At 46.4% G+C, this 144,179-nt stretch overlaps 1 protein-coding gene and 1 pseudogene across 1 annotated transcript; one reads left to right on the top strand and one right to left on the bottom strand.

Moving 5' to 3' along the window:
* The first annotated feature begins 5,493 nt into the window (after positions 1-5,493).
* LOC149372782 (salivary peroxidase/catechol oxidase-like) lies at positions 5,494-119,651 on the top strand. The gene is made up of 16 exons (XM_089587368.1): positions 5,494-5,838; positions 78,886-79,074; positions 80,998-81,086; positions 88,434-88,536; positions 89,651-89,868; positions 92,717-92,887; positions 94,612-94,779; positions 95,510-95,611; positions 97,379-97,501; positions 98,352-98,593; positions 100,913-101,045; positions 101,757-101,884; positions 104,024-104,226; positions 114,623-114,792; positions 116,094-116,202; positions 117,366-119,651. The coding sequence occupies exons 1-16, from the start codon at positions 5,780-5,782 to the stop codon at positions 117,457-117,459; spliced, it is 2,301 nt and encodes a 766-aa protein (XP_089443494.1). The 5' UTR covers positions 5,494-5,779; the 3' UTR covers positions 117,460-119,651.
* On the bottom strand, positions 83,140-84,123 carry LOC149372783 (uncharacterized; annotated as a pseudogene).
* Positions 119,652-144,179: the final 24,528 nt, after the last annotated feature.

A 144,179-nucleotide genomic window follows, 5' to 3' on the forward strand; every position in this document is an offset into this window, starting at 1 on the left:
CTTCACTTTGCTTTCTTACAACGCCTTATCTTGCTCAGCACCGGCACGCATTCCAATACGCCGTTATTTCGCACCAACCGCCCTTTTGTTTTCTCGCGCTGAGCGCTAAACAACCGGTCAAGAAAAACTATCACGGACCGCCATTAAAACGCTCGACGATCAATCACGCCGGTCACTCCTGACACGGGCCGTCAGGTCCCGTTTCGCTTCGTTTCAATCTTTCTGCTTTTTTTTTTTGTCTCTTTCCGTCTCTTTCATGCCTCGCACGCTCGCGTGCCCAGCCACCTTGCCCCGCCCTGGTGTGGCGGCCAGCGAGCCCGCACGGCGCCAAGGTTCGCCCACGTGCATGGGCACACGGTTCTTGCCTCCTCGCCACCACGAATGCACTTCCCGCCTTCCACCCTCCTCCTCCTCCATTCACCTTCCTCTCTCTCTCCTTCTTCGACGCCTGTGAGTCTGCGAGCAAACCATTCGCGTGAGCACACACACAAACACGCACGCGTCGTCGCCTAGCTCGAATCTACGAGTGGACACGCGATGGACGCCAATCATATCGAGACACGAATGAGCTTCGGTGTAGGTGCAAGGCGAGGCAGCGTCAGTCGAGCCTAGAAAGCGTGCGAAAGGAGCGTTCCGGAACGGAGTTCGGTGGCGGGGGCAAACAGACTGTCAACGCCTGCGTTGGCGCAGTCTATGTGGAGAGCTGGGATTACTCTGGCCGCGCCGCCTTATCCCTTCCTCTTGAGTTCCTGCGAAAGAGAAGAAAGAAGGAATGCGGATCTTCGGAAAGAGTGCTTGTGGGCTCATGTAGGTGTAGGTTATATGCATCGAGCAATAGATCATGCAGCGGAAACGAATGCAGCTAGAGCCCCGTCGCGGTGGCTCAGTGGTTATGGCGCTCGTCTGCTGGCCCCGAATGACGCGGGTTGGATCCCGGCCGCGGCGGCCGAATTTCGATGAAGGCGAAATTCTAGAGGCCCGTGTACTGTGCGATGTCAGTGCACGTTAAAGAACCCCAGGTGGTCGAAGTTTCCGGAGCCCTTCACTACGGCGTCCCTCATAGCCTGAGTCGCTTTGTGACGTTAAACCCCCTTAAACTAAACCATAAACTAACTTAAAGCAGCTAGCAAGGATAATGGGCAGAAAGACACGTAACTCTGAAAGGGTTGCGCTGAATGTGACATAGTGCGCGATCAGAGGTTTCTAGCGTTTGGACGCACTTCATGTATACTGATTAAACTGTGTAGTTTTAACGCTGCGTTAAAACACGAAACAACTCGATGTCGAGCTTAGAAGGAGCGAAGAACTTGAAGCCACTCATAGAAAGTCTGATTTTTCATTGATTTCATTGCTTGATCACAGGCTTTTCCATTTCTCGAAACCCACTTGCACTATTCAAGGCGCGATAACGTTTGGCGTTGGCTGGAGAATATGCGTGAGGCCTGCTGTGTTTCAGGTAAAATATTCAGGTGGTAGCGTAAATGTTATGGCATCAGCATTTCGTGCGTTGAATTTTAAATGCGAAAGTTCTGACGCCAGTGCACCGAGCTGCGCTTTTGCCATGCCAAAAAATTGAAGAAGAGTATTTTGAAATAAAAAAAAAATGCCGAAAAAGTGCCGGGTTGGGCGAGAAAGAACAAAACCTTACGCCGTTCAGAAGGCCGACGTCTACCGAGCGCTGAAAAGAATCGTCTTTGATGCGCGTAAGTTAGCAGCCAACGGCGATACGCATCTAAATGAGCGTTTCAGGACCTCTTGCTGCATCAGCGATGATAAATTATCGGCTACATCCCAGGCCTTCGTGGTTATACGTTTCAAGTTTGCGGTCACAGTCCACACCCAGTCATCAAAGGTGCTGCCAAATATACATGAAAACAAGAATTATAAAAATTTCGAGAAAATAAGCACAATGATAGCAAAAGGACTTATTTGCACAATTGTTCGTACATTACGAACACAACAAAATCAAAAATGTCAACCACTCTTCGTTGTACTTAATAAATATGTACAAATAAGGGCGCGTAATAGATGTGGAAACTTCCGAATTCATTTTGCAAAATTCTGGCTTCGGTTCCGTTTCTATAACTTCTCCATGAAGGGCGTAGAGGTACGCCGTTACAATAATGTCACGGAGTGTTACCACACCACATCATTTCTCTCGAATGACGATATCGGAGCACCATGACCTTCAGTGTCGCTGGCCTCCTCGTCTGGTAAACTGGAGATAACGAGTTTGGAGATGTGCTCGAAATAAACAATTCGCATTTTAAAAAAGAAGCACAAGTACCGCTCATTAGAATGTATTAAATACTTATTACTCCCTTTTATGGCCGCGGACAGAATTTTCAAGCGTGGACACCACTATCTGTGCCACAGCCAGCCGTCTTCGCCGCGGTGTTCTTGGCAATCCCGCGCCGGCTACCATTGCTTTGTCCTTCTTACAGCAGGATGCCATCACGTGCGCATAGTCTTTCCTCAATAACTCGTGCCTGCACGCCTCTATGGCCTTCGACGGGAGTGGTTATAGCTCCCTTACGTGACGAGGGTCCTCTATGAGCGCATTCACTGCTCACGGGATCAAGTTCCGCCTTTTATGAAACTTTGCTATTCCGCGGAGATATTATAACAGGAAAATATATTTGCAAACGAGGAATGCATATGTGCACTGAGGGAAATAACCGATGAGCCCAGCAACTTTGTGCAATCGGCGCCCAGAACGAACACACCATTACGCCCTTCTCGTCGTCCACATCTACGGCCATGACAACATGTTAACCTGCCGAGCCTTCAATAGTTAACGGAGTAGATGTTTACAGAGAGTGCGGCAGATTGCCTCATCACTAGAAACATTTTTGTCCTCGAGTTCACCGATCAATGCTCTGTCCTGTACTTCTGCGCTTCTTCAGCCTTAAAAATTTAATAAGAGTTCCATTTGAGTCATCCAGCTGCTTCTGCTCAGGAGCAAATGTCTCTTCTTTCTTTGACGGAATATGCGTTGGTATCATAAATATTAAAGTAGCATTCGCAGCAGAAGCCACTCATGAAATGAAGAATGAAAGAAACGAAAGCAAAAATAAACATCCTGCCCATGCATTGCAGTTTAAAATCACGCAGTGAAATTTCTTTTCTGAATCTTTTTTCCCTCCTGATGTTTGGTCGTTGGGCTCCCTAATTCCAGCTCAAAAGTTTTAGAGCTCCATTTCAGTCATGAAGCTGATTTTACACGGGAGCAGAGAAAAGAAGCACGGTACAGAGGAAAACAAAATTAAACATCGCACTCACAGATAACACTTCAAGGTCAAGTGACGAAAGATAGATGACGCAGTTAGTTGCTCGATGGGACGACGCTCACGTGTCAGCTCCGTACTTTCGGGAAAATTGCAGGCGCTATCTAATAAGTCGGCATGGAAAATTACAAACTTCCATGCTTTTGCAACCACGTAGACAGCAGTCCACGCCGTAACAATATGTAGGAGTTGTCATATTAACTCGGGCCCTCTGGTCCTAAAGCTCACAGAAATATCTACGCACGGCTGATTTTGCATTTAACTTCCACCAAAACAGAACTGCCGCGGCCGTATATGGAAACGTGTGCATTCGTGGGACGCACTAGAAGGCTACAGCCATTGAGTCATCGCGGCTTGCTTATGCCTTTGGTAGTCATTCACATCCACGTACGCGGTGTGAAATATAACAATACAGTGGCGTGCATTGCTTTCAGTTGATACATTTAAGGCTAAAACTGGAAATTTTGTGTAATCAGACCTGCATATATGAAACTAAACTGATCTCAAAAATTCGAAATGCAAATGCACGATCGGCTCCATGTGTTCAAGAAAGAAGAAATAAGAAAATGTCTTCCTTCAGCAAGACCACTCAAGAAAAATGAGGAGGAGTCATTGCGGCATCCTCTATACCGGTAATGAGCATTTAGTGAACGGGTATGCGTGGTCTATCAGCGTCGTTGTTACCGCATGCACGGTCTGCGGTGCGCCCTGTCCCGACAAGCCTGAATGCAGCTTGCGCGTAGACAATGTAACGAGCGGAGTGGTCTCCGAAATTGCTGATGTTATCGCATCGGCGGTCACTAAGCTAAGCCTACTGAAGGGTCAAGCCCCGTCACTCTGATAGCAGGCATGCATTTTTCACGTTACCGTTCATAAAGCGTTCAAACACAAAATACGCAAAAAACAAACGCAAGAAGACAATGACGTCGAGCAGAGGTTGAAAGGTGAAATACTGGCTCGTCCACCACCTTCTCCTAGAGGTACGACAGTGCATGGTCGCAGAACACGGCAGAAACCTAGAGCCTCATAGTTTTGCTATGAAAGCCGCCACGCCTTAAAAAGGTTTCTGTTCTTCTTAGTTATGCAGCTGTGAAGCATGATAGTGAGTCCGGAGGCACCGCCTTACAAGCAGCTCCTTGTCCCTCATAGAGAGGCGTTGCTTACAGGTACAGTTCTTCTTCTTCTTCTCCACAGTAAATAGTTCTTCGACAAGTTTTTTTTTTCTTCATTCTTTTTGAAAGCGAGCTGGCACAAGCACTGAACAAGTGATCCCCATCGAACAAAAACATCGCAGCCTAAGTGATGGTTTGGTAAAAACGCTGTCAGAAAGTAAGAAAAACGCTACTGACGTGTTAATAGTAAAGCGGCTTTGATGGCTGCTAAACATACATGTTGCGTCCGGTGACTGGCGTGTTAGTTGGCAGCTGCTCGCATCACGTTAGGGCAGTATATTGTGATGCCTCGAGCGTTTTGACGGCGCTTCAAGAATAGTAAATGGTGTACAGGCCCGTTGTGCATCCGCTATCTTCAGATCGCCAGTGGTCTGACACGAGTCATCCCAAAAATGAGAAAGAAACAGGTAGAGCCAAGTTTAGTTTCCTCCGTACAGACCTGCACTTTGTTTGCCGTCGCACCGAACCTGAGCTCGATAAGTGCGAGCTTCGGTTCAGCCCCAAAGGCTTCAAGGCTCCGACCACCGCGGTTTCTTCGCTCAGGCGCGCGAGCGACGTCATGCCGCCGCTCTTGTTTCCCGGCGCAGCCCGCAAGCGCAACCACCCAGGGCTCGGCCGAGACAGCCGTCAAACACGCCTCTGCGCTTTCTTTTTCTCTTCTTCGTTCTTATTTTACTTTTCGGTCTTCAAAACGAAGAGGAAGAAGAAGAAGAAGAAAAAGGAAAGACTCTCGCCCCGAGTGAAGGAGGAAAGGGGGGTCGCAACGAGGAGAGTGCCGCTGCGGCGGTCGGTGCAGCGCGGGGGGATCGAGTCTGGCGGCGCGTCTCCTCTCCTTTGTTTTGGGTCACGTGGCGGGTTCCGTTATAAAACGGTCAGTGACGACCAATCCTGTCGCTCGGAGTGCGTAAGGTTCGGTGACGTGCCCGTTTCGTGGCCCAAAAGGCGTCCGCGGTTTCGGTTTCATTCTTTCTCGCGACTCACGGCCGCCCGAGGCGAACCGAAAAGTCAAGACGGGGTTGGAGTTCAGTCGGACGGTCGCTGTCCATATCCCCCGTTCCCTGCTGCTGTGCTGCTGCCGGTGCGATTGGAGACTTCGGTGTGAAGACTGGACTACCCCCCTTGTATATAACCCACTGTGTGCCGCCGACGTGGACCCCGTGTCAGTATGAGGTGGTGCGAGTTTGACTGACCGCGGTTCCTTGCTAAAAAAAAAAACATAAAAAAAGAGAGAGTGGCTTACGACGCAGTGCTGCCTGCGTCCCGAGACTGAATCGGATTTGTGGTGCTCCTTCGGCGTCTAGGCGCCCAGGTCTTGCAGCCATGGAGTGTTTTGTGACAATGACCCGACGGATTTTCCTACTGGCGTGCCTTCTAGCTGGGTAAGTTGCCATATCGTTGCCATATGGTTCCGGCCACACATTCGTTCTTTCTTGCAGCTTCATCCAGTGATTTCTTTTTTGTTCCATCAAGATTTTCATCGTTATGGTCACCTGCCCTAACATTTATAAAAGTAAGATCGTATACGCGTAGCGAAATATTAAAAGTGGCGCCTACTGTGTCTAAAAAGTGTGTGGGCCCCTGAAGCAGTTACACGTATCCTTAGCAGTCCTCATTCTGCGAGTATATTATCAACCATCTATGTCCCGGTTCGAGTATTACAATTCATGGCATGTGTGCGCTGTTTTCCCAAATGAAAGTGTCCGCGGTGGTCTAGCTGCTTTTGTGCTAACTGCTGCGTTTCTAAGTGACATGGGTGCAAAGTACAAACGTCTGTTTTGTTTGTTTCGTTTCTGTCAACCCTTTAATCTAAGCATTATTTTCATTTGCTAGTGCTTTCTCCTTTTTCCACATCATACGCCAGACTTGAGAAGGAATTATAATTTGAATTACCTCATGCAAAGGTAATCCATCACTATCAATACCTATATAGCAGAATCATTGCTGTGTATATTTTGTTGTCTGTTTTCAGCGCTGAATTCTTGTTAGCAGCCTTAAAGTATCCACAAAAAAAGAAAACAGCCGGCGCATCATGACGACTCTTAGTTCTATTTCAGTTATTGAAATCGACCAGTCATCGTGCCTCCACACATGTTCGCTCTGATATTATATGAGACAGCACGTATTTGCGTCCCCCAGTCCCTTCCCAGTTGCTTTTCCTTTCTACACCAATGATGCATTCAAAGTGGGTGTAAATGGTGACATATTTAGAGCAACTCGTTAGACAACTGCTTTCACCCAAGGCCGTAGGGAAAGTTTTTTCTGCCTCACAGCACGTAGGTTGTACGGCATGGGAGGAAGTTTGCTTTTAAGGATACGAGGTGAGTATCAGTCTGATTACGTTTTATGGGGCTTGTGAGATTCGAGGTTGATGTATTTTGTTCTGCTGATTGTTACGCGAATTAAGTTGAGATAACCTTACACTCCTGGACACGGAGACTGCGAGAAATGCCTAACCAAGGATTAATAAAGTCTATCATTTGTATTTGTCTTTGACTGAACTTTAGCGGGCTTCACATCCTTGATGATTAAGCCTCATCTAATAGAAACGAAAGAAAAAGAGAAAATTAGGGAAGCGAAAAAAATGATGAGAGCCAGATACTCTTTCTTCTGAACGAAAACATACTCCAAAAAACCCCATAGATACCATTTTTCGTTCATGTTGCTCGAATTGCTCCTAAAGAAAAAAACTGATATTAAGGTACTGTCTCAATGTGTTCGCAGACTTCACACTTCACTGCATGCGCTTATGCTATGTTACAATCGATATGTGTTCGGGATGAGTTCAAAATATTTCCGTGATTTTTGTACTCTTACTTTTCTGTTAAGACGTCAAGTGACGTTAATAATGTCTTGGGACGAAAGCAATTGTACTAGCCGCAAAGATGCTTTCAGTCCGGATGATGCTCGATCTTCGGAAGCATGCATCCTGTAATTACACTGACGCCCCACGAAGTCATTACGGCGACTGCGAGTGCAACTTTGTGCTTTTTCTTGTTGTCGCATGCGCAACAATGGAAAAAAAAAGGACCTGAAAATATTTCCTACATCTGTTGAAAAAACGCCAAGATTCACAAAAGATGCACCGTGATTTGCTGTTTAAAAGAAAGAGTTGCTAACGTGTTAAGAGTTTTTTTTTCACAATCTTCACTCTAGGAGAGAATGACGGAGGTGATTTTCTGATCAATGACTTTTTTTGTTGCTGTTTGTCTGTCTCCCTTTAATGAAAACAGACCGAGGTATGAAAAAGTAAACAAAAAATATTGGGTCCACAAACAAATCACAGGTGTGAGGTTACGGCTGAGTGCCACCGCAAACAACGTGAAAACGAGGCTGCTAGCGTTAGAATCATCGGAGCGCAACCATAACGTTCTCGAACGGTTAAGACCGCAACCAGTTCGCCGACTTTCGAGACGGCGGTCACGGTAGCGCGCGCGGCGCCTCACCCTTTTTTTCGCGCCTAAACTGTTCCGCATTTCATCCGGCTGGAGACAGCCAACAAGTCGCGTGCTGTTCATTAGTGGCCCGTCATTAGTATTCTCCGCCAAGAGCGATGCGTTCCTTTTTGTTGAATGAGTTGGGTGCGTGACACTCGGGTTAGCGGGCAACAAGTCGGAGCAGACCGTGCGAGTGAAGTGGCTTGCAGCCGAGGTAACAAGCTTCCAAGCAATGCATCCTGCCGGCTCTTTTTCTAGAGACAAAACGGCGTTCCTTCTTTTAGAAGGCCGTTCCCTTAGAACAAAAAACTTTTGAGAGAAGGAATACGGCGGAGTTTCTTTTCCGCTGTAACCAAGCGCTCTTCCGGGTGCATCGAACCACAAAAACGTAGAGAATAAAGAAGGGGCCCCCAAGCTTTCGTCGGCGGCCGCGGGCGGCGCGTGTCGTGCCTGCATCCTCGTTAGAACGTCAATCACGCGAGCTAACCGGAAGGAAGCCTCGACCCGTTCGACGAGAGAAGCGACTGGCGTGGTTAAGCCTACAGCGCCGAGACGCTCTTCGCTTTGAGTGTCGCTCGCCCGCTGGTTCTGTTACCGCGAGGGCCAGACTAAATGAAAAGCTTTACCGCAGGTAGCATCGCAGCGTTAGGCGAACATTACCGTCAGCACCTCGAGCTCAGATCAAAGTTGAGCACGTTAGAGCGTCTCCCCGAAAGAGATTGGAAGTATAGGGCTCTGCCTGTGTTTATAGACGGCGCCGCTATTCATAAAAGTAACCGCACTGGCTGTATGCTTGACAATCGGTAAAGAAAACTCAGTGTGATCATGAACTTGTTTTGGTGTGTGTAATATTCTCCAGCCTTTTAAGTAGACATGATCTGCTGTATGTCATGATATTACGACTTGTGTAACATATGTATGGTACCTACTCGCGCGCAGACATCTTTTATATGGAAGGACTGGATGGGGCCCGCTCTATTCCCTCGGGAGTTGTGATGACATTTTCCTTTGTAGGCAATTTTTTGTCTAAGTGTTCGTTATATTACGATGGAAAGAGTAGCTGGCTCCGTTAAAGGCTGGATATAAAAGGCTAAAGGCTGGCGCAAGTGATTACTGACCGCCATACACTGTCAATAAAAGTTCAATGTTCTGATTCGGTTCAACTGCGACAAAGCAATTGTGTTTTGTAGGCGTCCTGTCGCATAAAGGAATCCAGACTTACAAGCGTGATTCCTTAACGACGGTTGAAACAAAGTGCTGGAAGGAACCAAACCGATCCTTGAAGGTTAGCTATTACCGAACGGGGAAAAAGTAGTGAAACGAGCGGCAACGTAATTAAGTGTTGCCCTTGAGTCTAAAGATAGGAAAAAAAAAAAGCGCCAAGAACGGTCGCGGGCTTCCTACGGAAAAGGAAGACAGAAGGAGAGTCGACAGCGCTTAAAATACAGGGTGGTCATTCCAAAGTTAGCAGTGCTCTATAACGGCCGTTATGCATGGCAGCGTTTCAAGTGTGTCGCGTATTTTCCTTTAGCATTATAGAGCGGTAACAATCCTTTTCCACGTTATGTAATAGGGGAAGCACAAATACCTTGGTTATACGTTAAAATTCAGGAAGTTTTATTGTTTTTTATAGCCCTGGTTATCGTGCGCAAGAAGAAACACAAGGTTTGCGGGAGGCGTTGTACGATGCGCGAATAAGGAGACAAGGAGAGCCCATGTTCGTGAACACTGGTCACTCTCTCCACATAGTCGCCTTAACTCGCAGAGACGGTAGGCGCTGGAGCGTGGAACAAAGCGCATATGCAAGCGGACATGAGAGCGCTTTTTGTTCACATGCGTATCAGCCGAGGCGCGTGGAGAATGGACGAAAGAGTAGAACCGGTGTAGGTATACGCTAAGCGTATCAGTCGACTGTGTCGCAATTTATCTTGGGCTCCTGTCCGAAGTACCACATTGTATTTGTCTAGCGTGCAAGGCAAGGATACATATGGAAAAGATCTCGCACGGTGCGCGCGACTTACCGATTCGGTATGGCGCATATTTGTTACGGGCCCTGTGCGAGCAATTCTCCTTGCTGGCTCCTGCAAGCGCGTAGATAGGAATACACGCTTCAAGGAGCACTGGGAAAAGAGGGCGGCCTGGCCTTCTAGATTTCGGTACGAGACGCTGTCATGCTTCTGGAGGTCGCCTGAGTCATTACAACACTAGGAGAGAAATCTAGCAAAATGCAATGCAATCCAATTGCAATGATCCCTATTTCTGTACGATTACTCGCAAGAGTTACGGAAAGAAAGCTTAAATTTTCATATAATTCTGACTTCTAGATCATATTACTCAGGTCCTTAGTTTATTGCGAACATAAGAATACACTGCCGGGTCTTCTTCAAACACTTTTTACGAAGTCCTTAACAGAGAGAGGATGGGACGTGCAAGGGACGTGGCTGGTGGATTTAGCTTTTCTCCTCAAGCGTGAATCTAGTACACCGGCTAATGCGGTATACTGGAACGAAGGCGCTGAAAAGCGGTGCAAAGCAAGGCCGAAATATTTCTCTCTTTTGTCGTGGCCTCAAGGAACGAAAAGGCACTCACTGAAATCCCGTAGTGTGTACCGTCTTCATAGACTTTTGCATGCGTTGGGTCTACTGCTTTTTGTAACACATCGCACGTAGCATCCCGAACAGGTCGGTTCTCACCACGTTTACGCTAGTAAAAGTCAACCACCTTTCAAGAAATTACCATTTCAGAAGGAGTGGGAACGAGTCCCAGGCTTACGAGCCGAGCTTTTTTTTTCTTTCAGATCGGTGAAGGCGGAGGGTTGGCCTATATTCGTCTCGACAAACTGCTCGTGTAAATACGGTAACAGCCGACACGGTTTTCCGCGGTAGAGCACTGTGTTTAACGCGTTGAGTGACGGCTGCGTTCCTTAGCTTCATCTTTTTGTTCAGAACATCATGCGCATATCCTTCTCGAACCTACTAAAGCGCCGTGATTATACTGTGTTCAGCCAACTAACAAGACAGCGATCTGGTGACGTCTCTGTGTATCCTGTAAGAAGCGCTGCTAGGGGAGCAGGGTGAACTTATACCCTTCTTGCCACCTATGAAATACAAGGCTGTGCTCGTCAGGACGGGATGCATTGCTGTCTCGTGAAATCCGTGAAAATGTGCAACAGGTGACATTATGCATCACGCTTCTTAGCTTTGTCTTCTATCGTTGTATATACTTGTTCTTTGTGATAAGTAATAGCATACTGCAAGATGAGCTCAAGAAAAAGGGTAGTGGATCCTCAATTCTCACAGTCCTGTTGCCATAGCAACGTCAGCACGGGAAGATAATTCCGTTTACATTTGCCTATTTTCACGAAAGTTATGGACAACTCTGAGGATTGAAACGCTAAAGGCAATGACTGAAAGAATCGATTGTGTAGCCTCTTGTGCAAACTGTATCCGCATGTGTCATCGGTGTTTGTAATGAACGAGAACACTAAGGTCGTCCATCGCCTATTATAGAAATAAAAGCAGAAATCACCAGACAGCTATAAAAGATGCTGCGAGTTCTATAGCGCAAACTACCTCTTGCACAATAATGACTGGTCGCGGGACGGCACGCTCACGGGCAATTGACGAGCCACGGCAGGAGAGGCGAGGGTGTTGTCGTGGCTCTGGATCGAGGTATCTCGAGAGCTGTGTGGTGGCACACCCCCTCTACCCCGGCTCGGCACCTGTGCTTACTTCGTGCACAGGTGCAGCTGAGCGCACCTGCGCCGAGGCTGAACATCGTGAAACCGGCCGTCATTCATGCAGCTAGAGCTACAAAAAAAAAAAAAAGAAAGGAAGTCACGACGCATCTACAAATGCAGTACGGAGTTGTCAAGATAAATTTATTTCTTACCGGAAACGCTCTACGCCAAGCGCACGCAGAGGCGAGCTATCTGGCGCTTTATCGGCGCTGCCTACGGGTGTCACGTGCGGTAGGCGTATACGCCACTGGCCCATCCAGTGCGCACGCAGGTCGCGTACGACGGGACCGGGACGCGTCAGGTGAAGGACGTGTAAGCCGGAAGAGTATCGGACGACGCCCACCCGACGACCAACGCGCAGAGCTGACGCCGCGCCAGCCTACGAAAGATGACGGGCACTGAGCTCGCTCAGCAGCAAACATCTATACTGGAGCCCCGAAGAAAGCCGTGGCCTGTGCGACAGGAGTTTGAGAAAATGTAAAGGCATACTTTCATGAGCCTAAAAGAGGTCATTCCCCTCATTGCGACCGCATTCACGCTTTTCTAAACTGTTTACTCCTCCGTTGTTTTCACGAACAGGTGTTACAAAAACATCGGTGGGCCGAAATGCCCTGATATTTGCTGGTGTGACGCTTGCGCTCTTTTTTTTTTTTGTCGTTTGCCGAGGTGTTGTGACCTTTTCGCAATAGCACGACGGCCAGCGGCATGCTTGACCCTGGATTGTGGGAGGCACGGGGTCGCAGGGCCGTAATGCGGGGACCGCTGAGGCACGGTACTCTGCATGTGGTTGCTGCAGTCTAAAAGCCATGTGTTCGCAGAGTCGTGAAAATGATGGTGAGAGTAATGATGCGGCGACGATTATGACGAATTTTTATGGCGCAAGGGCATCTGTGGCCAAAGAGCGCCGTGGCACAAAACGTTATCGACTGCTGAAGGTTTCCCAAGCATTTCACCCCAATGAAGCCTAGCACCAGACCTTGGAAAAGCTTGTACCCATTTAACACTGATGGGTACCTGGCTCCACTCGAATCCAAACCCCGCTCCTCCCGCATACGTGGCGGGTGCTCAAGCCACTAGACCACCGCTGTGGCGCAAAGTCGTCAAAAAGTCTTTAGGTAGCGTTCTGTGGTTCTGCTCTGGAAGATACGAGAAGAGCGCACTTGTAGAGGCTACCGATTCAACTGCCTAGCCAAGTACAAAGTCTCAGAGAGTGTTTTACGTACGTAAGCTAAATGGGGAAATAATATGGGTTGGAAGAGGTGCGTGATTCGTCCGGCAGAATATCAGAATTAATTTCACTACCATCTATTTCACTGCTGTCCTCTGCAGTGCCGAGCAGATGAACCCAGCGATACAAGGGCATGGCGGCAGCTAACCCAGGAGTGAAGGATGAAAAGAAATAAAATTGAAGCAGAACCGTTGCCTTATCCTGGCCCTCCTCAGATAATAATGGTTCTATGAAGCCCCCTATCATAAGTGCTCACCGTGCGTCAGCCAGTCCCTTAAAACCTCGCAGGAACTATAAGCAAAATTACTCTCCAAGATCCCGGATACGTGGGCAACAAGGCCGGCCGACGTCGACAGCAGCTGCTTCCGCTACAAACGAATTAAAACCCCCCACAGTTTACTCTAGCGCTGCGTTTTCATAGGCGTCAACGCAAAAAGCCGTTCTGCGGCGATGTGGCGTAACCTCGTCATTCCCGGCGTTGCCGCGCTCGCTGGCCCGCGTTCAAAGCGGCCGAAACGAAAACGCAACTGAAAGCGACCAACTACATAAAAAAAGAGAGAACAAGCAATCTCAAGGAACTCGAGAGGCGGGAAGAATTTTAAGGCGCGTTTTTTCAGCCCATTTGTTGACACGCAAGGAAATAAAGAACAGGGGGGGTGGGGGGGTGGCTTCCTTCTAGAAGCGAGGTAGATGATAAAAAAAAGGAGCAAGAGAGAAAGATGTCAGCCTCGCCCTCGTGCGCGAGCGGCACGCGCGCGTGTTTTCCGAGCTGTCATCGTGGCGAGGCACGCGAGACACGCGAGCCATGTGTGTACCGCGGCAGCAGCAGCAGCAGCACACGCCGCGTCGTCGTCCCACAAAGGCAGTCGCGGGGACGGGTGTCAGCGGGCCTATTTCCGTGCCGGGTTCGCCCGCGATGCCGTCCCGGTGCGAGTGCGGGTCGTGGAAATTTATTGGCGAGGAAAGGCAGCGGAGAGAGCACGTGGAATGAGAGCATGCAGCCGCTGGAAGTCAGGGGTACGAAAGCTACGCACACCCAGCGGCCCGAGATGCGAGCGGAGCCACTGAGTGTCTCTGCTGTTGTATCAAAACGCTCGGAAAGGATGCGCACGTGCACGCATGCATAGCCAAACAGACCAAAAAGCGCGCGCAGAGAGAAACGGGCTCGCACCGTGCACAAATGCCAACACACTGGTGCGTGTGAGTTCCGCCTCGAACACACACCCCCGCAAATCAAACACGCGTCGCGCACGCGGGCACGAAATCAAATCGATGGGCTGAAGGCATTCTCCAAGAAGAATTGCTCTCCTTATTTTATCGGCTGTGGTTCGCACCGCTGCTTTGCCTTCGCGAGTGAAGAGAATTAGACGTGTTCCGGGAAATCTGGGAAAAAAGAGAAGATGGCGCTAGATTGGTGTTTGTACAGCCAGGAAGACGGGCGAGAGGCAGCGCTAGCAAGAGATTTGGAGATATCTGCTCAACGCGTGCTGATTTGTCTCGGTGCAAAGGGAATGGTTGCAATTTTGAGAAAGTGCTTCAATCGGCCCCGTGTAGACAGAGGTGAAGTAGGCTGGAAGAAGACAAGCACGGTGAAGGAAAGTGAAGGGAAGGAGCGGTTCAAAAAGTCTGCTGTCAAAAGCTCTGGAAAGTGAGATACGCACCAGAGTAAAACTGCGCATTGTGAACAAGACAATCAGTTATAAATGTGCTTTCCAATGAGTAGTGAAAGCTAATGTCATCCAGGAATTGAAATGTGAACGTGTGAAGATGAAGACGAAATGCACATGGGAGCTCTGAACAAAGAGCGCACGATTTCATACGCAGTACACACGCAAGCCTTTCGCTTGGCTGTAAATATCTCACCAGACTGCATAGCTAAGATTGGCGTCGCATCCAGACAAACACATATCCTCAGCCCACAATATACGCACACGTTTACCCCAATCGTTACGCGAAGGTATGTACTACACACTGAGTAACAGAGCAAACTTGCAACAGATGCTATGGGCGTGCCCTCAGCTATCCACGAACAAGCTCGGCATACATGGCACGGAGCAGCGGGAGCAGCTGATACGCAGCCCCAACCTGGCATTATAACGGACAGCCTGCACCTGGGCCACAATGCGACGCTTAGTACGTACACAAAGGTGTACGGACTAACCATCGCATTAAGAAATGGTGCAGATCCCCATCCCCCACATACCTTTTATACCCCTTCCTCGGCTTTGAAAATGACCAATAATGCTGTTACCAACTAACCAACTCACCTGATATAATGCTTGTTTGGGGTATGTCCTCGATCACAACGCAGGTTTATCGTGACGCTTTAAAATTCTTTTCAAAGACAAGCTTTGAAATGACGTTGCATACTTTCCATGCTCTTCTTAAATGTTCTCGCCAGCGTCGCCTTCATAACTGTATTGTGGAATAAGAAAATATTTTAGAACGCATTGTTCTCTTCCCCGGTCCTCACACGGGGCAGCTCCGACACGGAAATATTGGAGTGTTTTGAAAATAGATCGTCTTTGAAGTGGGGCTTCATACACGCGCGTTGTGTACAGGTATGTACTCGGCTTTGTTAACGAAGGGAAGACCTCACAGGCGCACTGCGGAATAAGAAAACCACTTTGAAAACTTTTATCTGCATGTATTTTTATTGGGGGCTAACCATGCCGTTACCCTGCCGTACCCAGACGGCGACGGCAGCGCCACCGCATCTTGCTTGCGCCGCAGATCGGTGTCGTCCTCAACACATCTCTACTCTGTACGGCACTTTAATTGCATCGTAGGCTGTATCTTTGGCCATTATTTTTCGCTTGAAATGGCTTCATTCCGATCGGGTCACAGTTATTCTAGCGGTAAAGGTCCCTTATGAACGTTGACAACTTTTTTTTTTTTTGTTAATATGCACCGTGGTCTGGAGGCGGCAATTCCGCTAGAGCCCGTACACAGAATCTATTAGCACGGTGCTCTTGAACGCAGTGCCCCCAAGACATGCCAGCGTAAACGGTAATCTGATATGACGGCAAAAAAAATAGCTTATTTAAATATCCTCACACTGATATCGTTTTAGCGCTGGCTAGCGCTGGCCTACGACTAAGCTGGTATTGAGCCACAGATACGAACACCTAGTCCCTTAATGCAAATGAAGAAAATTTAAGCGTAGTGCCGTGGTTTTGAGGTTCCGAGTGAATCAGATATAATAAAGTTCATCTTTTGCATCATAGCCTTTTTTTTATTTTGTCCGCAACTATTTTGACAAACTTTTCAGTTACAGCTAATTAAGCTGCGCTGCCTTCGCGGGTTAGCTTCACAGATTGGCCTCGGCTTTACGGCATTTCAACGCTTTGATTCTTTTCGCATATCTGTGCTTAATGTCATCCGGATCGCATGGCACCGCATAAACAGTCTTTCGAATATGAGAGACGTTGTGCTCCACTCCGTGCGAAAAGATCCGATATACCGGTAGACATGCGGTCCCCGTTTACTCTTGTTCAAATGGCTTTGTGAACTGCGATTAGTCGCTTTTGAAGATTTGTAGAATTTTTGTTCCTGTTTGAGAATCTCAGAGTCAGCACGCGACCTAAATTCTACTCCCTCCGCTTCAGAAAATCCGTTGCGTAATGTGAACTAGGAAGGTCACCAAACCATTTCGTCAATATACTTAAGGGCTACAGGCTTCAATAAGGGCCTTTGTACAGCTACGGTGGTTATACGCTTTTTTATAACACTTTCATTGACCGTCCGTGACAACGATACGCTCATCTTTTTCTGATGTTTTCTAGTCCACTGCCATTACGGTCATCCCCAGGAGCAGAGTTGTTGTTGTTCTTATCCTTATACAAAGTCTGGAGGCATGGCTGGTTAACCACCCTGCTTTCTCTTTCTTCTTACTTCTCTTCCTGCTATATGCTCAGAAAACTTTTCGTTGCGAGATAATGAGGTGAATAGCAAAGTATTCTGGTTAACTATTCGAAGTGAACAATGCATTTCTCTGCATGAAATAACACCTGTCTAAATACTTCCTTTTGAGAGGCCTACGCGACTTTCACCGATTGGTAAACTACTTGTTTAGTCTCCATGTATTAAAGAACTCCCTCGAAGCTAAAAAAAATAATGCTTTTTCTGCCGATTAAATTTTGCCTCTTTTTATGTATTCAATAAATATTCAAGGATGGGGGCACACATTCCAGCTAATGAGACAATGCATGCATAGCGATGTTCCCGGATAGTTCACGAAGGACACAGAAAATTTTGCTGTAAGTGGTTGTAACCACCTGCTTCAGAGCGAGAACTCATCAATCGTCAATTATCGGTTTTTGGGGCTGATGCCTTATCAGCTTTGTCATCGAGGCTTTTTGAAAATGTGTTTCTATGCGTGAAGCTACAGATTTGTGCTGAATCTAGATTCACACTACTTTACAATAAACTTGCTGTTGTGTCCAAGACCAGTACCTCTTCACATTACGCAATTTAAGATAACAATGATTGGTGAACGGTAGAAGCAGGATAGCAACGCCATCAGTGATCTCCTTCGTATATCCCGCAAGAAGGTAAGTGTACAGCGCATGTATACTATACTTATAGCTGTGACATGCGGAAACGTCAGTGTTCTAAGACCCCACGCAACAACTGTGAAGCACAGCAACGTCCCGTGAAACCTGGCACAGTTTCGCTCTAACCTTCCGGGCGGTTTTTTGTGGCTTACGGTGCGGCACTTTCGCAAACACGGGTTTGATCGAAAGCAGCGATGCGTCTGGCAGTGCGGCGCAGACCCACAGCGCTCCCTCGTCGCCCCGTCTCTTTTAGTTTTCGTCCACGTGTTTGTTCGTCCAGCCGTTGTTGGCGTAACAACGGCGCCACAGCGCTGGCATTGACGCATCACCGACTCCTGTTATCTAGCACCTAGGTAAACTACCTCCGCCAACTTAAACCACTTCCGCCTACCTGGCGGGCCCGTTCGGTTAATAGTTTGGAAGACGAGTCAGGCTCGTCTCGCAACGCGCAGACGCCGTGCCAGATGCCGACCTGGCATAGGGGGCCGCTCGGATGAAAGGTGGTTGGCGCAGCCGCGCTTTCGACATCATTGTCAGGGAGGATCTCCAGTCATCAGAGGGAACCCGCTTCGAACGCGAGTCACTGCGGCGGCAGCAGGCGCCCGCATTCTCGTTCGGCAACGTCTCGCACACCGCCGAATGCAACCGACAAACGAACCCGGAGATGTATAGCGGGCAGGTAGCAGTTCCTATCATGCGCGTCATTTCATCCGCTCTCTCCTTTTTCTCGCTTCCTTTCTGGAACCGTGCGAGAAGAGGGGAGAAAACGGAAATGCCCTCTAAAAAAAGACCGAGATTGACGGTCTCGGCCGAATCTGCAATTTCGAAATCGGCCGACCAAAACGAACGCCGAACTATAGATCACGATTGCGTTCGCACAGACAGACTGATGCAGGCGAGCCCGCTCCACGATGTGATGGAAAAGAAAAAAAAAGGAATTCTGGGTCGGTTGCAGGAGCAGCCGTAGCATGCAGCGGCTATACCAAGCTACCTGGCTGCGGCTATATACCTCTGGCCTCTGCGATTTGTTCTTGTGCTTTTTCCCGCATTTCAACTTAGCACTGATTCTAGCGGCATGGACGTGTGTAGGACGAAGCCTGTCCAGGAAACGCGAGCGGCGTGAGTTTGTGTGACTTCGAGGTTTGCTTGCTGGGCGCTCGTGTCAGTACGGAGAAAACCACGTTGCTTAGTGAACGCCGGTTGATCGCGCCACCCGCGCCGCGGCGGCAGCAACGTGGGCTACGACGGTGCTTCGTCTATAGTTAACAACCCGTCATTTATTCGTCCGCGAAATCAGTCTGGGAGCAACGGGCGCGTCTACCCAGAGCTGACTGACAGGACAATGCCTGCACCGCAAACGGCGCTCATGAGAAATTCGCAGAGTGGCTCCCTACACGCTTGACAGATTTCCGTATGTTTTCGACGCGAGCGCGCCGGAGCTTATTCGCACTTGTTTGGCGCCGGAACGCGGACATTCTTGAGACTTATGGAGAAAGTGGGAGTGAAAGCGCGCATAACGGGGCTGCTATGCAATGCGTGGGATAACCTGTTGCGTGGCTCCGCAGCCTTGAGCTCCTGTTAAATATATGGAGGAAAAAAAAAACAATCTGCTAAGCTCTCGTAACGATAAGTCACGTTCGTTCTGCTGGAATCTAGCAGTGGCTGGCGCCGAAAATTATTAAAGTCTTCATTTAAAAAAATATTTTTCCTCCTCGTAATAAGACTGTAGTTACTTATAAGAACGTAGGCGAAACAATGAAGGGAGTGGAGCCATGTTGGGAACTCACTGAGGTAACGGATAGATGCGTCGTACTGGAAGCAGGAAAAGAAAGGAACAGGCAAAGGAAGTATCAGTGTCATATCGCAGCTATGCGCAAGTTACGGTTAGTCGTCTTTCGAACTGCACTTGAACCAAGATACGAAGAAAAGCTGCTTCTGAGAAGAGGAGAAAGGGGGGGGGGGGGGGGGGGGGGGGGTTGAGGAAAAATAATGGAAGGGTGGTGAGCATGAACAGCCCTACTTTGCTTCCGTATGCACTATAAAAAAAACATTACAAAACAAAAGTAAAGACTCAAAGAATGATAAGCAGTTCTACTTATACTATCGCAGCATGAAACGGCATTCGCGTACCGAAACTTCTGGAAAGAAGAGGAAGTAGCTGACACTGAACAACATATTATATTGCGAGTAAAGATTGAGTACAGTGATATTTCGAGAACTGCAAACTTCGGAACATGAAAGCTATATTATGCGATATGTTCTAGAATTTCTTTCGTGTGAGTCGTGTGAGTAATCTCCGCCTCCTGTGTGCGAACAGCCGCACCCCCCCCCCCCCCCCCCCCCCCGCCCCCCATAAAAAAAAAGAACATGTAACGCCCATGAAAGAATTAAATGCCTATTCGACATTTTTGTATTCCAGTTCCTGCAGCCTGGAACGAGCTGGCGAGGTGAAGCGACGACTCACTGTCTACGTATTACCACGCTTCTCGTACAAACACAAAATGTGGAACGGAAACAAAGGAAATAATTTGTTTCATGGGGATAAGGAGATTACTTCTAGCAGGTTTAAGCTGCAGGCTTTCAGTGCCGCATAATCGAATAACTTTGAATGTTGTCCTGAGAGCGGCATGGTATTTCTACCCTCCACCCACATCGAGTGAAGTCACGGTGCACGTTTCCAAATCAGTGAGATGTCATCGAGCCCTGTGCTTGCTTTCAGGAACAGTCAGTGCTTGCTGGTGACGCCGACGTCATACGTATTGTAGGTAGTCCAGGTTGGCCGGTCGGCCATGACGGGATGTCAAAGTGCAATTCAGCGCTCGCGCTGGCCGAGACAGGAAGCTACCGGCCCAAAATCGTTTGTAATTTATTATTCATGCTCCACACTGGTGTTTTGAGCACATTTTCAAAATTGCTATGCCCGTAGGCCTCGTTCAAGGCAAAAAAGAAAAACGGACGCCAAATACTTTGTGTCTCTTCCCCTTTAAGCACGCCAGGCTTCTGATGAGCTCATTTTTGATAATTTCACCTGACAAAATAATTGCACCTGTGGACCTGCGTACTTACTTTGATTCATGCAGCTAGTTATCGGACACTTGTTTTAAATGAAAGAAAACGCTTTAATCGGCGCTAGTTCAATGTACACACCCCATGCTTCTCTAATAGCAGCTGGCTGGAGATGACGACGATTAGGCAGTATGGATAATGAAACACCCAAGTATAAACTTTGCCAATGGTGCGGGCGGTCACAGGCGACGCCGGCTTCTTTGATCTGCAATGCCTGCGCTCCCCCCCCCCCCCCCCCCCTCCTTTTTTTTTTCGTAAAAAAGTTAAAAGCAAAAACGAGACAAAAGTGACGATGGCTGCTTGCTAAATACTGTTATCATGGATTTTTTTATGGTTTTATGGGGTTGCACGTCCCAAAATGGCTCAGATTATGGTGGACGCCGTAGTGGAGGGCTCCGGATAATTCCGAGTACGTGGAGCTCTTTAACCTGCACTGACATCGTACAGTACATTGACCACTACTATAGCATTCCGCCTTTATCGAAATGCCACCGCCGCGGCCGGCATTGAGCCCGCGTCTTTCAGGTCAGCAGCCGAGCAGCTCAATCACTGAGCCATTGCAAAGGCTTATAGTGGACTGTGGTATTGCATGAGGCAGTATGATGATCATATTGATGGCTACATCAGTGTGGTCATCACACTGCCGATATTTTTTTACTGATGGAGACATAATTTCCTGGTGGAGACATAACTCCAAGGCAGATCGCGAAATCAGGACACGCGTCGTGTATTGTTTTTATGATTGACAAGTCTGCAATAGTCACTTCCTGCTTCTTTTGCTGATGTCCTTGGAAAAAGTAGCACGCTATCGAATGGCATGGTTTTTATGCTGGGTTTCAATTCTTGCTCAGATAATTAGTTTGAATGTTGCTACTGTGCTGCTTTAATGAAAGCTGAATAAAATAAATTTCGAAACAAAGCGTGCACAAGCGTGTGCGTACTGCAGGCACTTTCAACAGCAACGACATGTTTTAAATGACAAAGGAACCATTGCTACGCCCTTTTTACCGGTCCATGAACATCACCATCGGCGAAGAAGAAAACAAAGCTGATAAGCAGTTGAAAACAGGTTCGTAGGTGCTCCACACCCCCTTCCCAACACACACGCAGGCGCGCGCGCGCACGCACGCCCGCACACACACACACACACACACACACGCGCGCGCGCGCGCGCACACACACACACGCACACGCACACACACACACACACACACACACACGCGCGCGCGCGCGCGCACACACACGCACACGCACACACACACACACGCACGCACACGCACGCACACGCACGCACGCGCACACGCGCGCACACGCACGCACACGCACGCATGCACGTAAGACACTTGTAGCTTCGCATCCAAACTTGATAAGTCATTCTGTGAGTGTAGAAACTGGCTGCACCATTTTCAGCGTGATATCTTTTCTTAGCCTTCCAGTCACCCCCACCCCTTGGGCTTTGTTAAGAAAACGATGCACAGAAGAGGCTGTCAAAGCGAGATTGCCACTCAACAGTCCGCCGGCTCTGAGTGCATTCAGCAGAGCCCGGTGTCACTCAGGTCAAGCTATGCATATCCCGTTAGTTCGAAAGCGCGACCCGGTGCTTTTTATTCTCTTTCGCACTTCGTCGTCAGCGTTGGAGGTGCCTCCAAAACATAGAATTGCTAACGCTTCGCCGTGCGTGACCTCTATCCGTTAATTCTTGCCCATGCGCGCTATGTTTCCCATTTACTGCCACACGACTTCCCTTCAAGAAAAGAGGTCAGCGGTCTAAACAATACAGCTCTTGGCTTCTTAGTCCAGCGCTGAAAAAGCCACGAGTTGCAAAAGCAAAAGCGCCGAAGAGGAAAATTGACGTGGAATGCAAAAGCAGTGGGCCGCGGTGATCCGCTGACGCCTGTCATAGGCCGACGGAGGCCCAGCGAAAGTGTTCTTCGGGCGAACACCGCGCGCTCGAGAAGCCGACTCTTCAATTTCGATTTACAAGCTGTCGCGAGGTTGCATGTGTACAACGACTCATGAAGCTCAACACGGAATGAACAAAGGTGAACCTGTTGAGCTTTACGGGAGGAAGACTGGATTGCAAGGTATGCCGGCCGGAAGTATATGCTTCATTATTTTTTAAAAAAGTGTATTGGTACTAGACGTACACAGAGCAGCAATGTTAAGAACAGTAAGAGGCGTGAGAAGGTAAAACGCCGATGTGTTATTATCTATCGCTACGCAGAAAAAAAAAATCGCAAGAGGCTCGGAAACATCATGCACAAGAATAAAAATGCGGATTTGTTTTCCATGGGTTAAAATGGTATTTTAGCTTTTTCATCCTTCATGCGCAATAACACACACGTGATGTACTTATGTAATATTGTCAAGGACGGATCCTCTATATTTTGCCGCTTACATGATTTTGAATTGGCCAGAATAACGTCAAGTTGTGGACTCAGTTCATTGAGCGGTGCCTAGATGCTAAATCGCATGAAAATGAAACACCTGAGGGGCTGATCAGTTAGACGCCATAGACGAACAATGACCTGTAGGCACAAGCACCTGCTTGGTTCAGTCATTTGCCTGGCTCGTGCTAATGGAAGAGCTTGCCAAGAACCCATCTGTGAGAGACAACAGCTACGAGTATACGGTTCCTCACTGGGATTGTGTTCCTAATTCGCTTTTTACACCTTCCGGTTTCCGTCTCTTCATTTCACGACCACTTCTTCACGTCTAGTTAATGTGAAATTCGCCGCGCAGCATAGCAAACGATACCAAAGGGCCCAAGGCAAGTGACACAAATTATCGCAATTTTATTTCACTATTGCATGAGATTGAAATTTGCTCCTTTGAACGGTACGATGCTCCATATTCCTTAATGCTTTTAAGCCGTTGAAAAAACTTATAACAAGAACGATGTTAGTTAACATATTTGCGCTACAGCAGTATATGATGTTCGGCAGGGACGTATCCAAGGTGAACGCCGTAAACCCCCCCACCACCACAAAACAGGTCTTTCCCCGCCCGTATAAGAAGTTTTCTTGGGACTCTCGCGAAAAAAAAAAAAAAAATGGAAATCCTGGTGTGCAATTGATGTGAGGGATTTAGTAGTGATCCCTGATATATTTTTCTTTTCAACTTAGAACGTAAGCGAACCTTGCAAGCTGCAAACTTTCTTTTTATTTGCAGCATGAAATATGTGGTGCAGTGTCTCCAAACTGTATGGCACTTGAAAGCTTCAGCTTCTTTACAGTCTGCCTAGAAATAGGTTCAATAGAGCTGATTCTTGGGCTGGCTCTTTGCGCATACTGAAAGATATGCCATGGCGTGAATCACAAAAACGCGGAAAAAGGAACGCTACATTTTCTCCTTTCCCTAATGTGTTTGTCGATTCGTGCTGTATATAGTACCCTGCCCTGAAAAGAACTTCTTGAAAAGAACTTCTAGCCCACCAAAACGTGTTAACGCTGAAAAGAACCTTCTATAATAGTTGTTCGTGACCTTGGCGCGAACAGGCATCGGGGCGGCGAGACTTGTATTAAATTATTTAGTTCCTTTTTTCACTGCGGCCAAGAAATTCCGTTAAGTACATGCACACACACATATACGCGCATGAACTGCGAAATTCTCTCAATCTCTAAGCGAAGTCCAACAAAATAGAAGCGCAGGAAGAGTCGTAACGATCGCGATTGTCCCGACTAACAAGAAATGACGCGCGCCGGGCGAGCTCAAGAATAAAACAAGGAAAAGGAATAAAAAAAATGACCAGAAAGGAAAAGAAAAAGAGTCGAAGCTCGTTTCAAAAGTCCACTACAACGGCCTATGCAAACAAGTCCGTCTATCGCACGCGAAACGCTCGGCCACCGAGCAGCGAACTCCGCCGGCGACGCCCGTTCCTCCTCCCTTTCTCTCGGGCTCGGTTACCCTCGCCCACCGGACTCCGTCTCACGCCGGCCACGGACGCACGGCGCGAAGTGAGGGCAAATTATGCGCGAGCCCCCAACGGCAGTTGACGCGACACACCCCGCCTCACGACAACTCTCGTGGCATGGCGGCGAGACTAACACACTTCTGACGCGACCGAGCGAGGGAGAGGGAGAGGGCTAAGCAACCAGCGGTACTCTATGCCGTTTCGATTGCGGACCGCAAAGAGGAGTGCTGCAGACGCTGCATAAGCATCAGCAAGAAAGCGAGTATGCGTCGGCCGTTGCGAAGTGGCGGAAGACGAAGAAGGGGCCTTGCTGATCACGCGGAGCGCTCGAATGCGGCCTGGATTGCCGTCTCGCCGCCGTAGACGCCGCCGCCTCTGCTGACCGTGTCGATCGCGAAGTCGACGTGTCGGGCGCCGCAGGCGTCGAGTTCTCAGCCGCCAACGCTTTTGCCGCCTCTTTGCGCGCGCACGCGTACGTACAGCCGTCCGCACACTTAACACGAATGACGGACAGCGTGGCTTAGACTGAAGCCAGCGCCACGAAGCGTTAGCCGTTGGGTGAGAGATCATGCTCTGAGTATGTTGGCGGCGGCTGACTACAGCTGGTGCGCAGTTCGACTTCACTGCTTTTTTGCCTGTGCCCCCCGATCGGAGCGTAAGACAGGGCGCTCGAAAAAGCGTTTTTCCGCGAATCGCTCACGGTTGCGGCCTCACGCGCCCAGTCAACGCGCGGTAGTTTTCATAACGCGGGAGACCGACGTCGCACGCGAAGTTACCACAGGTCATCCGCTTTGCTATGCTGGCCCCAAGGCTGCGATCGGGCACAGGTGAAAAAGCAGTCAAATTGAACAGCGCATCAGATACCGTTAGCCGCCGCCAACATACTGAGAGCATGGTCTCGCATCTAGCGGCTAACGCTTCGTGGCGCCACGCTTCCCGTCTTTCGTGTTAAGTGTGTGGGCGGCTGTACAGCTGCCTGGACTATCGGTGTCGAGAGACAGGCGTGCGCAACAGGCGTCCTGGTATATAACGGGCTGATACCAGGCGAAGATTTGACGACGGAGATTCTTTCTTTCTTCCTTCCTTCCTTCCTTCCTTCCTTCCTTCCTTCCTTCCTTCCTTCCTTCCTTCCTTCCTTCCTTCCTTCCTTCCTTCCTTCCTTTCTTTCTTTCTTTCTTTCTTTCTTTCTTTCTTTCTTTCTTTCTTTCTTTCTTTCTTTCTTTCTTTCTTTCTTTCTTTCGTTCTTTCTTTCTTTCCTTCTTTCTTCCTTTCTTCCTTCCTTTCTTTCTTTCTTTCCTTCCTTCTTTCTTTCTTTCTTTCTTTCTTTCTTTCCTTCCTTCTTTCTTCCTTTCTTTCTTCCTTTCTTTCTTTCATCCTGTCTTTTTCAAAACAGGTAACAAAAACCTTAATGTGATCGCAGCGGGCAGTTAGGTCCCGCAACTCTACGAGTATAGGATAATCTACAGGATCCCGTCGTGCTACAAAGGAAAGCAAGTGAAATGATACTGCGTGTGGCTCTGGTGATCGTGGTTAGGAATACAACATGAAAATCGGTATCTCTGAGGCTAATCGGCTTGTTCATAGAAAGTGGCCAAATCCTGTTCTGGTGATGGTGGTGGTGTTCCTGAAATGGGAACAGTTGGGAATACGAGTTAATAGAGAATACTTAAGCAATCTGCGATTCGCTGATGACATTCCCTTGCTAAGTCACTCAGGACAGGAACTGCAAAGCATGATCAATGAGTTAGGCAGGCAGAGCAGAACGGTGGGGCTAAAAATTAACATGCAGAAAACCAACATAATCTTCAACAGTCTAGCAAGGGAATAGCAGTTTGCAATTGGTAGCGAGGTGCTGTAAGTAGCAAGAGAATATGGGCAGGTAGTGACCGCTGATCCGGATCATGGGAGGGAAATAACTAGAAGAATAAGAAAGGGGTGCAGCGCATATGGCCGGGTCTCTCACATCATGAATGGTAGTTTACCAATATCCCCCAAGAGAAAAGTATAGAACAGCAGTATCATACTGCTACTCACCTATGGGGCAGTAACGTGGAATCTAACAAAGAGGGTTTTAAGTTAAAGAAAATATAGCGAGCTCGGGAAAGAAAAATGACAGGTGTAACGTTAAGAGATCGGAAGCGGTCAGAGTGGGTTAGGGAACAAACGCGGATTAATGACATCCTAGTCGAAAGCAAGAGGAAGAAATGGGTTTGGACAGGGCATGTAATGCGAAGGCAAGATAACCGCGCTCCTTAAGGGTAACGGAGTGGACTCCAAGAGAAGGCAAGCGTAGCAAGGGGCAGCAGAAAATTAGGTGGGCGGATGAGATTAAGAAATTTGCGGGAAAATGGTGGCCGCGACTGGCAAAGTACAGGCTTAATTGGAGAGACATGGGAGAGGCCTTTGCCCTGCAGTGGGCGTAGTCAGGCTGATGATGATGATGATCTCTAAGGCATTCGTACGTGTGCGCACATAGACGCAGTTGTCATTTAAGGCACCAATACGGGTTTTCTAATAGTAAACGTTTTCGTGTCAGACTTGGAACATAATCATTCATACCGTACCTGCTACGCGTCTTAGTTCAGCACCTGCCGTCGCTATGCTAGCAGCTCAGGCGCCAGTCAGTGTCCTTCAGTGGAGTAACGGGTACGGATTAAAACAAACAGTCAATCCAAGGGATGAAAATTGCAATGCACACTGGCTTCGTCGCCCACGGGAGCAGAAGGTGTCAGAACCGGTGCTCCTGTTCTTTGGGCCTATTTGCAGAACCATTTGACTCTGGGCCATGCTGTCTTGCTCTGTGCGCAAATAAAGTTGCGTTTTTATCTCTGTAGAACCATGTTATCGCTATTTTCCCCTCGTCTGGAAGAGATAGAGGGGAAGGAAAGACGGATAGGTCAACCAGGAGTGGCTACCGTTTACTACGCTGCACTGCGGGAAAGTGATGGGAGGACGTTAAGAGGAAAGGGAAAGACAGCTGAGTTAGAACCAAGTCTGTGAAGTAAGAGCAAGGTATTTGCGTACGGTAAAGCCACAGTTTATTGCACCCTCACGATGCGCCCAGGAGCCGGAACAACACCTGGAAGCGATCGCTGTGACCAAGGACCGAAAATTTTCATCTTGGTCAGCGGACGAGGATGAACGGGTGCTTTCTTGCCATAGCGATTGCCTAGCGGTACTAAATGAAGAACAAGCACAGAGAAGCTTTGCCGCAAAACGGGTGCCCTGTAGTCACAGAGATTGTCTCCCGCCACTAACTGTAGGACATGAAAACAGAAGCTCTGCAGCAAAACAGTTGTGTTGCCGTAGCAGTTTTCTCTCAGCGCTAAATGCAGGGCATGCACCGAGAATTTATGATGTAAATCGGGTGCTCTTTTGTAGCACTGCTTCGTCTTGCTAGAACAGAAGCTTGATGAGACTTTGAAGAAGGAAGACACACGCCAACGAGCGCTGGCTCTCGACAGCCTCAGTTCGCGCTGTTCCTATTCAACTCGTATTGCTGCCTTTTCACGCCTTTACTCTCTTTCATAAAGACCACTTCTGCTGTCATTTCATGCACGCGCTGCACGCCCTAGTTCCGGATGTCTCTAAGAGGCAAATATATACGGCAGAGCTGGTGCGCTTGCTATCATTTTAGTTTTTATCCACACAGAGTATCGGAATACGAAGGTTTTGAGCACCAACTTGCAGAAGTGCTACGTGACGTCCTGCTGAGAGTCAAATTTCATTGCAGCGTACACGACAAATGCTGGCTGGGCGCCTACCTGACCATACCGTCCTGATAGGTAGTACAAAACACAAGGCCAGTGTACTGTTCATAGCCACGTGACATGATGGTGTTTTTTTCTGCCTTTGTGTCCGCGCTCCGCTCGCAAGCTTCAGAGCAGGTTTTTGAGCTCACGGCTCTTGTCATTGGCACTACGCTTTCCGTCGAGAACCAGCCTCAGTATATCCTGGGCCGTTTTTTTTTTTCTCTCTCTTTTTTTTTAACCGACTTCCACGAACTAATGCCACATGGAATAAATGCAAAACCGTGCGCAGCATTTTGTTGCGACCGGTATGGACAGAGAAATACCTTGCGTCGCAAAACGTTAACAACAGTGTTTGCGCGTCGACACCTCGATGCGAGTGCGCGCATTGCACTGCGCAACACGCCACGCTGTAGTGCCGTTTTGGTTCGCCTATATGCACTCCTTGCAAGTCGCAGGCGTGTCAGAGAGGAAGATTGTTGCTCGAGCTCCCCTCGCAGCAGCGACGGCGATAGACTGTGACATGCCCTCCTGCTTCGAGTCAGCGCCATTGCCCGCAGTTCTTCTATACAGTGCTCGCGCGCCTGCTGTCAACGGTGCTAACACGCGCCGCTCCACGCCGCGCGCATAGGAAATGCTGCGCGTATGCAGACAGTACATACCGACGTCGCCGCCGTCGGTCCTGTTCTGCCAGCGCCCGTGTATATATTTAGCTTGTACGAGGCGCGTACACCTTCGCGGTGGACGCCGATGACGAAGAGACGACGACTGGTGCTCGTCAGAAATTTCGGTCGTGAACGAAGAAGCTTAAGAGAGAAAGGCTACACACTGCCAGAGCATGTCGCGTTCGGCGCAGTCGGTGCCGACAGCGTTGCACAGAACGAGCGCAGGAATCAAAGGAAAAGCGACCCAGAGCGGAGCTTAATTGTAGGCTTCGCGATCACCGCGCCAGTCACCCCCGTCACGAGTCAGCTGTTCAACGTAGGCTTTTCCTACGAGGGAGACGTTTCTGTAGGCCCCCTATACCTCGCTGGATACGCCGGGGGGACTGGGAATGACGAGCCGCTCTCCGGTCAGTCCTCCATCGACACAAGTCGCACAGGAGGCTGGCGTCGGAGCGCGTTCCGCGAGGCCTTCCTGCTCCTGTATATATAAGCGGAGTGGTAGACCGGGCGTCGTCGGAGCGTGCACGTTGAAACAGCCGGCGTGTATGGCGCGCTGCGGGATGTAATTGGGGAAATGCATAAAACTGACGCGCGCGCGCCGCAAATGAGCTGGCTGCCAATGCATTGCGTGATCTCCAATGCGTGATGCGAGGAGAACGAGAGAAAAGTGGCCTCGCGACCACGCGAGCGTCGCGTTGACAGGCAGGTGATTTCGCACACGATGTGTGCGGAGCTGAATAGCCGACACTTCGGGGCAGCGAAACGCACGCAATATATTCAAAAGCACGTTCGCAGTTGAAGTGGATGAAGGCGATGAAAGAGATCACAGGAATAAAACAGCTGTGTCGATTTTCTTTTCAAGTCCTTTATGCGTGTGAAATCGCTTTTTCGAGGACCACAGGAGCTTGCGTGTCTGCCACTTGAAGCCTTGTCGTCTATGTAGAGTACGAACTACAAAGGGCGGATGCTGACATTCGGCGTCAGTAGGCTTGTGTATGCGGTTGTCGCCTTCATGGAAGAGCGGTCTTTGTGAAAGAAGCGATGCCGGCAGAATAAGCAGTGCGTGCTCAGTCTCGCCGTGGTTTTGTAGTGCTGCCCGAGTTTCCACCTCTTTTGGTACAAAGCAGTTTTTATGACAGATTATCAGTTTCTGTCCTTATGCAGGATGGGCATTTGTTTTCAAGACCCTGAGAAAATATCCCTACTATGTGATCAAAACAAAATAAGAAAGAACGGAAAGCTCCGCTTGTTAATGTCCAGAAGAAGCCATTCAGCGTTAAATTTCATATACCTTGTTGTTAAGCCACATGCAAGTGATGACTTATACGAAAACTTCACTTTATTTCATATGATGTCGTTAATCCTCTAACAAAAAGTGTTTTTTGTTTCTTCTCTTTATCTTTACCGGTCAATGTCCATGCTATCTAAGTCTTGTGAGGTACGCAGCGGTGTTCTTAGAGCAGGAGCTGGAGCATCACCAATTAACATGGTCGCTCGTATCCTCGCATCTGCATCACAAGCAACGTTGTTGCGATGAGCCACTGAGGAGGGCATTTCGCGTAACCTGAAGCACCACAAAATGAGGAAATGTCCCTGCCTTGCAGAGAGCGACTCGCATTTTCTGTCTTCCCCCAATTCCTCCGTCGAGAGGAAGGTACTAGAGAAGCCCAGTACGCCCTACGCCTGTGCATTCATTTTCTTTCTCAAAGTTGTTCTTTCAAATATCATTTATTGGAACAAATGCGAAGACAAGTCTATTTTTATATGCTAGAAATGGAGGAACCAGAAAATGAGTCTGTAGTTGTGGGAGATAAATTGTCAATTTTTCCTCCTCCTATGAAGATAACCTAAGCGGAAGAAAAGATGAGAATATAAATAATGGGCCCTTTAATTTTCCTGTGAAGGTGTCGGGAGCAGCTGCGAATTGTTTTTTGGTGCGCCTGGTTTATAAGGTCGAAACCACTGCAAGACATGCTGTGCGAAAATTTGTATGCAAAAAGACATCATCCACGTATTTTTGTCTATGGGAACGTCTGCATATGGTTACCTCGTAAAATGCACCCTTGAACGGGCTCGTAGAGGACATCATTAAAAAGGAAACAACGCGCAAACACTGACACTCGGTGACGCATACTTTTATGGTCATCGTTTACATTAAATTTGCCTCTGTCATGCTAGAATGTCCGAGTTTTGTTTTTGTAAGCATGCATCCCCTGCAAAATATGTAGAACTCAAAGCAGACATCGTGAAGCAAACGTTCATGCTTAGGGATGTTTATTGAAGAGAGTAACGCAAGCCTGCGTTTTTTTTTGGTCAGGGTTCCTGCATACATTACTTGCTGACGAAAAAAATAAAGAAAATAAAAAATGCGGAAGAAGTTTCCTCAGTTCTAGGTGTAAAACCAGTCGTATGTACGTGCGTGTGTGCGTGCGTGTGCGTGCGTGTGCGTGCGTGTGCGTGTGCGTGCGTGCGTGCGTGTGTGTGTGTGTGTGTGTGTGTGTGTGTGTGTGTGTGTGTGTGTGTGTGTGTGTGTGTGTGTGTGTGTGTGTGCGTGCGTGCGTGCGTGCGTGCGCGCACGCGCGCGCGCGTGTGCTGAAGAGGGGGTAGGTTACTTTGGACAGATCTAGGTACGCGACGAAACACCATCCGAAGTGCGAAGCACAAGTTCTTAGAATTACGCAGGATATTTGATGCCTTCGTCGTGGCATCTCATTACATATGTTAAAACAAGAAAACCAAGCACTAGGTTGAAAAGCGAAAGGAAATAAGGTAAGATGGGATCCAACTTGGTACTATTACTTTATGAACACTATCAGCTGCCTAACTCCTTCAAACTCCGGCCCTGGAGCTTCTACAGCAAGTTTGCAACAATGGGCCCTATCCTGTTGAGATAATCTCGTCGTAGTATAGAGTTGTGGCCTTGAGACTATTCCCGAGAGAGAGAGAAAGAGAGAAAATAAAACGCATGTCCACAAACGGTGAAAGAAGAGATGCCGGGAGTTAGTTACCTTGCTCCGCATGCTTGGGACCCTCTTCCTTCCACGCCCTTCCACTTCAAAAGGCGTCGCTTTTCGCGCCCCGAGCACACGAACCGTGTTGCGAAAAAGCGAGAGTTTGCTTCGATACGCCCCCGTGCACAATGCGTTTTTCGTGACGCCGTTTATCATTTTCTTCGGCCGCTTTAACGATGCGGCCGGTGGCCATGACACATAACGACGAGCGTCTGCTTATTGTTCTTGAGTGAAGAGGGGCAGACGTCTGGCGCAGTAGAAAAAAAAAAAAAAACGAGGAAAGGAAGATAAGAGCAGCGGAGCTCCAAAGGCAAAAAAAAAAAAAAGACGAAAGTCGATCATGCCATCGCTGAGGTCTTGCCCTCAACCGTTCCTCAACGCAGCGCGGTCTTGAATGGACGGACGGACGTGCAGACTGAGGCAGTGCAGGCAACCGGCCTTGTACGTAGCTCGTCAAGCTCGTCCAGACCGCGCGAGCAGTGCGTTAACCGTAGTGCGTTAAAACGTTAAGTAACCGCAGTTGCCGAGTGTCACAGACGGTGCGTATGCGCGTGTTTGTCGGCAGGCAGACATAACAAGTTGCGCAGTCACAAGTGTCCGGAACCTCGAACTCAGCAGCGGCGGTAAACTGTGGGGCTCTTTCCACGACCACAACACCGTTCGCAAAACGTTAACAAGGCTGGCACGTTCTGTGTCCAAGTCAGCGAGCAGCCCTATACACTAGACACCTTCTACGCTGACTTCGGCTGTTTAAGTCTTGTATGTACTCGACATGATTGATTGATTTTACCAGTAAGAGGGAACTAAGGGTATTTGAGCTGGTTTTGGAATATAGTAGAAGGACTTGAACAAAGTGGGCTATGCAACCGACAAAAGAAAAAGAAAGCGGAAAGGGGGGGGGGGGGGAGGGTTTCATTTTATTATAGGTTCTGTCCTGGGCTGGAAATATATATAAGCATCTCATCACATCCCATCACATCACATCACATCACATCACATCACATCACATCACATCACACATCACATCACATCACATCACATCACATCACATCACATCACATCACATCACATCACATCACATCACATCACACCACATCACATCACATCACACCACCAAGGTCGTTTCTCCCATTTAGGAAGGCTCATAAAACACATGTATGAATGAGACTTTGCATATGTGCCTTTTTTTTTTTAGAAATAACTTTACTCTATACCCTCCATGTCATTTACTACCAACATACAGCGCAGAAGTCAGACACTATATTGTATTGAATTGAGTATAATTGAAAGTAATTTCTGAACATTTATACACAGAAGGTTTGAAACAATATCTGGATCCCTAGCTAGAAGCTGGTTGGGATCCATTCAAATCATATCTAGTGAAACTAAATGCAGGCATAAGAACCAACTATTTGCATTACACATAATGAAGACTCTTGTATTCAAATAGAAAGTTGAAATCGACTTAACCGATGCAAGAACTGATAGATTTATTGTGCCTGTGAAATTAATATGGAGCCATTTTGAGTTCCCGCTTTCTGACCTCCGAGTAAAGCTGTGTTACTTCAGTGGTAGTGGTGAATATTGAAGCTGTTTTCTAGGAAACATCGTCTTGTGGCATTCGTAGTTCTAAACAAGTTGTTACTTCTTATGCGCAGTATATTTTAAAAGAATAATGAGAAAAATTGATATGCATATATAGAACAACTGCTGCAAGAAGATAGTTAAGAAAAACAAACATATAGCCTTTAGAAACCGCACTGGTGTTCCTTTTTTTTTTTTTTTTGACGCAGAACTGCTTTTGGATGGTAAGGGCCGACCAGTTATCAATCGCTATACTTGTTGCGCCACGTCAACAAGGCAACGAAGGATAGCGATAAGCAAAAAAAAAAGTTTTTCAGCCAGTTCGTTGTGGTTAAATAAAGTAACAAGAATTCATGTTCAGCTGGTTTGTTCGTTCATCGCATCAAGGTAGAACAGCACTAAGACGGGTCCTGTCTCTCTCTTGTTGTCCCGTGATTGAGCTATTACCCCTTGGGGAGAAACTTTTTGAGATTCTCCGCACCACTGATGCTTCAAGACAACGTTAAATAATCTGCCGCTGTTTCACAGCGCAATGCCTGCTAGGCTTGGGCATGCTCCCAGTTTGAAGTCAATTGGATGTGCGTCACACCGGCTGTGCAGAGCTATTAAAGCTAACATCGCTTTGCATTTGACTTGTAACACTGCATTACCATTTGCTGAGAATGCACGCAACCGCACTGCTACCGGTGCAGTCCTCACACCACACTCGTACAAAGTGCACGATGCACTCGTATGAACCTACACAGTATGGCCTGGATCACGACAGGTTGGATTGCGCGCCTATATTTTGTCCTGATTTGTTGGCGCCGATATGGGAGTGCAGATGGCATCAAGAAACCAGGGAAGAGGGTGAGGGAGAAATGACAAACTTCCCCGCATGTTTGAAGGGCACGAGATTGCCTGGCTGCTCTGATACAGAACGCTACGCGAACGTAATTGTTGAAGTCGCACGGTGCCAGCTAGACACGAACCGTTCTTACGCCCTAGGTGGTCAGATCCCTGAGTACCCAATTTGTTGTCGCTATCTGTACCTTCTTAATCAAAGCCAACATATTGCTAGATCATAACATTGCGTTCCCCACCCTCAGTTTCGATCTCAGCCACCTCTTGTTAAGGCAAGATCAGCGTAGCCAGCTCTACAGTAGGGGCGATCTCATGGTATACGCTTCTTTTGAGCGAAAGCCTTTCCGTTCACGAGAACAACAAAATTTTGTTCTTGACGCAGCGCTATCGATACCGCGAAAGCCCTTTCGAAGGGGCAGCGGAACTGCTTCTTGTTCTACCACTGAATGAAAGTGCCGTTCGCCCATTGCTGTTTACACTCTGGAAGGCACTCCCTCGCGCAAGAACGCTTTTGGGGGCGCCATTTACTGCTCCTGCCCACCCACTGGAATGTGCCATTAGTTCGCGATTGAGAAGGAAATCTATTTTAGCGCTTTAGCATTGGGCCTTCCACTCAGCCTTTCTCTGTGAGGTCCCTCTGTGTGCCTACCGGGTTGTGGGCTACCTGTCCTAGATGGCCTCCCAAGGTGGCAGATAGCCCATCTAGGTCACGTGACCTTGTTACGTCATCACAACCTGCTCACCGGATTGTGAACAAAGGTGGCAGTTCAATAAACGATTACTCGCGAGAGGTTGCTATAGAGGAACAATCTCAGCCCCACAAACTCCACCGGTGGCAGCACCAGCCATCGCAGAAATAACTGATGGGCGCGTTGGTCAGACATGATTTCTTGTGCAACAGCGCAAGGGCGCACGGCCAGAGGACGAGCAGCGCTGTGTATCGTCCCTTCTCGCCCTCTGGCCGTGTGCCGTTGCGCGGTTGCACAAGAAGCTGCCATCGCTGGTCAGTGGCGTATCGCTTGACCACTGCACCAGTGCGCCAGAAGTGGTATGAGGACTCCCAGGAATCAGTGATTGTAAACTAAAGAACAACCAATTCCGCGTATATGGGCCTTAACCCATTATTCCTAGAGCGTCATACTCGTAAGGCGGAGCTTAAGTTCCCCTCCAGTGAAACCGAACCACCGAAACCGAACTGAAAATCGAAGTGCCAGCGCCCGTAGTTCGCATTTCGCCTGACCATGTTAAATCGTCCGTCGCATTTTTTAAATGCCACTTCGGGTTTTAAAAAGAAAAAAAAACGCACTAATGCCATCATGTTCCACTACATAAACCTCAAAACAACAACAAAAAAAGTATGCTTAGTAATGCTTAATTGCGGTATACTTGACTGCGGGCTATATTGAAGTTTTCGTTTCATATTGATTCTACTTTAGTAAAGGGTTCGACGGCATACCGTCTGGTCAGGAATCATGGCTTGATGAGATTCACTGGTCACTGACCATGGTCAAACAAAAACAAAAACAAAAATGACGTTTGTGAACAAGGGAGCCGTAGCGCTCCCGAAACGTCCTTTTTGTTTTTGTTTGACCATGGTCAGTGACCAGTGAATCTCATCAAGCCATGATTCTACTTTATTCGCCCGACCCTTATTCGACTGCTACGCGGATTGAAATAAATTCGGCCATGACCCGAGTTGACCGTACAGTAATGGTTCTTGATGGCCAACGTGCAAGTAATACTGGGCAGTCCATTCCTGGACTAAAGACGTCATCACGTAAAAAAACGTCCTGGCTTCGGCAAGATTCTTCTTGACTGCTAAAAGTCTCATTCGACTTCGAGTGCGTAAACACGTTCTGCACTTTACGTAGCTGCAGATGCGGTTGGACAACCAGCGTGCAAAAAGGACTCACACTTGACACACTGCCCACTTAACCAGTCGCTGCCAACGTGTGGCGGTATAAACTTGGATCGAGGTAGGACGCGGAACTCTGCCGTCTATGTAGTTGCATTAAGTTTTCCTCTAGGGGAAGGGCAAATACTACACGTGTGTTCGTAGTCAAAGGCTGCGCAGTCTACACCTACCCGTGTATTTTGCGAGCTCCTTGCCGGGTCCGTTCGGCCGACAAGCACGAGCGCCGTGGTGTTCCGTGCATACTGGACGCCTATGGGAAGCCCGCTTGACGTATACTGCCCCGCGTGCTCCCTGCAGGCGCAACTCGCGGCGTTGGTGCCGGCATTTGATGGACAGGCCAGGTCAGCTGGCGGGCGGAGGCAGACATTGATCTCGCTGGCTGTCCAGGCGCCAAGGCCTCGCACAAGGAAGGAGCTGCAGCAGCCCGGAGTTCGATTAGACGCCTGTGGGGCAATCGTGGCTGCCTGGCTGCGAGAAGGGAATAAAAATGTCAAGATAGCAGCGGTAGGGAAGAAGTGTGTGGGTTACAGCGCGGAAAAGGAATTCTCGCGCGAACGACCAACCCTCCCCTCTTCCGACAGCACGGTGTGCTATAGGGTGTAGCTGAGGGTGAGGAGGAAGGAAAAAGGCGCCCGATGTGCACTCACTATGAGCAACTGTCCTCCTCTCCACCTGTGGGCGATCACCCTGCGAGAAAAAATTTCAGTCCTGGCTCTTTTTACTTTCCCTAACCCTTCGCATTTGATGCTCTTATTGTTCTTATTACTGATCTAATGTTCCGTGTCCCAGCGGCTCGCTGAAGCCCACAAGGACTCCGGATGTGCTACGGCAAGGCATAGCTGAACAGACGCACCGAACAAACTTCGCGGGGGTTGACGAAGCGGCCTTGGATGAAGGTGGGGGATTGTTTCAGTCTCCCGGCTGACGAGTGCAGGGGAGGAAGCAGTGAAAGCCATCGCCCGAGTGAGTTTGTGCCAGGATAAATAAAATAATTAATAAATAAAGGGCATCTTATCCTTGCACGACCGACGGCCTGTCCCCTTTTAGAGATGTGGCGCGAAAATCACCGTGTCTGATGGAGAGCGCCCTTTTCTGCGCTCACCTCTGCTGCTCTCTCACATTAAGAATAGCAAACAGGTCACTTTTTCTTTTTCGACCTCCACAACCGAACGATTTGCCGCGGTCTTCAGTACAACGTCCTAGTTGACAAGCGGGGCTGTGTCGCGATGTAGAAGCTAAGCAAAGGGCGAAGAGGTCAAGCTCAAAATATTATTTCTATAAATTGGTTCTCGGTTTTAGAAATGAAAACGGAACCGGAAGGTGCAGATCTCTTTCGCTTTAGTGTGCTGGAACTTATAGTTGGCATTCCCCGCATTTAGCCGTTGTATGTTCATTTGTATGCTTGTTTGTCTGTCTGTTTGTCTGAAGCCGGTTTTGTAACAGCTGCTCATATGCCCGCCGGGTGCCCACCATACGGTGATATATATATATATATATATTAAGCAGACAAGGGAAGGGGAATGAGGGGGGCTCGTTATACATTTTTAAGAGGAGATTTTATTTATATTTATTTCGTGGTTTGATCAATGCAGAATATTACTGAATATGTTATCGCTTATATGTTATATATATATATATATATATATATATATATATATATATATATATATATATATATATATATATATATATATATATATGTATTGTAACCTGCCCACAGTGTCAGGTGCAGCTCAATCGAGAGACGCTACTCGGGAGGAGCAACCTGGATCGCAACTCAACCCAAGCAACCCAGGTCCCCCGATGGTTTCATCTGCCATAGAAGCGCGGTGAGGCATCGCTTAACTGTTGCAGCACTGCGTCAAGAGTGGTATGAGCACTCCTAAGGATCTGTGATTATAAAGAAAAACAAAAATGAACATGAACTCATTATCACTCTCTGAACAACTGCCATCCTTGAAAACTAGATCCGAAAACCAAAACCATAGTGAAAACCGAATTGCTAGGGCACCTAATTCGCATTTGACCTAAAACGCAAGTCGACAATCCTTTTTTTTATTGTACCAACCCAAATGCTCGCCAGCGCCTCTTTATGGAGGCTCTCTGGTATACTGAATGCATGTTGGTGTCATGAGATCGAAGGCTGCGTTACGCAAGAAAGTAGAGCTCCAAATGAAAGTTCTGTGATTTCGAGCTCAATCTTACCATGGAATTATATACCTTGCAGGCGCACGATTCAGCTGTGAGCTACATCATTTGTTCCGCCGCCAAGTAACCTTTTGATGCAAGGCCCCTTTTTCCGAGGATTTCACCCAAAAAAAGACAAGCACCAGTGCGGGGGAAATCGTGTACTCATGAGGAAACTGGCGTGATCCCGGCGGCACTGTGGATCGAACCATGTAACTCCCGAATGCGAGGAGAATGCTCTACAATAAGGCCACTGCTTCTGCAGCAACAACAAAAAATTTTTCCTATTCGCTGACTCAAGGGTTAAAAATGCCAGGGATACAATATGAGAGCAAAAAAAAAAAAAACTGCTTATACATATTGTGCGTTTGCATACTGTCGCGTGGGGCATCTTCGGCCACCTCCCTTGTACATTTTTCTGTATTTGGGCTGTCGTTTATTTCCCTACCATCGCTCGTGCTACAGCCCTGCTTATATTTTTCATTTTTTGGGAGGGGGAGTAATGCCACCTGGTGTTCTCAGGTAGCGCTTGAAAAAGAAGACGTTGAAGTGTCTCGTGCTGGCTGGCTGCCGTATTCTGCTGGTTAGCGACCTGTCGCCCTATCTTCCGTTACATATTTATCCGTTATCTTCCGTTACATCGGCCGGTCATAAATGGATCATAGTCGCGACCGACTATTTAACAAGGTATGCGGTAACTAAGGCGGTGCAGCGCGACCCGGCATCTGAGATCGCCCAGTTTTTTATGCAATAAATCGTGCTGCGTCACGGCGCATCGTCCCACGTATTCACTGATCGATGTACGGCGTTTACGGCATAGCTCATGCGCGACGTGTTCGAGCTCAGTCACATGAGCCATCGCAAAACCACTGCCTATCACCCACAGACGAATGGGCTCACAAAGAGACTCAACAGAACGATCGCCGACATGATCGCAATGTACATAGACTCGCAGCACAAAACCTGGGACGAGATTCTTCCGTACGTCACATACGCCTACAACACGGCCACCCAGGAGACGGCCCGCTTTACACCATTTCGTCTGGTCTACGGGCGTTACGTTTAGACGATGCTGGATGCAATGCTTCCATGCTACACTGATGACCACACACTCACGCCAGACGCCGAGCAGTTCGCTCAGCGCGCCGAGGAAGCACGTCAACTTGCCCGTATTCACATTCAGCGGCAGCAGAGCACCGATGCGCGCCGCTACAACCTCCGTCATCGGCACGTCGAATACCATCCCGATGACTAAGTTTGGGTGTGGACCCCGGTACGCCGCCCAGGCTTGTCGGAAAAACTGATGTGCCGTTACTTTGGACCTTACAGAGTTTTGCGCCGCGTCACAGAAGTGACCTACGAAGTTCTTCCTGACGGAACTGTGCAGCCTCAGCGTCGCCCACCCCGCTCTGAGGTTGTGCACGTAGTCCGCATGAATATTAACCTTGAAAGTGTGTTCTCTAATTTCTATTAGTGACGCGGGAGCTATCGGCCGGGGACGCCGCTGTATGCCTTCGTGTCAGTAGAGGCTCTAAAAGCCTAGAATCTAGAGTCGATTTTCACCAAGGGCTTTAGGTTGTCAAGGATTAACACTATTCTTATTTCCCCCTCTCCCCTCTTTATAGCCTAGGCACACACTGTCATTCCACCCCAGTGTTCGTTAGGTTTTACTGAAGTGACTTAATCAATGTACGCCAGTAAAGGATGAAAGATGTAGCTAAGCCTATACCACTGTCTTTTTCTTCTACAGACTGCAGGCACGATAAGGAAAGTACAATGCCCGATCTTATCTCCATTCTACGCAGAGCTTAGGGAACACCCTGCTCAATTTCCTTCTTTCCGCGCCATCCTCCACAGGGCCAAGCAAAGACTGATTCATCTAGCCGGTAAAGACCCTGCAAATTACTTCATGTAAATAAAAAAAATTAATGAGGGTCGTGAACTCTTTCAACTGGGCTTTCTCATGTCCGTACGCACGAAAAACAAAGGAACCGCACTCTTAGAGGCTACAATGTGAATGAGTGCAATTTGCTTGGACTAAAATTTATTGCGATCTGCGAGATGACAGCACAACAGACAGCTCATCCGATGCTGCTGTAGATAAAGGCGGCAACGCCGAAATGAATTGCTCACGTTTTTTATCTGCCGGCGTCCCAAAGCCGCTTTCATCAAAGGGGGAGCAGTCAGTGTGGTATTGCAACCGCACAATGGTCTTTGTGTTACGAAAAATCGCCCTTAAAGTTACATATTATCATTCATTGTCCCTAAAACAGATAGTAACCACCTGGTGCTCCGTCTTGTTCGATGTGTTCAGGTGCAGCGGCATCTCAGTCGTTCGGCGGCTCCGTTACAAAATATGGCCCTTCACAATAGACCGGCCATCAGTCCCACAGTTGCGACATAAACAGGTTTCACGCGGTCTTTATCTTGTCACCTTTATCTTGCCCAAGAGCCTGGTAATCTGGTGCATGAAGATTAAGGAAAGAGATTATGCCTTGCGTTTAATAACATATACAAGTGAAACGCGCTCGAAATAGTGGGAATCAAGACCATTAATAACAACGTATCAAATGCCAATAAAGTAATAAATGGTGCAGTTAGTTTTCACGTTTGCAGAGCTGCTTGTCTGAAAGTGTTAGTGCAATGCAACAACACAATTCCGTTTGTCCTAAATTCCCTTATTTAGGAGTTTTGGTTGGTGTCCTCCTGTTAGCGCTTCATCAGTGGGCCATACTTGCTCACACCTTCATAGGTTGTCCTTTATGCAGTTTCCCACCGCATACTCCACAAAAGCTGATCCAGAATTTCTCCTATTGCGCCAAAAGTTACCTCTGTTGCCCTAAAACGTCATTATGCCAAGGTCTTTTAACCTTTTTCTTATCGCCTCTTACTTCGCTGCTATAGAGGTCAGAGGCCATGGAGAGAGGCACGGAGTTCGTGTCAAAGTTCAGCGTGTGCGTTTTTAATGATGTCTTTGCTTTCATTTACTCGTTTCTCGACGGCAAGCGAATGCCTTCTAACCGCTTTCCCTTTATTTTTATTTTTTTTAGCTTTCACAGAGAAACCACTCTGTAGCGAGCAAACCGCGCAAGCGATGACGACGAGTACAGGAAGAAACGGCACGGCGTTGTCCTGTCTGGTGCCTACGCATTACCGTGCTCGGGGTTCGCATAAAACGCCTTCGAAAGAATACAAATATGCGCCTAAAGGGAAAAACTAAAGCTTGAAAGGAAAGAAGCATAATAAAAAATATATAAAATACCAACGTTGGGGTAAGGGCGAGCGGCGATGGCGTTTGGAATGTAATTGTTCAGCGGGGTTATTAGAGTGAAGGGAGACCTTGTCCCAGAAAGGCGCCTCGAGTGGAAGAGCGGCGAGGAAAGAACGGCAACGCCAGTAACGCCTTTGGTAAGGAGGAAAGAGCCGGAGAGCATACAGCGTTGGCTTCAGAGCAGCAGAGGGTGGGCAGCTGCAGGTGTACGTGCGCTGGTCGCGCTTGGTGCAGCTCCTTTTCGGCTCCAACCTGTAGCAGAGCTGCACCACTGGTCGCATAGTCCGCCTCCCGCTTTCCTCTCTTCCCTTTCCCTTGCTCTCTCTCTCTCTTCTTTCGAAGGCACACATAGCTCACATCCTCCAGCGTACGAGTCTGTCCGCCAGCTGTGACACTCCAGTGGTTCAGCTTCCGTTCTGGTTTCTGCGCCGCGACCTCCCCCCCCCCCCCCCCCCCCCCCGACACACACACACATGCACCCTCTCCTTCCCCAGACATGTCTCCAAGCGTCAAAGGTGTCCGCCTTCCCCCCACCTTCCGCCAACGTCGTTTTCCAGGTGCTTGCTACACCGCCATTACGCTGTTCCTTCTTTTGTCTTTGTGGTCCGGTACATGCTCTCGTCCGCGTATTCCCGTGGCGGTACTTTCCGGGCTAAAACAGACACGCGCATAAAAAGAACCGTTTTGCTTCTGTTTTAATTTCGTCGCGAATTTCCCGGGCGCTTGTTGGCCCGCCCGCCGACCCGTCGCTCGCTGGAGCCAAGGATTTGAGGCCGCCAAAAGGCCATAGGAGAGCGTTGTTGCGCGATTTGCTGTGGGCGAGCCGCCGGAGCGTTTCCAACGCGTTTCATCTTAAACAGCGTGGCGGGAAGTGCGCGGACAAAAACGGCTGCCTTGAGCGCCTTCCGAGTGTCTGTCCAATCCGGAAACAACAACAGGCAACGATAAAAGATTGTCGTGGAGTTTCAGCCAAAAACAAAAAGTGCTGTTACCTGTAGCATCGCAAAGCAGTTAGAATCTTAACACCGCCTGAAGTGTAAGTCATTCTTCTTTTTGGCTACATCTTGAAAGAGATCCTCTTGGCAATTGTTAACAGCAACGCTTGTTTTGAGAGAGGCTTGATCTTGTGCAACGGCCTTTGATTTAATTTAGACGTTAAAAAGTGCACTTATCTGATCATATCTGCAATTTGTTCGCAAAATGTTTCCAGACGCCTGGGACTTTGCTCACTCAAAATGAACGGATAAAGCCAACTCCGATGGAAAGCATGTAGCGGCATAAATACGTTGCACTACCTTAACCTGCTTGCGCTGCTGCAGGTAAGGAATGGTTAATGGTTACGAAAAACTGTTCGCAGAGCTCGCTGGTGCTCAAGCGTCTGTGGGTCAGTGCAATGTAAAGGAAATTCCGTTGCTGCCTGCGCCGTAAATCCTAAGTGAAAGCTGGCGACATTTGAGCTGTTGGTCAGCGAGAGAAAGAAAGAAGTGGGGAGAATGATGATAGAAGGTGGGTCATGATCCGTGTGACCGATTTTCGCTTTCGCGGGTCGGTTCGCAAAGTCCTATTCTTCGTGCCTATAAAAGAGATACGGTATTCGCGAGAACCGCGTATTGTCCAAGGATGTGGGTGTGTTCTGTGTACATTTCCCACGCAAGCTGCAGCCCATATAAAAAGTTCCTTGTCGGCCACATCTGCGCTTCATGTCATTGAGTAATTACTCCCTTATTACAAATGGTGATCCCGATTCCTGCCATTGTTTCATTAGGACCTCATTACTTTATGGTATTCAATTTTTTTTTGTCACTGTCTGCTGCTGTGGCATGAAACAAAACAGCGGGAAGCATTGTGCTGTCAAATGTAATGAGCAAATATACGTAATCTGCGTGTGAAGTTCTAATACATGCTTTCTTCCTATCCTTCCTTTCATTTTCTAACTCCAGAAGCAGTGCTACTGTAACTCTGCGAAAACGTCGGCCTTGGTGGGTGAAACTTCTGTGGTGGCAACACCCCCCCCCCCCCCCCCCCCCAATACCTCTATTTAGGATGCTGCCCACCCACTCACTGCCATCCTCAATCCATTGGCCCATCCCAACTCCAGCCACCTTCACCTTCCAGAAGTGCCATTCACCACCCAATCCTGCACAGAAGTTCCACTCACCAAGAACCTACCCTACCCTCCAATACGCCCTCCCCATTGTCTGCATCCACTAGTAGCCTAGGCAGCAGCGGAACCAAACACAGCGACATCTAATTCATTATGTGTTAGCAATGCGATAACATACGGAGCTGTTTCTGCCTTTGCCGGAAGTGTCGGGTTGGGCTTGCAAGACCTGGGTTGCTCTTTCTGAGCTCTTCCCTACACCACCTGCCACCTGGAGGCTTCACACAGATGGGTCTGGTCATGTGACAGTACTACCAGTCTGGTACCGGTCTCGTGACGAAACTACCCTCCAGCCAACTGGCATTCTCCTGTCTGGTGACGGTATTCCGCTTCAGCTAAATTGTATTTCTCCGCTCTGGTGATGAAATCACTGCCAGCCAACCAATCAGGATTGTCCTGGACAATGACGGATGGTCGCCGCCGGCTTTTTGCTCCGGTGAGGCTTCTGTACTATCGCATAAAAAGTGACGGTGAAATAGAATTCAGAGATGCCGTGGGAAACCCAGCTGCCCTCCAGAAGAATCACCCACCACCCACCTCCGCACCCCACCCTCTAAGTAGGAGCTCTTGACGCAGCTTTTCATCCCGCCTAGTTTCCAGAAGCTACTACTACTGCTGCTGCTGGTACTAATACTACTACTGCTACTAATGCAGCTAAGCTGCAGTTATGGGTGTCAAATATTACTGACACGACAGGAAGCTTAGTCGAGCAGCACAAGGAACAAAGAAAGACAGAGGTAGTAAGAAACGCTAACACGCCGGCGTTTACCGGCCGAACCAGAGAAAGTGTGGTGCCAGCGTAGATAACCGGTCTTCCCCCTCCCTCGATTCCTTACCAGCGGGCAGCGAGTCGTGCACGATTCGTTCCGCTGGTTTGAGACAAAAACACCGGCTCGTGCCGGACCGCTGCGAGAGCGAGCGCGCGACGTGAACTTGTACGCGGAGAGTTTCGCGACTGAGTGGCCGCGCGTGATCCCCATTTGTGTAATCCGAGCGCGGCCCGCCGGGTAAAGAGGGCCGCGTTTTTTCCCTCCTCCTTTACGCCGCTTGTTCCGAGCGTCGTCGTCGGCCGTTGGCTGGACGGAACTGCGGCGCGCACTTGTCACTCCGCGCAGAGGCTTTTTGGTTTTGCGCACCAGTGCACGTGCGCCTCATTACGAAAGAGTGGCGGCCCGTTCGAGCTGGCTGGAGCACCCTCTCGCGGCTTGGTGGGGCCGTCTGTCCTTTTCTTTTCTTGAAAAGGCGTCGCGATGGTGCGCCGGACATTGGCCGCGTTCCTTTCTGCGCCAGTTTGACTTTTAGGGACTAATGTTTGCCCCTATACTGTTCTTCGCTATGTGCAAGTACGTACAGGGTTGGTCAAAAGTTCCCAGGCCATAGGGTTTGCTTTTAAGCAGTATAGTCCGGAAGTTACGACACCCTCGAAGCTGAAAATCTCTGTAGATGATATGAGAAGCATCATGCTCACCTCTGAGAACCCTGTGGCCTGGAAACTTTTGGCCGACCCTGCACTTTCGCTTGTGTCAGTGTGAGGCGGCTAAAATTCACTTTAGTGCCGTTGAGAAAGTGCACGAACATACCGAATTCCTCTCGGAATTTAAGGGCAATCACGAAGTAAGCAAGGGCGAGACGTGTAATGTCTTGAATGCTTACTGCATTGTTTTCATTATTTACAGTTTTGTTCATAACTAAGAACAGGAAAGCTGATGGTAGCTATCCATAGCTGATGCTTGTGAATCCGGCTTCTGGTCATGAGTTTTGATAACACAAGTAACTATTTTTCTGCAGGAATTTTCTTGGAGAATATCTTTCACGCGCCACGAAGCCTTGAAAAAGATGGAAGAGATACAAAATATTTTGAAGGTTATCGAAATACTAAGCGCTCAGCCAGTCACGCATTATTAAAATAGCATGCAGGCAGTCGACTCACAAGAAATTTTCGCCTTCGCCGCAGCGAAATTCCCTGAGGGGTACCCTACACGGGGGCAAGGGGGTGAGAGGATAAAAAAATGAAAGAGAAAGGAGAGTAACAGAAAATTGATGTCACTATGAAAAGTCAGCTTTTGTAAAAGTCACAGCCTAACATGCAGGCCAGAAGTTCGCAAGAAGCGGTGCAGTGCCTTGGAGGCCTTCAACGCCGACGATCGCCGCGGCCAGTGGCCGAGAATCTTCATTTCCGTCAGTGGGCGTGGACCTAGAAGCTCCAGCCCACGGCTGAGAGAATGCCTTGCGACGCTGTAGGCAGGGCAGTCACAAAGAATGTGGGATATAGCCTCGTCATACCCGCAGATGGCACATGCAGGCCTGCACCAAGCCACAGGCGATAGAGTAAAGTTTCTTCACGTCATGCTAGGCCGGATGGAAGCCGGTGCTTCAGGTCTTGGTCCAAGGATTTTAAAAGTGAATTGGAAAATTGGCCGGAATTATTCTTCCGGTTAACCTCCCTGCCTTTCCTCTCATTCGTGCTCCTCCTCCTGATTGGTAAATTCCTTGTTGACGTCATCAGGATCCCGTGACCCCGATTAACCAATTATAGAGCACAGCAAAATTTGAAATTACTTAAAAAATTTTTGATGGGTCGGCAGAGGTCACGTGACCTTGTGACGTCCTCATAATCTATCTACTGTGGAAGGTGGCAACCTGACCACCGTTGCCGAATTCTATGCAGATGCCACCAGCCCAACGTTGCTGTGCGCATGAGCCATACGGGGGTTCGAGATGAGTAACCTGGATCTCACCAGACGCACCGGTGGCTGCGTTTGAAACAGCCGGGAAGTGGCGCACCACTTAACCGCAGCACCACTGCGCCAGAACGACGTAGGACAAGCGCTCACCTGCTCTTCTTCTGAACTCCTCCTCCGATAGCACCACAAAGCCGCCATCCTTGTCAGCTTGTAGATTGTTCTGTCTAAAATATGACTCTACTTTTGCAATGGGATCCTTGCCTGGCTTGGTGACGGTGCTACTTGTAGTCCTCATCAGCGCATCCACTCCATCCAGTAGGCACCTTTCCTTGTTGTCTTCTGAGGCCTTTCCTTGGTTGACGGTTGTGGGTGAAGCTGAGCTTTCCAACGAGATAGGACGTGTTTTGAGCAAGGGTCCGAAGTTTAGTCATGAGCCACGGGTTGCGGCACATGAGTTCCTGGCTCTGAATAGGCGTATCGCAGGAAAGGCCTCAGAAGACAACAAGGAAAGGTGCCTACTGGATGGAGTGGATGCGCTGATGAGGACTACAAGTAGCACCGTCACCAAGCCAGACAAGGATCCCATTGCAAAAGTAGTGTCATATTTTAGACAGAACAATCTCCGGCTTCTACAAGCTGACAAGGATGGCGGCTTTGTGGTGCTATCGGAGGAGGAGTTCAGAAGAACCACTGCGCCAGTTGGGGTAGGAGGACTCCCTGCGATCTAGGAACCCGATTCAGAGGGTGTTGATGTCGTCAACACCTCGTCTCCATCAGTGGACCAATCATTGGGCACCGCCGAAGTTGAATATGTTAGGACCCCTAAAATTCGTAAGTTTGCCCATCCCTCAAAATTCTAAAGGGGCCCCAAGATTTTGGAAGCAGGCCTAGCCCAGAAAACGGATTAAGATGGATTAGTGTGTGAGATTAGTACAATCGCATATGAAAATCCATTTGAAAGTACTCGCACATTCTAGAAGCTGATGACTCAAGCATACCATATAAAGGCAATGGAACCGGTTCCAACTGAAGTTTTGGCCGGAAAATTGCAAGAACATTAGACACTAAGCACATGACGTCTGACATGACACATGACACTAGACCTTAGACATTAGAAACGTTATAGATGTGATAGAGACCTTTGTCTTGCAGTGGGTGTAGTCAGGCTGATAGTGATGCAGACAGCACAGCTGGCAACCTACACACTATTGATTTCTTGTGTAAGAATGCGGTTAAGGAGGCTTCCATTTTTTTTTTCAAATTTTTTCCAGCAAGACAGATATGAAAAGCAAAATGAGTGACGTTCGACGTTAGTGTGAGTAGCTCATAATTTTAAGAAAATCCCGTCTGCATAGATACTTGTAGCGTTGAAGTAAAAGGAACTAGTTACATTTCAAGGAAAACATTGTTTGATCTCAGCTCTCAGGCAAAATTTGCACGGGGTAAAAAATGTTTACAGCCCAAGGATTCCTCCGCGGAAAATGCAAAACTTTTTGTTTAATTTCGTCCGAATGCTAATAAAGTGTCGCCTTGAAATAAAGTTCATGGTAGGGGGTTACACACTGAGAGAGAAAAAAAATTCAAGCTTTCTGGTTCCGTAAAAGGGTTTACAGTGAGCGCTTCGTGTGCAGCAGAGAGAAAGGACGATTTCCCCCTCTGTTTGTGTTTATGTTTCTACTATTAGCGGGGCCGTCTAATAGAGGCAAAATCATTATATAAGATGCCTGATTAGTGCGAAATACAAAGCACAACATCGGTCATCTTTCCGCTCTGTATTTGCTTCGCAGCACCAGCTATAGGTAAGCGCGAGCAACGCGTGGAAGCTCGCGACCATAAATCATTTCTTGTCAGGAGGCTAAGAGGCGGTAAATGGGCGTGGAGAAATTGCGGCTTGCAGCGGCTCACAGAGCGCTTTATCAGTCGGCTGTGATGGATGATTCCTCGACCGCACACTCTGGAAGATAATAGCAGGAGAATTACGCCTATTAGGGCGAAGCAATATTATCGTGAAAGCAAAAAGCATCAAAATGACACGAAATGGGGCTATAGACTGCGCAGGTTATACGCAGATGGTTCATGCTTTGATTGTCGTGGTTTGGGGTCTAACTCCTTAATAATGTGGCCTAAATAAACAGGAAAACTACTTGCGTGCCGACAAGGGTATGGAAATGAGCGGCTCGTTTGACAAATATAAGAAAGCCAAGACACACTGAAAGTAAGGAAAGCATACTGGATTTCTTTCTTATTTGTGGTTCTGACCAACGTGAGCTTAGATGTGCAATAATTTTTTTACTTGGAAGATAAATGACTACAAACTAGATGAAAAGACAACCACAGTCCGCCAGGGGATATGATTGGGCCCCAGCGTAAGCATATGATTGTCTTTTATGGTTTCTAATCTGTTATCTTTTTGGTAAAAAAAATTATTGCACTACTTATTTCACATTGGTCAACACCACAAATAAAAAATAATTCGGTATGTTTTTCTTGGCTGCAATGACGGTCAGTTCGCTTTATACTTACGTGCAGATGAGATTTGCAAATAGACATCTCCTACTGACCCCACTGCGCTATATAATCGCCGTTTTTCGCTGCAAAAGGCAAGGTATTGAACAAACTCTAAAAAATCAAAATATTAAACACACTTTCATATGGATGTCAAAGGCTCTATACTTCCTTTTGCATTAATAAATCAAACTGTCCGAAGAACATGAGTGGTAAACGCAATAAGCAATGCGGGTAGTTCCAGCAGCTTAGAATCTGCGTAGCAAAGCTTCGGATTCGTGCTACAAATTGCACTAAAGAACAAAGCACCTCCTACCAGCTCGAAGCTTACCGGCTAAACCTACCAACTGCGGAGTCTAACGCACCGTGGTCAGATCAAACATGATTGCGCAACTTTAAACACAACGTCAACATCGTAAACGCCAATAGAACGATCTGGCGTGAAGCGCGTCGAAGCCTAGCCTTGCCGTAAATAAACAATGCCACAAAAACTTAACGATTCATTCCCAGCTCGCAGAACTCAGCGGCGACAAACAGAATGAAACGGTCGAGCTCACGGAAGTAGTATGGTGCTCGGTTATAATCAGCTTATGTCGCCGCATTCTCCACAGTCCCACATCGACTCAACAGCCGCGTGAGAGAAAACGGTAGCCGCGTCAGCCCCGCAACGAACGGTAGTTCCGTCACACCTGTGTTTGCTGCCCGTGGTAGGCGCAATAATTTTTAAAGGCGAGGCACACCGGTAAAAAAGGCGTACGCTATGATTACGGACGTCGCGAGCTACGAACTGCGTGGTGCTCTGAACGGCGACGGCGCATTGTTCTCGACGACAAGCTTTCCGTCAACGTTTGTCGCTCTTGCACTTTCACTTCGGCTTTGTCATTTTTTTTTCTCTTTGCATTTAGGCAGAACTTCTCGCCTCGCTCCATGTTCAAAGAGCTGAGTGGTGTTAACGGTGAGCGATCATTCCAGCTTGTAGGCTCTTCTCAGTTGGCTGCCGCTCGGGCTTTGCCTCTTACGACAACATATGGCAACTTCTGATCGGATAATGTCCTTGGCACCTCGGTGTGTTCAATTTGCAATCGCTTCTAACGCGGCCTATTTAAGCAGGCGTTGTTTGCAGTGCGTCGAAAAGCGGTCGGTGCTTGTGCAGCACGAGCTGTACAAGCGTCTACAGCCGATCGTGCTGTACAAGTGCCGAGCACTTCAATAGTAGGACCGCGGGTGTTTCGTAAAAGACGATTCCCGGCTGCCTGGTTCAAGAACGACAAGAATGGCAGATTGATGGAGTGACTCTTTGCCTTGCCCACCTCGTCATTCATCATTAGCGGGCCGACGAGTCATACATTTCCGTCGGTGATAAATCCATTTCGTTGATGCCTTGTCTTTGACGAACTCGTGCACGGAAGTGGTGGGTGCCGACAGAAACGTTCCGGATAATTGATCATGTTGTTCCTTTTACGTTACAGTTTCTTTTTCTTTCGCTAGATAGCATGTAAAGGCAAAAAGGGCAAAGGAAAGCATTGTCAGTGAATAATCATCATGTGGCCAGCAGCCAGCAAGGGGAGCGCTTTTGCTTGCCGGTGACGCATTTGCGGTCAGATTAAATACTTCATTAAAACTTAACTCGCCCAGCATCATACCTTGCTTAAATACTTAAGTGGTATTAATATTAGAGAAGCAAGTGTTTCAGGAATCCTTTTTGAACTGATTTCAATCACAGCGTTCTGCAAGAATTCTTTTCCAGAATCTTTATTTTGCCTGTTTGCTCTGGCGGCTGGTCATATGACCCAATGAATGGTGTTGCTTCTGGCTTTGAATTCTCCGTCACAGCCGGCAGCTGCCAAATATACACTGGTGAAAGAATAAATAGGGCAAATATTATTTACAATGTGCAGCCAAAGGACAGTTATTTAAAGCTACATGCGTCACGGGTGCTGATTTAAAATATTCTGTTTATGCTCCTGATGCCTTACCACCGGACCCGTTCGCCTAGAGGTCAACCAAATCAGAGAATACGGCGCTCGCCTGACAACGCAAACGCACGGCTGAACGGAGTGAGCAGGTTGGGGACATCCCTGACTTGTGTCTCGGTATCGTTGCATTGTTCGCTACTCAGACAAGACTCCGAAGATCATGATGCGCCGGCCCTTTGCCACAGGACGTGTCCCAGGGACACTGTCGCGCTTCCATATGATGCAGCCCCACGTAACAAGGGATGACCGTGACAGCTCCGGCCCGCTCTGTACAGGAGCAACCCAAGGATACTGACCCCTACGCATCCAGCGGTCGAATACGCCGCTGGCCGTTAAGGCTATGTAAGGCAACGGAGCAACGTCTTCAGGGCCACACTGCGCCGCTGCCGGCCTACTCACGTCACCGCGGAACGTCGCGTCCCGCGCACGTGCGCTGTTCAAGCCAATAATTTCACGCTATGCGACAGACGTGACCGAGCTGCCTCGCTGCCATCGACAGCTCAGGCGACTCCACGGGTGCCCGATGTCACCGGAGGCCACGACGAAGCTGGGCGCATGCCGCCAGCACCGCCGGGCGACGTCAGTGACGCGGCCGCTGCCCTCTCCCTCACGGCTGCACTGCCGAGGCCTCCCGTGAAGACGCACGTGCGCAACGCCGCGTTTCGCTTCCAGATATCGAAGCGGCGGAGGCAACCCAGACGGGGCCGCTGCGCGCGCTGCGTGGTACATACTCTACGGACGCGCGCAACGCTAAGGCCTTGCGGGACGATGCACGGCGGCGGCGCGGGGACCGCCTTCTCCAGCCTGACAATGGATCTGCATACGATTCTCGGTCAGCGATCGCTGTTCTCGTTCCGCGGCGCCCGACGCACGCGGCAACAGGGCCAGCAGCGCGCATATGCGGTCCATTCCGGAGGGGAGAAGAACTGAGCGCCGCCGCAGCTGCTGTGCGGACGGCGTCGGGGCGTTTCTCGCGGAGGTTGACATGAGGAGGACAATTTGGCGACTCCGCGGAACAAGCGAGCACGAAGAAAAGCACACCGGAGAAAAAGTAGCAGCGCGAATGAAACATAGAGTGTAACACAACGCGAAGAGAGAGAGGGAACGAACGTGGAGGAAGAAACAAAGTCGCCTGAGACATTGAGAGAACACAGAACGGTCCTGGTAGCAGACATCCTTGTTCGCTGTTGGGGCACGCGTCATTGGCCACGGCGCCCTTCCTTCCAGCCTCGTCAATTTCGTGAACCGTTTCGAGAACTCCCTTTTGTCTGCAGGCTGCTGGTGCAGCCGCCGCTGGTGTTTCGAAAAGAAATACACAAATCTTAAAGGAGTAATAGGCGGTCTTCGCCCCGCTTGGTGCGGCGGCTCGCCACAGTTGACGCCGGCTTGTGCGCGCTCGCTCTCACCGCAGCGTGCCTCGTCGTCGCCGAGGCGTCGAGACTGCGGCTGCCCCCACCCCGTCCGTCACTTGCGAGAGCGGCAGCGTCACTCTCCGTTTCCAGTTCTCGGTTGTGAAAGGAGCGTGAAGCCGGAGCCAGTTCCTTGTACGCGCTCGCGCTCTGCCTGCCCGCATCGGGCGCCGAGTAACGAGGCAACAGCCGCAGGAAAAGGAATCTCGGATGTCTCGACTAAATGCATGTAGCGAAAGGTGGATGCGCATCGCTGGGAACCGCACCACCACAGGGGCATTGCTTTTGTTGTTCTCCTGCTTCTCAATAAGCATAAACAGTTAGCGATTTGTCAGGTAGTGACCGAAGTGCAGGCTTACGAAAGTTAATACTGATTAACAGAGCGAGATGATCTGCTGGTGCTTAAAAATTGCTTTGCACATTTTCTTATGTACACAGGGTCTAACGAGGAACTAACTAAAGAGAATGTAATGACGCGCCCTTCGAAATCGTCTCATTAAATTACGTGCGGCGAAGGGTGAGTTTCCCATCGTCCATACAAGGGGGCTATCTCGAGCTCCGCCTCGACAAACGCCTTTACCCCCCCCCCCCCCCCCCCCTCATCCATCGCTCATGGTGCCGGAGGCTCGCCTTCTTCGGCACATCCAGATGAATGCAGTCATCACCCCGTCTCGCATCTTTATCGCTATCGATCGGACCCTTCCTGTCCCGACTGCCCCTGTATCTATGTGTACCTGGCCCATTGCCTCTTCTATTGCCCGGCTGCTCAGCAGTCTGGTTCCTACCCCCCCCCCCCCCCCCCCCCCGCCTTTCTCTATCCTTCACCACCTGGCTCGACTGGCTTGGCGCTGAAGGGGACGAAGAACAGCGACTTCTGGTCGCCCAGGCGGTCGACATGCTCGGCCTGTAAATTATGGTCGAATAAAGGTCTTGTACTACTGCTACTACTTAAATTACGTTATATTCCATTACATTCCATTACATAGAACATCGAGGTGTTTTTTCTAAAAGCCCATTAAACAGTATAGAGGGAGATATAAAGCGAAGAACAAAAAGATTTTTCAGCAAGTAGATCTGAGTTCACTTGGCTCTGTGGAACACTTAAAAAGCGTCAATAGATATTAACGATATAGAGGAGACGAGAGACTACGCAAAGGCCACAAGCTTCCTGCGCAAGCGCACACTGCCATTTAAGCCAGCTGGCTTCAACAATCGCAGTGGCAGTTTTGTGCCTTTCGGGCAACTAAACAATGGGCCTTAGTTTCAAGGGCCTTTCCTTATCCGAGAACTGTCTGACATTTCACCGACGCTTGTTGGGTAGAGAGGAGGAGGCGCCCTTCAAGCTTCTTACGTCGGCACGAATCTGACTTAGCAAGGTCACTCGCTCTCATGAATACAAATTACGTATTCCTAGCTATGGAATTAAGACAGTATTGCAGATTGTAAAATATAGACGTAAGCGGCACTTTTCGTTGGCTTGGTAAAATGAGAAGCGACAGAAACCTCTTTTGTTGCATTCCTTCGCAAACTGCGCTTTTTGTTTCCGTACCTGACGCTACATAATTGTGAAAAGCGCTTAAATGACCCCATCACCACGCCCTCATGCTCTACTAAAACGCCCGAGCAACCTCAGACGTGATTGATCACAGCTCTCGTGATATACATGACTGGGTCACATTTCCTTGGCGTGCGTGCTTTGTATGCTTGGTTAGCGCTGACTATCAACTTAATCGCCCACGTCGAGCATTATGTTAAGACAACCATCGCCACGCGCCCGTAGTTAACCAGCGGTGTCGTAAGCGCACGCCACGCGCCTCCGCGAGGGGCAATCAAGAGCGAAGTTGCGTGCAGGCTGTTTCGTCGTGGGCGGGAAACCGCGTGCGTGCAATGGGCGAAAAAGGTGGGCGATTGAACGACGTTAGAGGGCCACGACCCAAGGACAATGTAGGGACCAACCCTTTCCCTTTCCCTCGGAACACGCACCGTCCTCCTCTATTATACCGGAAACAATTGCCCGTTCCACTGAGCTCGCGGCGTGTTTGCTATTGAATGGCGGGGTCTGTCGACAAAGCAAGGCACACCACAGAAGTAAGAAACGGTCGGCTCGACCGTGTAGTAATGCCTCATTGTTCAATGTAGACTTCGCCACATGACAAACTAGATCTGAAGAGCTCATATGTACGTTGGCTCTTCGTTCTCAGGTAAAACCCAATTTTACCTGATTCTTGTACACCGAACACATTTCTTAAACATCGAGTTGAACCCGATGTCTCCCCGAAAGTCGTTTTTCTAGACGATGTTGATTTTTCATTCAACGAAGCTGAAGACACTGTAAAAAAAGATGTGGGGATATCTAGTGCTTATTCCAGAGAGGTGTCTTCGGTGAAATGGGAAACTTAAGCCTTTTTTAACACTCGTTTCCATGAGGCGGACGACTTGGAGGACAATTTAGTAAAGAGCGATTTAGAAGCGAGAGAACAAAACATTGCTACCGACTAGGCGCCTCATTGGAGTCTCTGCATTAATTGCTGCCCACGTGAATGATACCTTGATCCAAGGACCCCATGAGTCTAATTTGGTTGCTTTGGTGTTCAGTGTTTGCGCACTCTACAAATAAGGGCAGACCTGTCTTGCTCAGACGCAGGATTGCTCCGTAGGCGGTTGGCAACGTATGTGAAGAAATATCTGTTTTAGGCTACAGAAATTAAAATCTTAATTGGTAAATAATATTTAGTCGAAGCCTCCATTTCCATGTCGTTTGTGAAGGAATGAACAATAAATACGGCATTTTATTTCTCGAAGCTAAACCAACTTCTATAGTAAACTGTATTGCGCTGCAAAAAAATGACCCGGAAAAACCGAACTAAGGAATTTTTCTTATAGAATAAAGTAATTTGTGCCTTAATTTTAGTTTGAAAAATATTGTCCGCTTTTATCACCCATATTCCGAAAAAAAAAAAAAAAACGAAAATGATGTTCCCAGTAAATGCGTTCGCTTGCTCTCTGAATAGCTCGCAATCTTGATTAACGCCAAATTGAGTCCTAAAGCACCTTGTGCATAATCAGTATACTGCTTAAAAAATACGTTATTTTTAATGCGTCGCTATGATCTTCATATTAGGCCTGAAAAATTGATGTATGAATAAATGTCCGCGTTATTTGCATCATTATTATCGTAAATATACTGAAATGTTAAACTAGGACCGAAAGTGAAACAAGAACAAAGTATGCAATTTTGTTCCGAAAGTGAAACTGACTTCCCCGGTGCGTCGTGATAAAAATTCTTTCCAAGACGAATATGGTTTGGTTTGGTTTGGTTTGGTTTATGGGGTTTAACGTCCCAAAGCGACTTAGGCTATCAGAGACGCCGGAGTGAAGGGCTCCGGAAATTTCTACCACCTGCTCATAATGTTTCATGAAAAACATAAGCAAGCTTTTCGTCCTATGAGGGTAGTTTTTGATAAGTCTGGTTAAAGTGAAAGCTATTTTTCCGCGAAAAAAAATATATTCCTCATGGTCTTCTGCACCCAGAGCTACACATTTGTCTACAGATATTCGAATGCTTTCATAGCGCCGGAAAAGAGGGCTGCATCAAATCCAGTGAAACACGCTTTTACGAGGGCGATGCCATCATCAACAAGAATAGAATGGATAAAATGAATAAAATATGGAAAAAGGAAGGTGGCGGGAATGAGCCAATTCAAAGCCTCCCAGTGTATATTTTGCCACTTCGACAGCTTATGTGCGCAGTGAGGAGGTGTTGAGATAAAACAGCTCTCTCCTATGCGCTCGTCCGGATCGTTTTTTGAGGTTTTCTTTCAAAAGTTCCAATTGCAATCTACATCACGTCCCTGCTTTCCCACTGCACTTCTGCAAGAAAAACAGAAGAATATATCAACTTCATTACTTGATATGCCTGTAAAATCAGCAGCGGCCATGCGTAGTGGTGGCATGCTTTTTTGCCGTGTTTTTTACTTTACACACCACCGCCGTAATGATGACTTCAAGAGGGGATACAGAGGATGGTCCATATTGAGAGCATATCCCCGGATGCTCAAATCTGTTCAATATAAAAATAAACCGTCTTAACCACTGGCGCACACTCCTCGTAAGCTTAATAGAACTCAGCTCTTATCCGCATCACCGTCCAATTCAGCAAATAAGAAAAAAATTATCATTTCAGATAATTTTCTCTTTCCACTTTCATGAGCAATTCGGGCATGCTCACTCACTCGTATGCGGAACATTAATGACGCCCCGCTTCTCGTTTTGTTTTATCTGTGGCTTGAAATAGAGAGCTGAGAAATACTTGCCAGCCGTTATGTCACGCCGCGCATTATGACGTCATTTCACTAAGACGTATCTCGCGTATAGTGCACTTTGAGAATAACCTTCACATTTTAGCTAGAAGCGCCGAATGGCGCCCTCATTTCAATTTCGATGATCGGACAGGGCCTCAGCAAGTTTGCGATAAAAGTAGTGTCACACACTCCGGACGCTAAAATATAGTTTTTGTTATTATATTTCCTGCATATTTTGGCTTTCAAAGTAATCGTTAAGGCTGTATGTACCGTATGTCTCACTTTATCGATGGTAACGAAGCTGTTGCGACTTTGTTCGGTGTTAAACGAAGCTTCGGTGAGGAAACGTATTTCTCTACAGAAAAAGAAAAGCCTAAAAGAAGAACAGAAAGAAAGGAAAGAAGAAAGAATGAAGGAAAGAAACCAGCCAATAAAATTTCAGTACAAAATACTTGAAGCAATACGACTTTACAACGCGTAAACAACCTGCTCGTGCGTTCTTTTTATCTGATTGGCATTACATTTGCGTACCCTCAATGTCATTGGCGAGACGTAAGGCTGTGAGCGATAAAAAGTCGCCAACACGGGGCTCATTTCGCACAGGCGAAGTAAATTGTATTACCTTGTCATTGCCAATTCATTAAACTCACCTACGAGTAAATATTATGCCTCCGTAGGAAACTGCAGGCCAGTTCCTGCTCGTCTTCGAAATAGCCTTAGTGCGATCGGAAGATTGGCTCTACACTGTAATCGGGGGTCTCCTTTCTCTAATAAATTACCTAACGGCTACTGCGTTATGTACGCACGCGCATCCATGGAATATTGAGATAATAGCACCTAATGCAGTTAACCCTTTTTTACGTAACGAGACACTGCCCTGTCACTTTTTCAAGAGAAGCGAGGTTAGCTAATACGGGCACCGTAATCACCCTAACATAACTCACATGGGGTTTAACAACACCACAGAACGGGCTGCTTTGCCCCTAATCAGGCGCGTAGCCCAGGCGCCTTCGAGTGCTCGTAAATTGATCCACGTCTTGCTCAACAGTCCGGAACGACAGAGCTTAGGACACCAGCAGCTGCGCGCCGCCGCGGCAATGGAAAGAACGCATACAATGTTTCTTTCCGTAACTGCGCTCAGAGCGAGAGTCGTTTTGTCGCGTGAGGCAAAGCCCGTGCCAGGCGCGTAGCAAACTCCGCTATGCGACCGTAATGGGCATGGATGCCTGTTCACGTGTGCTCAGAGCCGGCAAAGTACGGCGAGGTCTGGCCGCCGCGCTGAGCTTATATTTTTTAACGTCACACTGTAACACTGACAGTCACACTGTCACACATGTCACACTGTCACACTTATGGGCGGCGGTAGTTAATTTAAATCATCATTTAAAAGAGTACTGAGAATTTTTCATGTCATTGAAGGAATTTCTTAATACTAAGTATGTAAATAGTTTAGAAGTAAGGAAGCACTTTATTTCATAGCTGAAATGGAGGGCTCAAAATGTGCTTCGCTTTCCACACCAAGTCGAGCTGATCCTCTTCACGAGAAGAAGGCAGCCATTTATGCCAGAAAAGGATTGGGATGAGGGAGGGAGAACAAAGGGGACTGAAGAGCGACAGGACAGTAAAAGAGACAGTGTGTAAGATTGGAATTGCTTCAGGGCAGTTGCGGTAGGAGCGGACAGAGCGGAAGCGTTATAAAGATATGTCTCGCTGGCGAAGTGAGAGTGCTTGTCTGAATTTAAGGGTGTGAGCTTGGGAAATAAATACAGCGGGTGTGGGGCATGGAGGCATAGGTAAGGGCTATGCGGCCTGTTATTTCAGTGCACTCAAGAGCACTGAGCGTTATAAAAAGCAGCAGCTGGCCCGGCCATCTGGTGGGAGCAAAATCGAACAACTAAGCGTCTGTGTAAAGAAACGGTCAGTAATCGGGCCACGAAAATTGTCTTCAAAGCCGAAAATACTGGCACACATACACCGTCTTGTTTCTTGAGGTGAGGATCGTCAAAAGCACAAATGTTTTTAGAAAAGAACCCCGTGTTATTTCTCATATAACTCGTCGACAAAGATGTGAAGGGATGCAAACAAAAAACTAACAGCACTACTTTGTTTAATATGAATAAGACGAACTGTTTGGAAAATATAACTTGATTACTCTCAAGCAAGCAGCCTTTGCTTTCATTGGCGCCGCCTTGCTTTTTACGGAAGGCATCTCTCGCGTGCACTTGTTCCTGATCCTGTGCTTTCCGATTTTAGTAGGCTCGTAATGAATAGCATGTGCGATGCTCGCTGTCACTTTATGCCTCAATAAAAATATCCAAAGTGTGTTTACAAGCAATCAGGAGCACGTTTTAATTTCTGAAAGAGGTTTTGAATTTCACCATGCGCTGGAATGCGATTTGCAGTCCGCAGAAATCACAACTTGCAAAGCCGGTACTTTGCATTAGTATAACATCATATGAGAGTGTGCGCTGGAAACCACCGTGAAACTTTTTACTCTTGCAATAGCGGCTGCCGTGTTTAAATTAAGAAGCTGCGCAGTTTAAGCAACGCAGCTTGAGAACAAATTTTATTCCTAAATGACTATTGTGTTTACATGTGAAATTTGGCACAGTTTTTCATTCGAAGCTCTACTGGCCCTTCTCGAGACATCCTTGGTTGAGAACTTAAACAGAACATAATAAAATTATTTGTTTGAGCAGAAAGTAAAAAAAAAAAGTGCCCACTATGTATTTCAACCTCTCTGAAACAATACGCGTAGTACAATTCAATTTTATGCTTTTAAGGTTCCACAAAACCAACAATGCGGCCGCGAAAGCTCTCGCTGAAATAGCATTTCTTCATTACCATTAACTGCAAGTGTTACAGCAAACAGCCTCTTCCGGCACTCTGGAAGAAGCAGGTGTGACAATAAGGTCGTGGAGAAGTCATTATCAAAGCACAAACATGCTACACTCATATTCACTTACATCAGACCTATGTGCGTGTGTGCCATGCAGTATTAGTTAACAGTTGTTAGTAACCGCAGATTTATAAAGAAACGTCGGAACCATTAGAGAAATCTGTGGATGGCACAAACCGAGAGGTTAAACTGAGTATTGCTCTATATGAGTCCTTAATGCACAACCAGGTAAGTAAAATTGTGCGATGCAGTTCTTGAAATTGATGCGGGATATGAACTTCTACGCGTGCGGAAAATTTGTCTTTGTTTCGCATTACTGTATTGTTGTAATGCTTCAAGTCAGTTGTTTTTGCGTTACAGCATTGTTTAATGCTTTTAGTCAATGTTTCATAAATGTTGCTGAAACGTTCGACCTATATATCACTACTGACTAGCCTTTTATTGACCGTTCCATGGAAATTGCTTATTTCTCATGAAGGTGTATGGAAATTATTGCCATAGACCTTGCCATAGACCAATTAATTGACATTCAATTGACTTGTATTGGCAGTTGCCGTGTTGTTGGCTTCGTTGAACTGTAGGCAATTTTCTTCCTGTTCACTCATGTAATTAGATAACGTTCTGATATCCTAAAAAGCAAGCTTAATAAATTTTGTGTTTCTTTTCAATGTTATACACTCTGCAAAGATTCAATAAACGGCCAATTAAAATTCAATGTGCATTTTTGTAAGGGTAAGGTGCACTAAGCGCTTAGAGGACGCCTATATAGTGTGCTAAAGTACGGCATGGTGAAGATCAAAAAGAGCAGTACGCCGAAGGTCGGTCCTGAGCATTCAAGCATTTGCTTTCACGCGCACATGCTACAAAGGGTCTGCTGAAAAGCAATAATCATTCAAGCCCAGAAAATATGGGCATACGCTTCTAGTTTGCGCGGCTGCCACTGCATGTTGCGTGGCGCTGAACATAAAACATTAACGCATGAATTTTGAATGTTTCGTACGCCTCAGTTACTTCGCGTAGTCGCCAGAACTCACTCTGAACGCAGGAAGCATTTTATACGCCAGACTCTGCAGCTCGTGAGAAGAGCAGTAAATCATATTCAACATCTTCACACATCATCTCACCGCTCCCTTTAGACTTCTGCATTGTACGAATGAAAATATAGCCATTGAGTTACGCGGTATTTGCTACTGCCGGTTGACAGACGGCACTAACTCATGATGTTCAGGAAAGCTGGGCAAGGTAGCTTCTGACGGCTCGATAAAAATTGAAAATCCTCGTTACGCTCAACAAGGTAAAACATGGTCCTCAGTCAATTCAAGTACGCATTTACTCGACTGTAGATGCGAGTAAATAACCCTCAAGCGTCCACAGCATCTTTCGATGCGTGAAGGGGCCGCGAAAACCCAGCTTCCACTCACGCACCAAGACCATTTACCATTTCTTATTACCCCCGGAACAAATTGTAGCGCTGGCAGGGCAAACTGAAAGCAGGCACGATCAGTTTATCTTGTGCCAAAGAAGCAAAATGTCAGTAGGCGTAGGCCAAGCGGCTGTCACTGCTGGGATAGCCGGAACTCGGTATTTCTTCATTGCGCTCCTTGTCCCGCATAATCGTCACTTTCGCGCCTGCATGTTGAGTCCTTACCGCAGAGGGCGATCTTATTCAAGTGCTCCGCGCAAGCTGTCAAAGGGCGTGCCCGTTCTATTAGCACGTACGGAGCGATCTGGCTCAGGACCAAGTTTTCTGGCGCGGAGTCGGATACGACCGACAGGAAGGGTTGCTCCGCGCTGCTGACCCTGATATTGACAAGGTCCGCGCAAAAGTGACAGTAATTCATGCCTTCTCCGAATGGCCACATCGCAAATGTGCATGGCAGGAATTTGCTCGCCCACCCGAGCTATCTGCAGCGCCCACCACACCCTAATTTTTCCATTCCCTAGTATAAGAACCCCACGCATAGAGAGCCCTCAATTCATTGCTTTCATTGCTTTTTAGCAAAAAGCAATCCATTGCTTTAGCAAAAAGAGTGAGGTGCAACCAAAATGGTCGGTCCGGCGTGTGAAGCCTTGGTTTGTGAAGCTGCACCGGAACCCCAAATTATCCACATACATACCTGCCAGAAGGCTTCCACCCACCATTCACCCACCTCCTCCTTCCCATTACCCATTGGGAAGGCGACCAATGTAAAAGTGAAGTGTACAAAAAAAAAAACTGCTAACGCAGATTTCTCGCACCAGATCATATGATAGCCAACCAGATTTTTTTTTTTTAATGCTTATAGAAGGAACAAAATGGTTTCCTCAGTCTTGTTTCCCTTAGTGCCGCAAAACTACGGCCGCTTGAGTGTTCCTAACACTGATCCCCCGCCGCGGTGGCTCAGTGGTTACGGCGCTCGGCTGCTGGCCCGAAAGACGCGGCTTCGATCCCGGCCGCGGCGGCCGAATTTCGATGGAGGCGAAATTCTAGAGGCCCGTGAACTGCGCGATGTCATTGCACGTTAAAGAACCACAGTTGATCGAAATTTCCGGAGACCTTCACTACGGCGTCCCTCATAGCCTGAGTCGCTTCGGGACGTTAAACCCCAATAAGCCAATAAGCCAACACTGATCACTAAGCCTTTCGTTCATGGGCGCTGCCATGTTTTCAACTGAGGCAGCTGTCTCAAAGCATTGCTGCCAGTGTTGTTTCCACTTTAACGCAGCATGCAACTTTCTTGTCTGCAGTGAAGCTAAGCTTCTGACGTCATCGCGCTTATTTTAGCTTGTTCCGTCGACTGCGACGCAGTTGCTTGCTTTACCTGCTAATATGACACCGGGAAGGTTCTGTAAGTGCGTCAGCAGGATGATGAAAGCGCCAATATTGCCGGCTGACAGGATGCGTGCGTGAAGTGTTCATGGCCCGAAGAAAGCTTCTCATTTTACTATTTCGAAGAGAAATGGCATGGAGCTCGTATATTTTCGATATGTGCCAATGTACTCGACTCCTACGTAAAATCAAATGGTGCAAACAAGTACCTTGCTTCAACGGAAATAAGAAACTTCCACTGTATGTTCCGTTCTGCTGTCTAAGCTAGCAGTCATGCACAGGAAGCGACATTATGAAAAAAAAAAATTGCTTCTCCAGAATCACGACCTTTACTGCAGCACTAAAGGTCACCCAATTGCAAAGTATGGGGAGCATAGGCGGGAAGCGTGTATGAAACGAAAAAAAAAAAATCATCGCTCACTCTCCGTGTTAGGTGAAGGCGGATGGGCTAGACTGATAACTTTGCCTGCTTTGGCTACACACAACTTAAGAAAGCAACGTTCCGTATCGACACCGATTGTAGAGCATATTCAATTCCTGCACATTTCAGACGGGCATGTTAAACTTAAAGGGTAACAGGACCGAACAAAGCCACCTTCTGAGCGACTTGCTCCATTTTAGGGAAACTTAGTTAAGCTGCTCCCTTCACGCCATGTTTCAAATATTATAACTAAAAGTTTATTCGGTTCGAAGTAACACTTTCAAGGATTAAGTACCTGTAATTATTATCGCTACAACGCAAAAGAGATCGATTACAGAGACACCGCGGTGTGCCTGCGTACTCGTCTAGTCCTCGTCTTTTGCGCTGTAGCGATAATGACAAATCAACTTGCCCAAGCTTCCACTTTCGACTGTAATTACTTAAAAAAATATCATTTTGCAGTAAATGGTAAATCACTACTTCTTTTGTGCTCTATGTTTTTTTTTTTTTTGCGAAAACCATATCAGCACTAGCGATGCCTTCTTTACTTTTACTGGTCATTCAAAATTTAGCTTTTTTTTTAACTCTGAAGAATGATAAATAGCAGAAAATGGGGCGTATAGCCCAATTCCTCATAAAATTTTGCGTTAGGAAAAGTTCATTGAAGACAAACTTGTGGCCTGATATGAAAAGGATACTTGCCCTAAGACGACAACTTCCTATTCGGATACAACTCAGGAGCGCAGCGGCAAATGCCCTTGAGCTTCGACCGATCGTCATTGTGCCAGCACTTACAGTGGTTACACCCCGCATTTAGACGTTGTGTGTTCGTTTGGCTGTTGTTGTTGTGTTGTTGTTGTTGTGACTGAGAGAAGGAGCCTGTTTTGTGGCATATATGTACCCGGCAACCAGCCCACCATGGCAGGTGGCAGTTCAATTAATGATTGGCTGCGAAAGGGTGTTCGGGAAGAGCAGCCTGGGTCTCACAAGCCTCTCCTGTGGCAGCACCTGCCATCGCAGGGCAACCGCTGCACCACTGCACCACTGCACCACTGTGCCAAGAGTAGTACAAGAACTCCCAGGGGCCTATGGATCTAGAGACTGACCAATTCTTCATATATGGGCATTGACCCATTATCGCTATCCGAGCAACTTCCATCCGTGAACAACAGAGCCGAACACCGGAACCGCGAAGTGAAAATCGAAGTACTAGCGCGCCTAATTCGCCTTTGGCCTGACTACTCAAATCGACCGTCATTTTTTTTTTTCGTTTGTCGAGCGCTCCTTTTTCGTTGATAGCATTACCAAGATGAAAGGTACCCACTTGAAGCGGCAAGGCTCTCGGAAGCATATTCAAGACGCAATTGAACACACGTGACGGCTGGAAAAAAAAAAAAAAAAAGGTTTATTGGTCATGTGCGGGTGTTTGCACCAAACGCAGCTGGAGTTTAACGGCCCCAGCCAATGAGACTGCACTATTTCTAAAATTCTACTTTTGCCTTCTTTGTCGCTGCACGTGTTTATTTGCGCCCTTCTCAAGAGCATGCCCAACATTCGTGGACAAAAATTTTGAATATTGGAAAACTGTAAGGTAATGATATGGAAATATTGAAGGTAAGGGTCCATTCTTCGGATATGTGATAAACTCTCTTTTATACTGTTTCCAACGCTCGCATCGAACAGTTAAGACTTCAATAGAAAACCAATCGGGAACGCTTTTGACGATAGCAAAAACGCTAATAGCAATAAAATGCGAGCCTGTCGATGGGAGATCTGCGCACATATTAGTTGATAAAGGGAAATCTTGCAATATATGAAAAAAACTGAGCTCATTAACTCTTTCCTGTTCAAAAATGCTTTTGTTTCTAATAGTAGAATGGAATGGAAGGTTGGGCGAGTTGGTATACGTTCATTTTGGGTGGAAAAAACAGCGCGAAAGGGACGGAAGACAAAGATGAAGAAAACCACAATGTTTCTAATTGTTTGGTATCAAAGCATGCATATGAAAAATTATTAAGGACGACCTTTCCAACCAGCACGCTACTCTAAGCCTGTTCTATGTCCCATGAGAGCGTTTTGAAAATTTTGTTCGCTTCGTGACTCGCTTTCCCGAACCTGAAGCTGCGGGCCTCCGGCACCGACGCTCGACTCCAACATGTATTGCTGGCTCTGTGGACAGCAGATCAAAACAATTTTTTTTTTCAGAGATGTTCTGTGCGAGCCCTGAAACCGAAAAGACTGCAAAACCAACATTTTTTTTTTTTGGCATGATCTCATTTTTCGCCTTGCGTTCGCTCTTAATTTGGTCTTTTTTTTTAACAAAAAAAAAAAAAAGAGGATGCGCTGCTTTTGTCTCCAGGGTAAATAGATCTTGCAACCTCTGCGTGAAGCCCTATAGCTCACCTTTCCTTTAACTTTACCGCACAAAGCCGCTCGAACAAGAAGCAAAAAGAAGCCAGCATAACTGGCCCTGTAACACAACTTGCTATTCTTTAACCATTTCTTACTTTCGCCACAACACGCATCGCACATAGCCTCACAGTGCCTGTGGCTTACGCGACGATACTACGCCGCTCCCAGTTTTTTTCTTGTTCTGAAGAACTGGAAAACAAAGGGGGGCGTTTCGAGCGCGCACTGGAGCGCGTTTTCCTGTGAACTATCCCAGACAACGGTTGCCTTCCAGGAGCTGCAGTTTCGCACGCCAGCCGTGCGTTCCACCAACCGTGACAAATTCCCCGTGACGTTTTCTCAACTGATTCTGCGTCAAGCACCTTTAGTGGCATGAGAAAGAAAATTGGAGGAAACATTTTTCTCTTGGCTTGTGTTTATGACTACCGCAGGCTTTTCTAAATATATCGCATGGCTTATTTACTTACACCTAACAAGTGTATCTGTGCCAAAAACGGCGGATAAACACCGAAGAAGGTAGATATCTGCTGTTCTGCGATGAAACCTGCAGTCACTGTCTCATATTGGCTGCGAGACTTGCCTACGTATAGATAGCTCTATTTCGTTGGGACAGTGATGGTGATTGGAAAAGCACCGCATGATTAGAACCGCAGCCATATAATCGAATGATATTATTGTTCTTGCGTATCATTCCCTTCTTATTAGTGTTTCATAATATCAGCAGTCCAGCAAACGGCGGAAACTTAGCGGCGCTGCGGTTAACAGGGAGAAGAAAAAAGTACAAGTTAAATACGGCAGTTGTCTTATCCCTCATTCCAAGACGTCTTTTCCGTTGTGGTTCTGGTAAAGTTGGATAGCACACGAGGTGAATTTCTCTGTATAAAGCAGAAACTGCTGCAGCTGTTTGAAATTGTTCCCAAGCAGAAACTGGCCTTCAGATGTACACCGCCTGCACATTATTTTTAGTGAATAATTAAAGTTTTCCCCTGCTTTATCGCAGAGCTTCTTCGCGTGTATTTTACTTCTTTTAACACTCATGCGAGAACCCACAGGTTAAACCTGTGATTAAGTGATTTAGAGCTTTCGTTGTCTTTTACTCGCATAAGGCGAGCACTAGAATAATGTCTTAGAAAAATTCTGAGGAAGCAGGGCGCTTGGTAAAACAGTCAGAGGTCGGTTACAATTGAGTGACGTGAATTTTTGTTAGCGTTAGCTGGCGTGAAAGAAACGAAGAATTTCTTTTTCTTCTTGGCTGTAGTGGCGTCAGGCATGACGTTACTTTGCTGTCGTGGCGTAAATCGCGATATCACATTGTGTTGACCAAATCAGCATGGCTTCTTGCGGTGCGGATGCCAAAATCAAAAACGACGCCGCTATACCGGGGTAGAAGAACAGCTAGCGCTCTATAAGTGGCACTTCCTGACGAAGTGTCTGTACGTTGTCTCCGAGCCTATAAACGCTGGAAGTTTGTGTAGTGACTCCTTCAAAGAGCACAAAAACGAGTATCATTTATTGGTGTCGCAACTAGCCGCATATATTTTTACTCCAACGGCTCAAAGTGATGTTACAAGCTAGCTTAAGAGCGTCAGCTCTTATGGCGATGCGCCAGTAGTGATGATACGTCTTTCAACATTGAGAAAGCGTGAGTGTCATCGTCAACATGTCTGTACTGGGATGTTTTTAAGTTAAAGGGAATTCGAAACACATTTAGTGTAACTTGAAAAATCTATTTGGCAAATCCCAGCGCCGGCTTTTCGTCGGTGACTGACGCCGCGCACTGGCAGAGTTATGGGTCCTCGGCCAGAGGGAGACGCGAGAATTAATGCTAGCTTAAAGGCGCACCACTGGTAGAAACACCTAGAACGATAATTTCTCGAAAACATCTCGTATCAGTGCTATTATCAGTGATAAAATATTCCCACAAGTGTCTCCGATGCCTTCATTTCTCCTCTCGCCATTCCTACTGCGCTGGAACGTCGGCAATAGGAGATATGCGATAAGCTGGAAAGTTTGGACGTCCCTTACGCGTATAAACGTTGATAAGGGGGAGGTGCTCACAATTATTCTCCCTGTGAATCTACTGTCGGCTTTGCCGTGCGAATCACCGCGTTTGTACACCTTGCGTTAGCTGCCATTCTGCTACCGTTGGCCGTTGGAGCCCGACTTCTAGGCGCTCTCTGCTCGCCATTACGTGATAAAGGCACAGAAGAACGGAGAAGATGGGAGGGTGTCGCAAACAAGCGCAGGGCGTAGGAAGCAAACTTCGGATAATGGTTGTAAGAACTCTGCTGTGCGTGCAGGATTTGTATTAAGCTGTTATGGCGATGGAGTAGGTTTGTTTACCGCATTCAAGGAGTTTTTCTAGAAATGTTTAAAATGTTTCTACTGAAAGTTGAGCTTGTGCCACACTTGACCACACGTATTAAATGAATCTGCGTCCATAAATGACATAGGCAAATTTAGATGCCTCGCATTATATTGCAGAGCACTGATGGGGTCAAACACGTCTTCGTCACCTGGACTTCGTTCGAGACACATAGTCAAGCACTGAAGAGATGGGATGGCTGGATATGCGAGTTTGGTGCCATAGAGCATTCTGAAAGGTTGCAAACGGCGATTGTTGTGAGGAACCCACACAGGCATACGAGCCTGCATCCGCTTGGAACGAGAGAAGTCAAAATAAAATTTCGTCAAGCAGAGAATAGGTCCAAATACTGGACACAATGTCGAGGCAATGCTCCCAGCACTTGAATAATTATGTTCCCTTCATTTGTATGCGTGTTAAAAGCCGCCTATCTGGGAGTAAGTGCAAAAGCACTTTTTTACGAGCGATAATCGATTCCAGAAGTGTTATCGCGGGCGTCTTGAGGAGACGATAACGCAGCGTTTTCTGAGGACGAGGAGTGGAGACAGATCTGTGACAGGTAATGGATGTAGCTCTGTGAGAATGGAAACGGAAACGAAAGTGGGTGCCACGTCTAGAGTCGCTGAAGGGCAGTGGAGTGGAGGAAACGAAAGAGGAGGTGGTGAATTGCGCGCTCTGCATCTTCACCAAAATTTTTAGCTCAGCAGTCTTGGAGGCTGCATGTTTTTGAGAAAGGTACACCAGACGTTGAGGACAAGAAAACATACGATATATAAAAACGCAAAACAAGCCAGGCATCCGCCATTAAACTTAATAGAATGCTGCAATCCAGCTTGATTTCTTTTTTAATCTATTACTTTAATTCCCTACTTCAGTCTCTTTTTCTTCAACCAAAACTGCATCGCGAAAAAAGAAAGCTGCCGTAATGGCCACCGACACACCGTTCAGGCACTGGAGAGTATAATCTGATTACTTCCAGATGTGAAGCATGAACCAAGCTTGCTGATGAGCAGTTGTCTTCAGTCATCTATGTTCAGTGTGAGTGCATTGCGGTTTTACTAATAGCTTTATGCAACCTCGAGTGCGATGGAGGAGGGCACAGCTTCTACGACGCGAAGACAGCAAATTACAAGAGTGGGTCAGTTCCTTATAACGAGCGATGATATGCTTGAGATAATAGGGACACGTGCGGGATAGGCCTTTCTTTACGTTACAAGCTGAAAATTCTAACAAGACCGTACAAAAAAGTAAATATGCGCAGGAGTTCATTCGAGTGGCACATGACGTCACGAGATCTCAGCAGTCTCGCGGGCTGCGAGCCGTACACAACGTAAAAATAAAGACTTACACAGCACTATGTTTGCCGTCGACCGTCATCTCCACCATACTGCTAATGTGTGCGCATTGTATTCAGTGAATTTATGTGGCCTGTGGCAGGGACTTACTTAAAATAACGAGAAGATGCGATAGAAATAGGAATTAATGCAATAGAAGTATCGATCTATGTCAAGACTAAATCATACTCTCTTCTCTAAGCCCATTCCTCCATCCTATCCTGGTGCCTAAAGAGAGTAACGACATATTTTGAACAAGCTCTTTACCGCACCCCATAAACTATACCTCACTGCCCCACGGATGCCTCACTGTGGTCCTGTAACATCGCATTGAAGAATTCCTCCAGATAGATTCCTGTTCCCTACAGCCAGTGACCAAAGCAAAAATGCAGAGCTGGGGTCGCTGAGGACGCAGGAGAGGTTGCTGTGGTAGCTGCTTCGACGGGGCCAAATAATGCGTGACTGTCAGCAGATGGCAGCCGTTCTGCATGAAGCACACGATCTGAGCTCACGAGCTGCCCGTGTCAGACATTTCAGCGGACGGATACGGCGTACACAGCCGCGTTTAAGGCGATAACGGCATTTCCGCCCGTTCTCCTTCACCGAAGACAAGCAACTCGCGAGATTGGCAGCATTGTTTCGGAACAGGTTTTTTGGCAGGAATGCGATCGAAGGGAGTGGTGTCGGCGGGCTCGATAATGCCCTAGCGTTTTTTGGTGCCTGCGGTTCTGTATTTTTGTCTTTTCTTCTGGGGAGTTTTTCACGCACTTCGATCAGCCAAGTGAGACTGAAGCTGCCCGGCTAGCGAGCGCTTGTACAGGCAGGCTTGTGTATACGGCAGGATAGCCGGCTTCGCCCGTAGCCTTGGTAGCCGCTGACTGGGCATCTTAAGAAAGAAGAAAAAATAACGAAAGTACCGAAGAAACTCTTGCTCGCCGGGGGTCCTAGCGACGGAAACGGGTGGCAAAGAAGGCGAAAACGACCCACGAATCAAGTATTCGTCAGTAGCTGGGGAGGTGCGTGGTAGGATGGAAAGAGAACTGAAAGCGGCCGAAAAAAAATTAAAAAAAAAAAGCCGAAGACAGGATGAGGCAGTGCCACAGAACCGACGATTTTCTGTAATGCTCACATATGGATTTGACTCGAAATGCCCATGGCGAGCAGTGAGTAATACGCACTCGCTAGGAACGCTGGACCTTGAGAGCAATTCGCCGTGTTTCCGAGAATTATATACCGGCGCCCACAAGCGGCATTCAGCTCCCATGCGATGGAGCGCCATACCTTGTTCCTACGCATATTCCTTGTACTGGAGAAGCGTGTTCACACCATATCTTTCTCGGCGCACATCAGCGCTTCAGGCTTGTCTTTTCAAGCACATGCTTGCTTTCACTAGTTGGGCGTCCCTGCACACACAAGGAGGCGCGTGAACGTGTGTGCAGAGAAGTATGTAGCTCATGTTGCCAGATTTCAAGGTTATTTCTAGTTTGGTTTATTGGTTTATTGGAGTTTAACGTCCCGAAGCAACTTAGGCTATGAGGGACGCCGTAGTGGAGGGCGCCGGAAATTTCGACCACCTGGGGTTCTTTAACGTGCACTGACATCGCACAGCACACGGGCCTCTGAATTTCGCCTTCATCGAAATTCGGCCGCCGCGGCCGGGATCGAACCCGCGTCTTTCGGGTCAGCAGCCGAGCGCCGTAACCACTGAGCCACCGCGACGGGTTTATTTCTAGTGTTTGAGCGTGCAATTATGAGGCACGTTGACTGAAATAGCAGTATGAAGTTGCGCAAGTAGGACTGAGCTAGAAGGAACACCTAGAAGAATGTACAAAACATTTTCCCGCGTTCTAATCCGAGCATCTGCTTATCCTGAACACCAAGTTCATAAAATACCACATAAACAGAGGAATCTCGAAGCGCACAGCGAACTTTTTAACCTGTACTTCCTCGGGAAAGGTCGTCCAGCACATTGCTCTAAATGTAATTAAAATTCGGCCAGAAACCTCATTTGCACTGCCTAGATTGCAAATTAACGTCTTCAGTTCCAATGTAGAGACGATCACATATCGGCGCAAACTGTCTAATAAAAAGCAAGCCCTTCCACACGAACCAACTTAAAATTCTGCCACGTCTAACATTTAACTAAGTTCTACAGTTTTACAGTTTATTCGTATATAACAGTTCTGTATCCATCTTGCAATTTTAGAGGCGTCACGCCTCAATCGAGCAAGCCAGGAACGTTATAAGGATAGGTATTAAGGTGATACGTGTAGAACATCTTGACAGAGGTGGTCGTTGAGAGCGTGGCATAAAGGGAACGATGATAATCTTCCGCTATTGTGCAATAATGAAGACACAAAGTAATTGGATGGATGCATCAAGAGCCCGCTGAAATTAACGAGACAGGGGCCAGCAGGCTGACAGGTGAGACAATCCACAGCAAGAACTAAAAGTCGCAGCAAAGCTGGCATTCTCGATTACCTTGGAGTCTGCAAACTAGAACACAAACGAAAACAAGCATATATGACGCCCACCGCCTCTTTTTTGCTTCGCTGCGAGGTGTCATGTTTTATCGAATAGGTCAGGCAAAACCAGTCGTTCTGAAATTTTCTCGGATGCCGTCTTTTTGCTCGTTTTGCGTTGAACAACGAAACCAGGCCGTACACCGACATGGGCAGGAGGAAACGCTTGACATAAATTACCACACCATGGTTTTCATTCCTGTTTAGTTTTTTTTTTTTTCGCTCTTAGTACAGGAAATTGAGCGTGTAATGTTTGGAGCGCTCTCGCGTAGTTTTTTTTTTTTTTTGCCTTTTAAGGTACTGCAGCGCTGGAAAGAAAATATGAGAGCACACTCTCAACAAAAAGGAGCATTTAGCATAGAAGACCGTATGTATTTTTTTTTCTGATCTTCAAGGCGAAAAACTGGTAAGGCTGACCAGCTATCTGAAAACTGGAAATAGTAGTATAAAAAGACATTCGTTCTTTACACAGCAGTGCAATTTAAAAGTTACGTTGTTTTTCAAGGTTTTCTACCGGAAGAGGAGAACAATTTCTTTTTTTCTCTCTCTCTTCGCCATACTTGACCATCGGGAGGCCGTCGGCCATGTCACCATCAAGTCTCCTAATAATAAAAAATCGTCCCCGCCCGTCGAATTTCTCTTCAGTGTTCAGCGGCTCATTTTACTCTCGGCATCTCTAAACAAATGGCACTGACATTCAAGTTCGTCACAAATTTTAAAAACCACTGAAATAGGCATCGTCTCACATGCGTCGCGCTCAGCGCTCGTCGTTCGGTCGTTCTGAGCGCCTCGGAAAGCGCAGTCTGTAAACCGTAACCTTTGAAATTTAGATGCCGGGGACCAGATTCAAGGTCATAGTTTTATTTCTCTCGATCAATTCCTGCTACCATGCAAGGAACCTTTTCGTGGCGATGTGTCTGTGGGTTATGGGAGATTTGGTTCCATATGTACTCACAGCCATTTACATATCGTTTAAGAAAATTCCTTTTGAGGAGAAAATTTGAGCACTCAGCAGACCTAACACGCTGTCTTGAATTTGTGCTGGGACCAGGAAGGACTTGTGTTGGGTAGATGTTGAGGCAGTGTATATTTCTCACGAAAAAGTGGACACCATGCTGAAGCGGAGCTTTTTCAGCGCCAGTTATTAATTATTTTTGTGTTGAATTCATGTTGAAAACTTGAGCCTGACTCATCACATCATGTTGAATCTGCGCTGTGCACATGAATACTTCCAACAGAAAAGTGGCCACCGTGGCTACGCTTAGCGCTCTCAGCATCGCTGATTAGTTGTTGCCATCTCAATTAAATACTGAAATGCAGTCTCTGAACAGTGTCGATTCTCCTCTGACTGAAACTGACGCTGTACGAAATAAAATGTTACAAAGGTAAAAAATTCATATGAATGTATTCCTATTACTCCTGAATGACCGACTGCCGATGCAGTTTTAGGGGCGTTCATACTTTCTTAACGCGAAAGGATTAGATGGCTCGTCGACACAAAAAAATGGCTGAAAGCAGAAAACCAGATCTGCATCAAATAAGATCTTCCATTTTTTGGCGAAACCCACTGACGATGAACAGTCAAATGCGATGTAATGGTGTAATGGTGCACTGAGTGCCCATAAATATTGGAACCTATGCCATTTTCTCGCAACTTTTTGTTAATATTGGGTCTTAATCCTGGTATTTCAAAATGTGCATCGAAGTAAAGCGTTTACTCTTTCAAATACTCTCTTTTCAGCTAATGCACGTATGAGCTTAAATTTACTATTTGTATGCTCTGTAAAATCGCATCAGAAAATGAACAAAAATTCCCTAACATAAGCTATGCTGGGTGAAGCCGAAACCTAATTTTTTTTTAGCAGCTGTTGAGCAGACTCACCTTACGTTGGGTTTATGTTGCCTTCCTGTTGATGTAGCACAAACTCGACAAGAGGACAACCGAAGCTCAAAACTCATTTTTGTAAGGGCTCTTATGCTTGGTAGCGGAATAGTCGCTGTGGGAAGTGCGTCTCGCTGCGATTATGTGGTCAGATGTAGCCCACTTCCCGGCCATATGTCTTACTGATATCTGTGAGTCACTGGCGTACGGACATACGTCGTTATAACTGAGAGGGTCATGTTGGTTTGGCGGCTCCATCTCTCGCAGCCTGCTCTGTTTAAGCCAACGGAGTAACAGGAAGACCCTAACGACGGGCGTGGTGTAAGCCTAAAGACGTTTTCTCTCTCCTAATGTCAGTTCTTGCACCAGCCGTTGATCATATCCCAGCACAATCTCTAAACTCATCAATTCACATGTCTGAGACGCCCTCGATTAGGTTTTCATTTCCTTGGCATCCATCTTCTCACTCTGAAGGCCATCGGTCACCTGTCCTGCGCATTACATTTTCCGCTCAATTCCACTTCCTCGATTTCAGCTGGTGTACTATGAACTCGCGCATTCTTTCTAATCCACACTAATCTGTGTCAGCTTCATAACGTTTCACAGATTGTTTTCGTCTCAGTCACCCGCTGCCCAGTTCTTAATCCCATTTCAATCTTTACAGCTGTCCTCCATGACCCATGACTAGCCTACGGCTACGGGTCCAGACAGTGTTGGACACATCTTTGTGTACTTTTGAATGTAATAAAGAATTTGAATTTGAATTTGAATTTGAAATATGAACACTTGCAGGGTACATCATATATAGACGTTCGTTTTGTGGCATGTCGGTTAGTTGCTCTTCATATCTTGCTTTCATGCTATTCGCGTAGACTAGTGAAGATGTCAGTGCCATGAGCAACAAATATTGTAAGCATGCCTTATCTTGTTACTAGCTTGTACAAACACGCGGTATGACAAAGGTCGATTCGAGTAAGTGAAGGTCGAATTCGTTCATCCGACCTTTTCCAATAAACTGCCAAAAACAAATTCTTCCCTGTCTTTCATTTTATTTTGCCGCTTTCTTTCTCTACCAGCAAATGAACTACCACAGAGAATCTTTTTTTATCATCATGAATAATATTTTGTCAATCTGCGCGCCAAAGCTGAGGGTGCATCTTCCTAGATGAGCGAAAGGTTGCGCCACTTTTGTGACCGCCGATTTTTATTATGGCTCAGTCTTGTCGGAGAAACTATGTGAGTGATCACTGGCCTCCTGTGAAAAAACAACACTGGTCATGTTAGCGGAACTCAGGTAAACGGAAACCCCCGAAGATGTGATTCAAGAGACCGCCACTTCGCAACAAGACCGCGGGAATATGACGGGCAAAGGTAGAAGGCTGCAGGAATATGACATCAATAGGGACTGCAAGCGTTCTATACGCTATAAACCTCATCTACCTCCAACGACCCGCCACAGTACAGCAAACCGGCATCCAAATATCCCTGCATCGAAAGACAAACAAGAAACTCAACGCAAGGAATACCATTGCCCGAGGCATGTCAACGCCGCAAAAGACAAACGTTAAGTTTTTACTGACTTCGCTATTACGGACGGGAAGCGCGCCACAAGCGTCTGCATCAAATATATGCTTGAAACAGCATACGTTTCCACCCGCAGAGAACGGATCGATAGCACCACAGTGCAGTACGCGCCATAGCGCAGGCTATATGGCGCGCACATCACTCCAGAAATGGCTGGTGGTTAATCAACTGTTAGCTCGAAATATTTTGAGAAAGCACGGTTTTTTGCAGACAGTCGACACCACCGCCACGTACCTCAAAGCGGGGTTGAGGCGCCGACTGAACCGGGGAGACACTTAAGCCCCTTTGCTTTCCTCAAAAATCAACGGAGTATAAATTTTCCACTGGTTTCGAGAAAAGGAAAGGCGCGTAACAGCCCGAATTTGTACGTGGATGACATCACCTACTCACAGCGTGATTGAGGTGTCCATTTACCCAGTGAGTCAGTTACACTTGCCAGTCATAGGCTTCACACAGATACACACCGCCGAAACTCGTAGAGTGCGACTAGAAGTACTTTCGTGCTAAAAGTCACCTGGATACCACCCGACAGTGAGAAGAAGAGTGTCGCGTTCTCCACCGACTCAGTTAAGGCGCCTCAACATCTTACCAATCCACAAACGTCCCAAGCACTCGCAACAGCTGCCCTGAATGTCATCAAAACCGTCTTCGTTGACTGACGCCCTGCCTATAAAAAAGTCCTGCTGAGCGAGCGTGCACACAACCTCGCCGTCGGAGCTCATCCGCCAACCCGAATTAGCCTGGCAGACTCGTTCCGCAGGAAATCTCGCTCTCAGTATATGACCCGAAGAGTCTGCAGAAGCAGCACAAAGCAGATCGCGAAACGGCCATGCGGTAACGGATACCCAAATTCAAAGTCGCTGCTCCTCCCAAACTGAGAAGAGCAGCGGAGGTTTGCTTGAAAAAGGCCAGAGCACGAACTGCGATCACACAAGCGGTTATCCTCTGTTAGAAGTGGCACGACATGGTGCGTATCAAATACTCCACAGACCAAAAACCTCCCAACCCTCCACTGGTTAGCTGCTCACGCAGCGGACAGGCCATGCCGAATACCGTACACATGATGTGACACTTCCCACATTACGATCCACAACGAAACCATCACAAGCCACCACACTTGCGATATTATTAGCATAACGTGTTCCATATCCAGGACCAGAATGACACCCTCGCCAGCTGGCGCTTCGCCTGGAGCTCCACCTGGGTACCTGACCGACCCAAGGTCCTCACCTTACAAAACCTGATACCCTTCCCCTCTCCACCCAGTGACCTCGGGCCTCTCTTTGTGAATAAATGTTCTATGACTCAAAGGCTCCCTGCATTTTTGAGACAGTCACCTTAAATGGCGCTGCGCGATCGACTGCCGTGCACCGTTTGCTGCGCCCGTCATCGCTTGCCGTCATTTCTTGTGCTGAGCTGAGAAGTCGAATACGACATACCTGTACTGGAGATGCGTTGATACAAGCCTGGCGTAAACAAAATTAATAAACTAGAGCCACTTCTAAAACAAAGTTATTCAGGTGGTTTACTGTGGCAGTACACTCAATACTTTCGGTCGGCCTATAGTGCCTGCATTCCTCCTTTATTTATTTGTTTCCTCTTTTGCTGCTCAAAAAAAGGTCCTCATTAACCTGAATTGAAACTTCCTTATTAGCTGATGTTTCGAAACCACTTTCGAAGAAACACTCTGCCACGTCACCATTTCGTGAAGGCGAATAATACTTAATCTACAGACTTCTAATTTTAACGCATTAATAAATGCACGAAATGGAAAGCTTAAAACTTAGCCCGAAGCAAATACCTCTGGCACGCTGTATCTTTTGGTTTATTCGGTAGTGAGGTTTGCTCACATCAAACGCGAAGAAGGAAAGTCTAAACGGTATTCTTTATGTACTTAGGGTGTAGATTACCTTCGCTGCCAGAATTGTTTCCACAAGCTTTGCCTGCAATTCTGCTTAAAACTTTGCCTGAGAATCTGCGAAGTTTTTGCTTACACCTGTTCTTTCTAGCCAAGCCGTTGGTTATGTTAGTCGGGTGTCCAGGATAGGAGCTATATGAGTGACTGCAATCCGGGAATATGCCCCTCCTTTTGCGGTGTTCTTATAAATGGCACTCCCTATGCTCTTTTTAAGGTACGATGACAGAGTGACGCTCTCTACGAGGCGCAAAATTACCGCAAGTCATCCCAGCACATTTTTGTTCCTGATGTGAGATGTAACTACGCCTCAAAGGCGCTTACCACTAGTCAAATGCGATCTTCGATGCGTTTTCCAGTGTCGACACATTTTACAATTGCCTTTAAAATTTGAAGATTTCAGTAATACTGGTCACGAACAGAATTTTTAAAATTACAAAGGCAATTAAAGAGAACTGATGAAAATAAGTTGATTAAACTTCCTACACTGCACCTGTATACTGACTGCCCCAAGTGGTAAAAATATCGTTGCTGTGCACCCCGATACAGAGCAGGTAGTCGTTCCCAAAATAGCCAAATTTTGCTACATTTAAAATGCCGCCGTCCAAATAGAACGCAACGAACGCACATTCTGAGGCCATTTGATACTAGACAAATATCTGTTATATTTGTAGGCTGAACAAAATTGTCCTTAGTAGTTTCTTCAGAAAAGTTACCTGAAGTAGGTCATTCCAACGAGACTACCGAATTCGTCATCTGCAATACCAACTCTTGTGGAATTGATAATGCAGGTACAATACAGCGATGTGCATCAGGTGATAGAATGTACATTAAGCTTTCGAATGATGCCTACATTGGGCTGTTTGAAGGAGAACAACGCGCAGAATGCTGGCGCGAACATAGATTAAAATGGACCATTTACTCTATCGGAGTGGGATCCTCGCCTACTTAAGCTCCGCCTTATGGGCACGATGCGAGGGTGTTAATGGGTCCCTTCAGTGGCGTGGTGCTGCCTTTGCGTATCACTTCGTAGACACGAAAACTGTTCTTTCTTTAATGATCACATAACGTTTAATCTACCTTTAAGAGTGATCATTAAGCGTGATCATTAGAGATCCCTCCTGCGCAAGTACTTCTTCTCTCTACCTCTCTGATGTACATTTTCTATTTTCTATTTTACATTCATAAAACGCGGGGAGACCTTATACCACTCATGGCACTGCTGTGCAGCGATCCGCCACTGCCGCGCCACGTACCGGTTTCAAATACAGCCACCGGTCGGGCTTGTGAGACCAAGGCTCATTTTCCCGAGCAACCTCTCGCGTTTAAGCATTAAATTTAACTCCCACCGTGGGCAGGTTGTGATGACGCCCCAAAGTCAACTGACCTAGGTGGCAGCGGGACCGCTTGCTTTCTCAACACGCCGGCGACGCCGGGGTTGTCGCTGAACGGGATCCTCAACGCTGCCAGGTTAAAAATCCTGCCACCAGAAGATAAATACTTCGTCGTCAGCAGATGGTGCAACGGCGAATAAGGAGAGACAGCACTGCATGGGCCGCACCTGGAAATAAAAGGAACACTCCAAGTTATGGTCCCAATCAGCTCGCGCTCGAAGCCCCAGGGCGTACAACTTTGAGTAGACTCATACCGACATCAGGCATAATAACCATGGAATAGCAAGTGAGAAAGTGACGCCGCCTGATCAAGAAAACGGAACGTGACAGAGCAGCAGAAGCCTTCATGAATAACATGTGCCGTGAACTAGGCTCATGTTCTGACGTAACTGTAAATGCGCGGAAGCTGCGTATTCTCTTGCACCGAGTGCATAACAAGGACAATTAAACGCATCCAGAATCGAGGGTAGCGCTCGAACAGGCGTCATTTTATTCTCTATTCCAGCGTTCACAACGCAGCTGCAGTCGTGTGAGAATACATATGTTATTCCGATGTTAACGGTATTGGAATGCTATTGAAGGGCACGATACCTACTTACCCTTTTTCTGCGACAAGTACATTTTTTTGAACCTCTTCAGGAATTTTTCCTTCATTTATTCGTTTATTTACTCAGTTTACTATCTTTCTCTGGCAGCTTCCTCTTGCTCCGGTGTACGTCCGGAGTTGGTGCCATCGACATGTTCGGGGGCGACGGAAACTACATCGGAGGACACGTGACGCTGACGTCGTCGGACTGCGCGCTTCTACTACACAGGCACTACGTGCACGGTGTGGGGAGGACGCCGTCGCTCCAATTCAAGGACTTTTTCGAAACTTTCAAGACGTGAGTAGCCCATGTTTCCTGGTCGTTCCTTTTACGCTGCATGCTTAATTTTACCAGTGGCGCCTGTCAACTGTCCTCCCGTTCAGTCCGACTCATCATCATCATCAGCCTGACTACGCCCACTGCAGGGCAAAGGCCTCTCCCGTATCTCTCCAATTAACCCTGTCCTTCGCCAGCCGCGGCCACCATATTCCCGCAAATTTCTTAATCTCATCGGCCCACCTAATTTTCTGCCGCCCCCTGCTACGCTTGCCTTCTGTTCAGTCCGACTGCGGTGAACTAAAAACGAAACTGTAGGGACAGCAGCTATAGGAAGAAACAATAACGCATAAGCGACGTCTCGTGATCGATTTGTTACTCGACTCTGGGACAGTGAATGAAAGAGATGTGAGACGCGCTCACTTGCCAGGGAAATGTTAGCAACTAGGTAGCTGCTGATGTATCGTCGAGACTGCATTAATTACTGCTCTTTTGCAAGAGTCAGCACAATCTGCTTTGCTCTCATACCGTTCTTATGCACTGGCTTTGTACAGGTGAAGGCGTATGCACTGCACCAGTGTTCAGCACCTGCTGTGCCAGTGCCAAGTTACACTGCCCGTCCAAAAGGTTGATGATACGGTTGCGGTCTAGTGTTCAAAGCAATCCTAGCTGCCAAGTTGCCAAGCCATGTCAGTTATTCTTAATTCAATACTAAGATTGCAGATTAAAATATATAATCCCCTCTTTGGTGCTCTCAGTAATTCGCATTTACCTTGTTGCTTCTCACTGCTAAATTTTGAACACAAAATTTAGCAATGACAAGCATGAACATCTTTCACAGTTAAGTTTATCATCTTAACTGCTCTGCGTTGTCCTCAAATAATGCGGCTGCGGTAGGCTCGAGCAGTTGGCGGATTCATGATGCCATTTAAGCAAACTGAAAACGTTGAACGCATCTTGTCAGTTTCGTGCCTGAGGTAGCCTGAGCAGTGTTGAAATGACGACACTTAAACTTGCTGTTTTTGTTCCTCGGTTAGTCGTCAGTGTGACAACAACAACAAAAAAAAAATGGCTGAGGCTTAACTTGGTTAAGCCTTGAGAATGCGAAGCATCATCGTGTCGCGTAATTTGGAGGCGCACAACCACAGCGACGGCGCGAGGTGGGCCCCCGTTTCTCCACTGTCGTGACGTCATCGTGTCACGTGGTGTGACGTCATGTATCACGTGATTTGGAGGCGCATAACCACGGTGAAGGGCTGAAGTGGTAGCTAAAGTAGTATGCTTCGCATAAAAACTGTTTCAAAACACTACAATTCGTTGCCTCATAGAATACAAAGCCACCGGTATTCTAAGTACATCACTGCGCCACGTTCGCCGCAGGGACACTCTGGTTAGCATTTAAAGCAACTGTTCCTTCAGGTATACGCATTCAAAAATCTTAGGGTGGCCATCGTTCCCCCCCATTAAAAACACTAAGCTGCTGTGTGCTTCAGGAATAATGTATATAAAAAGAAAGGCCGAGAAAGAAAGCAAACAAGAATGGAGGAAGGGAGGACAGTAGTCCGCCAAGGCTCAAAACGTTTTCTAACATTGGCGGCTCAAGCTGTCGATTTCAACGTCAGCAGCCCGAACAGCCTTCTAACCGACCAAAGTGGAGCGCGCGGTTGGTCGTTTAGGCGCCGTTTCAAAAAAAAAAAAAAAAATTTTCAGAAATAAAAAGAAGCAAACATCTCCCGGTGCAACTGGAAGTCTGTAGCTGACCGCTTGTCTCGAGCCGTGCACACTTCCTCTACTTTTTTCCCTTCTTTACTGTGCACTTCCTCTGCTTGTTTGCTTCAGTTCAATGCTCCGTTTTCGTTTTTTCTTGTTACCCCTTCGTTCTTTGGCAGCGCTGAAAGTGCCTCCCGGAGCGTGGCTTGAGGCCCGTCGCTTTCAACTTCGCAGGTCGTTCGTGAGCGCAGGTCCGCACGAACAGGTCTGCATCAAGTACTCGGACGTCAACAACGCGCTGCGAGAGGCCAAGTCAAGGCTAAGTGAGCTGGGATCTCGTTTCTTGAACCGCACGCCCGCTTCACCTTTACACGCCTGTTTCACGCCTTCCTTTATGTTGTCGTTTCTCTTTGCCAGCTTCCTTTTTCTTTTTCTTTTTCGCTAGTAGTCCGGCTTTTGGGGCTTTACCCTTTCTCGCGCGCCAAAAAACGCCGGTCAAGAACTCGAAGTCTTCAAGCGGTATGACTCGATGTCAAGTTGACGTGAATAACAGGGTTGCACCGCGGTGCAATAAGGGGCACACGTGCAGCCAGGGAGAACCGTTTACTTGATTTGCCTATTGTGGTTATTCTATTGTGCCCTGCACACTTGAGATTGAAGGTCCAAACGCTAAAATTATTTGAAGACAAAAGCTCAAGGTTGTGCCGAAAGGAACCTTGATGCTTAGCCTAGATTCGTCGGATAATGAGGCTTGATTATGTGAGGAGAAACACGAAGCAACAGTTTTTCCACACCTCCATAGTCTAGTGTTTCTCTTTCCATGAATAAAGTAATAAAAAAAATAAATGCCCGGCCTTTGCTGTTACATTCTCTTTCATTAAAATAAACGTTTTTCCGGTACACAGATGTAAAACCAATCTGAGACTTTTTAAGGTTGCTGCTGACTGGTGCATTTTATATATATATATATATATATATATATATATATATATATATATATATATATATATATATATATATATATATATATATATATATATATATATGGGCGTGTTCAGATAAGAACGGTAATCGAGGTCCCATGACCATTTTTTGTTTTCAATGAAATTTTTATATATGATGGGCAAATGTGTCCACACAAAGAAATGAACCTTAGTTTTGCAAGAAGCTTCGTAGTTTTCTCGGAAAAAAATCGCATGTCACAAGAGGTGGAGAATGTCGTTTTTGGCACTTCGCAAAGTTGCAAGTTTGAAGCCTCATTCCGTGCACAAAAAAATTTTCCCGCGCATAAGCATTTTTTCAGAACTTCTTTATAACTTGTAAAATAAGAGAAAATAAAAAATGTTTTCTTGCTCTTTCAAACTTCCGAGTAAAAAAATTGCAAACTTCGCTTCTGGAGCTATGCGGTGCAAAAGAGGCACTTTTCAGGGCAGCCTTAGGGCAAGATGCCTCAAGATCTTCCCACTGAATATTTTTCCCAGTATTTTTCAGCTGTTTTTACTCACCTCAGGCAAGTTCTGTCGCTCTAGACTTGACAGATAGTTTTCAGTACGGTCTCAAAATTGGCCGAGGTTCAAAAACGCCAAAAAAGTGACAACTTTGACTTGGGTTTAAAAAAAAACATCATCATCGAATTTTGTTAAAATTTGCCTGAATGATCCTCAATACATGGTAATTTTAAGGCACTAGAAAAGTGTTGCATTATATTGTTTTAAAATACAAAAATAAACACAAAACTGAGTTCATGTTTTTGTTATATAGAATTGCTTATTACTGCCTCTTAGAAATAGTAGCTGGCAGAAATTTGATTTAGCACTCATTGAACGTGGTTACATTTTATTTACCCCAATATCCGAACCATTCTCAATGCTTATAGAGCTTCTATTCGCTTGTTAGCGGCGCTCTTAATGCGTGAAAATGGTAATAAATTCGCTATTTTGCCTGATGTCATAAGAATTGGCTGGTGGCGGTCAAACCTTGTTTGTATTCTCTAATTTATTCGTCGTACGGTCTATTGGTATATATAATCGATTCATTAAAGATATTAGATCATTTCTCAGTTCTTAGAAAAGTTTTTGTATATAAGAGTTAATATTAATGCGTTTCTGAAGTCGGCGTTTTCGAACCTGTGTCTATTTACCTCTGTGTTCAATGGTTCTACAAGGCACTATCAGGAAACAAAACGTCGTCTCCAGAGGGGAACGATTTATCTGCAAGGTTTTTGATCATGGGGAGTTTTAATCGGGAGGCAATTTAAAAATGGGATGCCGCTTCATGTGCACATTGCAATTCAGAAAATCGTAATAAGAAATAAACGGCGGCTGTTGATTTCGGTTTTGCGCACAGTATATTGTCCAGCACGAAGCACTAACCAGATCACAGTCTCTTCCATTCAGAAGCAGCGGTGGAGGCCACGTAGGATGCACTGCCTTCATGTGACTGAACCTATTTCCACAGGTGGAGCGTCTGAACTCCAGGCACTTTCTTTGCCAGTTTCCATTGGTCCTTCTTCACTTCGCGAAAGTCTGCAAGCTCCCTCTGTGGCAGCTCCAGAATGGTGATGTTCTTTAGTGTTTCTTGAATTGCGTCTACGAAGCCTCCAGCTGTGTGTCTGACCTCACTTGCAGGATTCCGCAAGTTGTGTTGGGATGCTCGATGTTTCACTAGGCCACCAACGCCGCCACAAGCATTTTTGCAGTGTCCAGAGGCCAAAAACATCAATATCGTCCGTTGACATTCACTGCGCTGCAGCTCATGAAACTGGTATTTATTCCTGAACTGAGCGGGAGCCCAGTCGCTCAAATATATTATCTTGGTGTAGATTGGCGCGTTTTCTTCGCGATGTGCTTTGATTATCGACAGAGCCAAGCATGCATGAGCGGAATCATAACATATCGTCCAAATTAATGGCATAGTTACGAGTCGATTTTCTTGACATGACAACGCAGGTAAACACGGTTAGCTGCTTTTTCTTCCAATGGTACACTTGTACTGAGTGTGAAAGCACAACTGTTCACTTTTTGGCGAAATCAAAATGTAAAACAATTGCACCTCTCTTGCAGCCGTGTGTTTTTTCATGTATTGTTCTTGCTTGCACAGATATAATATAGTTGTAGGGAATGCATTTCATGGTCACTCTTAGAAATTCTCTTATAAACGATGAAGCGCTCAGAGTTTTTTTAACTAGCTCACCGTATTCCCATGTAGCAATCAACACCTCATCTTCGCTGCTCATTTAAATATTTTCCAAAGTGAAAATGCCATCAAGTGGATAGTGGCACAATTCCTGAGGAAACATGACGCAGCATCACACCATCGAGCATCCCAACACAACTTGCGGAAGCCTGCAAGTGAGGTCATACACACAGCCGGAGGCTTCGTAGACGCAATTCAAGAAACACTAAAGAACATCGCCATTCTGGAGCTGCCACAGAGGGAGCTTGCAGACTTTCGAGAAGTGAAGAAGGAACAATGGAAACTGGCAAAGAAAGTGCCTGGAGTTCAGAGGCTCCACCTGTGGAAGTAGGTTGAGTCACATGAAGGCAGTGCATCCTACGTGGCCTCCACCGCTGCTTCTGAATGGAAGAGACTGTGATCTGGTTAGTGCTTCGTGCTGGACAATATACTCTGCGCAAAACCGAAATCAACAGCCGCCGTTTATTTCTTATTACGATTTTCTGAATTGCAATGTGCACATGAAGCGGCATCCCATTTTTAAATTGCCTCCCGATTAAAACTCCCCATGATCAAAAACCTTGGAGATAAATCGTTCCCCTCAGGAGACGACGTTTTGTTTCCTGACAGTGCCTTGTAGAACCATTGAACACAGAGGTAAATAGACGCAGGTTCGAAAGCGCCGACTTCAGAAACGCATTAATATTAACTCTTACATACAAAAATTTTTCTAAGAAGCGATAAATGATCTAATATCTTTAATGAATCGATTATATGTACCAATAGACCGTACGACGAATAAATTAGAGAATACAAAGAAGGTTTGACCGCCACCAGCCAATTCTTATGACATCAGGCAAAATAGCGAATTTATTACCATTTTCACGCATTAAGAGCGCCGCTAACAAGCGAATAGAAGCTCTGTAAGCATTGAGAATGGTTCGGATATTGGGGTAAATAAAATGTAACCACGTTCAATGAGTGCTAAATCAAATTTCTGACAGCTACTATTTCTAAGAGGCAGTAATAAGCAATTCTATATAACGAAAACATGAACTCAGTTTTGTGTTTATTTTTGTATTTTAAAACAATATAATGCAACAGTTTTCTAGTGCCTTAAAATTATAATGTATTGAGGATTATTCAGGCAAATGTTAACAAAATTCGATGATGATGTTTTTTTTTTAACCCAAGTCAAAGTTGTCACTTTTTTAGCGTTTTTGAACCTCGGCCAATTTTGAGACCGTACTGAAAACTATCTGTCAAGTCTAGAGCGACAGAACTTGCCTGAGGTAAGTAAAAACAGCTGAAAAATACTGGGAAAAATATTCAGTGGGAAGATCTTGAGGCATCTTGCCCTAAGGCTGCCCTGAAAAGTGCCTCTTTTGCACCGCATAGCTCCAGAAGCGAAGTTTGCAATTTTTTTTACTCGGAAAGTTGAAAGAGCAAGAAAACATTTTTTATTTTCTCTTATTTTACAAGTTATAAAGAAGTTCTGAAAAAATGCTTATGCGCGGGAAAATTTTTTTGTGCACGGAATGAGGCTTCAAACTTGCAACTTTGCGAAGTGCCAAAAACGACATTCTCCACCTCTTGTGACATGCGATTTTTTTCCGAGAAAACTACGAAGCTTCTTGCAAAACTAAGGTTCATTCCTTTGTGTGGACACATTTGCCCATCATATATAAAAATTTCATTGAAAACAAAAAATGGTCATGGGACCTCGATTACCGTTCTTACCTGAACACGCCCATATATATATATATATATATATATATATATATATTTACTTCATGGCTTTCCCACTGCTGGAGCTACTAGCGGAAAGTTTGCATTACTACTACTGCAAAAAAAAAGTGAGAATATAGTACGTTCACTGACTCAATTATATTTTTGCAGTGGACTCTACATTTGCGAAGCCGCGGGTTCAGAGAAAACTTTTATATTTTATATTTCTTCATATTCATTACTCACCATTACAAGCTCCTGACACAGCGTGCCCTGACGTGACTGTTGACCTGTGTGCATGTTCTTGAAGAAAGCGTACTCCGCAGTTAAGACTAGCGAAGGCCGGCTGAGTGGTTTTGGCAACAGCTGTTCAAAAACAACTGTGGTCAAGTTAGGAATTTTGCTTTCGCCCATGCGCCGTTGCTTATTTTCGTAAATGTTTTCTTTATCCGCTCTTTCTTTCATGGGAACGTTTCTTCTTATTTTCCAAAAAGAAAAAAAAAGAATGCAGCAAACACGATGGAGGAAAGTAGTCTGTTTGTAGCCGGAATCAAGAGCACTTTTGTCAGAGCAGGCGAGCGACGTGCCTTTAGAAAGCGCTATTTTAACACAGCGACTTTTTTTCCTGCGGCTGTTTCCTGCTTGCTGCTCCTTTTGCTTCTCCTTAGTCTTGCAGTGCTAAGGACAATGGAAAATGCGTGCTTCGCAGTTGCGCAGAAGGATAAAGACGCTACTTTACGAGTTGAAAAACGTGACTTAAATGACGTCACTCTTAATTCATCGCAATTTCCTTCTGCTTTTTATATGCATGTGCTCGCTAGGAGGAAGACATCCTGTTTTCGAGAGAAAATTGTTATGTAACAAGGAGTTACTGGCGTACACGTCTAAACAATAGAGGAGCAACTTCGTAGCCTTAGAAGGAAACGAGCGAGAAAGCCTGAATGAGAAAACGAGAGACAGAAGGGATGTCTTTAAGAGTATTCGCTTTAATTGAGTGTAAAGACGAAGACGAACATTCTGTGCAGCGGCGGCAGTGCCATCGCTGCGCGTGCTTTGGGCTCGCTTTGGCTGACCGCAGACTGTTGCCGCCCTGCTCCTTTAATAAGGACCCAGTGGCTTTAATAAAGTTCTTTTAAAGTTTACCAGTGGACGTTTTAGAGCTGGGCGAAGACGACGAAAAGGCTACATTTCACTGAGAAGTAACAGTTTTCTCAATTTTTATTTATGAGCTGCTTGAAATAAACATAGATGAATTTTTCTCCTATTTGGATCTGCAGCAAACCCTGGCCAATCCCCAACCGTGGGTATGTGCCATCGCTTCATAGGCAACAACAACAACAACTCAAGGAGACGATGGGTTTTCTAGAGAACGAAATAAGTGCGGTGCCATATCTCACCAGAGCTGAGGAATCTGTACAAAAATACTTCAGCTCCTGGGCGGCTAACTTTGGCGGGACGCGCATGCGGTCTCAGGGAAAGTACAGCCGGGCTCATTGGATATAATCATTCAGAATAACATTTAAGTATAACCTGGTGGAAAATTCTCTAAGGCTGTGCTACAGAGGGTGAGTTCGACTTCAGCAGCGGTGGGCGCATCTCGGTGCAAGCGCAATTGATCAGCGCCCTTTCGCCGACAATTCTGAGCACTATGAGAGCACACGACTGAATTCGAAGCACAGGCAAGCATATAGCGATTTCCCAGCCTTTTATCTACTGTAATTTTTCTCACGTGGAATAAAAGAGATAGGTTGTTAGTGGCTAGCGGTCGTTTTTTAGCTATAAAATGCGGGCAAAAACTCCGATGTTTCAAGCAGTCTCAACTATAGAAACAGCAGATTACGCCATAATCACGTTATTATATACTTAAGCGCATTAAGTAAACGAGATCAAGGCGGCTGGACGTAACTTAAATGACGGAAGCCAACAGTCATCGAAACGAATTAGCTAAGGGGATTTTTTTGTAGTTTTTATCAATGGAAGAGTAATAAAAGCAGAAGGAAAAACAACCACATGCCGCCCGTGGGATCCGAACCCACGGCCTCCGAATTTCTCATCCTGTGCTCTGGACGAGGAATGGAAGTTGGCAGTGCACTTTACGCGAAATTCGGAAGCTCTGGGTTCGGATCCCACCGGCGGCATGTGGTTGTTTTTTCTTTTGCTTTTATTGACCTTCTATTGATAACATTACAAAAAAAAAACAGCCCCTTTACTCCTTGGTGTCGACGACTTCTGGCTTCCGTAATTTATGTCGTAGCGAGCACCTCTTTCCATTCCCTTCTCTGCTGGACGTAACTTAGGTTAATAGCGCTTTGGTGTGCCAGCACACATGTGCGCCGGTTTTGGTTACGTTATAATAAGTTAAAATATTTGTTAAATGTAAGTTGACAGGTAGTGGCTGACTAGTCGGTAATTAGGTAGTGGTTGAAGGTACTGGGAGCATTTTTTTTTTTCTCTCGATCGTTACGGTTTTTAGGAAAACACTGAAATAGACACCCTAACTATTGCAACTGAAAATAACTAAAGATGTGATTTCAGAAAATTTTGTTTAAACCTATGCTTTACTCGAAAATTCCGTTTTAATGGAGGGTATATCATGAATTCACTACACTGATTCTGTGAAATCAATTTACGTAAAAGACACAGGAACATGACGAAATTGGCGAGAGGCTCCGTTAAACGATCATTGTGCACGCAGGTAGCCGCTTGCGGTTTTGACGCTGTAGAGTTCACTTCATTCAGAGCAAATTCCTGTATTCTATGTCCTCTAGACTATATTCATCCGTATTCTTCAAATGACCCCCTTCCGGAGCCTCCTTCCATCGCGCCCACTGCGGAGCTCACCCTGCTTGTCACAAAGATCTTGGCGACACAGTAAGTGGCCTTTTTCCTTACGCGCAAAAAACTTCCCATTGGCTGTTGTGCTAAGCAGCAGTTACAAGTTATCTACTCCAAAATAGCTTACTAAAAAAAAAGAAGCTATCGTGCACGCACGGAATACGTTTTGACAAATTAATACTACTTGTATTGTGTTTTCCATGCATTTTTTTTTTCGGGGGGGGGGGGGGGGGGTAAAAGTAGGAGTTTTGTAACGCTGCTTGCCTATATCATAAATGAAAGAAAAAAATTTCGTGCATGTACCTCAAACAACAAAAACAACCGCGAAAAAAACAGTAACAGATAAGCTGGTAAGCAGTATTTTTCTTGCTGCTATGCAAGTTTTATATCATGTCTACCTTAGGTGAAAAGCCTACAGACCATGTTTTTTGCTTTCCAATCGCATAGTACAGGAATTATGGTGCCTATCAAACCTTAAACCCCTGCCTTCCTACCCCAAGGTGAGGAGAGCTCTCCTCCTCACGTGACTTTGCCGACGTTTTAATCTTTCCTCCTAGATGCGACCAATTATCATGCGTGGGGTGTATTTTATAGCTTTGTTAGGTAAAGTGCACAGTGTGGGCCCCTGACGAGTTGTGAGTAACTCGCCAACAGCAAAACACACTGGCTCAACGTATAGTTGTCCTGAGAGTTGGTGCAAGCTGACATTTACTAGTTGATGCGGGTGACAAGTAGAAAGGCTTACGGTAGTAGAGATGAACGTTAATAAGGTGGATTGGTGAGTTAGTAGGTTCATGATCGTACAATTGAGCAGCAGAAAGTGAACAAGGACGTCGAAGAAACATATAGACGAGGACGATGCAGCATCGTCCTCGTCTATACGTTTCTTCAACGTCCTTGTTCACTTCCTGCTGCTCAGTTATACGATCATGAACCAACTAACTCACTAATCCACCTTATTGCCATTTACGTCGAACATAAGTCAGCTAGAAAAGCTAACTTAAACCTCGCTAAAAAATATGTACAACACCATAGAAATATTAATAAATTTTAACGTTTCTTGCTCGTCGCGGGCATTCCATCAGGTTCACTTTTTTCGCTATGAAGCGGAAGTTGGTTCAAGGTCACGTCTCTCGGCTCCTTGTCGCAGGTTCCGCATGACGCACGACGAGATCCTGAATGGCCTGTCCTTGATCGACACGTCGAAGACGGACCTGTGGGACCTCTGTCCGGCGCACATGAAGCCCGTGCCGTGCACCGTGGAGCGGTACCGCAGCATGGACGGCCGCTGCAACAACATCAAGCACCCCTCGTGGGGGGTCACCAACTCCCCTTTCGTGCGCTTCCTGCCTCCTCTGTACAGCGACGGTGAGTCACCCGGCTAGGGTGACTGCCTACTCATTGCTTTTTTCTCTATAGGCGCTTAATGAAGCCAACATCGAGGCTTTATTTAGCCGCTCATGTCGCAATACAAGCCGCCTGTTTTTAAGGCGAAAGCCTTTAATAGCTCATACTGTCGTCCGTTAACAAAGCCTGTCACACGCGTTTAACTCGGGAACTAAAAAAGACAGAAGACAACCAATGATTGCTTCAGATAGAGGAGGAAAAAAGAAACCTAGCAGCTAAATTTATTGACTGCAGATTAATCAGATAATTAATTACAGGCAAAAATATAGAAATTGCGTCGAAATAGCGCGGACGTCGATATAGCCACGGGAACTGTGTGACGTCACATCCACCGGAAGTAGTCCCAGCATAGTAAAAATTGTCACAGAATGGTCGGAAAAACGTCGGTTTTGTGTGGCAAAATGTGTAATTAAGCGTAATTAACACTTAAGATCCCCGAAAGATGTATAGTTTGGGTATCGGTATAGCCACGGGAACGGTGCGACGTCACATCCACCGGAAGTCGTCCCGGCATAGTGTCCTCGGCTTTCGCCTCTCAACACTTTAGTTGCCAAAGAGTCCTTGCAATTTTTGAATGACGCGCCTCCCAGTGACGTGGAAGGAAACAGTGTGGAGCAGTAGGTCAAAGGAGCTATTCGAAAATTTTCTCAGTTGCACGTTTTCATTGTCGTCTTCAATGTTATCGTTGGTATTGACGTCGCTGTACTATGAGCATTCAAGCGATCAATGGCTAACATCCACAGTAAAGAATGATATTGACTAGAGTTCACCGTGGTTGTGTCACAGAAGGATACGCCTCTTTTTACAGGCACAGTGAAAATTATGTTTAGGAAAAGACACGTGAACTGCTAATACAGTATAAGCTATGCTAAACGTAAGTCGTACAGGACAGAAAATGTCGCAGTCTCACTGTTCACGTGAGTGCAAGGAAACCTGCTGAGCGGAATCAATCGTCACACACAGCCCAATAGGGAGTTTTAAAATAGGGTGACCGTATCGGTAGGGGGATAGGGGAATAGCAGGATGCCAGTACAGCAGTGCAGGACAATAACGCCCCTCGGGTTATTTTTCTGCGTATTCGCATTGGCGCCCCGCTATTCCGCTATCCCCCTTAATAGTAGTGTCCCGGTATTATAAAAGTTTCGAATTTCTTATTAAGCAAGTGTACTGAAGGTGCTCCATCCTTCCTCTCAAAATCCTTGAACAAGGGTAGAGCGATGGACGGAGAATGTGAAATAGTCCTTTTTTGAGGAAACCGAGAACAAAATATATCTTGTGGCTCGTTCTGGCCTATTCATTACATTTGAGTTAAAGTGGACAAGGACACACGTACACGTATCGATCATGGTTTATCATCTGGCTTTGCTTAAAATGCCTCATCAGGATGTGCGCTTTTTCGCACCTTCCTCCTCCTAGCAGTCCCTGATGCTTATCGTGCTTACTGCTAAGTTTCGCTGGAAAGTACAGGGAAAAAGAATGACAAAAGGAAAGGGAATCTCAATACGCGCGAATACTGAGCAAATTATTCGCCTTTTTTTCGCGCTGCTCCTCTGTTGCCTTTTATTCCAGATAGCCCTGGAGCGAAATTACCGATACCGTCACTATAGGTTAGAAATCGTGCAGCGCTGTGGAGAGTTGTGTCGGCGTGAGCTCATTAGGGGCCGGCTTTAAGCAGCTATTCGCGCTTAAGGACGGTATGTTTTTCTTGCGGCTGCTCATTAAACAAAACAAAAACAGCAGTACGAAACATCTTGCTGGCGCATTGGGCGTCGTTGTTGCTGCCCAAAAATGCACATCAATAATAAATCAGCAGCAAGACTTACTCGTATAATAGAGATAATACGGGGGTGGGGGCGGGTAACGAAATTTAAACTGCCCCAGACTATTCTAGTTGGGATTGGTCTGGGATTTGCACCTTGCAGCCGTTTGTTGGCCGGTCATTCAAGTAGTTTACGGCACGACACCTGATCAGTAGATCTATTAATGGGAACCAGTTAGTCTCCGACCCCTCTTGAGTACGGCAGCCCAGATATGGCTTCCGATGAGGTAATGCCAAGTTTACACCCCATGAGGCTACACGATTTAATCGAGAAAGAAGCTCCAAAACAGCAGTTTGTTCTTTCCCATAATTTTACTCCCAGAGAAGGCTTCGCTTGTGCTTATTTTGAGTTGCAAAGAAAAACGAGCTTTGCGAAGGACAAGAGAAAAAAAGAACAAATACATGCCTGCAAGCGCTGCGCCCCTGTCGTGTCGGCGCGTCGAAGAGGAAAAAGCGGGGTCAGTGGTGACACAGCGGCCCCATCGTGAAGGCTTCGATGTTCCCATTTCGGGGTCATTTATATTTCTCTTTGACGGCTAATGAAGGTGACGGCGCACGATTTGTTCCTCATTCTTCATAGTCGTCGAAAGTATGCAGAGCACACACTGACCTCGTAACTCCCGTGACCTCCATTCCGTGATTCAGTATCTTTCTGACATTAAACTGAACACAGCCTTGCATTGGATCTAAAAATGGAGTAATAAAATAGTCGATGCCGATATTTTATGTATCAGCATTTCAAAAAGCAACGTCGGGTCATGTAAAATTACCAAACACATTCTGTATCTTGAAATGTGGAAATAAAATTTTGTTTATCGCAGAGCTGCGTTATGAAGCTACCTAAGAAGGCCGATTCATAGATTACGGCCACTCGAAAAGAAAAGAAAAGAGAGTGTTGTGACAGAAACTACCAGGATTTCGGGGATACTATTGCGGTCGTGAGATGTTAGCGTCATTGCTCACACGCGTACATTCTGTGCGTCGGTGCAGGCATTGAGGGTCCCCGCCAAGCAGCAGATGGTGGCGAGCTACCCAAGGCACGTGCCATCAGCAGCTTCATCCACCGTGATTTCGACCGCCCTAACAGGCAGCTCTCCATCTTGGTCATGTCCTGGGGGCAATTCATCGACCATGACCTGACACTGGCAGCACCACCCCGCGGTAAGTAGTCATGCTGCTCCGTTTGGAGAAAAAACAAAACGGAAGAAACTGTGGCCCCTCATACTTTTCTTCACCTGAAAGTTCAGAAAAAAAAAAGCAAAAGACGAAATGCAAAAACTTTGAATCTATACCATAGCTGTGCTGTGGTGTATGTGCTTCCTCCATCGCTGCTCTGTTAGAAGAAAAAAATAAACAGGGTTGATATCAGCACACAGAGTGCAGTGCGGAGGCTTGAAATTTCTTCTGGAATGTGGTATGTGCAGTTCAACGTTCCAAGCAGCCCCCCATTGGCTATGAGGGATGTCGTAGTGGAGCGCTCCGGATTTATTTAAACAACATTGGGTTTTTTAAAGTGCGCTGACATCCCACAACCCACGGGCGTTTTTTTTTTTTTTTCGCCTCCGTCGAAGTACGGTGGCTGAGGCCGAGAGCGAACACTAGACCTTGAGATCAGGAGCCGAACGCCAAAGCTACTGAGTCACCGTACCGGGTGTTTTTCCACATACAAAGTCTGGAACGGAAGGTTTGGTGCACTTTTCCTCGTTTTGCGATCTGCTTAGCTTTCTTCGTAGTTCTCGTAACATCCGAAGAAGAGTTATTTTTTTTTTCTTGTGGTCATTTGACATGTGCTACAGAAAGTTGTTGCCTAGCTCAGTGATGAAACTTCAGTGTGACGCACGCTGTTTGTATGTACATCGCTTCGGTAATGAATAAAATGCGTTGATACAAGCTCGTGGCTTCGGGTACGTTCTGCAACGTCTGGCTGTGTCACTGAAAAAATTTCATGCATGGCCAGTGCAGGGTGAAAGACGCGACGGCACATGTTGTGCTCTAGTGTTTTCTACTCTTTTTGGAAGTGTGCGTTCTCCGTGGTTGCAAGGCGCGGAGATAACCCTACCAGATCGTGCTTCGCTTGCTGTCGAAATTGCATGTCATGTATGGAATGGATCGAAGTGCATTGAAGCTACTTGACTGGAAGCTTGCTGCAGCCGTAGTTAGCTTCGACTGAACTGAAGTTCCGCCAGTTTGTGCAGAGCAGTATAGTGCACTGCTGTGGATTAATGATGTAGCTTTCATCAGTTGTTCAAGTACTACTTCGGCGATAGCGCAGTCTGCCAGTCTGCAAAAAAATTCTGTGAATTCTGAATTGTGAATAGTGTGGCTTGGGGCCAAGCCGATCTGTTTTTTTGGTGGTGTGCGTACCATAGTAATGGAAGCATTGAGTCAAAATCACCGCGCCTTGAACCTTGAACAAGCGCATTATGTCCTTGTAAGTCACCTTTTGAAGTTAAGGCGCAAGATGTCGAGTCCCCGTATTCTTGTAGAGGGACCAAGCATCAGCGCACTTCATCAGCGAGACATCAAGGTGGGACTGAACTTACAATGATAATTTAGATTGTACATAAAAAACTCGATTTTATTTCCCCTTCACATACATACAAGTGTGAAATACAGGCACCTAACTCTGCTTATATTTCATCTCGTGGTACGGAAGACGGGTTCATCAACATGGGACTGACCTTAGGAAAACAATGCCCTGTGCCCCGATTATACGCCTTATTAAGGATCATTTCAATTGGAATACATGCAACCCTCTTTTCACTTGTCCCTGTTCAGTTACATCGCCAGCAATTTAATCAAGCAGGCTATACGTCTTATTTATACCGACGCTTGTAAAAATGCCTCCAAAACCAGCAGACTTAATTTTTCTGTCTTCGGCGCAGATGAGAGAGACCTGGATTTCGAGTGCTGTGGTATTCCTGAGAAGTACCAGCACCCGCTGTGCATGACCATCGAGGTGCCTCGGGATGACCCCTTCTACGGCCGGTACGGCAGGCAGTGCATCGAGTTCAAGCGATCTCTGGCTGGTCAGCGTCCTGGATGCGCTTTAGGTGAGTGAGCTGTCTCTCAGCAGAGGTGAAAAGTGTCGCTGAGGTGTTTTTAAAACTCCGCAGTTCATTCAGACGGATAAGAGTACAGTATGCGGGCAAGCAACCTGTATAAATGTACCACATTTAATCAACATTTTCAACGCTCTACAACACTGGCCATACTAAACGTGTTGTGCACATTCTGGATCTTACTCCCTGGAATTCATTACCTTAACGACGCGAGAACTATTAGAACTAGACACCTAGCAGGCTACAGAAAGGACAACGAGCGTGTAGGCATTAATGTGCACCCCTGACAATACTGACAGCTGCCGCTGCCAAATCTCCACATGAACCAAAAGTGACGTCTTAGCATCATCAGTTGATTTCAGCTATGAGAATGAGATCCGCATGTCTGCCTCAAATGTGACAACGCTGAAATGTTCGTCCTGGCGTTACAAGCAAGAAGTAAACACTTCCTCTATCTTAATGAGTAAAGATACATTTGTACTTACTTGAATTTAGGTCCTAAGCGTGCACTTCGCTTAGCTCTTTCACCCCACACAACGTCTCAGAAAAGACAGTTTTTTCTTCCAGCATATTTTTACTTTTAGATATCAATGCAGAAATGTCATATCTTGTCATATCCTTCTTGTTATTATTGGAATTTCATATTACTGTCTATTAGTGGGTCAGCGAAAATCATGGTTATCAGCTCCCTAATTGCGCTCCAAATTTTTTTTCGTTCAAGGTCCACGGGCTCACATCAATATTCTCACGCACTCTATTGACGCCAACTTCATTTATGGGTCATCAGAGTCCCTTGCCAAGAAACTAAGGTCCTTCCAACGAGGTGAGTTCCTACAAATAGCTTTTTGTCTTCCTTACGCTACACCACCTGCGATGCCGCATCATTTGCTTCGGAGCATGTACCGTCCTTGCCAACAGCGATCAAGCGACGGTGTTTGCGTCTCAGCCGTGTAGTGGAGCCCTTACGGCACCTTAAGAACAAAAAGGTCTCGAAAAGTGACAAGGGTTCTCTCAGCTTCTATAGACTTAGATCCGAAAGGGATCTAAGTGGACCACCAGACAGTTAAAAAGAAACACCGTTGCCTCCTTGCTTTTGGCTAAAACGTTACACGTATGGATATTGAAGAAAAAAAAATCATTATAGAGAAAAGTATGTTTGCATCTCAGTCGTCAATTGCGCCTCCCGGCGAGTATTCGGTTCACAAATCTGTGCAATCCCCACCGGTAATCTATGCGTCTGCAATGTTTCTTGTCGCGTGCTGTAAGCGCTTTTTATCTAAATCTGCCAACTAGCCCAGCATCTTGCTCTTCAGCGGTTCCGCAGTACACCTTCCTCATTACAGTGAATACTTACGGCAGGTGTTTCAGAGAAGCCCACCGCAAATAAAAAAAATGGGGTTTTTGACGTAGAGATAAGCTTTTTGCGGCATAGTAATACCTGTGTTGGTGTTGGTCAAAAAACAGACAAATTATGTTCGCCGCCGTGGCCCAACAAATTTGTGCCATTTCTTGTGCCGTTCCAAAACCGCGACTGCGCGGAGAGCAACGTGACTTGCGTCCACGACGTGACAATCACTGCCCCGTCCAATCTGTGGTAGTCCAGCGTGGGCGGACAGCGATTGTCATGTGGCACAGCGCCACAGAGTGTCGCGATTTGATGGACGTTAAAAAGAGTTAACAAGACTCGCTTGTTTTTTGACGTCCGCCAAGACTGGTACTTTCATGCCGCAATACCTTCTCTGGAGCTCAAAAACCCTATTTTTGAAAATTTAGTGATCGGCTTCGCCTAAACACCTGGTATATTTAAGCCTGGTTACGCTGATGACGAAACTTTTACAGGATATCACTTAAAGCGAAGGCCCAGAATGACATGTTCTCTCCAAAATTGTTCTCTCCCTCTTGCTCCAAAGTTCTACACTCGTTTCTTAACTTGCGCAACCATGCAAAAATTTGTGAAAAATCAACTATTTCAGGTCGAAACGCTATTAGCATGCACATGTATGCTACGCGTGACAGCGAATGACACTTACACCTGGCCGTTAATCTCATTTCTGTGGTACAAGATACTGTAACGTAACTGTATACGAAGGCAAGTCCTCTTGTCGAAACGTTTGCTTGCGGCCTGACTTACCCCGTCAGCCCTTGGTCACTCTCTTTTGAGCTATCAAGAATCGCATCTTCTTCCCTCTTTCTACCATGTAAAGGTAATGTGATTTTAGAATCGCATTACTTTTGGTATGCACAGATTCACTGAGAGAAGTGCCTATATTGCTCAACCACATACCCTATTCCTGCAGGCATGCGTGTTCACTTAATGCAAACAGATTTAAGGCCGAATCATATAACATATCGCATAATAGGCGAAACTGAGCGGCTGGTCGCCGCTCTTGTGCTTCCAGCGTTTATTTTCGCCATGGTTTGGTGAAATGTTTGTGCTGTCTCTTGACGCTGTTTGGATTTTTTTGAAGCCCCATTGCTCTTTTACACTTCAGCAGCTCACTTTATTAAAGCAAAGAGTATTTGCTAGGATCTCCGCGAATTGTTCAATAAACCTGGATAAAAATATTTCGCATTGATGCCCACAATGAAGGACAACTTCGAGTCTGGGATCGTTTCCGCGACCTGGGGCTCAAGCCACTGCTGCCACCGGACTCGGAAAACCCAGAGCGAGACTGCATTTCCCGTCCCAGGCATCTTTTCTGCTTCCTTGCTGGTGAGGCCTTTATTTTCTCAGCACAGCGAGTATGTAAGGCTATCTATATTACAAACCCTGCTTGGTATCAGCCCAAATATCGATAGGCCACAATACTCTGCGGTGAGTACCCATTAGGTATGGTACTATTCGAAAGTATGCATTTCCTTTCTCACCATGTAATGCGTAGAGTGAGCGATGAAATCCTGGCCTACTATTCATTTTTTAACTTCCTCAAGTGCACAAATAAATGTGGAAATAAATGAGTTTTTGAAAATACTGTGCGCTCGCTAAGGGCACAAATGTACAAAACCCATTTGATACAACTATATATTGCTTGGTGATGCATCTTAGTTACAACAATAAGCTACGATGTGCTGACTATCCTTCAAAGGGCTACTCACATGACTGGTGATGGCATACACTCTACATGGTTGCGTTGGAAGAGTTTGTTACGTTAAAAGAGTTTTGCGAAGGACTTCGAATACAGCTGTTGACCTATTTACCCCACATTTATTTTGCAACAGTAGATATGGAACGACGTTAGTACAGCTTTGTTCTTGTTTTATCAGCTAGCTGGTTTGCATCTGAACTTTTAATTACGAGTGCTGCATATTTCTTCACTTCCTTGAATGTGCAATGCAGCCTTTCTCAGTCTCGTATGGCAGCCATGTTACGCGTAATATTTTGACGGTCATCATCAGTGAGTATTACTATCTTCAGAGCAAGAAGACGATCCTTGCATGGACAAAAGGCGCGCGATGTTTAAGGGTTAGCGCGTAGTCGCGAAAAATGACGACCACCTTCATCAAAGCGTTCCTTGTGCAACTGTATACCTCCACGTAATCGGTGCGATCCCGTGCACATGCAGGTGACGAGCGAGTCAACGAGCAGATCCATCTGACGGTGCTACACACTTTCTACGCTCGGGACCACAACCGCATGGCTGATGAGCTTGCCCGCCTCAACCCGCACTGGGACGACGACCGCATCTACCACGAGGTGCGGCACATCATGGCTGCAGCCGTTCAGTTCATCACCTACAACGAATTCTTGCCCATGGCCCTCGGCGAAGAACTCATGATTCGCTACAACCTTACGCTGCAAAAAGAGGTAAGCCACAAAGAAAAGGTATTAAGCTAGACTCTACAGCAAGCTTGCCCGAACGGCTAGGATAGTCCAAGCGACAGAATAACTGAAAATATGATTTCATACGATGTACGTTGGATGTGTGCCTGTGGTGCTGCTGTTGTTTCAAGTGTGTAGGAGTCTGGAGTAAGCTGGGAAGACGAACAAGGAGTACCTAAGAGTCTATGCAAAACCCAGTTTAGTGGTGGGCCTCTGACCAGCTAGTGCGTGTATGGGGTGCGTATTTGATGCCTGGCTCGAGTCTGATGGAGGTCCAGGTCCGAGGTCCAGAATACATGAGGCACTACGAGAGCAAAGTCCCCAGGTCCGCCAGTGGTTCGCGTCTCCTGCTAAAAGAAACAAACACAACTGCCAGGTCCATAATTGCTGCTCACCATACATTACTTGTAGTGACAATAATCGCTTTCAGCAGCTTCATCGCTTTCAAGTTCTGCATTGGTGCCTTTCAAAAGCAAGCTCCACTCAACAGTGCGATTAGCTTTTATCTACCAAACTGAACCATCGAATTTCCAGCTTTGACAGAATACTGGTTGTCAAATAAACTTCATTATTGATAGATCTTTCGCTAGACAAAAGGAATTTCGGGCAGCCTGCATCACCTAGCGGAGGCCCGCAGTGAAGGAGCGATGTCGGCGTTAATTCGCTTTAAGGGAATTGCGAACGTGTTATGCTGGTTGAGTAGTTATTGCATTCGATATCGTCCCGTGAAGGCCACTTTTAGCGTGCACCCACCGATTAGGTGCAACGCAAAATATGCGCCTTTTGGTGAAGCAAGCGCAAGCTTCGAGTTTTAGAATTCTATTTTAAGAATGTCATTCCGCGTCGTAGATTTGTGGAGATAGTCATAAATTAAGCTAGCCTAGCACGCACTCTCCAATGACGCCCACCACAGCCAATATCAAGGAAGGGAAGAGTACCGTTTTGCGAATATATTTAGCTATGAAGGCCTTTCCAAGGTGCCCCAAAATATAGCGAGAGTGGATTGAACTATACATTTTTTTAAGGATTTGTTGTCATTGCCTTGAGAAGATTTTGCTATATTCGCACTCACATTGCGCAGCATGACTACGTCGAATTCCTCATTAGTGTTGAACTGAATTAAGATTTCGCTGTTTTGTGCTTCTATATTTAAATGTTGAACTGAAGACAGTGCATATAGAATAAGGAACGTGCTCAGCATACTACTGCGACGCCCATGGCTAGCGATACGGCATGTTCTCGTTAGCGGCCGTCTTGAGAAGCGGAGATATACCACCAGAGGCTACAGAAGATTAAACACCTATGCGAATGGTAGTGTATGAATTTCAGAAAGGGCACTTCGTCACAAATTTCACTTGTTGTTGAGGAATACCTCAAATTGTTCAGAAGTGTGTAACACGTAAGAGCGATGACCAGAATAACAGGAACCCACTTGCCAAAAAGGTCTCTGTTAATTGTCTTCTCACAGAAAGTTTGCAGGTATGATCGTAGGTCAGAACGCGCGCCGGCTAGTTCACAGGCTTGAACATCGAATAAAGTTACCCCAACATCATGATGACTAGTGTAGAGAAATACTGAGAAAAGCCACCCTGAAGGTACTCCTAGTGTATGTTAGAAAGTGAGGGGACAAAACCAAATCTACTAAACGAACTTTGCATATGCAAGTTGCAAATTTACCTAGTTATGAGTGTATTGAAAATTTGATCGACTCCTCAAAAGCAAACCGGTCATCACCTACAGTGTCCGTTTTACTTTGCCTCCCGCGAAGTCCAGCGAACAAGAGTTCGGGCAATGCTCTGGTCAGTGTCGTTTCAATCGGCATATTTGAAGCAGGTTTCCAACAAAACGAGTTTGATCACCCTTTGTGCCCTTCCATATGAATGTGACGAGGCTGCTACTGTTTTTGTCATGTTCTCTGATGAGGCCTCTACTTTGTGAGCGGAGGTAGCTCGCGTATTTGCGGTCATACCTTTTTGACTTCTTCTCACCCTTCTTGCTGAACCTTGATGCTTGGGAGCGCTGGCAAGAAAATACATTTTGGCATTTTGTTCGTATGAGGAAAAGTTAATTGGCTTTTCGCTGAAGAAGCACTTTTTATTAAACCCATGTTAACCAAAGTTTTGAATCATTTTGGCTAGTAAATTGGTTATTTAAGAATATCTTAAGAATTCGAAGCAATATAATCTTGGTCAACGAAACTGATGAGCACTTGGCCCGTGACGTGCATTCATTTGCTTTACCGTCCGGTCAGGACCATGCTGCCTTTGAAAACTACTGACGGCTGCACTATGTTCGTTGTTGCAGGGTTATTGGCATGGCTACGATCCAAATGTCAACCTGGCTCTGTCCAACTCATTTCAATCAGCAGCCTTTAGGTTCGGCCACACGTTCATCCAGGGCATGGTCAGGCGCTACAACAAGTACCACGAGTTTATCGGTAAGCTCTTTACTGGCGCATATCACTGCGTTTATAACAACACTGGTCCAAATGATTAAATATGTTTTAGAAAGATAGCATATTATTGCCTGTATTTATATTCACTTGTTTATATCTTCGTGTGACTGGACAGGTTCAGTGGACAGGTACACTTTGAGTGGCAGGTGCACTGGAAGAAGCACGGTGTTGGTATTTATTTCGCTGATAGCTCGAGACGGCGATCGCATCACAGGATCACATGGCATGGCCGGGTGCTGATTGGTCGCTGGCGTGTGTGGCATGAGGCCACGTGACATGAGTGGCTTGGCAGGCGAGCTAGTCACGTCACATAGCCGAGCGACACGAGCAAAATGATAAAATAAATTAAACGCTGTGTGACACTCATTTGCCACCACTTGCGAGTTAGTTTTTTTCCTCCTGTTGCGCTAACAAGTGGTGTGATTACCTTCAGATGATCACTTGCTACCTCGTGCCTCACTTGACTTTATTCTGACCCTTCCTTACCAGGAACCTTGCACAGGTACTACTTCTAGGAAGAAATTGTACCTTTCAATGCAGTTGTGTTAATTTAAAACTACCAGCCGTGTAGTAGTTTCATAATATGTATACTTTGATGCACTTCCTGTGCAGCACACGGTTGCTCCTGCTTCATTAGTGCCACAGATCAGCACGAACTCTTCGCCACCTAAAAGATACTTTGTGGCACTGCAGGGGAAGACATGCTACGAAACCTCCTTCGGCAGCCGTTCATCGTCTACCAACCTGGGAAGCTTGACGAACTGGCAGGAGGTCTCATAAACACACCGGCTCAGACTTATGATCCATTCGTCACTCAAGAGGTACGTTCATGTGCGCACCACATAAGTTGCCTCTGGCGCTCTGAAGAAGCTTGCCATCAGCGTTATTATTTAATTGATATCATGGCGCTTAAATGCGCCGCGGCTGCCATGTGCTCCGCGTTAGTCGTTAAGCACTACTTGTGTTTGCTAATTTAGAAGAATTCTCTTGCTGACGGTACTAGCCTTCATTCTTTTGTAGGTACGAATTGCGCACAAAAGACACACACAGGAAAACACACGAGGGAGACTGAAAGAGCGCAAACTATCAACTGGTGTTTATTAGATTCAGTGCCGCTTTATAGGCAGTGTGCACACGTGCCTACAAAGAGGGGATAGTTTGCGCTCTTTCAGTCTCCCTCGTGTGTTTTCCTGTGTGTGTCTTTTGTGCGCAATTCGTACCTACAACAGTATGCACCAACTCGCCCAACAAGAAGTTCTTCTTAACTAGCCTTCATTCATCTTTCAGTCGATACGTTTCATATTAGATGCCATTTGCAAGTGGTTTTGTGTGATACCGCGTGTACTAAAAGCAGGCTAATTTGCACAGCTTATGTTATAAATTTATTATCTCCATTATCCTCATCCAGACTCAGTCTACTGCAAGACAAACACCTCTGCTAGAGATGTAAAATTACCCCTGCCTTGTGTCACCCACGGCCACCGTATCCATCCGAAATTCCTAACTTCCTAACCTCCTAACCTTATCGCTCTGCTTGCACTTACTGACGTGTCTAAAAACTTGTTGCAGTAATGCGTACGGGTGTGCGAATTTTCGAAATAAAGCGAATGGAATATTGTCACGTAGTGGTGACTGCAGTACGGCGAACAGGAAAACAGCGAAAACGTCTTCGAAACGAAACTCTTTATTTGGGCTGACTTGCGCCCGCAAAGAACTGAATCACTCGACGGCGGCGTAGCAACAAGCGTGCTCGGCGGTCGTCGAACAGAATGACCGCCGCTGTCGGCCTTGCTCTTTTTAAAGCTGATAGAGAACATTCGAGATAAAGCTTGGAAAGTTACTAGAACATTCTGGCGCAAACTAGAACCGGCTCCGCCTGGATGCGATCAATCGAGAAAAATCTAGGCGCGTCTTGCGCCACAAACGAAGCTATAAAGCGGTGTGTCGGCAGCCTTGAAGCATGAACAAACAAACACTACAAAACATTACAAAGATTTGCGGCAATATCATCGATTACATTCGCTGAACGATTAAATAGTGCGCGCTCTAAATTATTCGAAACGAACCTAATGTGCTCCCAAGTTCACGATTAGTTTTGAAATAATTGGCACCAAGCTGAATAACAACCGCCTATTTCAAAACCCGCTACAACAAACTAACGTTTTTTTCGGTGTTTGTTGCAATGGAGCGCTATCAACTCGCCCAGCTCGCTCTACTTCTTTTTCAGAACGTCTGTTTGGACGTCTTTTTCAAAATCAGGGCCCACTTTGACGCCACACAGACTGCAGCCGCGATTGGTTCGCGCAGGAGGGAAGGTTGAGAAAGTTTACCTCGAAGAAATGCTGTGAAAGTTCCGATACCGGCCTAACACGGAACTTTCTTTTGCGTTGAATCTATTCAAAAAGTGAAAAACGCAGTATTGAAATAACTTAATCTGCTCACAGAGGAGACCTTCACGGCACAACTACCAATTTCGAGGTGCAGTCCTCGTTTGCGGCCTAACACTAGCCCAGCAAAACACGAAACCTCGTCTTCCCGTCATTCCCACGATGGATGAATTGATCTTTAAGAAACTTATAGACTGTGGCGCCAGCTTCCTCTCTAGATAATATTTCGAAACTTTATGGCAACATCGTCTGCTCGGCTGTTCTGTGGACGCGACACAACCCCTTCTATTAATATGCTCGCGCACAAAGGATGCAATAGCTGGCGTCACGAGCAGACGAGCAGACGACGCTGCAACAGGCAAGAGCAGTGTACGCGTGCGCGTTCTCACGTGCGTTTCGCCACTGCGGTCCTGCATGGCACGCTGAATGACCGTCTGGTAGATGTTCCCTTACTATTACTAAAAAAACTGTAGACGCAGAAATTTGAACTGACTGCCGAATCTGAAGTATACCATGCTTTCTGCCCTTACACGCTGTTCATTTAGCACTTTCCTCAAACAACTCTCCGTGCAGGTGACGAACCACTTGTTCCAAAACCCCGAGGAGCCGTTCGGCAAGGACTTGATCGCCATCAACCTCCAGAGAGCTAGGGAGCATGGCGTGCCTGGCTACAACTCGTTCCGCGAGTGGTGCGGGCTCCCTCGGGCGCACACATTCGCCGACTTCGAACCCTGGCTCAACAACAACACGGCGTTCCGCTATTCCCAGATATACAAGTAAGCTGATCAACGGAGGAGTTTTCTTTCAATACTGCGCTGTATTAATCGTGCCAGGTGCACACCTTTGTGTTTTTCCTCATACGTAGTGCTGAGACATGAACATCTACACATTCAACATGTTTCATTCAATGCGATACAAAGTTGTGAATACATAATAGTACGGGAGAGTTGCAGGCTGATGGCGGCCTGCACCCCGTGTTTGTTGCTACGACACAGCGTTCTGCTAGGCGTCGGCACAAAGAAAGCAAACCACCCCGATGTGCATCATTGGGAGCAAGCGTTCTGTTTTAAGTAAAGGTGTAGCAGCATTTTACTTGCATCGAAATGTCTTACTATAATCCTACCTTATTCTTCACTGTTCAGGGTTGTGCCTTGAGAGGCAAGCGCTGCCGCTTGATGCCTTCTTCGTGAAATTGAAATAAGTATGAAATGTAAGAACTGAGGATTACTCAGGAGCACTAAAACTGGTTCATTAGTTATAGCTCAAGGATGGGGACAAGCAGAAGCCAAACAATGACTACAAACAGTTGTCTGCGTGGCGTAATATGTGCAATACAATTAGCCGACACATGCATATCATGACACGATCTACGATATACTACATGTCAGCCCTCGATAACTGCTAGAAAAGTAAGGGCTGTGGCCTGCACTTGACCGTCTTGACAACCAGTGATTGACTGAGCTTAAAATCTATGGCAAGTGGCCATCCTCACCGCTGCTCTGTTCTTGAGGCTAGCTCGAAAGATGGTCGTAGCCCCGGAGGCTTCCATCGAGCCCTTCCACCAGCATGCGCAACGTCATCTTCCTCCTTTTTATTTCACACATGTCCTAGCAAAAATAATGCAAAACCGTGTCATCAACGCTGTTTTTAGACATCGCGCCTCACAACTGCCTATATGCAAAGGGTGAGCCAAGTTTTATCCTCTCAGCGTGGTATGCTTACTACTGACTGCAGCTGTACATTTCACTCCAACAATCAGTGGTGCTCACTGTGACTCTACTCGTCCGCCTCCGCATCTACCGCAAACCGTACGAAAATGCTAGTCAATGTTAAGCTCTGCGAGGTTTAGTTATTATTTGGGGTTCTTGTAATTGCTTCGCTTCATCAGCAGCGATCCAGAAAACGCTGTTGCATCACGCATCCCTGTGAAGATGAAATGCAAACTATTTGCGGTATCGCAGCCTAAAATGCAGACCCTGATATTAAACAGCTCTGTCTATGCGTCGACCGCTGACCACTGCTTTGGCTGCAGTAGAATGTAATGCAACAATATCCAATCTCAGTTTGAGCATTGCTGTTGGTAGCTCCGCTCTCGGCCAACCCGCAGAACAACCTGGTACTCTAAGCATGCTTTTCCGCACTACACTTGTGTTGTTGGGTGGTGTGCAGTAAGGAACGGCAGGAAGGAATACAAAATAAAAGATAACGTTGCAAGGTATTTCGCCCATCATGAAAGCGACGAAGTAGGAGTAACGCTTTACTTCTCTTCTGTCTCGTGATTACAACGGTGACACGGCACTTTCCATACATTGGGGTTTCAAAAGAATGTTTTGAAAAGAATTGGGCTGGCTATACAGGACGTTATTTTTTAAGGCTTACAGGTTTTTATTTAAAGAACTGTTAGAAAGACATAGGACAGGTCTGTGTACGTCGATTGTACAGCAAGCAGCGTATTGTGTACGTGATTGAGCTCAATTAATAGACGACAAAAACTGAAGTTAATAAACTTTTTATTTTTGTTTTAGGGCGCGAGATTACACTGCAGAGTCGAAGGCCGTCAACTTAGAAGGCGAGCGCAGTTTTTGAACATTCAGAACCGCTGTTATGGTTTGAAATAACGAAGGTCAAAAATTAGGATATGGAAGCTCGTTGAGTTGGCTTTGCCGCCTTTCACATTTATTAAATGGCGTCGCTTGCATTTTTAACGGAGACAACACAAACGCACGTTGTGAATTTAGTGACGCACAATAAGTTAGCGTCACTTAGGCAACAATAGCAAGCGCAGCAACACCTTTTTTTTTTTTTAATGTGAAACGCGGTAAAGCCAACTCAGCGAACTTTCAGAAGCGTTCAGGAGAGCAAGCTGCCGGGCTAGTTGGTGAAGCATGTTAAATTGAATTCAGCGCAAAAAAACAGACAAGGGACAAAGAGAGACACACTGAGACGTTCACGAGCGCTCACGAGGTGAGCGCTCGTGAGCGCTATTCACCTCGTGAGCGTTCGTTCACGAGGTGAATAGCGCTCGTGAACGTCTCAGTGTGTCTCTCTTTGTCCCTTGTCTGTATTTTTGCGCTGAATTCAATTTAACTTTCAGAAGCGTATTTTTCGCGCTCGATATTTCGAAGCACAATGCCGATTCTGAAAATTTAAAAACAGAGCTCGACTTCAGAGTTGACAGCATTCGGTGTCGCGTAATAATCGGTCACCATATTGTTACAAAGAAGACGACGCTGGCAGTGGCGCGGCACGGAGCGCCCGCGCTCCACCCAACAACACAACTGTAGTGTGGAAAAGCATGCTTGGAGTACCAGGTTCAGCGGGTTGGCTCGCGCTCGCTGCGCCTTCCGGATTTCACCCCTATTTTCCAAGCTGAGTTTCTGGCAGTAGTTCTTGCTCTGCGCAAGCTTCATCCTTCTATTTCTGCAGTGTCAGTCATTACGGATTCTTTATCTTTGTGTTCGTCCCTCGCATCGCATGTTGACTGTCCCACTTTAAGCACATTTTTAGCGCTCCTTCCTTCGAATTTGAGCCTTGTTCACTTGATATGGGTACCCGGCCACAGCAACGTGACTGTAAATGAGATCGCGGATAACCTTGCAAAGGCTTCCCTATAGGCGGCCCGGTGTTGCCCATCATCCCGGCTATAGCGAATATCACAGCATCTAGGTTCCGGCGACGAGCTTTATTAAGCACGCAAGAGACAGCACTTTTAACATCGGTGAAATATCAGCATTTGAAATATTCCTGGAGCAGGAAAGTTTGTCAATCTCGGCAGCTAGAAGTATCTCTGACGAGGTTGACGAGGTGCCACAGGTCTGTTTGTGACACTGTTCAAAATTTCTTGCTGGAATCTCATCGACTGCCTTGCTAAAGCTTTCAGTATTTTCTTTTTTATGCTTCATTATTTTTCGAATTAATTTCTCTCTTCTCTCTCTTTCTCTCCAATCCGAACTCCTACTTCTTCTGGAAGACACCCCCGGTGTTCCTCTCCCGTGTGCTTTTCTTTTGTCTTTACTATGTACAGGTGAATACCAACCTTTACCTCCCGATTCTTGGCCGATCCTCCCGTGTGGGTATGTGCCATTCTGTCAAAGGCTACAACAACAACCACAACAACAACAGCTCGCGCTAGGCCAGCGGCCATTAAATCATCTCTTATCCATCGTTCGCCACGCCTCATTCTTCGGCTGTCCGCCGCGTTACATTTGGTGTGAGGTGCTGGGGTCCTTTGATCGCCATCCTGGTCACGGAGCTTCGGTGTCCTGCGCCTGCCGTGGACGTCGGCCGTGAGTACGTGGCCCGCACCGCACGGCCGTGCCCCAGCCCGCCCGACCTGAACCGACCACGCCGCTCACCCCAGCCCCGTCCCCCGCTCAGATCACAAGACACGACGACCTCACGCCGTTGCCGCGACCATAATGACCCGACAGGCCCAAGACCCTGCCCACACATGAGGACACCGCCCCCCTGCCCCTGCCGTTCGGTGCGTCCAAGGACCTAGGCCGCAGCTCCTGGCACCCTCCGGCTCGGATGCTTCGTGGACCAGGACTCATCGGCCTATCATCTCATCCACCGTGGCGGCCAGCACTTCATCACCTTGCCACTTCTTTTCTGCCCCCGAAGCCATCGCTGAATCGCTCATCCCTTCGTCCATGTCTTCTTGAGTTTACGATCGGGACGATCGCTCGGTGGCCCCGGGTAATGTTACGAAGGAGACGAAGCTGACAGTGGCGCGGCACGGAGCGCTCGCGCTAGGCCAGCGGCCGTTAAATCATCTCTTATCCATCGCTCACCACGCCTCATTCTTCGGCTGGCCGCCACGATACAATATATTAAAAATAGAAAGAATTTGGTCAGTCAATTTTAGTTTATTAGTCGTCTATTAATTGGGCTCTCTCAGGTTCCTAATCTCCCCATTACTTTACAAACCACCTTCACACACCACAGCGAGGTATCTCTAACGGTTTTTTATAATAATATCTGTGAACGTTATACGAACTCACCCGGTTAGCGATAGTTCGATTCCAAGTTTATTAACATTCTTAGTTAGACGCCTTCGGGGGTATGTATCGCAGAAAGAGGCCCTTAAGTGGAGTACTGCAGTGGGAGCGCTTATGAAGCTCAGTTGTAGTAAATAAACTTGAGCTAGATAAAGAGCAGTAAGGCATGTTGCCGGGCTAGTTGGTTTTACATCTTGAAACCTGGAATAAGACCACCTTGGCGATAATAATTTCACAAGGACAAAAGAGACGAGCAGACTGGCGCCTGTCCGTTGTCTCCTCGTCTCTTTTGTGTGTGTGAAATTATTTGCGCCAAGGTGGTTTTATTCCAAGTTTCTAGATAAGAAGTAAATAAACATCTAATAGAGCAATGAAACATGTATTCAAAAATCCCAGTAACAATTTTATATAAAAATATATTAGCAATTAAAACAATTTACGACACGGCAATACATCCACACAAGAAAATTCATAGAAAATTGTGTACTATGTCAGGGAAAAGTAAGGGATCAATGAGGCAAAATTATTCACAAGCGAAAGAAGGGAACGACCGTTTGAATCATGAATTAGTGACGGTGAGCATGTAACACTGAGAGATAGACTGTTGCAATGGCTAACTGCAGAAAATTCAACTGTCAGGTTACTGTAGTGAGTACTCAAGGTATAGAAAGTTGCTATGCAGAGAAAAACGCGTGTTAGGATTATTGAGCCCAATTTTATTAATACAAGATGAGCATTAGAGAGGAACAAACTAGTCGGAAGAAAATTCAATTCGCTGAAAAGCGGAGGGACACGAGAATTATAAGAGCTCGATGTTTTGAATTGAACAGCTTGATTTTGGATGCGTTCAGGAGGTGTTAATTGATATTGGTATGCAACTCCCGGTACCTAACACAGTCATTGGAGTGACTATGGACGTAAGCATAATAAAGCGTGGCTGGCGTTCGTGTGGTGAAGTTACGCGCTTTCAAGTGAATCCATAAGCCGTACAAAGTATTTTGGTGAATTTGTTTCATATGAGCAGTGAATTTCAGACATATACCAAAGTCTGCATCAAGGAATGATAAATGATCAAAAGGGTGTATAACTTGAGAGTTGATCAAAACTAGCACTCAAACTTTCCTCTCTTCGTTTCACCAGTGGGAAGTCAGAACGGAAATTCTTGATTCGTTTAGACGTATGAGACCACCTAGCTAGGATTCGCTACACGCGAGGCGTACAGCGGTCTCTGCTTTCCACAGCACTGCTGGACAGCAATAGACGGAGCCTCGCTGTTTCTGCAAAGTTTATCGTCACGAAACAGGAGAGTCTCCTCCAAGTTTGACTCTGGCTGAAATGAAAAACGTGTTGTGCCATGAAGCACACTATTTTTGCTGCACCAAGCAAGAGCAAACTTCGGCTACTTGTACAAATCGTGTTCAGGCCGCGACATGCAAAAGACTGCATGCGACGACTGTGTGCTCCGGAGACAACAAAACTTCGGTTCAGTCAAGCTGCGCCCGAACAAGGGCATTTTACGCGAACGCGTAAAGATACCTTTCGCTCCACGCGTTTGAAAACACAAGACGGGGCAAGGATCGCAACTACCGTGTCCTGTCGTACGTCTTCAGCTGCAGAATCAGTTCAATGACTCTCGTTGTTGTTGTTGTTGTCGTCAAGATAATGGCGCGTGCCCACTGCGGGGGCTCGCTGTTGCGCCTCGATGTTGTCAGGGCATCGACTACAATGCGACTGATTCAGTCTTTGTGAAACAAGTGCAAACGGAAGGAACACGCTTTGAAGGCACAAATACATTTAGTTGGAGCACTGACGACGGCTTTATCAAGCTCCTCATAAAAGCCGAATCTGGTGTTGAACGTCGAATCCGATTCGAAACTGCTGCTGAACATATGGAAGAACCAACCGTGGAATCGACGGGACGTTAGTCAACTTAGAGACAAGAACAAAGCGCAGAGTCGCTTAGCTCTCTTCTTAGGCTACTTTTGAAGAAAAGGCATCATCTACCTGCGATGACAAAGCCATCCATCAATGCATCGACCGTGGTCACGCATCAAAAATGCAATAAACCTAGCCAGAAATAGCACGTCCGTAGCGGTCTTGAGTTGTTGTTGTTATTGCTGTCCTCTAAAAAATGGCGCGTACCCACTGCGGGGGATTGGCGAAGACACAGGCGGCGACTGACAGGTGCTCGGAATGTTAAAGAATGAAATAAATGAGGAAAAAAATGTAATGGAATTAATGATAATAATAATAATTAGGAAATAAATGAAAGAAATTCACATGAGTAAATTGAAATAGGCTAAACAAGTACTGTTAGGTCGGTGACTGAAATAGGCAACCGGGCTATACATGCCATGATTGGAAAGCTTTCGTTTCAGAGAAATAATGACCATGAGAAAGAGCTTAGGACGGCAGCCGTTTAGTGTCTGTAAGGAAAGTTTGAATGGCGGAGAGCACATTCCAGTAACTGTGCCCAAGGAAGGAAGCACCAGGGGACAGAACAACCTCATCAGAGAAACTTAGACCTAGCTGACGTAACGGATGCTCCAGCAGGCGGCTTCATAAAGAGGAGAAACGGCGGCAGGTCAACCAGAAATGATCTATCGTTTCGGGTTCGTAGCTTGGGTAGGAACGATCGAATCTTAATTCTCTTCTTCTCCTCGAGCTGCCCATTCCCTTCATTCTACGTCGTCTTCAGCAGGTTCATTGAAGCTTTATAGAGTCTCTTGAACTGGTATAACAGCCTTGAAGGAGGTGTAAATTGTTACCCTAGAACAGATATGCCTTAATGAGCCCGCCACGCAAGTTACAATAGAGCTAACATCGCCAGTGGGCTGCCGACAGGGAATTGTATTTTCTAGACTTTTTCCAGGCACATGAACAGTGTGCAACTTAAACATTTCTGCCCTATATTGCACTCTGATGCAGAGGCCATTTCGTAGCTTTTTAGGCAGCGCACCGCCATTGTTTTCACCTCCTCATTAAAATGACCAGCTCCGCCTTTCGGTGTACAGTGTGAATATTTTGCGGGAATGGCTTTAACAAACGAATATGAACCAGTACGACTCCTTGTGAACAGCCGCCGCGGTGGCTCAGTGGTTATGGTGCTCAGTTGTTCGCCCAAAAAAACGTGCGTTCGATCCCTGCCGCGGCAGTAGCATTTCGATGAGGCGATCTGCTAAAGGCCCGGATACTGTGCGATGTCAGCGCACGCTAAAGAACCCCAGGTGGTCGAAATTATCCGGAGCCCTCCAATACAGCGACCGCCATAGTCTGAGTCGCTTTGGGACGTTAAACCCCATAAAGCAACTCGCTATGAACAGTTTCTCTTCTTTACCACCTGGACTATACCAGGTCGGAACAATGTTGGAAAACTTTTGAGTTTGACGCTCCCGTTTGTTAATGGCTAATCCAGCAATGGAAAGACTTGAACCATTGGCAATTGTCAGCTTGCTGCTAGGTATAACATCTAACATACAGAGCTTTTTCGAATCCATTATTATGATCTCCCTTTAATTAATTTATTTATTTTATTACCCTCATGTCCCGAGGATATTAAAGTTGGCAGTGGTTAAACTCAATGTACAAGGAAGCAGCAGAAAATGTTAGCAGGTTTAAGGCGGCAAATAACAAACAAACACCGTAAAAACAATTTCAAAGAGGCACGTTGGTGGCCTGCCCCTCGCTTGGCACCGTTTTTCATTTTTCCCCTTCATGAAGTAGCAACAGTACAACAGCATAAGTACTGAAAACTAATATCCGTCGATTTCTTCCCCCTCGCCTAACTCAATCGTTCTTCACAATGAATGTTACTTTTAGCCGCCCGTGTTTTAAACAATAACCATTCCATATATTCTGGAATTGCTTCACTTGTCGTATTACGTATGCGCCTTAAAAAAGCCTGTCGATTGCTTTCTAACCACGGTGGAAGAATATTCTTCCACCGAGGGTCAAACTGTGCTAGAGTGCCTCAATGGGACAGCACCGAAACGCGCGGGCATTGAGTCATTCTAAAGTGCGAATTTTGCCTGCGCCATCTACAGTTGCGCCTCGACACCATAAGTCCGACCGGCAGAACAGGGTCACTTTTGCCTCCGCGTTCAGAGAGGGCGCGTCGGCTCCGTCCACTACTCACTGTGCGTTAGCCGCCTGGAATGCAGTTGCCATATGGAAAGGTAAACTTCGCTTCAAATTGAGAGGAATTTCTATTGTTGCCGACATTTACATGCTTCTAAATAGCCGCGCCTGAAGAGGAATTTATGAAAGCCATAGACCATTCACAATTTCGCATGTTCACTGACACGAATGTGAACGTTTGTCCAATCGCAGTGAAATAGTGTACACTGAACGGCATGTTTAACTAAAACTATTACTTTCATTAAATTGGTTTTCCTCTGTACAGCTCAAAGATGACTGCCGCTCTAGCGAAACACACAACAAATCGTTTCATTTGAACAATGATTAAAAGAAAAATCATATGAACTTCGCTCTGATCAGAAGATTTGCAAAATAAAACTCAATATAGTGCTACGAGCATAAAGTTGAATAATGAATTTCAGGGAAACGTAGGCGCTTGCACTGCGGCCGTATAAGTTGGACACTCGGGCTAATTTTCCAGCTCCCAATGCCCTTCGGCTGAACTATATTTGAACCCCACTAACACCAGCTTTTAAATAAATCATTCCCGGGTAGCACCGAAACGTTGGAACAATGTTACATTTTTTTTCGTCAAACGTTAATTCAATGTTCTTAATATCTTTTTTTTTCTGAAGTTTTCGCAATGTTACAAGTAACCGCTCAAATAACACCTTCTCTAAAAACCATTAAACAATTAAACAACATAAAGGAACATTCTGGAAAATAGTGAAGCAACCCTGCACGAGCAAGCATGCCCGCCAGTTGTGACGGAACACAACTTGCAATGCATTGCAAGACCCAACGATAGTGCCGCTTGGTCTCCACTATACAGCGCTACATGCAAATTGTATACATTCACCTGCGAAGGGATACCACTAAGTCAAGCTTATAAACCCATCACTGACGTGTGCCTCATTGAAGATAGAGGCGAATGGGCAATAAGCAAAGTTTTTCAACAAAACAATGTCGCTGTCCATGCAATCTATGGCATACACAATCTAAGAGATTTACCGTATAAACTCTTTTAAGGGTCACAATTTTTTTTTAATTCGTGTGTCAAGTTTGAAGCTGCGGACCTTGCACGAATTAATGCCCAGACTTTGACTCACGTGTATTCATCTGAATCAGCGAGCTCTTAACCGTTTCCATTTCGTAATTGCCAACTCCTATTCATCCTCCATTTCCCATGTGTTGTCAGGTGTTTCTTAAAGCCCAGTACTATGACATTCAGCAAAGCTGAAGGCACGGCTGAACTGGTGGACGGTGCCAAGGGCTCAAGCTCATTCCTGTGCTCTTCTTCCTATGAAAGGCAAAGAGTAACAGCATGTCTCGTATCATGTGCCGTATACAGAAAATATCGTAACGCAGTACGTCTACAAACCGTGGCTGTGCTCTTGACAATGTACCACCCAAGTCACGCGTCATAAGTGCGTCATGAGTCATGCGCCGGGTAGCTGTACCCGGCTTGAGATGTGCAATTTTCTTAACAAAAAAGAAGAAACACCAGTATGATGCATCCGGGAATTTTATTATTCGCACATGATTACTCATGATTTTCGTGGCGCTTTCTCAAGAGTACAGCCAAGGTACGTATGTACCCGTGTGACCGTTAGGTGCGGGCTCCCTTAACTTTTACTTTTGCCTTACCTTTTCTACTAGAAGAGTCCTATACACGGGTTTAGTCACCGCGTGTGGGAAAGACATTGTGCTAGTAACACACAATAGCGCAGTATGCGCGGTGTTGCTCAAAATTTTCTGGGCCACTTAGCAGATCATTTGAAATGTTAAAAATCCGCGCGGTGACGTTCTGCCGCAATCCTGCATGCTGCGCAATTTAGATCGTGGGGAGAACGAGAGTTACTAAGCACTAGGTGAGAAACAAAGGCCACAGCGCAGGGTTTGGAGAGTGTCTCAGGTGCGCACTAGAACTGAAAACTTTCCTGTACTTGTACTGCTGTACTTGACTGTACTCGAATACAGGGCCCAGTAAACTATGGTTCAGTGCTGGTGGCTGACTCACTCGCTTCGATCGCAGGCATCCGGACGACGTGGATCTGTGGAGCGGTGGCATCTCCGAGAGGGTCATGCCGGGAGCCATGATTGGTCCCACCTTCGCGTGCATCATCGCGAGGCAGTTCTCGAACCTCCGCAGAGGCGACCGGTTCTGGTTTGAGAATCCAGGCTTTCCGTCATCTTTTACGCTAGGTATGGACGAGTTACCGCTATGTTATGTGCCTTTCAATCGACGGAAAACCGAGAAACCTTTTGGACTTCACTTCAAGACAACCCATCACTATGGATGCGTACTCATTAACACTCCAGCACACGACAAAGAACAGCACAGGATTTCATCTCTCAGTAAAGAAAACATGACGAATAGAATAGTATCTCGTCCGTTGGTCAACGCTGATGTAGTGTAGACTGACCTGTGGCAATCATCTATAACACATACTTGGGAATTACACTGGTGATAGTTGTAACAGCTGTTAAAGAGAAAACAACGCAAAAGGTTTACGAATTATTATTCCCTCACTACGCCTTACTAACGCTTCATACACGAGCAGCATTTTCTTTTGTTTTTCTTTCGTTTTTGGGAGGATAGTTTTTGACCGAGCACGCTTTTTTTTTTTTTTTAAAGAACTTAGCCATCGACATTAAACGCTTATTTCATAAGTTCGGACAAGAGGTCATAAAGTCGGGCACCATTCTTTGCTGCTTTCCGCAACTGAGTCCAATCCATTAGCTCATTTGTAAGCGAGATGAAAGAGACTAGTGTAATCCTATAGCCTCTTTTTGCCGGACGTTTTGCTAGAACCTCTTTCACTTGTGTCGATGCAATAGTACCGGCGTGGTTTTTGAAGACCATGGTGGCACAACAACATGCATCGACTCAGTAAACTGCACGACGCACGCTATATGAGGGGCTCGCATTCTTTCTTCACTAAACTTCCGACAATGCGAGGGGCTAATGCCAGCGTCAAGCACAACTTCCGCGAGCAGTTTAGTACAATGAAAGCAGTGCAGACAAGGACGTGAAAAAAAAAGGGGGGGGGGGGGGGGGGGGTTGGATTTGTTTGCAGTGAGACCAAACTGCGTCAGCGCATCATTATTTCACATGTGTAAAGCAAAAGCACTCCACTGTTTCCATTCTTGCATTCTGATTTCTATTTTAACGTTGGCAATGCGTTTATAATTATTTTTTAATGCTGTGCCCTAGTACTGCAGTTATCCTGCCTTGAAATTGTTATACTTAGACCTCCACTCTTTTCTCGTGGGGATGGAAGCCTTTCTTAGAAAACATTTGAGCGTAAGCTACTGGTTCCAAACAAAATGAAGCCAAGGAGAAAGGAAACGGGCCCATGCTGTTGACGCTTCGAAGTGCCTTCGTACCTTCCTTTGTTTTATTATACATGTGAAGGCAAATGCGCGCTTTATTTGAATGTATTATCAAAGCTGGCTTAATGAACACGATGTTCAGGTGAATGATATTCGCCTTTCTCTTACAGAACAACTTCAAGAAATCCGCAAGGCCACGCAGTCCAAGATTATATGCGAGAACGCGGACGACATGCCCACGATTCAACTATGGGTTATGAGGTTGCCCCATCCAATCTAGTAAGTGACGAGCTTCTCCTTTTCATCTGATTTTTGTGTTATTTATGAAAACCCTTCAAGAAATGAACAGTCATTTAGGGCCGGTGCCAAAGTATAGAAGTCAAGTGAAGATGCTAGTTTATTTATTTTCCGCAATCAAGGCGGAAAGCTGGGCTAGTTGGTTTGACATAGTTAAATAAAAGACTAGCGCTCGTCCTGTCTCCTTCTCTGTCTTTGTCCTAGTTTTATGCGCTAGTCTTTTAATTAACTAATTATTTTCCGCACTTCGCCTGTATTGCTTCTAACTGAAAGTTCCATCTTGAACAAACGTAGCAGCCCGAAAAACGGGGACGAAATAGTCATATGTAAGACAGGACGTATGCTGTCGTATGTCGTATGTCGTATGCCGTATGCATGACGTATGTCGTACATGTGTCTATTTCTTCCCAGTTTTTTCGTGCTGCTATGTTTTTTCAAGATAGATCAATACCAACTGGCCCAAACTTGGGTGCTTGTGAACTGAAAGTTACTCGGTGCTATGAGAAAAAAAAAATGGTATTTAATCACAACTAGTAACTGTAATCTTCAAACAAGATTCGCGAAGCAAGCGCGAATAAATTATTCCACCACAGGCGTCCAGCGTTTTCGCCAGTAAAGCTATGATTAACGGTATATTACGTGTAGTTATCCCGCTCACGTTTCAATTAACAGCTTCTCGTGGTGTGAAATGGACGTATTCGTTGAATGAGAAGCAAGTATTCGCATTAGAGGTAAATACTCGTAGACATGTTGCACCATTTACGAGCACATACTTCCGAAGCATTTGGAACAATTATCGCGAAAGATGGCCAATTCTTTGCTTTGCTCAGTGTTTCGAAACGTAGACTTACAGCACCAATAATAGTGGGATAATGGGCAATTGCTCCTCTCGAGGGAAAGCAGGAGCACAGAAGGGCCAGGGCAGCCTGCCAGGTTATTCGCACTCTTTGTTCTTTAACCTCATAAGCTATAATAAGGAAAGAGCGCGGGTGGGGGGGTAAAGAGAACTTGCATGAAATAACTCTCTGGATATTTGCATCCGAAAATAAAGCGGTGGTCGCTCTAGACCGCAAGCAGGAAAATAATTGAGCACCTACCAGCACCAACCATTCCTTTCCTTTTTTTCTTCCTTTCGCCCTTTCCAGCAATCCAAGGTTCCGTTGCGAGGATATACCGGGCATCGATCTGCGCTACTGGCAAGAGGACCCCGTTCACGGTGGATACTCGTTCAAGAAGTAGTGATTTGTGTGTGGTGCAGTTTTTTGCCCGTTGGCCTTGGGGGCCGCCAGTGAAATGTGTTTGTGCGCGTTACGCCGCCCACGGATATACCCTCCCACCCGGTTTCCCACTGGCGGATACAACCCGAGAAGATGCCAAGTGACTCGCCTTCGTGATTGTTCACTGCCTGATGTGAGAGCCGCCGTATCAACGGCGAAGCGACCGCACATCAGCGGAATTACACGCCGGCCTGAAGCGACCAACGCCTGCCCCTGGCCACACTGTTGCTGTTCTGTTCGTCCTTTTTTTTTCGTTTTTAACCTGCACGCTTGCTATGCGCCGTCAATTTTTCCATTTTCCAACGTTTGAAAGTAAGATTTAGGGAGGGCTACATTACAGCGCAGAACACATCACAAGGTAGCGCGCAGTCACTTGCGATGTCGTGTACAAGTGTCCTTCCAGTTAAACGACGGCAGCCACAACGGCTACGTACGCATTATCAGGTTGTAGGCAATCGAAAGAGGTGCAATGTCGCCAAGAACAGTCCGCAAATAATTTTTTTAGCAACATTCATAAAGAATTATGTGCCACTTTATAGCCTTCTCGAAGGTACAGCGCCACAGCTTATTTCATTTGGCGTAACTCATAATTGCAGTTCCCTTGTTGGATACCCGTCTTGAAACAGAAAAAAAAACTGAATACAAGCGAAACCTTTGAATTTTAAAAGCGTGCTAAACGTTGAACATGTCACAACAATCGAGCATTCATGAAAAGAAATGCCACATTAGCAAACGCACACTTTGGCTGCATGAAGCGGTTTTTGTGTTGGCTAGTATTATTCGCCTGCGGTTTGTTCGCACAAATTTGTCAGACTGGGATATTTGCGCGTGAGTAAGTTTTGTGATGTAAGAAAGGGGGAAAAGGCGAGCAAACAGTTCTTCCAACTTTGTTTCCCTTTACTAAGAACGGGTACTTATGTGTCTCATGCGTTTCGATGCGTCCAAGGCCCCGCCGTAGTTCACGAATTCTGGAGCGCGCCATTTTCTTCTTTTAATTTCTTTTGCGCTACTTGAATATAACAGCTTTCTTTGCGTTCACGAATGTTTCATCTGAGCTTAAGCGAGTCAAGCTTCTATGAAACACACGTGGTTGATCTGACGGGTGCTTTATGGTCTGGGTTCTGGAGGACTAACGGCTACAGCAATCTCTAACGCTTATTGTGTTCTTTAGGCATCGCTTGAAGCTTGAACTTAACAACGCCACTTCTCACATTGAAACTAGCTATCATCATCGAGTTCATGTCACTCCTTGCTGGCTATTAAACAACTGTTATTGTATATTTAAGTCTTATTCTGTCACGCTACGACGCGGATATCGGAAGATGTCTTACTTACTAACGAAGGGATAGTTTCGCGTACGATTTATTGTTCCCAGTGATGCACTTGAATGGAAACATGGTTTCAGTGTAAACCATGGGCTTCATATCGCATCGGTATTTATTGATCCTAGGTGTCTATTTGCATGTGATTTGCAATCTTAGAGATACAGTTTTTCTAAAAAAAATGAACGCTTCTCTGTTAGATTGAATATATTAAAAGATTGTGTATAGTTAGGGAAATATGTATATAGAAGCGGTTATTAAGGGGTTAGCGTCAAGTCCGTCGTGACGTTACTTCGGTGCTCACTGGCAAAAAGTGGACAGACGAATAGTAAAAGAAAACTTTATTGTACATGCTTCACTTGTCAGCCTAACAAGACAATGAGTCCAGGATGAAAAGGCTACCATGTTGACTGTACAAGACAGAAATGGGGGAATCGGGAAGCAAATAGAAGGGATAACGTTGAGCCCACAGCAGCTTTAATTATCAGTGTACTTCACGCTCTTTTAAGCATTCTTCTTTCTTGTAGATTGCTGCTTTTGTGTACGATACAATCCGTAACAGACTGTGATCGGTGACGAGTTTAAACTCCCTCGTGGAACGCATGCCACGTGTCCGTGCTTGGAGCTGCTAGAGCTGGCTCGTGGATTAAGGGAGGGATGTGCTTTGCCAAATGCGACAGCGTCGGATGTTGACCGAAACTGCGGAACGTATCGTAGAATCATAGACATTGTGGAATAGTTGTAGAGCACTTTTGTAATAAATATTTTCCTACCTGTACAACACCAACGAGTATTCGCATTCCATCGGCTTTCTGCGGAACGCACAGATGTGAATCTGGACGTCTTATGGCTGCAGTCATTCTCTTCGAACAGGCTCGCAGACAAGCACCTGCATCATGCAGGAGCGCGTACTGATTGCGCCGAAACATTTTGCTGAACACATACAAGAAAACACGCTGGTGAACAGAAGGGCTGTAATGAACCCGATTGTGGAATATCTCGAGGGGGCATAAAAAAATTTCCGTTAAAGAACCCCAGGTGGTCGGAATTTCCGGAGCCCTTCACTACGGCGTCCCTCATAGCCTGAGTCGCTTTGGGACGTTAAACCCCATAAACCAATCAGCCAATCAACCATAAAAAAATTTCCTTTGACACGGTTCCCATCGCAGTTGGCTTCGGAAATTGACGAATTGGCATGACACTTTTTTTAATTTTCATCTTCATTCATTTTTCTTTCATTTTTTATCCCCTCACTCTTTTCCCCCCGTGTAGGGTAGCAAACCGATTATTCTTCCGGTTAACCCCCCTGCATTTCCTCTTCTACCTCTTCCTTCTTATTTTCACTTTACGATGTTGACACTTGAGCCGCGCGCAGTACTTGCAACTAGTAAACTGTCATACTGCAGGAATTTCACACTTTTCCATCAGATGCCGATACTTGCAGCTTTTTGCCATGAAGTTTCGCAGACGCCAATATTTCAGTTATTGTATTCGTTGATCGAGTGTATCTGTCTGTAGAAACAACAAAACTACAACTCAACCTTTCAAAAAGGCCATCCACATAAACTGAACAGCTTTCCTTTCCCTCGCCGCTCGCCCGCCTCTCGGAAGCAACTCACTCCGTCGCACGCAACACTTCGGCCACAGAACGACCTGCTTGTGTATATACCCCACTTGCGGCAACAACTCAATCCACACACACGCACGTACAAGGCTTAGCGCTCAAGGCTTCTGACGTCTGTCTAATGAAAAATGGCACGCAGGAAAACAAAGCCCTTTTGCGGAGTGGCTCTCCGTACTGCCTTGGTGTGTGTGGTGTGAAGTGCGCCCAAGAAAAGCGGGCCCCAGAAATGGACGCTGACGAGGGAGGCCGCAGCGTTGGGGCCGTTTGCACGCTAACAAAGAAAGCCGCCGCGCAGCCAGTGGCCATAGCGCGCATATATGATGCGGCCATGCACACGAGCGCCTCTGAGCCGCGATGCGGTCTGGCTCGGCCGCTGCAGCGGCGGTTCCGTTGTTAAATGAACCGCGAAGGGCTCCTGTCCGCGGATTACCCAGACGACGGTAAAAGAGCCGCGGGTAACAAATGACGCACACGTGCTGCAGCCGCTGGAGCAAGCACTACGGGACACGTAGAAGCGAGGGGCTCCGACCCTGTTACGGAGACGGAGTATCCTTTTTTATTTTTATTTTCTTGTTGAAGCTGTAGCCACTCGTCGAAATAGCCTTGAAATCGCATTTAAAAAATGAATCCCCCAGCAAGCCATATTAGGAGGGGGAGAGGAGCGTAGAAGACCTCTTAGGAATTAGACCTCTTAGGACCTCTTAGGAAGACTGAACGTGCCCCCTTTGCCACAAGTAACCGAGCAACAGGTTTTTGCTTCTCAACCGTATAATGGAGCCTTTACGGCCTTCCTAAAGACCAAAATGTGTCAAAACGTGAGGTTAAGGGCTCACCTTATTTTACACAGATAAAGAGCTTAAGGGCTGCCTTGTGTGCTTCGCTACGCGGCTAGGAAACTAACCACCTGTGCTCGGTTACTTTTGGCAAAGACTGTACCTCAATGCAGTGCCGCTATGGCCACTCCGCAATCAGCGAAAGTTCATATAGAAACTCATTTGAGCGGCGCGAGCGCACTAAGTTTGCGTAGCCGGGCGCAGAAACAAAAGTATGCTATTTACTCTGAACAGCATCATTGCTTTTGAGACAAAAATATGCGCGGAAACAAGGACAGGAATATGCGCGGAAACAAGCAGAAAACAAGGAAGTTTCAACGTTTAGGCCACATACTCACGCGTACTCACGTATTGGACCTAAATGTGTAAACTAACAAAGAGCTTTGAAACTATATTATAAAGAAAAAAGTGAGCTGTGGTAAAAAGAATGAGGAGGAAACATCAAGAGTGAGAGAGCAGAGTGTATTACAAAACAAGCCCGAGTAATTGATCAGGACAGTCAAAATCAGGACAAAGAACAAGGCTTGACCGGGAGGTGGATGCGGAGAGCAGGTAACCTACGGTTCAATCATCGATCAATGAGGTAGGCATATGTCCTGCAATCGAGGTAGTCCAGCTGCATTCTGACGATGATGGCGCCAATGATTTTTGTGAATGCCTAACAGTCAGGAATAACAATTACCAGCAAAGAGCAGCTTTCGAGAAGTGTTCCTTCTTCGCATTGTGCATTACGCTTAAGCGGACACCCGGCAGTCAGTTAGGAGTGAATTTCTATCCTAACTTTTTGCATGGCTAGCAAGAGCGTTTTGTAATGCTTCTCCTGGCTAAAAGTATAGTTCACGAAGTACGAAGAGTGATCGAAAACACAGTCTCGCGTGAAATGTCACAAAAGAAATTTTGGGTGCGAGACATGCAACAGTACATGCGCGCTTGCGTTAAGCTAAGTCGCTATTAACGTGTTGATTAAAAAGCCCGCGGTTGCTGCACGTTAGTCGAATGCCTACGGAGATTTTGTTACGGGTGATCCTCATCTCACTACGGAGTTTTTCAGACCTACATACTATAAATTACTATTTCAAGCTGTATAGGCAATCACCCCATGTGCCGCAGTTACCGAACAGTTTCAATTAAAACGTTGATTGCAGCGATAGTATTACGAAGGAAACATTAATGCAGCTTCTTCAATCCTTCGAGGTTGAAAAAACAGTTGTCCTGCCTGGTTTGGAGCTTCGTATCAGAACGCATCAGGGGCACACGCATTACTATTGACCACACAAAGAAAGCATCTGGATGTCCTTAAAGAGTGTATGTGCTGAGAATGACAGGCCGCAAGAGCTCGTTGCAGTATTCGAAAGAGCCTCAAAGTTGGCCTCATAAGCTTTCGCTTTCTCAGAACCGAAAAACTGCTGCCAATAGACATCCAACGAAGGAATTCTGCGAACCGATGTGATCGTGGGGTGAGGAACATGGAACAAGTAAACTAACATCTTTGGTAAACTACCTTTCGAAATTTCTTCCAGTAAATATAAATTATGTTGGGGATGTCACAAGCAAAAATTTAAGTTCATGCTACTTCGCTCCAAGACGCAGAAGCAGTTTGTTTTATTGCCGGTCGGCCCGGTAGCAGTTGCGTGCATGTGCAAGACCGCTGAAACCGCACGAAACCGTTGTTCTAAAACAAACGAAGTGTATACTATTGCTCTGAACTTCCTTAGTGCCTAGAAACGGGGACACCGGCGTGATTACATTACAGACTTTTGCCTCCAAGGCGCAGGTGCCGTTTCGCCCTCACTGGCAAGCGACAAAGGACCTTTCAGTCTTGCTTTGAAAGCTTTAGCGCCGAAACAACTAAAGGAAAGTTACGCTACGGGGCGCTCAAGAGTGGCCGGAAATCTCGTTTATCTCGCCAGTTGCCAGGAAAACCAATTCTGCCATTTTAGTGTCGGCAGTGTCCGTAGCTTTCAACAAAGACTGATGACATTAACAGGATTTTGCCGCAGAGATGAGCACAACAGATATCATCCATTCTGTTTTATCACCCAGATGTTTCCCTATGTACTCAAAGGAGCGGAGTGGCTGGCTCCGGCGTAGAATGTTTGAATTTGTGTTTCGCGCACCTAATTTAAGAAAAAAAAGAAAGAAGCGGTAGGTATTTCCTGCCATCGTAAATATTTTATTGCTCACACTGTGCGCACGCACAGGCACACACACATACACACACACGTGCACGCAAGCACGTACCCAGAAGCCGAGCACATTATCGTTACCTCTTTGCACAATTCCCGCATCCCAGTTCAGGTTTTGCGGGGAGTAACAGCGCGTGATAACACTGCACAGTTTTATCTACACAAGAATAAAAGCAGTCTAGGATATGCGTGCATCGCATCGAGCTACAGCGAAGCATTCCGTACCACATGCAGGAATGATTTGTTCTCGAGGGATTAGGAAAAGCTACTATAATTACTGTCCGTAGAAAAAAAGGAAGGGCGGGGGGACAAAGGTGATGAAATAGACATGCAACAATTTGCATCTGTAACGATTTTGCTAGGCATTATATTGATTAGGAGTAATAGGCTGCGCTGTGGTAGTTATGTCTGCCTCATGACGGTGCGTCAGAGGGCGTTTATCGTAAAAAAAATCAAGTTCTGTAATGTCAAGAGGATTATTACCTTCATACAGAATGAATTTATCGGATAGATATGACAAAATAATAGCGCTCCTATATTCATTGATTTTCATGGTAGAAATTTGCCAATGTGGAGGGTAAAATTGTGTATACTTATTCGGTCTGAGGTATATGTCTCAAACCCAAATCAAGACGCAAGCTTTCGCACGCGTAAAACCACTCGTACCGTCTTGCTGGAAAGTCTATTTCATCTGTCAAGTAGGTACGGAATTCATGGCTTTATGCTCTAAAACATGTAGACGATGTTTTAGCGCCAGCTGATTCCTCCTTTTACACCTGAGCTCTTTTAAGTTCTAAGCTTTTAAGCGGTTCAAAAGACCACAAAAAATTACCTTGCATAGGCAGCTGAATACAGTACGACTGCAAAAAGAGGAGGAATACCAATATACAAAAGTCATAACACTGCTGGTGTTGCCACACAACCCTCGTAGGTTGGCAGTGTAGTGCAGGCATTGACTTCGAAAGATTGTAAAGAAGCAAACTCAGACAAAACTGGGGTCTACATTTCTATCTTCTTTTATCTTTCGCCAACAATATCTAGTGGCACGCCGTGTTTTAGCCCAGCACACGACAATCGCGCTGTCCATTTATTTTTACGCGCGTCCGTTGCGGTAAGATAGGTGCTGCGGACCACTTCGCAAGGCGTGCAACAGCTCGATTATCGCACCCACTGTATGCGTGTGTCCTATCACCGCTGTCCTTCCAGCCGTTCTCCTTGAAGGCGCGGTATGCGCACGCATGGGCAAAGAAAGAAAAAGAAAAGATAAAACCCACACCTTTCGCACAGAGCAATTGCGCCGAAACTTTCCACGGCAAGAACAGATTGTCTCACGATACGACATATAAGCGGCGTGGGCACGGAAAGGCAGTGGCCATTCTGGTCGTCACTTGGGTCGTTGGGCAGTCGGCCGGACGCTCTCAATCACTGGAAACAATCAGGGTTACTGAGCGGCCTTCAGGCCGATGCCGTCTAAAGGTGTCAGCAAAGGAGCTTTAAGAGCTTTCTTGTTTTTGTTTTGTTTCCCTCCAAACGGCTATAAATGACAATCGCGAAATATCTTTCATTTACTCCTTGTACACTGAGCTTTTTGCCCGCGCTAAAACTTTCTGTTGCCGCATTACCAGTGGTATCTCTTACTTAGAAGGTACGGGGTCTCGATTTATTTGCACGGCAATTAATTGAATCTAGGTTGCTTTCTGCACATATAAGAAAACGCATTACGTTGTGACCGCAGCAGGTGATTAATGCCGGTGGTGTCGACCTTCACACCATTTACCTTTCATTTTTTCTTGCGAGGAGGCGCAGGGGTTCGTGCGGTTGTTGTAGAAACGCAAAACACATATCCAGTGGCTTGTACGGGCGTAAAGATATAAATGCACGTTTATAGAACTCAGATTGGAAATGCGGTCTTATATCGCCGCGAGAAAAGTCATAGGTGAAGTTTCCGGTTCTGGTTAAAGAAGTTGTCACGTCACAGGTCTGTTGAGGGAGTCTAGAGAAAATCAGATGCAGGTGTCCAAAGTAGACCACGTTCACTATACTAAAAAATATGTGGCTGGAGAGAGCGTTAAAGGTGCGCCCTTTAACAGGCACACCTACTTAACGTGTTCTTCACGAGGTGCTGCAAATAATTTTGATTGCCTACATTCCTCACGACAGTGCTGACAAGAATTCCTGTCAGTGCTGACAGGATTTACGTAAATTACAGGAATATGTGTTTACGGATACGCAACAAACCGGCAATGGAACTTAACGTTAGGTGATCTCGTATGCGCTTCACCGTAACGCAGATTACAAACTTGTATCGAACCTATAGAGCTTTGCAAGCGCTTAATTCGCGGCGTCATATTGCTTGCTGAAGTGCTGTATACAGGCACGCGGAGGCAAACACCAAGAAAGGGGAGTACTTCGCATGTATGCAGTGTTTTGAACCTCGTGAGTGAACATTGCATACCTCTATACGAAGAAATGAATGTCTAGCATGCATTGCATAGCACCAGAAGAGACCATACATTGCTAAACGAAGGTAACTAAAATGGCCTGTGCAATTTGTCTTCAAAGCTCAGCTCCCGTAGAGTAGCTCAGGAACAGCCGTAAGTGTCTTCGCATGGAGGTATCTGCCGGGAGCCTGTGCACCGCAATGCTGCGAAGTAAGGAATGTCTCAGTACAGTACGTGCGAGTCGAAAATAGCGTACTCCTGACAATGATGATTCTGACAGTTCTAAACTATAACTTCCGGTGTCACGTGAATGAAAAAGTTACATAAAGAGCTCATCGCTCATGAAATCATCTTGCAGCTTCAACAAGCCATACTGATCAATATTATGGCAGATTTTCCGTCATGCCAGCTTAATAAGTAGTCTTTGCCAAGAGCAACCAGGCAAAGGGGTTGGTTTCTGAGCCGTGTCGTGGACCATTTAAATAAACCTTAACCTCCAACGTGTGTAAGGTGAGAGAACCGCGGTCCTTACATTTCGAGAACTTTCGGGATTTACGGGTACCATAAAGGCTCCATTATACGGTTGAGAGACAAACCCCGTTGCCTGTGGCAAGTACGTTACATGCCGAGCAATTCTATATCTCTCACGAGCAAAATCTGGCGCCACTAGCCTTATTCGATGACAGCCTGTTTTTCATAATCAACAGCGTAACAACACTTTCCTTAGAAATGTATCTCTGCTTAGAAATGCATCGGTGATGATAAAAAATCGGCCACTCCGGGGTGTAATTTGGTTTAGAAATTCGTTCTTGTTTTGTGTAATCCCCATCCAGCCATGTGCAACTCACAGAAAGCATTAAATGACTTGTGTAGATTTTAGAAGTGTTTTTGCAAAGCTGCTTGCAGAGAAAGGCGGTGAGTTTCTCTTTGAAGTTCATACTCAGTTATTGCTCATTCTTTAATTGGTCGCTTTTACATTAAAAAGAGGAACTTATCCCATACCTGACGTTTTGGGCAATAACGATGAACTGAAGTATAATCCTTAATTGCCGCAAAAAAAAAAAAAAGATTGCTGTGTGCACTGTCTTCCTCATACGCATTTTTTCAACTTCAACTTCACAGGATGGTGTGAGCAAGGACGTCTGTACGTAACTCGTCAACTATCGACAGCTCAATAGCCAGTAAAGCATCGTCGGCTAACTTTGAGCACTTATTTCGACCGAACGACCAAGATTTCTGCACGGCACATTATCATATTCTAATGCATACAGGGATAGGCTAATAATAAAAAAGCTAAATATTCGCGGGCGTGTGTCCGCCGCACAACCAGCTTCACAACAAACACACATGTAAGGCCAGAGAAAATCGCTGCTTTTTGTTGATCGCCGACGAAGATCAAAAAACAATGGCCGCCGAATAGGAGCAGGCATCAAACGTTCGAACACTTTCTCGATTTCGATCACATCCCGCGTTGCCCTCGCGGCCCGTCTCAACGGTTCACTGCCTGCCTGACGTATCTATACGGCGAACGAGTCATGCCTCGCCATCAGACAAGCACACAAACATAAAAGGTTGAGAAAGGGGAGAATTGAGCGGCGGGGGGGGGGGGGATACCGCTTCAAATCCGGCACGCGTGAACGCGGAAGACTGGCTGACCGCCCGCGAAGGCGAAGTCATTCGTGGCGGCGGCGGCGGTGGAGGGACAGACAATGCGGACAGCGCACCACGCCCTTTGCGTGCTCGCGCCGCTGCCAGCGTCATAACTCACGTCCCCGTCAGGCATTATCAGAATTCTGAGCGAGTTCTTCCTGCGGAGTCCGAAGCATTCACGCTTTCTTTCCTACGCCCTTCTTTACTTTCCGTCGGTCTCTCTTTTGTGACCCCCCCTTTTGAGCACGATTGTTCTTGCGTAAGAGTAAGCCGCGCTCCCTTCTACTCACGCGCGAAAGAAAAGAGGGTGGAAGGGAGTCGGCCGATTAACGCAGCTAGAAGCTTTTTCGCTCCAGCCGCAGACATTGGCGCCAAGAACGACGTTACCCACTGACCAAGTGGTCTGAAGGCGCGCCCTCAATGCACAAGCGGAGACAGACTTATAAGGCGGCTCTCTCATTCCCTTCTTCATTATTATTATTCCTTTTTTCACGCTCCAAATGAAATGCAGTACCATGCGGATACCGCATTTGGACCTTGTGCGTGTTAAAACGAACACGGCGGTCGCATTCGAAGCAGTTTCCTGCTGTGAGCGGTTCTGTGGGAACGCGATTACCGAGTAGCCGTTTCGGAACAGTACCGTCCAGGATGTGTAGCCCACATCCGGGCGTTGATTTCTCCTGGTTTATACGTCGCCTTGCTCATTGGTCTTCTCTGGAATAGTGATGGCGCCACTCATTTACTTTGAAAAGCTTATTCGCTGTGCTGGTTGGTTGTCAGGCATTATAAAAGGATTTTAGCGCCAAGGCTATACACAAGAATGCGCCTGTGCCGTCTTCTTTCGTGTCTATAGCTTTGAAGCTAAGATGCGCTTACAGCACTCATTCACTGTTCTTGTCTGTAGCTGCAGGAAAGTAATTAAAGTGGGGCTATTTAGGCGACGAATAATTCAATCGGTTTGTACAGTTTAAGAAATTAAATCCTCCTTATAAACCAAAAAAAGAAAAGTTTTCACATGCTGGATATGAGGCCATCAAGGCACTAAGCCATATGGCCACTTTGATTAGGATAAACAGCGCGCTGCTCACATTGTACGGATAGGAATGCTTAGCAATAATCTCAATGTGCTGAAATATTTATAACTTTCAGGTTTCGAAAACTCCTCGTTAATTCAGGGAGCTCACCTGTCCGGTTCCGTCTAAAGCTATCGGTATCAGCGATAGCTGTTTATTCGCGTCTTGTCATCAAAACACCCTCCTTACGACCCCGCTAAGTGAAAACGCAGAGTGGTTGTCCACTGCGACTTGTTAGCACAAGTCAGCGCTTGTTAACCACCGCGCCTTGACACGTGCTGATCCATTGTCCTCCAAGCCAGTGAAGAAGAACAGCAGTCGGACAAAAACGTTGGCGGCTGCACTGCTGTGCCGAGGCGCCTGTAATGATTTACTACACTGGAAACAAGTGGAAACAAAAGAATAACTCAGCAAACAAGTTAATAGAAAGGAACTGGGGGACGAGGGCAGCAGTTCGCCGCGGCTGCTTGAAATCAAACAACGCCTCTTGTTACATAGCGTCAGAGCTGGAAGAGAATTCAGCTGTGCTCCACTGTCTTACGCACGTGTAACGAGCATCGTGTCCCTCCTGCCTTCCTCTTCGTCCTTTAGTCATGAGACAGAGCAAAAGGAACGCGCGCGTCGAGACACGTGGGAGAAAGGCTGGAGCAGCACTGGACGGTGCCGGCGGCTCGCAAGAGTGCCGCGCAGCGGGTCACCTCTGACCGCGACGCGACCCGTCGTGTTCTCGCCGCTAGGATAGACATCGCTCCAATTGCGCGGGCGCGCACGCCCGCACAGCGCTGACTGTCCCCACGCAGTCAGAGCGCGTAGGCGAGCACCGGGTTCTGCTGGCCGCCCATTGTTGTGCGCCGCGTGAGAAGTTGCGTGCGCAACAGGCACAATTAACCCCACTCGACGAAGAAGAACCGCGAGGGGGGTGAGGGAGGGAGTTGTAACCGGTGTGAAGCCTCGCAGGACTTTGGGCATCAAAACTGTGGTATACTCCAAGTCATACGAAGTTGATGGCATCTTAAGCCGAATCGAGTGTTGATGCATTGCCAAGAGTGCAACCGACAGTGACATAACTATTCGGAGAGTTCATCACCTAGTGTGATTTTGTCGTGATTATTTAGGAGCTCGTGGGGAAGAACAGCCTTAGAATTAGACACATTCTCATTTGAAGCGCGGCTGCGGAAGTTCCTAGTATGTTCAACTAACCGCACAAAGGAGGGGTAGAGGTACGGAAAAATCACCTCTAGTCAATTAAAACATACAAGTGCGACGCCAGTGTGAAAACTTCAGTTCACACATCTTAATATAAATTTACGAACTTTGAAGCGACACTAAACTTGTAACACTAAACATCAGTCTTGCAAAAAATTCGATTTTCAAATCGTAGTGCTTTTTAAAGGCATAGTCTACTGCCGGAGATGAGTACAAAGATGTTGGCATATTCTTGTATATCTCTGACTGTGTTGACTAAGCGCGGACAGAGCACGAGGTTTTGGCAGGATTTTGTGTTGCAAGTTCGCCAAGAAAGTAAGGCCAGAGCTGACGGTGGCACCATACTGCGTTAAAACTTCGCTGCACTTCAGGTGATCTGACCACCACGCCTGAAAATTATACAATAGGACAGAGAGCAACACAACGTTATTTTTGGTATCTTTACTGGGAAAAACTTCAGACACCTTAGTTTTTTCTCTTGCAACTTGTCACCATTCCTTGCACGATTCTACCCATGTTTATAAAAGGCAGGCCTGTGTCGCTGTCATCCGCGGAGGTGCTGCCGGCAAGAGCAATTGCTCGTGCCTACTGTAGATGTCTCCCATTTTATTTTATTGGTAGTATTTTTGAAGCAACCATAGTGCTCCGAACTATGTAGCAAATCTATGCATCTTGGTTAATGTCACTCATATTATTTCCACTACACGTCACCTATAGGAGAGAAGGCAGTCTTCGAGTTCATAGAGTTGCATATAGTTAATATACTCTCCCGATATGTATCACCGATTTAAGTATCCCCAACTGAGAAAATGGGACTGCGTTATGAATAAATTAAGTTTTAAGTTATTCTGCTGCGTTTCTCAGCGCCACAGCCTGGTATTCGCTGATATGAACAAGAAGATTTCGACTGACGCGAAAGCTATACAGTCGATAAAAGTCAGTAGCCTGTAATTTTAATGTGCTCTACGGTGTTAAAGTACGGCAATCGCGAGCTCCCCATTTCTTTGCGCTCACTTCCAATGCAGATTAAGGACAAGAAGTCTATACCCACGCCGCTAGATTTAGTGGACGTTGTGTCAATATTTTAGACTCCGTTCAGCTCCAGGAAAGCTTAATGTTTAAGCGTTACGACAGTTGCCTTTTTTTCTTTGTTAGAGCTAGTTTTAAATAACAGTGTCTCGAGGGCAGAAGCATATCCGGGTGATGCTTCAGTCGTGATTAGAAATAAATTAGAGAATTGTTCATTGATTAACACTAGGTGCCTACGGCAAAACCACAAATGAGGTAGCACAGGGGAATATGAGCTCGGCATTGTTCAAAGCACGGGAAGCTCAGAGTAAAATATTATGTGAAAAACGCCTGTGGAAATCGGACGATGACAGGTGGGCAGCTCAGGTATTTAAATACTTATACAGAAAGAGCGTTGGATCACAATGCAGCAAAAGGACTTGAATACTGACCACTAAGTATGCCGGACACAAGGACGAAGAAATAAAACATTGTAGAATGCCCTACTACTGAAGCATTTATGAATGCTGTCAGATTGTAACTGATGATTACGGAGTGTTCTTGAGATTGCTTTGTGTTTCTGCACGCAACTTTGCATCATCATTTTTGCTCGTGAGTGCATCTCATTTGTTGTGAAGGCAGCGTGTTGTGCCTTGATTTGTTTTGCGCATGTCACTTATGTTTTTTTTCTTCTCCCGCTCCTGCTTACAGCCTCACCTAGAGGCTAGCAGTACTGTGTAAATAAATAAATAAAATAAATAAAAAACGCTTTTAGCGACAGGTAAAAAAACACAGAAGGTAAAAACTAGGTTAGTTCAATGGAAAAAAAGCAGAGGGTAGAACTATATCAAAACTCGAAAAGGCAGATTGGGAAGAAATCGTACTATGATAACTCTAGTAAAGACTCATCCAGGCCTTATTCTTTTAAGCTATAAATCAGGGTGTTTTAGAACGCGCAGTTTCAAAATAAATATAGCCAAGAAGAGGACACATGTGCAGTGTGTGGTAAATATATAGAAACAATTGGATAGGTTATACTCGAATGTGATGGTATCAATCCGGATGTCGATGCAGGCTCAGTCATTCTCCCCGAGTCCCTAGGGTTTAGAGATAACAATGGTCATATGAATGAGTCTGCGGTGGAAATTAGCAAAAGACGATTGGAAGATTGGTGGCTCAAAAGCAGAGAGGTGACATAAGGTTAGAAGTGTCGGATTAAAATATATTTAAAGCAAATGGTGAATTTATAGACAGATTTAAAATACCGTTAAAGGAATCAAGAAAAGCTGAGCATGGTGACAACTGCGACCACCCCGTTTCTAAAGAGACTCTCCCATCATCAATCCATTATATTCATCTATCCGATACCACTGAAGGCTGTTTGTTTCAGTAGCCAGAAATGTAACAGAAGACACAGGTCCGCGACCCGTGCATAAAATAAAAAAGCACCAAAGCACCACAAAAGCAAAAGCACCAAAAGCACCACAGTAATGTTGCAGTCTATGATTGCTCTCTTAAACAAACCTTTACAACGGGAAACTTTTTAAACCGATGCTCGACATGCTATCAATTTTAAAGGCGCAACCTCCTCAGACGTGCCTGTTATAGTTATTTTCGTGATCGCAGTTCAAAGCCTTTCTAAAAGTGACACTAAGGCTATGCAGTCATGGCATAGTTTTTTGTAGAGCTTTTCTCAGGACACGTAGCCAGGCCAGACTGTCACACACCTCTCTTATAAAAATAAGCGCAGTGAATATGGCTGTACTTATTACAAGCGCATTTCGCTACCATACCTCATTTTATTTTTTCCTCACTCTTTTTTGTAGGAGACGAGTTAAAAACAATGACCCGAAAAGACAGCTTCCACCAGTTATTGCAGCAAATCGACTGCAGTCGCTGGTACTCATTTACGCGGGTGGGAAACCCAGCACTCTAAATACTGCAGGAACAGTGGGGTCATACCATGGTCATAATGCTGTATGTCTAGACTCAGCGTGTTCTGGCAAACTTTCTCGACTCTTTCGAATTCAATCATGCGGCCTTGAAACAGATAAAATGCAGCCCTGCTGCCGCTTTCCTTATATAAACGTGTGGACAGCTGAAAGGAATTCGTTCGATTCTACGCATTTATGTTCGAGCCAATTTAAATCGTACTGGCGCCTGTCAGCCACACCTGCGCGAAACATTGCTTCGCGGTGGCCGTAAAACGGACTCGACGTGTCTCGCTTGGCGCACAGCCGCATAGATTACGGCTCTCGCTCGCCTAGTAATCAAATTAGGTCAGACACGAAACAGGAAAGAAAACCGAGGGATAGATACGACCCGCGGACGCGGACTTACTGGAAGCCCTGCGTATGTTCTTTCTAAATTTTTTTCTTTCTGTCTGTTAGCTTAATTTCACCGTTCGCGCCGATCGCCGCTCTCGAAGCGATATCGCATCGTTCGCGAAGCCGTCACGCCCCAGCCCGGCCAAAGCTAGGACCGTGGAGCTAACGCCGGTCGTGTCGGCGTGAAGAATAATTCCTCGTCGCTGGTCTGTGCGGCGCTGATTTACCAATGGATCTTTTGTATTTGGGCTGGGCCGGCAGTGTAGTAGGACATTCGACACGCTCAAAAATGTTTGCCTTGCTCAATAGAGGCCGGTGCTTGCCGAGGGACAGTTATCTGAATCTGGCGCCAGAAACAGCACAACACAAAGAAAAAAAAAAGTCGCGCGACGGAGCGGAGACGCCGACACACGCTGTTCCGACGGCGGAGTTACCTTCGACACAGCGACAACGCGGCCTTGCGGACCTGCCGTTCTCAGGAGAGGGCGTTGCCGTGCAGCTTGTTTCAAAAAACAAAAACAATATCGTGGCTCAAGAAGTGAAAAAACAAATTTAAACACCCATGATCGAGCTGCCCCTGCAGGCAGGAAGGCGCAGAAACCTGATATTTGGCGGGCACAGGAAACTAATATCAGTAATTTCGTTCCAGTTTAATGGTGCATCGAAAGGACTGAACAGCAAGGCATTCAGCATGAAAGTGGTAAAAATAATATGTAGCCTTGGCGCCAAATAACTACTACAAGATTAAGCGCTAGCATGCAGCTGCTTTCTCTGTCACTTAAGCATCTAGTCAAGTATACAAATTATTAATAAAAAAAACCCTGTCGGCACCTGGAGAGAAAACGTGGTATCAGGAAGCTATGTCACCACTGTCACAAGAGGTAACCATATTATAGGGACGCAGTTGCCTCTCAATGATGTTCAATAACTAAACTAGCTGAGTTCCTTTCGGCCAGTGAAGACTACTTTGATTCTTTTCATGTTTCTATTACTGACAAAACAGAAAGGAAACGAAACAAGGAATGGAATACGGAAACTAAGGATTTGAGTTCAATATCAGTGGCAATGAAGGTTTTTGCTATCTGTTCATTCAAAAATTTCAGTTCCGACCCTTTCTCCGCAATCCATTGTGCCTTTATGTTGAGTTGACGTGAAACTTTAAGGAAACATTTATCATTGCTGTTACAAGTTACACGTCGAAATAGACGTCAGTTCTGTTGATAAATATGTGTATTTCAGAAGAAATAATAAAGAAAGAAGCGGTTGGAATCGTTACAGATCGCACACCTACTTTGCTACTATTAGCAGAGGGAAGAATTATAAATAAATGAAAGGAATGAAGAGAACATGAGGGGAAAACCCTGGTGATGAGTAGGGTTTAGGATAACTAAGGAAGTTAGCGACGCCCAACGAATTAGAATGTCACCCATTGCACTCACTCCACGTTCAAGGGTAATGACACAAAGTTCGGTATGCTCGTGTAGTCCGGAGAAAAACAATCAGGGCCCCAAAGCGACAGCAGCAGCACAGAAGGTGCTGGGAAACTGTCACATCCTCAGTGATCGCACCGCAGTCTCTAAGCAGCAAATAAAAATTCATAAATGCTGCGCTCTTTTACCCCCACTCGCTTTATAGGCCAGAGTTAACGTATCAGATTAGGAGACGATGGATGGAAGTTGTACTTCCAAGCACGGGTCGATACGCCTTAGCCTTCGATCGAGGTTCATAGGTGTCAGTGTGTCAGGAACCAGGTGGTCCCTTTCTCAATGCAGCGCCGTCCCGAGTGTACTGCCGATCAAATGTGAAGACCAAGATTTCTGCTCGATAGATCCACTTGTAATCGCTACAGAAAACCAGTAAAAGAATTTTATGATATTTCAAGTAGCAATACTTTTGCGCCTTACCATATAGGCACTCCGGATTCAGGATTTTTACCTTCAAGTTGACCATGCTCTTTTGCTCACTTATGCACTCCCTTCATACACCACACCTCTATCTGGGGCAAAAATTATTGTGGTTTGTCTCCTTGCCCCTAGTTTCTTTATCTCCTTATTTCCCTCTCTTTGGGCTTGGCCGAAACAATCCAGCGGACATCTCAACATGCGCAGGCCAGTTGCTCACTTAATTACAACGCCGCTGCGTGCAAGCCCCCGCTGTCTGAAACGCATCATTGCGGATGGCGTCTCAGAAAGCGGGATAGAGCCAGCCGGGTAGCTTCGCCATCAACTTTTTGAGCGACAATGGCGTGTTGATCTGATGGACGCACAAGAATTATTCTGAATGCATACTTTTCGGCACAGTCTTGAATTTCCTTCATATTGGGTGATGGACAACGAAAAAGAGGAAGTAAAGGAAGATAGGATTGCCAAAGCATAAGCCGGTAAGCTATCGTGCTCATGGGGAGGGGTGGGGCGGATAGAAAAAAAAAAATCTTTAGTGCATTACTGATCTCAGGCTCTGCTGGGCTGCGTTAAAGTTAAGGGACTTTGGTGCTTAAGAAGAACATTCGTGGTATAATTAAGAGCTATATATAGAGTGACTGACACTAACCGCTTAGTTGATGTCAGGAACGAAAATTTAATTTTATTGGTGTTAATTTTGTCCGCAATGAAGACTAGATCCGGTACTCACAGACTCCAAGGATACGCACCAATGCGAAATAGCAAATAGATCAACATGAGAGCAGGCAGTGACGCGTCGCCTCAGATAAAATCTCCCGAAAGATGAAGTTCACCTAAGGCTCTAATAAGCATCGCTAAGGAAATCACGGCAATGCTTCGTGTCCGTAGAGTGTGGAATAGAAAAGTAGCAAGAGAAATAGCTCCAGGAGATAATGGCCTGTGGTACGCTACAGGCAAAAGATGAAACGGATGGCTTTTAAGTGAGAACTGCAATGTATCTGGCAATGATAGCTGTAAAAGTAATGGGGATGCACCGAGGGAAGCCCAAATCTGCGAACAGCTCGGTTTTAACGTCTTTTGTAGATTGCGGAGACAGTTTCGGCTCGTGTTGGGAAATACTGATTCCTTGTAGCTCTAAGAACGTAGGATGACCCTTCGTATAACATAAATGTGCATTTCATGTTTCGCTACCTTAATTTCTTGCAGAGAAGTTTAACGTAATGAACATGTGATGTAATCTCTATAATTTCACATGGTCTCCAGGTGCTCATCTAAAAACAAAAACGGGGACATTTCATGGTGTTAGTCTTTTATCTTACGTGGCACTTCAAGTTCCACTCAGAGTAGTCCGAACGGAATTCTAGATCAGTTTGTTTGAGCAAACGAGGCAGCATTATGCCGATACTAGGTCTTACCATATTCGGAAAAAGAGTGCACAAAATTAGTGAAGAAATGCCCGAGTACATTAGCACAGACTTTTAAATACATCATTCCCGAACCTCAACTAGGCTATGCAGGCCTAAGACGGTTATGAAACGGCTTGCACGGTATGTTTTCAACCCGCGCACGTACCTTAACTTCAGATTTGCATAACTGTTGTCAAAATCAAATTTGCACTTCCCGCGGTCACCAAATCTCGCGGAGGAGTGCGGGCTCTACCCTCTGAGCTGCCTATAGTCCTAGACGTAGAACTGCTACGGTAGTGTTTATCAGCGCAAATGAGAAATACACGCAAATGAGGCGGACCGGAAGGTCAGAAATGTAGGCACTGTGCAAGACAAGGACATATACTTAGTCGGTTGACAGTAGTGACCACCGGGCACATATTGATTTACAGTTAAAGGAAAGAGAGAACGAGGACAGAAGTAAAAAAAAAAAAAGTAAAAAGTAAACGATGGGGGCGCAGCTTTTGAACTGTCGCGTTTTAACAGAAGAAACAGAAACTTCGAATGATTAGATACCGCAAGCAGACGAAGCGGAGCAAGGCCTCCAGTTAAAGGGTCCCGGATTCAAATGTGCTCGTTATCAAATACTCTTCTACAAGCGAAAATAGATCGTATGCAGCTTTGTGAGCAGACAGAAAATGTGTTCGTGGTATAAATAAATTTATATTGCAATAGACTGTCCTGAATACCACCTACGCGACGCCCTGTCCTTGCACTGGAAAGTAAAGAATGCTGATTATCACTTCAACCAAGACTTCTTAATCTGCCAGGGGGTGATAGAGTTAAGCCTTCCGCTGCTTATCGTTCTGTCGTGGGAGAAAAAGACATCAAACACTGTTGAACTTTCAAGGGAGCTGCATATGTTACCGCTTTCGAACGTTTATCGCAGATCGCTCCATTGGTTTAGCGAGAACTGCATCTCGGCGCACTGGAGCGCTATTCGGGTTAAGCACCCTCCGAGAGCCACTCGCAACGTCGAAGCGGTCAAGCTTGCAGCGCAGCTGACGTGGTTATGGAGCATTTAGCGCGGCTACTCCACGGCCACTCCGTATTCAGCGTTCACATTACACCGTTCCTGACGGCCCACCGGGACTTCTCCAAAAATGTGTAGACATTGTGAGTTCTTGAAACGCGAGTTTATTAGAATTTATCAGAAGTGCAAGATGCCGGGCTAGTTGGTAATCCATGATGAAATAACAGCGCAAGGAACGGGACGAAAACACGAAGGAAGGCAGCGCCCGTGTCTGTGTCTTCTTCCTTCGTGTTTTCGTCCCGTTCCTTGCGCTGTTATTTCATCATAGAATTTATCGTCCATTAAATATCAACATGCCACGAAAAAAGTTGAAAGAGTTTTACTTTGTACCTCATGTAACTCTCAGTTACCACTGCCCAAAATGCTTACCCAAAATGTATCTAATGCCATAAGTGAATAAATAAACCTTCTGATATTTCCCATGCTTATGTGCAAGCGTTGTCATTTCACCTGGTTGTTCATTTCCAACCAGGATGCTGTGGCTACAAGCCACCTGTCGGATCTGTACTATACTTCATGACCACAACTGGGATCGGAGTGAGCACGTTCAGAGATTTATATCACACCAGAATAGGCACACATTTGGATTTAATGATGCGCAAATACAGCCCAAAGTCTGATTATAAGTTGATAAGGTCAATTTTAGTTCACAGTTGGGTTGAGCAACAACAGAAACAACGCCGTTTTTTTATTGCAGCGCTCCATACAAGAACTGTAGCTTAATCGAGAAAATCATGAAAGCGCTCTGCATGCAAAGAAAGCGCACAACATTAAAAAAGGCGGCTCTAAACATGCTCAAAAGCTTTGTTGCGTTACGCTGTCAGCAGTGCCGAGACCAGACTCTTTATATGCAACAATTATCTATTCGAACATTTTAGGACACCATAACTCCACTACTGCTGCGTCTGGCATCCCACAAGCAAAGTTGAACGCAGTCTTGACGGACACTTAGTATGTCGACGAATGGATCAAATAGCCCGAAAAAAAGTAGAAACTTAAGCCCTATCCGCGAAAGTCGCGTTAGACGTCTAAGTGAGGAAAAACGCATCGGAGATACATTGTGGCTCCGTAGGGCCATAATATTCCACGGATTAAACTGTCCACGGATTAAATTTCCACAAACAAGTTTGCACTTTTTCGACCAATTGATCCATTCATCCACATAAACGCCCGCAAAGACAACGTTGAGTTATGCTTGCTCGACGCCAGACGCAGTAGCATTACAGTGTCGCTGTTCTAAAAAGTCAGAACAGACAGTTGTTTAATGGCAGCATGCTAATTAAGTGCGAAATAAATCTTTATAGGTGACCCACTGCCACTGGCAACGTAGAAGGAACATCTCGTAGCCAAAAGAAACTTGTGGCAGTCGTAGCATCTAGGAACGAGTAACGTTCGTAGGCGACAAGTTTTCAGACGCAGAAGTTGCCGTCAGCCAACGTGACAGTTTCTTATACCCATGACAACGTCTTTTCTTAATACAGGTATCTTGGCATTCGCTTTTATTCTTACCATTAGTGGATCATTTGCCTTCTCACTCGAAAGAACGCAAAGGAGAAACTGGACTTGATAAACGTACGCATAGAAGTCTCTCCTGAGAAATGCAAGAGTGCACCTGCAGGAGGATACCGGCACCACAGTAACGGTAAGACGTATGTCAGGCTCTCGGGGAGATTTTGCGGTGGATAAGGTCTCGCTGTAGAGGCATAGTTGACTGTAGGAGATGATGGACGGCAGGGTGCAAAGAAATTTGGCCAGTGCTGTTGGTGGATATTTCCACAATGCTCCCGGTCAGCCTATGGAAACGGGCAGTTTGAGCAGGAGGAATGTGTGAACGGAGTCAATAGAGGTGTAGTTTAAAGGGAGTAAGAATTATATCTAAGAAGAGGACTAAAGTTTCTTTGATGTTCCTAGCCACGGACATTTACAGCACTTAATCTCTTTTGTTGAACGGAGTGTATTTTCCCTCCCTCTGGCAGTGGGGTAACAGTAACAGCACTTAAAGCATACCGAGGGGGTCGAAACTTGTACTAAACGCTTTGTATTCATCACAGTGGGAAGTGTGGATGTCTTACAAACTTGCGGAATCAGTCTCGGTGAATCGTAACTTAGTACAAGTAAAACACGGAACTTTATGATCTCGTACAGGAATATTCGAGCAAAAGCGAAATGAACGCAAGCATATTCGTCATGTTATTTCTCAGAGGGCTCCAGAAATTGTCGATACGAATATACACGTCTGTTTTTTTTTTTTTTGCCTACAAAATTCATTTTCCTGTTGATGGCGAGCGAGACATTCGATCTAAGTTGGTAGTTCTCCCTGGAAACGTTTTCTTCACTGGAAATTAAATGGCGGATCTTTTCAACTACCTGCACACTTCTGCAGGAACAGCTCCAAAACGCATAGTACTTACTCTTCTTAATCAATGAATTTACAACAAAAAAGTTTTCACGTCTGAAGAGAAATATTACTTAGACGAAACAAGTATAACAAAATTCCGAGCTTAATATTCTCAAGAAAACAGCTTTTTCCTTAAATATTTACTGTGCAATATTTACTGTACAAAATTTTGAGCTGAAGTTCGGAGGAGCTCCACGCGAGCTGCGCGACAGGTTGTTCGGAAAGAGCAACATGGGTCGCATAATCCCTACGGGTGGCTGAATATTCTCAAGAAAACAGCCTTCTACTTTCCTAGTTTTCCTGGAATATAATTTATGTGCGGCGAAACTGATGTGCGAAGCAAAATTCATTCCGCCGAGTGCTTCCACAGCGCAGTGGAAAGCACGGAAAGCTTCCAATTGCAAATAAAGCGGCAAAAGGGCGACGGTGTCTCAGTGCAAAAAAGAACGAACAGCTTCAGCAGATATGCCCTAAATAATTTTTTTCTACTGGCCTTTTTCGAGAGCTCTGTATTCTTCGTGCATATGAAAAGCGTGACTAAAGAAATGTTCCCAAGAAGGAGCCGCCATATATTAATATTTTTTTTCTTATACACAGCTATATTTTCATTTCCAATGCAGGTATCCGTATTCGATCCAAGCGTGACATTAATCCGCCCAAAAAAAGAAACTAAATAGATTTATATTGCATTAGGACACCTGCGAGTTTAGTGCCTGGCGCAGCTGAGTATATTAGGGGCTTTTGATTCACTTTGTCCTGACTCTGCCATTGTAATTACATGCTTCCAAATGTTCCTCAAGATATAATCCAAGGCCCAGCCAGTATCAGCAGCTTTCGCAAGGTTACGTAGGTGGGAGCGTGTGCAATGAACACAAGCAGTTGCAAGTGCACTGTTGGCGTGAGACTTTTGCGGTGGCATTAGCATTTAACGCAGCGCGCGAAAAGTATCCCTGTCGTGCCGTGGTTGTGATGAATGGAGCAGCCGTGCGCTCTTTCACGCTCGAGCAGCGAACAGGGTGAAGGCGTAGCAAGGCACCCCAACTTCTCTTTTTTTTTTCTGTTACGCTTCGTTTCCGCTGCACGTATTGTGACGTCGCAACCTTTGCTGCCTCCTAGGTTGTGATTTGGGAGACTAACGTCCAGTATGAGCCATGTAATAGGTAACTTTTTGGTTCGGGAGTGTAACCTGCCCTATTTACTGGAGCGACCGTTCAAGGACACCGAGCTGGTGAGCACGCAACTTTTCTCAGTGCATAATAGCAGGCAGGAGCTGCTCGTGTTGTTGTGTTGTTCGCGGCATTGGGCCCTTTATGTCGGATACGGACGAATTGTCCCGAACGCATCGCGACGATCTTAGCGCGTTCGTTTTCAGCCTCGCGTGGTGCAAAAAAAAAAAAAAACAGGAGGTTTGGTAGAGAGGAAACAAAACGAAGCATCTTAAGCGAACAACCTCTGCAGGTGCTGGTTGCCTACTCAAAATTTACTCTGAAAAGACGCACTTTTTAAGCACTCGCGAAAACACATGTTGACTGAAAGACAATCAGTAAGTTTTATGGCACATCGTCAGTAAAGTTTCTTTATCCTCCAGTTTCTTTTTTTTTTTTCTTGTGTGTGGTAGGAATTGCGTGGCTCTGATAGGTCACCCAATTTTCTGGTTTTCTTGCAATCTCTGCTTTAAAGATGCGTGTGCCATGATGCAGGCGTAAATTTAAGGTTTCCTTCAACCCCTTTGTTTGTGTGCGCTTTGTACTTCACAAAAACAAAAGAATAAGTGAACAAATAACCACGAAGTAAAATGAAAATCAATAACGCAGAGAGGGTGAGGGAACAAAGACATACTATTCGAAATAAAGAGGAGAAAATAGGCTTGGGCAGGGCATGCAATGCGAAGGCAAGATAACCGCTGGTAAGGGTAACGGAGTGTATGCCAAGAGAAGGCATGCGTAGCAAGGGGCGGCAGAAAGCTAGGGGGACGGATGAGATTAAGTTTGCGGGGATATGGTGGCCGCAGCTGGCAAAGTACAGGGTCAATTGGAGAGACATGGGAGAGGCATTTGCCCTGCAGGGGGCGTAGTCATACTGATGACGATGATTCTGCACCTAGAGTGTCTACTTCGCGACTGCTATAGCCAAGCCAGGCCAAGCTCTACACAAGACAAGCTATGACTTCAAGCATTGCCATATTCTCCTCCTTTGGCCTTGGCCGCCAGCATCTTGCAGCATACTGGCAAAAGGTGACTCCCTGCGAAGCTTGCGTTAGCGCACGGCACAATGAAGACGACAGAGGTAGCAGTCACTGGGCTCAGGAAACGTGTAATCACGCCAGCCGGACCGCTGGCCGCCTGGGAAACCTCCCATGTTAAGTGATTCAGGCAAGACTGAATTTTCGTTGAACGTTTTATTACTGGCTCCTTCGACTACACACCAGGCCATATAATTTAATTTCATTTTATTCCCTCAAAGAACCCTGGAGGGTGCGTTGATACAATGTATGGACAACATAGATGTCAAATAAAATATTAATTTTGACAGGCGATGGCGACGATGTGCTGGGAAGGACTGTTCCAGTCTTCCGCGGTATGCGCTAAGCATGATGCTAAACGGAAACCGTCAAATGGAGAGCTTTTGTCAACTGATTTGTGGGATGGAGCAACCTTATCATGTTACCAGAACTGCCTGTAAAGCTGATTTTTCTTGTCCTGAAGCACCAAAACAATGGAGTTAATATTGTAAGATATGCCGTTCCCTGCTGGTCGCCACCCTAACAAGGAAGCTGAGAAGCTACAGTGCATGCAGCAGGGACTACTTGCGCATCTGGTGAGACGGGGTTAAGCTGCCGCTGCTGGCGTACCATTTGAGCATCAACAAGGACACTCTCAAAAGGGGTTTGGCGTCAACAGGGTGCTTATCACGCGGCGCGGAAATTCGAAAAGGTGCAGGAAAAAAACAGGAGGGGGCTCTTAAGCACCACCTTAAGGGTATGGCGAGATAGGCTTAATGTGTTTATGCCCATATATGCGGAATTGGGAATTTTCTACTTTGCATTCGTGGATCCCGGTGGGGCTTGTGGGATCCAGATTACTCTTCCCGAGCAACCTCTTGAGACCAGTCATTAACTGAACTGCCAGCTGCCACGGTGGGCAGTTGCTCACCAACCGATAAGCAGGCTGTCATAACGTCACAGGGTCACGTGACTTAGGTGCCCCACCTGCCACCTAGGTTGGTTGGGGATTTTTCGTGCATTTTTTGCTAACGGCCAAAGACGGCGACTACGACGCCAGCGTTTCTGCGACCATTCCATTGCACACACGAGAAAATGTGTCAGAGAAAGCAGAAAAAAATAAAGAGATCTGCGTGCAAAGTCAAAACGAGTCTTTAAATACTCGAACCTGTCTTGAAACCTATGATCGCCAAGCGCACAGGCGTGGCTACAAAAGACCCCACACGCAACGCGCTGACGTGACCGTAAATGATTGCAATCCCCATTACACGTCTGTCAAGACTGCAAGCAAAATGAGAACCTCGGATGACAAACAGTCGCTTTCGCGGGGACCCCGTGTTGAGAGATATGTGGAACTGAATTCCGGCCTCAACAAAAAGCGCCTGACTACGCCTTTAGGCCCAGGCTCAGGCAAACAAGCGCAAAGCGGGTGGCAGGAGGAAGGGGCGAGGGGCGTTCTCTTCAAGTGGCCCACAGTGGCGCGAGGAAAGGCGGCGGCGCGCCTGCTTGCGACACGTACACGTTACACACTCTGGAAAAGCGTTATCAGAGATCGGCATTGGGGCCACCCTCGGCAGCAGCGTCCGGCCGACTCCCATTTGCGCCGTTTTCTCTCCCGCGCGCCTCTGAGCGCGTGGCTCCGGGGCGGCCGAGGGGACCTCGCCTCGGGCTCCCCACGACTCCTGTCCACCAGCAACGCCGCGGGTGAGGACGAAGCCTGCCGAAAAGCGCTTGGCTGGCAGCCGCAGCAGCAGCCTCGCCCTTTCCCTCGCGCTCATTAGGAGCAAGGCCGGTGCCCGCTTTTTGTCCCCCCCCCCCCCCCCCTTTCCTATATTTTTTTTACACTCGTTCCGAGCAGGACGACAATTACAGGCGCGCACGTTACATACTGTTGGACTGCGCTTTATTAAGACAGAGGAGAGAGGAGGTGCGGTGGGGAGAGTTTCGCGTTTGCATACACTGCACAGACACGACGTGTGGGGCAGATATGCTGACCAAAACTCCGGCACGTGTG

This window comes from Amblyomma mixtum, chromosome 1 (assembly GCF_055824585.1).
Source record: "Amblyomma mixtum isolate Tamu chromosome 1, ASM5582458v1, whole genome shotgun sequence".
NCBI lineage: Eukaryota > Metazoa > Arthropoda > Arachnida > Ixodida > Ixodidae > Amblyomma > Amblyomma mixtum.

What these genes read in the sequence shown, in the direction of transcription:
- LOC149372782 (XM_089587368.1), top strand. Translation starts at nt 5,780, where the DNA reads ATGGAGTGTTTTGTGACAATGACCCGACGGATTTTCCTACTGGCGTGC. An exon ending in GCCTCCTCTGTACAGCGACG is followed by an intron (nt 89,869 to 92,716) that starts GTGAGTCACCCG and finishes GCGTCGGTGCAG; the next exon opens with GCATTGAGGGTCCCCGCCAA. An exon ending in TCTTTTCTGCTTCCTTGCTG is followed by an intron (nt 97,502 to 98,351) that starts GTGAGGCCTTTA and finishes GTGCACATGCAG; the next exon opens with GTGACGAGCGAGTCAACGAG.